The sequence below is a fragment of the Stegostoma tigrinum genome, chromosome 6 (genome assembly GCF_030684315.1).
Source record: "Stegostoma tigrinum isolate sSteTig4 chromosome 6, sSteTig4.hap1, whole genome shotgun sequence".
NCBI lineage: Eukaryota > Metazoa > Chordata > Chondrichthyes > Orectolobiformes > Stegostomatidae > Stegostoma > Stegostoma tigrinum.
The window spans coordinates 89,973,455-90,117,633 of NC_081359.1; the positions used below are offsets into that span (position 1 = coordinate 89,973,455).

A 144,179-nucleotide genomic window follows, 5' to 3' on the forward strand; every position below is an offset into this window, starting at 1 on the left:
CCATCTAGTTTCTCTCTAACGCCTGGTCAAATAGGAAACTACATAGAAGTGAGGCAAGTTGATGTAATTATGGGATGTTAATGCATGAAAATTGGTATCTCAGCAGTTAACTTGAGATTCTCACCTTGCTATTAAAAACCTTGCATGGACAATTGGTTTAATTTTTTCTGATGTCAAGAACCCTACTTTTCCAATCTCACCGTACCTTCCCAATTAGCTTGCCTTTGTTTTTCAGAGGCTGGGAAAATATCACTCATTATCTAAGAATTTTCTGGACAGGTAACATGGTACTCTGTCCTATTAGCAGGAATTCAGCTGAAAAGGTATAATTGCACTAGCAGCAATGCAGAGGAGGTTCACTTGACTGATTCCTGTAAAGATGGTAACTACCTTATAAAGAAAGGTTCACCAGATTGGGCCCATATTCATTGAAGCTTAAAAGAATGAAAGGTGATCCTGTTGAAATCTATCCTGAGGGGACTTGATGCAGTGGATGCTGACATGATTTGGCTTGGTGATGGCTGAGAACGGAATCTGAAGGAAGGGCTTTATGATCCAAATCTTCTGCTGAGGCTCACGAAGGATGTGGAATCACAGTGGTGGTCAAATGCCAAAATCAGAAATACTAACCTCCACCAAAGTAACATGTGGGTCCTACCTCTGGGGACCAGATACAACAATCAGCTTGGAGCCTCCTCTACCCTACAAAAAGCAAATAAGCAGGAAAAAAAATGACTATCCCAAGTTAGTGCCCTCCCCGCGGATCATACTGTTGCTTGCGTTGGAAAGTGAGGGGCATTTGGGCAACTGTGACTTCCTCCACAGGAGGAGGAGCAGCTAAATTTCTCCTGACGTGTGGGTGCCAAAAATGTGCTCAAGTACTACTTAAACCGACTAGCCAATGAGACACTCTAACTGCAAACACCAGTGAGAACAAAGGCTACAGGCAAATATAATCCTGCTGAAACCTATAAGATCAGCACTTGTGAAATTTCAGATGCACTCTTCGGAGGGAGACTGTAACCTCTACAGTTTAATTGTGGATGTGGACTGTCATTGCAACATAGCAACTGTACAAAACGCTGGTGCAGCCTCACTTGGAATATTGCATGCAGTTCTGGTCACCCCATTACAGGAAGGATGTGGAAGCATTGGAAAAGGTGCAGAGGAGATTTACCAGGATGTTGCCTGGTCTGGGGCGCAGGCCTTATGAAGAAAGGCTGAGGGACTCGGATCTGTTCTCGTTGGAGAGAAGGAGGATAAGAGGGGATTTAATAGAGACATACAAGATGATCAGTGGATTAGATAGGGTGGACAGTGAGAGTCTTTTTCTGAGGATGATGACTTCAGCTTGTACAAGGGGGCATAGCTACAAATTGAGGGGTGATAGATTTAAGACAGATGTCAGAGGCAGGTTCTTTACTCAGAGAATGATAAGGGCATGGAATGCCCTGCCTGCCTATGTAGTTAACTTAGCCACATTAGGGGCATTTAAACAGTCCTTGGATAAGCATATGGATGATGATGGGATAGTGTAGGGGGAGGGGCTTAGTTTAGTCCACAGGTCAGCACAACATCGAAGGCTGAAGGGCCTGTTCTGCGCTGTATTGTTCTATGCTCTACGTTCTATCATGAAAAGATTGCATTACTGAAGCTGTAAGTTTCCAGCTTTTCAGACCATGGACCTAATTTGACATTAGTTCGGTGTTTTAGATATAGGCTTTCTTTTCCTTTCTCCTCATGCTTTTGAAATAAATACCCTACATATGTACAAAAGCACGTAACTGCATGTTATCGTAATAACAATCAGATTCAAATAACTGAAGGCAGCCTTTGTTTGGGCGGTGGAGGGGGATCATAGAGTGACAGGATTTGAAGAAGTACTATATTGTTAAACAGATGGAGAACAGAACTTATTTTCCCTTTCCAACTTGCATCTGGTGTCAGTACCTGAGACTCATTCATCACTTGCAAGCTATAATAAATATTACTCGTCCCCAGCACTGACTTAACATCAAGCGAAATAAATCCCAATCTCTGAAAAGTGCCCTAGCTTAAACCAGGTGAAACTTTCATTCATCATATGTCAAGGCCCTGAGAACCTGGTGGTCTGACAATTAGAAATGTTGATCACTGAACTCCAGACACTTGCATGGCAATGGGACCATACAACATCCATTGCTGGGCTTTATGTAATTTCTGAGGGAGAGACAGTGAGCCATTAACACTGTAAGTGGATTTATCTTCTCAGGGACTGTCTCTTCCTTTTAAAATCTTCATATTCACACGTATCATGAAGAAATCCATTGTTAACCTTTCCCCCTCTCCTCTGGCACTACACTTCCAGCCTTCAATGATATCTTCAAAATTCTTGAACAGATTGTTAGCACTCTGATCCATGCAATTTTCCTTGAGTCTCTTTCTGAGCCTATACAGGCAGGTTTCCATCTCTTCCATAATACCTAAACACTCATGATCAAAGTCATCAACAAAGATTTCTGCGGGCTATGAACAATCCACATTCTCTCTGCTTGATGTTAATGGTTTCCCAGCAGATTTCTACGTGCCGACCACATTGTACCCCTCCAATACCTGCCCTCACTCTGTTGGTTGACCAGGATTTCCTTCACTTAGTTCTACTTTCTGTCTTACAAATTTCTCACTCCTTGAGTTTTGGTGCTTCTTCCTTTTAAGACACAATTGACATAAATTCTTGCAGTCTCCTGAAGTCTTGGGTTTTTCATCTAACCCTCATATATTCCCCACTTCCTTCTCAGTCTTTTTGACCTTCCTTAAAATCCAATTTCAATGAAGATTTTGGTTGCTTCCACCCCTGCTGCATTTGTTCATTCCGCTGTGAAACATTTTGGAAAATGTTTCTCAATTAAAAGGATATTCAAATGCACTTATTGTATGGCATTTACCTGGAGTCTTTGTTAAATCTTTGTTTATTCATTAATCATCTCCCGAGTTGGCACAGAGCACATTATTGCAATGCAGTTGCTTCTATTTTTGTTAAAATGCAAAATTACAATCCTTTGAAGCACAAATGAAAGAGATTTTGAAGTTACCTTAATGATTTACACCTCCAGTGGGGAACTGCCTTGAAAGTAGTGTAGGTACAGCTGGATTGACAGCATTATAGATTCAGTGATATTGCGCTACACACCTTTGAATAGATCACACAAATTTAGAAATGTAGTTATATTGAAGTGAGTATGTTGACTCCACATTTTATTTCCTCCTCACTGCCCTTGAAGAGGGCTCAGTTTAAATGGAGTCAGTATTAGACTGTGCATTGTTAGCAGCCTCAATTTTATGAGAAAGATTTGCGGGACAATTGCATTCCTGTCTTTATTAAGAATGAGTCACAACCATTGACCCCATGGGCAAAGACATGAATTATGATCATTGATTTCTTATTTATTGCATTTTTAAACTTCATTTGTAATTGCACATAGTTTAAAAATGAAGTTTGCTTCAGTACAGGATCATGATTTATATAAGTCCAAACGAAAATCTTGCCTTTGTGGGTGGATGTGGTGGGGATTGTGGGGGGAATGGATATATACGTGCCTGCAAGTACAAAGGTATTGAAGAAAGCAGAACCTGTCTTTGATATTTTCAATTTAAAATTGTACTTCTCTGAGACTTCTCAAGAGTTGCACAATATTTAGCTGCATAGTTTCAACATAGGATTTTGGCTTGCTGTTTAAATAACTCCACTGAGGCTGGTATCCTATCAGCAAGTCACGCTTTATTGACACATGAATGGTCCTTGACTATAGAACTACTTCATATAAAGTCAGGCACCAGAGCGGCAGAGTCTCTGGCACTTAACCGTTTTGTGTTACCCAGGGCTCGCTGGCTGGATTGTGTTAACAGCTCCAATCAGAGAATTCATTTTCTAAAAGTCCAGCTGGCTGACCTTGTCACAATCGCAAAAGGCAGCTTTTCACCACAGAACAAGTTTTGAGCAGGTGAACTGCCTGTTCTTTTCGGGTGCCCACTAAAACAGGAAATCGTGGTTGGCAAACAGTCAGCCAAACAGGAAGTCAAACAATCATATAATATGTGGTTTCTAGTCTTTTGGATTTATTTAGCATTTACAATACCAGCCTATGTAAAGCAAATGTCAGCCAAGTTATATTGCATTGAGTATTAGTACACAATATTGTAATTAAAAAGGTCACAGGCTTAAGCTTATTTATTATTTTTGTAACCACGATTTCTCATAATTTGTTGGCTGAGAATTCAGATGGCACTTCTGCTTTTCAGGCAGAAAGAGAGCTCCTACACTTGATAGGGTCAGTGGGCTGGGAACTGGAACTGCAACTGCAGACAAGAGAACTTATTCTTATTTAATGTCCCTTTTGTAAAACTAAACAGCTCTGAACTGGTGCGTTGCATGTGAAAAAAGCTTAATATGTGTTCACTAAAATGATAAGTTAACTAATTAGATATAACACAATATGGAACTGGAGGAGCTCAGCAGGCATCAGGGGAGCAGGAAAGTTGACATTTCGGGTCAGGAGCCTTCTTCAGAAATGGGGAGGGGGAAGGGAGCTGGGAAATAAATAGAGAGAAGAAGGGAGGTGCTGGGAAAGGTAGGGGGATGGTGTTAGGTGAGTGCAGGTAGGCAGTGGTGGGGATTGGTTAGCGGGATGGGAGGGGAGGATAGGTGGGAGAGAAGATGGACACACTGTGTCAAGTCAAGGAGGCGTGGATGCGACGGAAGTGAGGATATGGGATGAGGTCAGGAATGGGAAGAGGTTTAAAACTGGTGAATTCCATGTTCAGGCCATTAGGCTGTAGGCTCCCGAAACAGAATGTGAGGTGTTGCTCCTCCAGTTTGCAAGCGGCATCGTTGTGACACTGGAGGAGGCCCAGGATGAACATGTCACCCAGGGACTGGGAGGGGAGCTTAAAGCTGCTGGTGCCTGGAAGGTGTTGTTGTTTGTCACAAACAGAGTGCAGGTGATCTACAAAACAGTATCTGAGTCTACGTTTGGTCCCACTGATGTAGAGGAGGCCACATCAAGAGCAGCGGATACAGTATACCAAGTTGAAGGATGTGCAGGTGAACCCATGTCTGATCTGAAAGGTTTGTTTGGTGCCTTGAATGGAGGTGAGGGGGGTGGTGTAGGGGCAGGTGTAGGACTTTCTGCGGTCGCAGGGAAAGGTGCTAGGGGTGGTGGGGTCGGTGGGGAGTGTGGAGTAGATGAGGGAGTCACAGAGAGAGCAGTCCCTATGAAAAGCAGATGGGGTGGAGAGGCAAATATCTCTTTTGTTGCGGGGTTGGATTGTAGAAGTGGTGGAGAATGTGACACTGGATGCAGAGGTTCGTGGGGTGGTATGTGAGGACAAGGGGGATTCTGTCTTTATTTTTGTTGTGGGGAGGGGATGTGAGGGCAGAAGTGTGAAAAATGCAAAAGCAATGCAGTTGAAGGTATTTTCGACCGCCAAAGTGGGCTGAAGTTACGATCTTTGAAATAGGAGGACATCTGGAATGTGTGGGAATGGAACACCCCATCTTGGGAGTGGACGCGGTCGAGGTGAAGGAATTGGGAGTAGGCGATCGCTTTCTTGCAGGAGGGTGGGTGAGAGGTGGTGTAGTCTAGGTAGTTGTGGGAGTGGGTAGGTTTGAAATAGATGTCAGTTTCAAGGCGGCCACCAGAGATGGAGAGGGAGGGGTCCAGTAAGGAGATGGAGGTATTGGAGATGGTCCAGGTGAATTTGAGGTTGGGATGAAAGGTGTGAGTAAAGTTGATGAACTGTTCAAGCTTCTCACAGGAGTACGAGGCAGCGCCGACACAGTCATCGATGTAGCAGAGGAAGAGGTAGGGGAAAGTGCCAGTGTAACAGTGGAAGAGGGACTGTTCCGCATATCTTATGAAGAGGCAGGCATAGTTAGGACCCATGTGGGTACCCATGGCCACCCCCTTAATCTGTAGAAAGTGGGAGGAGTTGAAGGAAAAGTTGTTATGGATAAGGATGAGTTCAGTTAAGTGGATGAGGGTGTCAATGGCGGGGGACTGGTTGGGTCTGCAGGAGGGGAAGAATCGGTGGGCTTTAGGCCACCTGCGTGGGGGATACAAGTGTAGATGGATTGGATGTCCAAAGTGAAGATGAGGTTTTGGGAGCCAGGGAATTGGAAGCCTTAGAGGAGGTGGAGGGTGTGGAATGTGTCCCAGACGTAGGTGGGGAGTTCCTGGACCAGTAGGGAAAAAACAGAGTCAAGTTATGCAGAGATAAGTTCAGTGGGACAAGAGCAGGCAGAAATAATGGGTCGGCTGGGGCAGTCAGACTTGTGGATTTGAGGAAGGAGATAGAAACGGAGGTGCGTGGTTGTCGTGGTCACAGGAGCAGGAACAACATATCAACAACAATGCTAACAGTTGTTACAAAGATACTTTTAATTCCCTCACCAAATCTCCTGATAAGTCCATTCCTTCCTAATCCCTTTCCTCCATCTCCGTGCCCTCTCAATCCCAAGTCTCCCTCTTTTCGATTTTCACCTCCTTTCTAATGATGTCTTCTCCTCATCTATCCCTAATCAATACTTCATCTACACTTCATGATCCAAGGTGAAAACTTTCAAACTTCCTCCTGTAGGTAGTGGTCGGAATATAATCCTTGCTGCCTATAAGCTGTTTAGTCACAGCTAACATACTCAATATCAGGTGTAAATTTGGCCTATGCAAACTATGTAGACTTCTTTCTGTGTGTCCACTTCATCGCAAAATGTTGATGCAATCCAGTTCCTGGGAGTTGTAATTAGTTTGCTGCAGAGTTTAACAGTTAATATCTCCATAGCTAACTAAGAGCCAACATTACACTATTTTAACCAGAAATGGAGAATCAATAGACATCAACTATTTATAATATTTGTCACAATGTGAAGAGATTAGATTTTCATTGTTGCAAATGCTTTTTGCACCATTCATATCTGAAGTCATTTGAATCTTGGCAGGCAATGGAAACCATTTCAAGGACCTCATTTTGGCTTCCTGCCAATTACACAATAATTGCTACTGATCCAATACAACATTAATATTTTGTTTTAACCTGAAAGGAAGTCTGCATGTGAATAAGGCCGATAAACATCTTAAACATTTTTATAATTTTAGTGATGGTCTGCACAGCCATTTTTTTAGCATTAACAGCTTATCCACATTCAAATTTTAATCAACAGGGCTCTGCTCCCTGATGGCAGTCTAGCTCAGATTTGTGTAAGTGTCAGTCACAAAGCATTTTATCAATGTCCTCACAGGTAGAGGGTCAAGAAATCCTATGAAGAAAGTCTCAACTCAATTCCAGGAGTTTGATTTTGCAGGTCTGAAGAAATGAAAATTTTTTACAATGGTTTCAGCTAACTAAATTGAAACATCTATCTTTATTATTGAGTTTAGGAAAGGCAGGCAGGGTTTAATTAGCAATGTCAAGATAATAGCTTGCACTTTTCAAAAAAAAGTTTCCAATGAACCTTTTAGTCTTTCAAAATAAAAAAAGTACATTCTCGTTAAGACTACAGCCAGACTGCTGATTAATTATGGGTGGAACATCTCTTTATAACAAAGCTGTGATGTATTTTAGCACCTAACTCCTGATACCTTTAACTCTTAACCAGCTGATAAAAGAGAAGTTTATGCTATAGATGGGGCTAAGTGATCCCACAGTCAATGGATCAGATTTAAGATATGCAATTCTCCCACATCCAGTCGAGAATGGTGGTGGACAATTAAACCACTCACTGGAAGAGAAGGCTTAATTAATATCTGCCTTCACAATGACTGGGGAGGCCAGCACATCAATGTTTAGGTAAGATGGAAACATTTGCATCAATTTTCAGCTGGAAGTACTGAGTGGGTGAATCACATTCACCTGCACCTGAGGTCCCCAGCATCATAGATGTCAGATTTCAACTGATAGATTTAAGCTATGCTATGCAATGCATAAATCAAGTACTGGCAGAAGACACTAGATATTGCAATGATGGGCTCTATTAACATTACTGCACTAGTATCAATGACTTGTGCTCCAGAATTAGCCGCACCTCTGGCCAAGGTGATCCAGTGCATCTAAAACACTGGCGTATACTCAGCCATGTGGAAAGTTGCCCAGGCATGTCCTCTGCATAAAGCAGGAAAAACCCAACACAGTTATTATCCCATGAGTCATCACACAATTACCAACGAAGTGATGAAACGGGTCATCAATGGTGCTATCAAGCTGAATTTGCAAAGTAATATCTTGAGCTGAAGCTCAGTTTAGGGACTGCCAGAGCCACTCAGCTCCTGACCTCATTGCAGCCCTTCAAAAATGGCTGGCTTCCAGAGGTGCAATGAGAGTGATTGCCTTTGACATCAAGTCTGCATTTGATCAAGTGTAGCATAGAGGACCCCTGGCAAAAATGGAGTCAGTGGGAATCGGAGGAAATCTCTTTGTTAGCTTGGATGGAGTCAGTGGGAATCAAAGGAAATCTCTTTGTTAGTTTGGATGGAGTCAGTGGGAATCGGAGGAAATCTCTCTGTTAGTTTGGAGCCATACCTGGCACAAAGGAAGATGGATGTGGTTGTTGGAAGTCAGTCATCTTAGCTCCAGGACATCTTTGCAGAAGTTCCTCAAGAACAAACCAACTCCACCGACTTCATCAATGATCTTCTTGCCACCATAACATCAAGTGTGGAAATGTTCACTGATAATTGCAGAATGTTTAGTACCATTCATGACTCCTCAGATACTAATATAGCCCATGTCCAACTCCTGCAATACATCGTCACTACCCAGGCTTTTGCTGATAAGTAGGAAGCAAATTCATGCCACACAAATACCAAGCAATAATCAATTCCATCTCACATTGATATTCAATGGTATTAACATTGCTGAATCCCGCACCAGTAACATTCTCGGGTTACCACTGACCAGAAACTGAACTGAACTGGCTGAAAGAGCAGGTCAGCAGCTGGAAGTCTGTGATTAGTGACTCATCTCCTGACACTCAACGCCTGTTCACCCTCGACAAAGTACAAGTCAGGAGTGTGATGGAATTCTCTCTACTTGTTTGTTTGGGTGCAGCCCCCACAACACTCAAGAAGCTAAGGTGGCTCAGTGAGTAGCACTGATGCCTCACAGCACCAGTGGCCCATGTTCCGTTCCACCTTTGGATGACTGTCTGTATGGAGTTTGCACATTCTCCATGTGTCTTCGTGGGTTTCTTCTGGGTGCTTAGATTTCCTCCCACAGTCCAAAGATGTGCAAGCTTAGGTGGATTGGCCATGCTAAATTACTCATAGTGCTCAGGCTGGGTCTGTTAGTGAAAAACAGGTGTGTCATATTTATTCCCTTCAGTACTGATACAGTTGCAGCATTGTGTACCATACACACGAGATTGTGCAGTAATTCCCCAAGGCTCCTTTGACAGCACCTTCCAAACCCATTGCCACTACCATCAAGAAGGACTAAGTCAGTAGATACATGGGATTAACATCACTTAGAAATTCTCCACCAAGCCTTTTAGCATCCTGATTTGGAACAACATCATTGGTCCTTTAGTGTTATTGGTTCCGATTTCTGAAACTCTCTCCCTGACAGTAATCTGATTGTCTCCATATCAAGGACTTCAGTAGCTCAAGAAGACAACTCACTAATACTGCCTCTGGGGCAAATAGTGATGGAGAATAAATGCAATTAATGTCCAAATACTATGGTTGAATTTTAATAAAAACAGTCTTGGATTACATGCTTTTGTTGAACGGTAACATATGCTTAGCAGGTTGAAGTCTCTACCCATCGTTAGCAGGAGTCGCTGACCCAACTATTTCTCTGGGGCTAGATTGTTTGAATTCTCAGAGGGTGTTGATGTATTTAAATTCTATCAGGAAGAAAATAGTGTGTTTAGCCTGGAGTATTTGAGACAAGGAGTTTAACAGGATCTGTGAGGTCCAAAATAGCAGATTGTGAACCAAACAAAAATTAGAAGCAGGTCATCATCAGAACTGCCCATATTGCATATTCCCAGCATACACTGCAGGCCCATTCTCACATCTTCATAGGTAGGAAGCATCGAACAGGAAATGACTCAGGAGCTGATAATTTTCAACGTGTGGCATGCTAGCAGGGACAGAATGTAACATAGCAAAGTTCCTGGATAATACTAAAATAGGTGGGAAAGCACACAGTGATGAGGAGATAAAGAGTTTACAGATGGATATTGGTAGGCTAGAAGAATAAGCCAAAATCTGGCAGATGGAGTTTAATGTGAATAAATACCCAGGTTATCCATTTTAGCCAGAAAAACTAAAAGGGCAAATTATTATTTAAATGGGAAGCAGAATCAAAGCGTGTCAGGACAGAGGGATCTGGGTGTTCATGTGCAAGAATTACAGAAAGCAGGTATCCAGATGCAGCATATAATATGAATGGCAAAAGGAATCTTGGCATTTATTGCAAAAGGGCTGGATTACAAAAGTAATGTTGTTACAATTACATAAGGCGTTCGTGCGACCACACCTGGACTACTGTGACCAGTTTTGGTCTCCTTACTTGAGCAAGGATGTGATGGCACTGGAGGCAGTTCAGAGGAGATTCGCCAGATTGATTCCAGAGATGAAAGGGCTGTTATACGAGGAGTGGTTACATAGTTTGGGCTTGCACTTGCTGGTGTTCAGAAGAATGAGGGGGAATCTGATTGAGGTATCTAAAATGTTAAAGGGGATTGAAAAGGTGCTTGTTGAACAGATGTCACTCCTTGCGGGCTGTTTCGACCAAAAGGTCATAGATATAGAGTGACAGGAGGTAGGTTCAAACTGAGACGAGGAGAAATTACTTTGCTCAGGGGCTTGTGAATCTGTGGAACTCACTGCCCCAGAATGCAGTGGAGGCAGAATCAATGAACAAATTCAAGAAATAAATCCAATGGAAAGTGGGATAAACAGCGAAGGGGAGCAGGCAGGAAAGTAGAGTTGAGAACAAAAACAAAGTTGCTGGAAAAGCTCAGCATCTGTGATGGAAAAAAACAGAGTTAATGTTTCGGGTCCGGTTACCATTCCTGAGAACTGTTGTAGGTTGAGATCAGGATAAGATCAGCCATGATCATGTTAAAATGGTGGAGTGGGCTCAAAGGGTTGAATCGCCTACTCTCTTTCCTAATTCCTAGGTTCAGAGCCAAATTGTGAGGCTGTTGCATTACAAAACTAAGGAAATACTGGCTACAGGTATACTGAACACTTCCTCTGACTTGTCTGAAATAATAAATCCATTGCTGGGTGTCTAAGCAATGGAAGTGTCTAGTTTTCTATGAGACAGTCCAGTGATTCACTAGGATGGCCCTTGGCATGAAAGGGGTGAGTAATAAGGAACTCAGTAAAGGTTGAGCATTTATCTTATTGGTGAACTTAAGATAATGTTGAACATTTAGATGGTGGCCACAAATTGGTAGGAACCTGAAAATAAATGAGACAAGATGTTACTGTCAGTCCCAAAGAAAACCTTTCTATAGAATCACATAAACATTACAGAATTGGAAAAGCCATTTATCCCATCATACCTGCATCAACTAAATAACCTAGTTATCCAATCTAATGCCATTTTCTCATGCCTCTTCCGTAGCTTTGCTGGTCACAGCACTTCAGGTGCATTTCAGAATAAAAGAATTTATGGTTTTTGCCTCTGTCATCACATTGGCGGTGAATTCCAGACACCCACCAGCCTCTGGGTTTAAATTTATCCTCAAAACCCCTTTAATCTTTCAACCAATTGCCTTAACTTTGTGTCCTCTGCTAATTGACCTCTCTGCTAACTGAAATAGGCTTTCCCTTTCCATTCTATTTAAATCTCTCTTTATTTCATACACCTCAATGAAGTCAACTGCAGCCTCATCTGTTCTAATGACAAAGGCCTAGCCTATCCGGTCTTAGTTGCAATTTTCAAACTGGAGCAACATTCCTGTGAATATTCTCTGCATCTTGTCCAGAGCATCCAATATTTTCTCTTTGGCTTTCTTTTACAGTCTAGCATACAATTCATCCAGTCCTTGGAATTTATCAACTTTCAAGGAGGTCAGACCCTCCAAAACTTCTCATTCTGTTTATTTTATCCAATTTTTCACATTTCTCTAACTGGAATGCCTACATTATTTCATTCCTTTGTGAAGACAGGGAAAAAAAAAATTCAATTAGAATCCTGCCCACATCTTCTGTACCCAGGCAAATGTTATCATGTGCATCTTTAATAGGCTCCAAGACGTTAGTCAACGTCTTGTTCCTAAAGTGCTGTAAAATAAATCTTCTGATTTTCATAAATTTTACTGGTCAATTATTTTTGTATTGTCTTTTTGCCTTCCCAATTTCCTTTTTCACTTAATATTATACTTTCTGTACCTCTCCAAGCATCCTCAAGTATTACCTTTTTGAAATTGGCATTAGCTTTATTTTTCTGCTTTATCTTACCCTGTCTGCTTCTGGATAACCAGGGACCTCTAGAATTGGCAGTGCCACCATTTTTCTTTTTTTCGACTCTATCTATGATGTGACCTTGAATCTTGCTTTTGAATACCTCACACTGATTGATCATTGGTCTTTCTTCAAAATGGCTGTATCCAGTCACTTTTCCAGACCATCTCTCAGCTTTGTAAAATTTGCATTCCCTCAGTCAAGAGTGTTTACTCTTGTTATATCTTTATCTCTTCCCATAATGACGCTAAACCCAACTGCATTATAGTTACTAACTCCAAATGGTTACCCATGGATTTGTGAGGAGTAGATTGTGCTTCACAAACCTTCGTGAATTCTTTGAAGAGGTGACCAAACATGTGGATGAAGGTAGAGCAGTGGATGTGGTATGCGTGGATTTAAGTAAGGCATTTGATAAGGTTCCCCAGGGTAGGCTCATACAGAAAGTAAGGATTCAGAATTGGCTGACCTTAGAAGACAAAGGATGGTAGTGAACGGAAAATATTCAACATGGTGCTCAGTTATGAATGGTGTACCATAAGGATCTGTTCTGGGTCCTCACCTATTTGTGATTTTTGTAAATGATTTAGATGAAGGAGTGGAAGGGTGGATTAGTAAGTTCGAGGACAATATGAAGGTGGGTCGAGTTGTGGACAGTGTGGAGGGCTGTTCTATGTTACAAAGGGACATTGATACGATGCAGACCTGGGCTGAGAAGTGGCAGATGGAGTTTAACCCTGAAAAGTGTGAGGTGATTCATTTTGGAAGGACAAACTTGAAAGCAGAATACAGGGTTGACTGAAAGATTCTTGGCAGTGTGGAGTAGCAGAGGGATCTTAGGGTTCATGTCCACAGTTCCCTGAAAGCTACCAGCCAGGTGGGTAGAGTTGTTAAGAAGGCATTTGGTGTGTTAGCTTTCATTAATAGAGGGATTGAGTTCAAGAGCCATGAAGTTATGCTCCAGATATACAAAACCCTTGTTCTGCCACGTCTGGAGTATTGCATCCAGTTCTGGTCGCCTCATTACAGGAAAGATGTGGAAGCATTGGAAAAGGTGCAAAGGAGATTTACCAGGATGTGACCTGGAATGGAGGGAAGACCTTATGAGGAAAGATTGAGAGAGCCAGGGTTTTTCTCTAGAACAACAAAGGATGAGAGGTGACTTGATAGAGGTGTACAAACTGATCAGAGGTATAGATAGAGTGGACAGCCAGAAACCTTTTCCCAGGGTGCAGGTAGCTATTATGAGGGGGCATATTTTGAAAGTGAGAGGAGGTCAATACAGAGGAGAAGCCAGAGGTGGGTTCTTTACACAGAGCATGGTACGGGCATGGAATACATTGCCAGAGAGTGTAGTGGTGTCGGCCTCATTAAGGGCATTTAAGTGGCTGTTAGATAGGCATATAGATGATAGTATAAGTTAGGGGTGGAGTTAGATAGATTTCAGGTTTAGGGTAAAAGTTTGGCACAACATGGTGGGCCAAAAGACCTGTGCTGTCCTGTGCAGTTCTGTGTTCTATGTTCTATGACACTTCATAAAGAAGCTCAGCTTTATTTCCTAAGACTATGTCTGAAATTGCACCATGTGTAAGCTGGGTTTATTACCTACTGGCTAAAGAAAAATTCTCTTGAATTCAATTCAAGAATTTTGAAGTCCGTAACTATTATAGCCCTATTGTTTTTACACTGACAGATGTGTCTCCGTTTTGCTCCTCCAAACTTTTTCCACTATTTGGGGCTCTGTAATGCATGTCTAGCAATGTGGCTGCTGTGTTTTCGTTTCTGAGCTCAACCCATATAGAGGCAGTTGATATATCATTTAGTATATCATCTCTCCTTGTAACTGATTGATTCTCTGACTAATAATGTCATGCCACTACTTTATTTATATCTTTTTCTATCCTGCCTGAAAAATCTATACCAGAGCACTGGGCTACTAACCTGGCCTCTCTAAAGCTCAATGTTGTCATTCTGCCATGTGTCTACCTGTTCCCCAAGCTCATTAGCTTTATTTGCTATGCTCCTTGTGTTTACATATTTGTTTTTATTAATTTATGCGATTTGAACATCGTTGGCTGGGTCAGCAGTTATTGCTCATCTGTTGTTGTCCTTGAGAAGGTGGTGGTGACCTGCCTTCTTGAGACTCTGCAGTTTGTTTGCTATAAGTAGATCCATAATGCCGTTCAAGTAGGGAGTTCCAGGATTTACACTGAAGAACCGGTGTTATATCTCTGAGTCAGGACAGTGAGGCTTAGAGAGGGCCTTTGAGGTGGCAGAGCTTCCAGATGGTATTTGACATGGCTCTGGAATGTCTAAGGAGTGTTGTACGAACTCTGCAGTGCATCTTGTTGATGGCACACACCATTCCACTGAGCCTTGGTGGTAGAAGAGTAAAAGATTATAGTTATAGTGCCAGACAAGCAAGCCATTTTGTCCTGGATGATGTCAAACTTCTTGAATGTTATTGGAACCACACTTATCCAGGCAAGCAAAGAGTGTTCCAACATACTCCTGCCTGGTGCCTTTTTGATGGTAGACAGGCTTTGGAAGACACACCTGGAAATGTGTTATTTGCCAAGGTTCCAAGCCTCTGGCCTGTTCTTGCAGCTATACATATATGGCAAATCCAGTCCAGTTTCTGGTCAATGGTAACTCCCAGGACATTGATAGAGGGGGAATTCAGTGATGATTATGGAATTGAACATCAAGGGATGATGATTGGATTGTCACTTATTGGAAATAGACATTTATCTGGCACAAATGGTGCTTGCCTCTTGTCTGCCCAAACTTGGATATTATTGAGGCTTTGCTACATTTGGATATTGACTCCTGCAATAACTCCTGCAGAGACTTCCTAGGGTTGAGATGACTGATCTCCAATAATCTTAACCATCTTTTTCCCATCGCTTCCAGTTTTGCGCATGGTTCTTGATGCCATATTTGGTCAAATGTGGCCTGGATGCCAAGCACAGGCACTCATACTCAACATCTAGAATTAGCTCTTTTGTCCATGTTTGAATCAATAATGTCAGGAGCTGATTGGCCTCGTGGAACTCAAACTGGGCGTCACTGAACAGGTTATTTCTGAGCAAGTGTTGCTTGAGTGTGCAGTCACTGACACCTTCCACGACTTAAATGATTGATCGAGTGTAGACCGATGGTGCAGTTATTGTCTGGGTCTGATTTGTCCTGCTTTTTGTGTACAGGACATACCTGGGCAATTTTCCACATTGTTGGGTAGATGCCAGTTTTGTAACTGTACTAGAATAGTTTAGCTATAGGAGAGGCGAATTCTAGAGCGCAAGTCTTCAGTAGTATTGCCAGAATGTTGTTGGGGCCCATAGCTTTTGCAGTAAGCTGTGTGTCCAACTGTTTCTTGATATCACATGGAGTGAATCAAATTAGCTGAAGGCTGGTATCTGCGGTGTTGTGGACCTCTGGAGAGGCCAAAGTGAACCGTTCACTTGGCACCACTGGCTAAAGAATGATGCAAATACTTCCGCCTTATCTTATACATGGATATCTACAGTTTAATGCTGCCAAATTCCTTTTGCACTTTTTAATGTCTAATACTTCTCATTTTCAGAGTCACTCCTTTGTTTCTGCCACCTGCTCCCCACTTTGAAATTGCCCTCAGGTTCCCATTCCCCTGCTAATCTGTTTAAACCCTCCCCAACAACACTGGCAAATTTGGCTGCAAGGATATTTATCACAGTCTGTTACTGCACATAAAAAAAATGTGAAAATATGGAATACCAGAAAGTCGCAGATGCAGAATCACGTGAAGCTTTTAAACATGTTAATGTTAAACATGATCTACAAGTGTTAACACTGCAGAGAAAGGAAGGGGCATTAAGATAAAAGAAAAGTAACTGCCTTGATGAATCAAATGGTGCACCAGGCTCAATGCCAAATGACATTAACATGCTCAACGTGTATTGACATTCTTTCCATCCATTAACATTCTTATAACCATCATTTGTTTCTAAGTCAGTCGGACAAGCACTAAAACTCATTGTGGCATTTGTCATGAATATGGTTGACCAGTCTAATGTGTTAAGGCATGTTTATTACTCTGATCTTGACAACATTAGAAATAAAATATAAAAAAGATCAGCCAGCCAGTTATCCACAAACAGCTTGCCATATTATTGGCTCTGTTACATTAGTTCAAGCTCCTATAGAGTAAATATTGAAGAGATTCTGTCAAGCTCTCCACTTAAATACCAAGGGTAAGTGAGAAAAGGACCAAAGAACAGAAAAGCAGATAGCTTTTGAATGTCAAAGGCATTTCACAATCTTTCTCTCACCAGTTTTCTACTAACCTTTGTCTGGGAGCCTCAGGGGAGTGTTGCTTTTTGAGATTAACTTCCATTTTCAAGCATCAGTACTATTCTGTCATGGTGCACATCAACAATTACATTACAGAGATGAATTAAGTCACAAAACCCCTCAGCTGTGCAATGTGTATCAGCTAATGTAGCCACTAAGACTGTTTATTTAACAATCTCTTATTATCAGGAGCCAGAAATTTTTTCCACCATATTATTTTGTTAAAAGCCGTAGTAATAAATTGTGGCAGAGATGTACCAATGTCAAGTGAGTGGGATGCATGAATAAATGAAAATTTAATCAAATCATCATTCAGCCAAACATCATTCATGAAAAACGCAAAGCCTGTATTCACTAACACACAAACTTATGAAAATGGCAGCAAGGAGAAAGCCAACCAGTCTTTGAGCTTGACTCGTATCTTCATGTAGCAATTAAGCACCATAAACCTCATTGTCACCAGTCAACTAGCAGTCATGTAACATTTTGGATGAGGCAAAAGAAAGGATAGCAAAAACCAAGGCCAAATCAGCAAAACAAAAGCAAGTCTAGAAGTTGTTGCCTAACCTGGAAAGATGATTAAAGCCAAGTTCCAGGAAACCACATTGGCCATGAAAGCATCTATTCAAAATCCTATTTGATTTTTACTGATAACCATATTGATGCTGAACACTTATGCATTGCACAGGCTGGTACTTATTGTTCTGTGGATTGAGCACAACCCCAATGAAGTACATGTCTAAGGTTTTTGCTGTTGTGGAGATGAAAGTCAGAACACCTCATCCAATCTCAGACAGCCTTTGTATTACGACTGTGTTCAAAATGACAATGCTGAAGGCACTCAGAGATAGAAGAGGAAATGACGGAAGATTAAGCATATGAGTTAACAGTGTTGAATTTGAGATGCAAATCAAAAAGGTGAAGCGATTGAGTTTAAAATTGGAGATGTGCTTCCATTTGTGGGTGAGGTTAAGCTTAAATTGGCTGCAGCAGGAAACTGGACAAAAGAGTTTTGGGTGTATAGTTATTGTAAAGGCACTGATGACACTTTCAGTACTATTGGTGTAAGATAACAACACAAATAAATAATGTTACAGGAGATGGAAATAAGTTGCATTTGGAATAGTTCTGGAAAGAAATTCAGCTCACAGTTGTCCTTTTCTCCAGGATAAAATTGCTAATCAACTTTGGAATTTTGTCCTATGACCATGTTGTGCCACCATCTTGCCAGACTCCATAAAACAAGTGATAGGCAATATTTTCTTTTCATTCATTCCTGGGAGGTGGGCATTGCAGACCAGGCCAGTATTTTACTGTCTATTGTGAATAGTTCTGTGGAAGGTTATGGTGAGTAGCATTCCTGAACTGTCCTTGGCAATCCACAGTAATTACAGGAAGGAAATTCCAAAATTCTGGCTCTACAACAGTGACGGCATGGTAACATAGTTCCTGTTCAGAATGGCATGTGGTTTGGAGAGGAACTTGCAGGTATTGATATTGCCATGCATCTACTGCTGTTATCTTTCTAGATGGTAGAGATCACAGGTTTGGAAGGTTTAGTCAGAGGAGCCTGGGTGAGTTATTGCAGTGCATCTTGCAGACACTATACAATTATGTAAATCGATGCCTGCCCCAAGCTGTAGGATACTGATTGTGAAATTCAGCTTCAAATGGATAGATTTTATTTCACTAACTCTCTGCCACATGCGCCAGACACTGAATGGCCTAAACAGTGATTCTTAAAGGAAAGCTGCTCACAAAATGAGAAACATTTTGAATTGTGAGAAGCAGGTCTGAAAGTCCAAGGTTCATGATAAAACTCCAGTCCACAGTCAGTGCATTTCAGACTCCTTCCAGGATATCCTCCTTCACCTGACTAGGTTGCCCTGTAAACTTGTGTCACACCATTTCTTAGCAACAAACTGTAATGGGTGCTATTTACATAGAAAAAGAGAAAATAAGTGCAGGGATAAGCCAATCAGCCCTTCAGGTTTGCTTCACTATTCAATATGATAATGACTGATCATCCAACTCAGTATGTTGTTTCCATTTCCTCTCCATTCCTCCTGATTCATTTAGCCCTCAGAACTGTATCTGACTCCTTCTTGAAAGAATTTAATGTTTTGGCCTCAACTGCTTTCTGTGGCAGGGAATTCCACAGACTCGACACTTTCTGGGTGAAGGCATTTCTCCTTATCTCAGTCCTAAATGGTCCATCCATAGACTGTGACTCCTGGTTCTGGGCTGTTCAGTTATTTGTCAGCTCCAGTTCACCAGATCAGCCGAGGTCTGGCATCAATGAAAACTGAAGAAAGAACTGTGGCTGCTATGGGTCAGGACCAAAACAAAAATGCTGCAAAACCTTAGCATGTCTGGCAGCATCTGTGAAGGAAAAAAGAACTGAGTTAACGTTTCAGGTCCAGTGACCTTTTGTTCTGAGGAAGGATCGTCTGACATCAATAGCCCTGTCCTCGGGTTCAGTAGCCAGAACCAGTCTTCATCAGCTTTGCACTTATTTTGACTATAGGCTGAATTTCTTGGCTTTGAAATCAGAAACACAGGTAGGTTTTAATGACAACATTAACTCTGAGAATCATCTAATTCATGCAAAGATAACAGTGAGAAGAAGGATGGACTTAGTGCCAAGCGTGCAGAGTTTGTAGTATGTTTTGGTCTTCCCAAAATATCTCTCTCTCTTTTCACAAAATTTTTTATTTGCTAATGGATGCTGACAGCACAGGTGGAGATAATACAATGGGGCAAGGTGAGGAACCAGCCACAAGAACTACCTCAGTCAGTACAGGGACTGAACCAACACAGCTGCTGTCATTCTGCATCAGCTTCTAGCATTCCAAGAATAGTTTCTCAATATTTAGTTGATGGACCTCATGGCTTAGACAAAGCTGAAAGTTGACCAGAGTAAGACAACAGAGAATGGGTTGAGTGAACTAGTGTTTAGGCCCAGTTAGTGGCACCAATGTCTAAATGGAAATTGACCTATGTGTGAATGATGACAGAAAGAGGCAGTGCGCAGATGAGGAATGCTTAGCGAATGATGGCCCCTGGGAGAGGGATTGTACTCCATTGCTGCAATAATACAGAAAAAATAGAGATAATTTTTAACTTTGATAAACGGTGCGTCAGTGCTGCATTGAGGACAGAAACCTAATGGAAACAATGAAACATACAATTAGCAACATTCAATTTGTCAACAATAACTTCAACTGAAGCTAGCTATCATAGTTACCTATTGTCTGACCTAATTGTATTCAAAGAAACAGATGCAATGTGTTCCATTATGCTGTGAGAGATACATTTACAACATACAGTTTTGAATAGTCATTTATGAAATCATACATTTCAAAGGGGCACTTCAAAGTTCCTGATATTAGTCATAATAGCTTGAGGGCTGATTCAATCTTAGAAAGAAACCCTGATAAACTTTGATTCACCACAAATCCATTTTCCTCAAAAAGCTTAGACAAATGAGTCTTGACTGACAAACAGTACAATTTTTAAGGCCTATTAATTGAGATGTAAGATACAGAAATCAAAGCACTTCCAAAGTTTTTATTTTATTTGAATAATTACTAAAAAGGTATTAGAAGAATGGACACTTGGGAGCGAGCCACCAGGCTATAATTAGCATGATTGCTCATAGTAATGTCATACTCATGAAATTAAAGCACAGATAAGTTGACAAGATATCAGCTTAATTCCAGAGAAGTACCATGACTAAATCCTAAGGTTTTATTTAAGTCAGTTTTGTAAAGAATCAGAATTTCTTAAGCTTCGTTCAAAGGACAAATTTAATGCTTTCACTCAAGGTGAATTTTGTGGAAGAGGTAGCAGTTAATTCGGTGGAAGTCTGGCACACAGGACTCCTTCCCACCTTTCCACTCTGATTAAGTTCATTATAGAATGGCCTGAGAATGGATTTTCCACCCACAGCCAATTAATGCCAATTTAAGAGTGCTGTCTTGACACTGCTGTATTGAGCCCAGTGACAGGCAGGGCTGCTTACCATACACGGCGCACAACAGCGAAACCAGGGTGGAGTTACATCTGGGATTCAGTGGAGGAGCGCAGTGGAGAATATAGCCATTACTCAGAGGGACACATTAGGGAGTGGACAGCTGCTGAGTCATCCCATTGCCCTTGCTGCCAATCCCCTTCCTCCATGTGTTGTTGGGTGCCATGTGGGGGTTGTACAAGCAGCAGATGGTTCCTCCTCAGTGATGCCACTGTTCAATGAAGCTACCAGGCCATAATTGGTGATGGAACCTCCAGCTCAACGGTCCTTAATCCGAGGGAAGTTCCTTCACAGGCGCTTAATGCAATGGGCCTTCCCTAAAAGAGGTGACTCAAGATTTTTGTGGGGATACCCACAGACCATAAAAAGGCATTTAGTAACAAAATAAAAAGAAACATTGTTACTGGAGCTTTATTCAGAATTATACTGCATGAAATATGTCTTAACAGAATGGAGGACTAAAAATTCAGGATTATATAAGGGTTTCATCAAAATAATTTCACTATAGGCATGTAAGAATCAGAAAAATTTTAAAACACTTTCAATCAAAGCACATGTATTTGACTCAGATATCCAAATCTTGCAGGAAAAACACAACCTAGCAGCACCTGGTGTGATAGCATCAAACTGTAACGGTAGAGTGACATCCAAATAGATTTAAACATGTCTCCATCAAGAACAAAATAAAGCTGTTCCTTTTAAGTTAAAAACTTAATATTTAAGGGAGCTCATTAAAATAGTGGTGTATTCTGTCATTCAAATTAGCAACATTTACCCCAGCACCCTATCACCACAGTCCTTAGCACATGGAGTGAATGGAGAAGATTGGCGTGAATATTTACAGGAATTTAATTTTGATTTTATTGTCACATGCATTTTACAGTAACAGTAAAATATAATACGGCAAAAAGCTTTCAGTTGTCACTTTAAAACAGCATCATTTTGAAAAAATTAAGAGTAAGGAGAAAAAAAAAATGCATGGCTTGAAGACAGTCTATTCGTCCTGATCCAGCTCATAACCATCAACAATGTTTGCACCGCCATCCCTCTACCACCGCTTTGCCGCTGTCTACACTAGACCCATCCAACATTAAAGTCACCAATCTTCAGATACCATTTTTGCCACTGGAAGGGAAGAAGAGTGAGGAGGGCAAACATCAGCTAGGGAGAGCACTAAAGCTGGAACTGACTGTATTTAATAACAGGAGGCTTGAATCAGCCAATTAGTTATATACTGCTCTTACTTGCTGTTTTTGTGCAGGGGAACACGCAACATGCATGTTGGTGTGATCTAACCGTGTAAGCAAATGATGATGACATAATTGATGGTATTATTCTGACATCAGCAGAGTCCAGTAAAGCAGATTAAAGAGATGCATGTGAAGAGGTTTTCAATATACACTAGTGAGCTTTATTCAGTAACCTTTAAATATAAAAATGAAGAAAATGAGTGAGTTTTATTCTAGAATAAAGACAAAACTAGGTATGCTAGACATCAAAAGCCAGTAAAATTGGAGTAGCCTTGAAGAGCAAATGTGTTGACCTTCTTTGAATACATCCAATCACTTAGCAACCAAAGGTATTTTAAGACAGTGTGGTCATCCAACAGCCCATATTACTGCCAGACTTTCTCCCAACTTTTCTTGTTTAAGTGACTTGCAATGATTTCATGAAGCAGTCCAACTCACTCTAACTTGAATTCCATTTTTTCCTTTTTCTGTTGTTTTAAATTATAAAGGACCATTTATAGATGCAGATTCCATGTCTGTACAGCATGAAAAATTAAGGGATGCACAAATGCAATTGCCTGAGATGTACGGCTAAGTGTGCCTTCCGCCTAATGGATTCATCACATTGCAGAACCATCCCAAAGTGTAGATCAGAGGGTAAAAATTGCATAGTGCAGGACTGTTGGCTGAGACAAATTCCTCACTGGAATATATTGACACAACCTCAAATTTTGACTTGGACCTCATTTAAATTAGAATGGCAAGTCCAAATGAAGACTTGAATGGAGCTCACAATTGGGAGAATGGGGAGCAATTGGGAAAGTGAACTTAAGCTATCACAAAAGGGTATGGGAAATGAGAAAAGGGAGAAACGATTAGGAAGGAAGGGGAGCAAGTAGGAGAACTTAAGAAATGAGAGAATTGGGAGGCTGCAACCGTCTTTAGGGAGGGCAGTACAGTGAGGAAGTGGATAATTGGGAGAGATGGTGAGTTGAATAGAAGGAGTCTGAGTACTGCCTTAATAGACTTCGTGGAATTGTGAGGAACTGTTCAGCTTCCCTGAAATGAAAAACAAGTTATTAATAACGCTCCTCTTGGTGGTGAAAATATGATGGGCCTAAAAGATGATCCGTGTTATTTCCTCGCTTCCCAGTGGCATGCTGGATGTCTTTCCAGCTACTAATAGTGCCAAGCAAGGGCTATGTATTGGCTCCAGCTGTTTGCCATGTGCACCACTGCCATGCTTCAGTAAGCACTTCACTCAAGACTACACATTTAATTCTGGGCTGACAGCAACGTCATCAATTTCTAATGGCTCAAGGCTTGAATAAAGGGTAATGCACTGCTATTAAGTGTTTCTTTGCGGCACATTATGCAGAGGACATTCAGCTGCTTGTTAATAGCTTTGCCCTTGTCTCAGAACATTTTACAGTGACAACAGGTCTGAGGAAGACAAGTGAGACTTGGACAACATACTAGGATCACATAAACGAACTAAATGTGTGCGATTCATCTTCAATGTCAGGTTCCAAGACAAAATTTCCAACATCAAGGTTTCTGCAAAGTGTGCTGTATGTCAGGCATTGAAAGCATGTTCATCAGAGCTCAGCTTTGCTGAATCAGTTATAACGGTCACTTGGGAGATTCATGAAAATCAAAGACAGAAATCTATAGTCGGCTAAACATAGTAGTCTGTATGATCGTACTTCCCAACATAGATAAAAAGAAAATCAGTAAATAAACCTCTGAATTTGCAGGCCAGATCACAATACCTGGGAAATAAATATTGGAGAGATCCAATCGAGGAGTTGACATCATCAAACCGTTTTGACGTTTGAGGAGAACAATGTCGTGTACCTTTATGCCAAGTAATTACAGGACAGAGACAGTGCCTCTATCCATTCCTCTAATACTGACTAACCCACTTGTTGCAATCAATTATGCAAACTGAAAAAGTTAGTGAAGGTGGAGTCTTTGAATATTGTTATGGTAGAGGTAGATTCTTGATAACCATGGAGGTAAAATGTTACTGAACATAGGCAGGAATGAGGAGCAATCAGATCAACCATGATTATACTGAATGGCCGATACAGACTCAAAATGGCCAATGGTTTATTCCTGCTCATAATTTATCTGTTGTTTTTCAATCAAACAACACAAACGTAACAACATTAAACACGTCTCTCCTTGTTTTTTGCTGAAGACAGAACTGTTGGGAATAATTGTAGAATCCATCACTCGTAGGTGATTGCAGGAACCATGACTAATCTTTGAAAGGATCCTTTAAAAAGAGATAGGGCTCAAACATACATATGAAGCTTGCTAAAGTCTACTTTTGGAGTTATAAAAATGTGCGACATAAAACAGACCCTTCCGTCCAACTTGTCCGTGCCGACCAGGTATCCTATATAAATCTAATCCCATTTGCCAGCTTTTGACCCACATCCCTCTAAACTCTTCCTATTCATATATGTATCCAGATGCCGTTTAAATGTTATACTTGTTATAAATGTTATACCACTTCCTCTGGTGGCCGTTTATTCCATACACTTACCACTGACTGTGTGACAAAATTGCACTTTAGGGGCATTTTAAATCTTTCCCCTCTCACTTTTTCTACCAACCCAGGATAACCAAACATAGACCTTAAGAGCCTGCATAACCTTTCAACTTGGAAATGAGTTTCCCATCTATCCTTTTTACACTTGAGGAAGCATTATTGCTTAAAACGGTCCTACTGTTAGACAGTGAGAAGTATTAATAGTGCTCATTATACAACAGCAGATCACTAAAATGAAGCTAACATCCAAACAGTACAAGGCAACCACCCTTAAGGGCAATTGAACACAAGAAATTGTTTCTCGTGGAGAATCTGCAAACAATGATAGTCAATATTGGAGTGATAACATTGAAGTTAATGGACATCATCAATATTTTAAATCCGACACAGGAGTTGGATTCAGTTTTCTGTCAGTGTCACAGGTAGAATGTGCAGACTCCACACACTCAGCCACCGGATGGTGGGATCAAGCCCAAGTCCCTGGCACTGGGAGGCAGCAGCGCGATTCCTCCTCCTCCACTGCACCTGCTCCCAAGATGGGGCGCTCCACTCCTGAACATCGCAGATGTCCTCTTATTTCAAAGACCATAACATCCCCTCTTCGAAGATCGAATATGCTCTCGACCGCATCTCTTGCGTTTCCTGCACCTCTGCCCTCACATCCTCTCCCCACAACAAAAACAAAGACAGAATCCCCCTTGTCCTCACAGATCATCCCACTAACTTTGGTATTCAATGTAACATTCTCTGCCTCATCCATCACCTGCAATCTGACTCCACAACCCAAGATATACTTCCCTCCCCATCCCTACCTGCCTTTAGCAGTTACCGCTCTCTACGTAACTCACTCATCCACCCTACACTCGCCACTAGCTCCACCATCCCCAGCACCTTTCCCTGCAACTGCAGGATGTGCTACACCTCCCCCCTCACCTCCATCCAAGGAATCAAACAAACCTTTCAGATCAGACAAAGGTTCACATGCACATCCATCAATGCAGTCTATTGCATCCGCTGCTCCCAATGTGCCCTCGTCTACGTTGGTGGGACCAAGTGGAGGCTCAGAGACCGCTTTGTAGAGCACCCCCGCTCTATTCGCTACAAATGACAACACCTTCCAGTCGCAAACCATTTCAACTCCCCCTCCCACTCCCTTGGCAACTTGTCCATCCTGGGCCGCCTCCGGTGTGACAATGACGCCACCTGGAAAGTAGAGGACCAGCACCACATATTCCGCCTTGGGAGCCTACAACCCAATGTGGGCTTTACCAGTTTCAACATCTTCCCACCCCTGGCCTCATCCCATGACCAACCCTCCCTCTCATGTCCATCCGTCACCTGTGCATCTTCTCTCCCACCTATTCGCTCCTCCTACCTCACTGATCAATCCCCACCACTCCCGACCTGAGCTCACCTTAGACAATAGACAATAGGTGCTGGAGTAGGCCATTCGGCCCTTCGAGCCAGCACCACCATTCATTATGATCATGGTTGATCATCCACAATCAGTATCCTGTTCTTGCCTTATCCGCATAACCCTTGATTCCACTATCTTTAAGAGCTCTATCGATCCCTTTCTTGAAAGTATCCAGAGACTTGGCCTCCACTGCCTTCTAGGGCAGAGCATTCCATATATCCACCACGCTTTGGGTGAAGAAGTTTATCCTCAACTCTGTTTTAAATGCCCTACCCCTTATTTTTAAACTGTATCCTCTGGTTCTGGACTCACACATCAGCAGAAACATGCTTCCTGCCTCCAGAGTGTTCAATCCCTTAATAATCTTATACACCTCAATCAGATCCCCTCTCATCCTTCTAAACTCAAGAGTATACAAGCCCAGTCGCTCCAATCTTTCAACATATGATAGTCCTGCCATTCTGGGAATTGACCTCGTGAACCTACGCTGCACTCCCTCAATAGCAAGAATGTTCTTCCTCAAATTGGGAGACCAAAACTGCACACAATACTCCAGGTGGGGTCTCACCAGGGCCCTGTACAGGTGCAGAAGGACCTCTTTGATCCTATACTCAATTCCTCTTGTGATGAAGGCCAGAATGCTATTAGCTTTCTTCACTGCCTGCTGTACATGCATGCTTGCTTTCATTGACTGATGTACAAGAACACCTAGATCTCGTACTTCGTCTTTACCTAACTTGACTCCATTGAGATAGTAATCTGCCTTCCTGTTCTTGCCACCAAAGTGTATAACCGCACATTTATCCACATTAAACTGTATCTGCCATGCATCCGTCCACTCACCTAGCCTGTCCAAGTCACCCTGTATTCTTATAACATCCTCCTCACATTTCACACTGTCACTCAACTTTGTGTCATCAGCAAATTTGCTAATATTACTTCTAATGCCTTCGTCTATATCATTAATATATATTGTAAACAGCTGGGGGCCCGGCACCGAATCTTGTGGTACCCCACTGGTCACTGCCTGCCATTCCGAAAGGGACCCATTTATCACTACTCTTTGCTTCCTGTCAGCCAGCCAATTTTCAATCCAACTCAGTATTTTGCCCCCAATACCATGTGCCCTAATTTTGTTCACCAATCTCCGATGCGGGACTTTATCAAAGGCTGTCTGAAAGTCCAGGTATACTACATCCACTGGTTCTCCCTTATCCATCTTCATAGATACATCCTCAAAAAATTCCAGAAGATTAGTCAAGCACAATTTCCCCTTCGAAAATCCATGTTGACTCTGACCTATTCTGTTACTGCTATCCAAATGAGTCGTAATTTCATCTTTTATAATTGACCCCAGCATCTATCCTACCACTGACGTCAAGCTAACCGGTCTATAATTTCCTGTTTTCTCTCTCCCTCCTTGCTTGAAAAGTGGGACAACATTTGCCACTCTCCAATCCACAGGAACTGATCCTGAATCTATAGAACTTCAGAAAATAATTACCAATGCGTCCATGATTTCAAGAGCCACCTCCTTAAGTACCCTGGGATGCAGGCCATCAGGTCCCGGGGACTTATCTGCCTTCAGACCTAACAGTCTATCCAACACCATTTCCTGCCTAATATAAATACCCTTCAGATCGTTCATTACCCTAGGTCCTTCAGCCACTATTACATCTGGGAGATTTCTTGTGTCTTCCCTAGTGAAGACAGATCCAAAGTACCTATTCAACTCTTCCGCCATTTCCTTGTTCCCCATAATAAATTCACTCGTTTCTGACTTCAAGGGCCCAATTTTAGTCTTAACCATTTTTTTTCTTTTCACATACTAAAACAGCTTTTTCTGTCCTCCTTTATATTTTTGGCCAGTTTTCCTTCATAGCTCATTTTTCTCTGTGTATTGCCTTTTTAGTTATCTGCTTTTACTCTTTAAAAGCTTCCCAGTCCTCTGGCTTTCCACTCAGTACCATTCCGCCTACCTTCCCCAGCTGAACCCCTCCTTCCTCTACTTATTTCAGGGCTCCCTTCCCCCTGATGATTCTTATACATTTGGACTTAATTAACTCTGCATTATAGCATAAATACTCTTCATTTTAACTCTGCATGAATTTATGTCCCCTCCTTAAATAAATTTCTTGTCTGAATATCTTTGTCTAGCTTTTGAGTTAAATACCTCTCTTCAAATTTGATGATTAGAGGTGCATTCTGGTCATTCCTTTTGAACGTTCAAACAAAAAATGCTGTCAAAATGTAATATTTCTATGGATTCCCTTCAGCTGCTGTCTTGGCTGTAAACAGTCGATTTAATTAAGGTTAATTAAATTGATTAGAAGAGCTGATAGTATTGAGTGAGAGAAATTATTTCCCTTTAAAGTGGGAGCCTAACCTTAAAATTCAAACTAAGCCACCTATTTCCGAGGTGATATTAGGAAATATATCTTCACAGAAAGGTTAGTGGAAATCTGACACACTCTTACCCAAGAAGTTATCAAGCTATAGATCACTTATAAATGTCAAAACTGAGACTGATAGATTTTTATTGAATGAATGAATAATTTTATTGTCATGCGTATTTTACAGTGAAAAATGCAGTAAAAGTTTCCACTGTTGCCATGGTCATGGCTCCATTTGGAAAAGTTGAAGAATAATTATAAAAAAAAAGCTTAAACAGCTTAATAACATTCCACCGTTGCTCCGCTGCCGGCAGGGCCAGACCCAAACAATGTTTAAATCACCGATCCTCAGGTGCCATCTCACACCGCTTGGGCCTGCCTCACTGTAGGAGCTGATGCTGGATCCCATGTTCACCACTCTGCCAGCTGCTGTCTCGCCGCCAACTACTAAGGTCCTGCTCCAGGTTCACCAGCCGCCACCATGCTTGAGAACCCAATGAAGCCATCGTCTTGCCCCTTTCCATCTTCGTCATTCATGTTGTCACTGACGATGCCACCGCAACTGAGTTTCCCCAAGAGGTATATAGAAGTAAAAACGAAAAATTTTTAAAAAGAGAAAAGAAAAAGTAAGAGAAGTGGACAGAGCGGGCAAGCCCCGGGCACAGGGAACCAGGTGCTGCCTACTCCATCGTTGCCATCTTAACTTTTTGGACAAGGATATTAAAAATGATGAGATTTGGGCTGTTGGATTTGTCATGATCTAATTCCAAGAGGCTATATGATCTCCTTCTGTTCCTGTGTTCATATGCCAAAGTGATCCATTACTTTCACTACATCATCTTCATTTTTGAAAAACTGAAATACTAGCCTCTTTAAACCGCTTGTAATCCATTGTTAGAAAGATCATATCAGTTACTTCAAAGAGCTACTGGTAGGAGGATTGGTGGTTTCTCCTTAAGCTGTTGATGAAAGACATTTAGGCACAGTTTGTTTGCAGTGATCTAGTATGTCTTGTGAGTACTTCCTGTTACAGCAGTACAACTCAAATAAATTGATAAAGTATAGTTAATTGATTCCTAAAATCAGAAAACATTATTATACCTTAGCATAAACATCAATCGTTGATGCTGACTTCCTGCCTGCATTTAATAATTTACTATTTTATATATGAAACAAAGAGAAATGAAATTGGTCCCAGCTGAAAATAACTGGGAAGCTGCAAGTCATTCTGCAAGCACAATGTAGTAGGGTTATGAATTTAATAATATGTAATGATAAAAGCCCACTAACCACACTAGCCCTTTACCCAGAGGCAAGCATATCTGCACAACTAATTGAACTTCTTATGTCTATCCCTCCAAGCAACTCAAACAGAGATTTCAAAGTTCAGGAATCATGTTCTGAGAAGCTGCACGCGGCAAACATTAAGAAATGTCCCTCTCACAACCTTGAAGGAAAACATTGCAGCACTGTTTGACAGTAAATTGTTTAAATATGTTTCCATATTTGGGACAAGAACAGATAATGCTAAAAAGGTGAATTAGGTTAGTCAGCAGCAAAGTGTCCAGTTAGATGTTTCAGGCGAACTGCCTTCCACTTGATACGTGGTGTATTTGTTGCAAATTTTATTTCAGCAGAATGCACATTTAAAATAAAAATCACTGCTCCATTTAGAACATGTGCGTAATTGCAATGATAATTTATTATAAATAATTTATAAATAATTATTCAAAGCTGCAGTTTCGACTGGAGTAGTAAAAACAGAATTGAGAATGCAAAAAATAGAGTAAAGAAAAGAAATCCAAGATTCCTTTGACTATTTTGAAACATAAAATTCTGATAGGGGTTGACAGCTTATATTCTAAGACGATGCTTCCTCTCTAAAGGGAATTTTGAACTAGGGGGCAAAGTTTAAAAATAAGTGTCCTCTCTCCCATTTATGACAGAGATGAGAGAGATGCGTCTGCCTTTGGAATTGTTTTCCCCAGACAACGCAACAGGCTGCTGATTAAACGTATTGAGACAGATTTTGAATCATTCTAAGGACGTAATCAGATCAGCTATGATCTTATAGAATGGAGTAAATAGTCCATTCCATCTGCTGTTTCTTATGATCTTATGAACCTTATCCCATCCAAAGCAGGAGGAATGTGTTTTATGTTGCAGTAATTCAGTAATTTCATGTGCATAGGAATTCTGAGCTTAGCAGCCTTAAGAAAATACTGGTGTTGCAAAGTCAGTCTAGAAGGAAATGAAATTGTTCGGGGTGTTTTCCCCATTTAGGAAGAATGTGTATAATTTGAAGGGTCTGGTTTGAATATGGTGCCATTGCCAACAAGTATGTATTTCTTTTGAAGTTTTACCATGCATGTTATACATTTTGAAGTAAATCATCAAATTGTAATGCTGAATATTCAGCTTTGTGAAAACTGATCCAAAGTAAGAAGAGTGGATGATCACTTTATTAATTAGAAAAGTTGGAGCATAGCTGTTGAATGGAGCTTTGTCTTAAACAAAATTGATTAAATAAACATGCTGTTGTAAAACCAACTGAGGCAATTATTCTGAAAGTCTTATTACACTGGGAATGCAACAGCATTTTAAATTTTGTCCATAGTTAAACAGAAATTAAGCAGGCTGCTGTTACTTATAATCACATCTTCAATTTATCATTATCAAACCTCAATCTTCACTATGCTACTTTAGCAGTAATCAGTCTATCTAACCAATCCTTTAGTGCCTTTAATGATCTTTTTCCCCCGTATTCTCTTTAAACTTCTTGGGTCCATTGGATAAAGCAATGGCTCTGAAAGAGTTAATGTTGAAGATTGCATAAAGTTCCACCCATGTGATGATGTTACACTGGCTTGGGTAAGGATAAGGCAGAACCTCTTAGGATCTTGTGGACTTATATCCAAAGATCTGCCATTGATCCTTGTAACAATATCTATCATTCTAAGTGACTTTTACCTGATTCCAATCATATACTAAACTGCATCTTGTTTAAGAAAAAAGTCACCTCTCATTAAGACTCAGCTGGCAGCAGCTAACTACCCCAATTACAAGCTGCCAGTGACTGGCATCCCAAAAACAACTGCAACGTAGTGATCAATGGTGAGCATCATGAGTTAAAAGGACATGACAATTAGGAGTGAGGATTGACATTTAATTTAGATGCATTGAGTGAAACCCAGTGCACCCAGAATAAATTTCCATTTGCAGTTTTAAAGATTTTACAGCTTTATGAATACTCATAAAGCAGCTGAACAGACTGCTTGCAGACAAACTCCTGTGAAGATCAATAAAGGATAAATAATGTTATATTGTGAATTCAAACCTGGTAAGACGTGCAGAAGCAAGAATGATCTGAAAGATAGTTATACCTGGCAATTACAGATTCTGTCAGGAAATGAGTCAGTAGCAGCAGTTCTGGTAAATAGTCCAGCAAGCTACAGGTGGTGAACCTACGTGTGTAAACTAACATAAATTCTCTGTTGCCACCAAACATTACTTGCCCGTGCCATCCTCAACTTAATCCAAAAGGTATACATTTCTGCTCTTTCTCTCCTTTATCCACTTACACTTTTTCTGAGCTATTTTGTCCAAGTAATCACAACTGACCATTCAACTTCTCTTCCTATGTGTCCCATGGTTTTCAAGCTTATTCCAATTCCTCAGTTATTACCCCTCTCTCTTCCAAAGCTGTCACGTCTGCTGCTCAAAATGTCCACACTTGGATCCTTTACTCTTACGCACTGCTGCCCTATCTCCAAGCTCCCATTCCACTCCAAAGTCATTGACTGTGTTTTCACCTCCCAAATGGGCACCTATCCTTTCCACAACTCCCAAATCAAAACTTTACAGTCACAGCCAGGGTGCCCTTAAAATTACCCAGGTGGCAATCCCACCATCCTCCTGCTGGCCCTGGCCTGTGCTCAATTCTACAGAATGTGTGCAAGACGTGGTGTGGGTCCTTCCCAACCATGAAGTTTAAGCGGGCCATTATTGTTTTCTTAAGCCCAACTTCTTACTTCGACTCAACACTTAAGCTGTAGGGAGGCTGTCAGGGTGTGGCGCAACAGGTCATCCTGCTTGGCTCACAAGCAGGAGGTGATGCCACATTTTCTTCAAGGGTTACTCTTCTGCATTGTACCCTGCTACTCAAGGCCTGACAACTGTAGGTACTCCTGTTCTCCTTGGCTTTTCCATCAAAAACCCCTTTCCAGTCTCCCTTTTCTCCACAAGGCTCTCTATCTCCCCTCTCTGCTGTGACTTAGAATCTGAGGACTTAAAGTCATTGAGACATAGATTTATAGCGATCTACAGCATGAAAACAGGCCCTCTGGCCCATTGCTGCCCAGCTTTCACAATTTATACTAGTCCTATTTGCCTGTGCTTGGTCCATAACCCTCTGTACCTATCCCCCTACATATCATCTCAATGTGTACTATTATTGCTACTGGCATTACTGAGTCAAGAGAACTACAAGCCAATTAGTTTGCCTAATATTTCCCTGAGATGGGGTTTCCTGACCAAGTTCCTCAAGGAATTAAATGCTTACATCAACCAATGTTTCCAAGTGACATTTTCTTTGTTATTTAAATCCTTTACTGCCCTCTCCTCACTATCTCTATAATGTTCCTTACACTTTCAACCTTCTCCAGAATTTTGCATCTTCCAACCCTGACCCCTTTCCTATTCTTGGCAGCTGTGCCTCCAACCATCTAAGCCATGGAATTCTCTCCCAGAAACTCTCTAGTTCCTTTCCGTTTTTAATCATATAAATATTTTGGATTCAAGAACAGGTCAGAGATCAGGGTTTCTCCAGCAAGTAACTCATCTTGTCCCATGCCATCATCGATAGGGCAGGTCGAGACTGTGAAATAATCCTTTCCACTTGCCTGATAGGATGCTGCTCTAACAATATGAAAGAACCTCAAAGCCATTCAGACATCCATGACAATGCAACTCTCCTGATTAGTGCTCCATCCACCACTTACAGCAATCAGTCCCTCTTCCATGATTATCCGCTAGCAATGGTGTGTACCATTTTCAAGATGCACTGCAGAAATTCACTAAGACTTTCTACACTGCACCTTCCAAACCCGTGACTGGTACCCAGAAGAACAAAAGCAGCAGACAAATGGGAACACTACCATTTGCAAAGCCCCCTCTCCAGGCAATGCTGATTTGGAAATATATCACCCCCATTCCTTCCCTATAACGGTGTCAAAATCCTGGCACGTACCCCCTAATTGCATTGTGGATGTACCTACATTGCAACAATTGCCGTAAACCAAGAAGTGGAGCTCACCACCACCTTCTCAAAGGTAATAAATGCTGGCCTCGCCAGGGATGCTCATGTCCCATAAATAAATAAAATAACATCTTTGTTAAATCTTATCATTTTAGCCTAGCTTTTATTTACTCATTTTACAAGGTCCTTCTTTGATGCAGTATCCATTTTTGTCTGAATAGCTCGTTGATTTAGGTTCATCGATGTTCCTTTATTTCAAGCACGCGATCCCAAGAAGCTGAAAATAACAACTATCTACAGCTGGAATCTTGGTCCAAGTTTAACTCAAGACACATGTTTCCAGCTCCAACTTCTGTCTGCTTTGCTTGAAGGAGAAAACAGTCTAGTTTTGAAACAAAATTTCACTGCAGGAGCTCCTCAGGCTGAATCTAGGGCTGAGCTACCTTCACCCGCTCCATCTCTGACCTGTCCTTGATCATACAGGATTTTGGATAATGAAACCAGGATTTAATACTGTTTAAGACACTTAGATAAGAGCATATGGAATAAACGGCCAATCAGCCCCTTGAGCCTGCTTTGCCATTCAGTAAAACCAGAGCTAATCTGATTGTGGCCAAAACTCCATTTTTCTACTTAACCTTCACAACCTTCCAGATCTGTGTTAATCAAAAACCTATGAATCTTAGCCTTGAATATATTTATTGACCCCACTTCTAATGCTAACTGGGGAGGAAAATTCCAAACACTAATGACTCTCTGAAAAAGAAAATTCTCCTCATTTCAATCTTAAATGAGAGACATCTTATTTTTAAAGTGCATTCCACCTCCCTCACACAAACATTTCACCCTGCCACCACCTAAGGACTTCCGGGGGCACCTTCTCTGAACTACTTCTTACACAAGTATTTCCCGAAGTAAGGTTACAAAAGCTGCACAGAGACATCCAGGGTCTAGTCTCACCAAAGCCCTGTACAGTTCCAGTAAGACTTCCCTACTTTTATATTCCATCAACCCCTGCAACCATTTGGAATAATTTGCCTTCTCAATTACTCTCTGTATCTGTATTTTGACTTTTCTGACTCATGTACAAAGATCTGAGGTCCCTCTATGTTGTAGCATTTAGCAGTCTCCCTCCATTTAAATAAATATTCAGCTTACCTGACCCTTGTTGTCAGTATTGTTTATCTGGCTTTTTGTTCAAACAGTTGGGGCAGCCTCGCTTGCAAACAAGCTGGAGCTGTGGGCTTTGTACAAATGGAGCTTTGGCTGGGAACATGCCACTCATTGCTCTGTGGATTAGGGACAAGTCATTGATTATAAAGGCCTTCTGCCAGCCAACAGCGATGTGTTTGGATCCAAGGTACCTGAAGAGATTACAAAGTATGAATGTTTAGGTAGAAACCATCAGACCTCTGAAAGAGTCACCCTGTGCCTTCTGCAAACAAATAAAAGTATTTGGAAAAGGAAAACCAAAGAGCAGTACGTCCTGACAAGCCAAAAGGACCATCTAAGCAAATCCTACAAACAGGTACCATTGGCCTGTGTGTTTGTGTGTGTGTTAGCGAGAGTTATATATTGAAAGTTCATAATATTTTACCTGTGGTTGGAATCTATTTATTTGCAATAATTAGTCAATTTTGTTACATACAGAAACCTTGCCCATGTACTTTGTCACCATGGATATAAACGATAGGTCCATTTGGGAATTTTTTGTAATTTTATATTTGCTTTAACATTTGTGAAGACTCTGAAAATGCAGGGGTTTTATTTCCAACAATCAACTGGGTGAGGTGTAACAAAAATAATGGGGAACATTAGGTTTCCCAGGCTCCTGGATAATTTAATGAAAAGCTTGAACATGCCCCTTTTGTTTGCAGAGAGAAAGACTCTCTGTCTGATTATAAATAGGTTCGAGCAAGCTTAACTGATCCATGCTGTGAGCCCAACTGATTATCTTAAATTGGTTGTTAGTGAAGTTATTAGCACACTCAGGACTTTTTAGCAAGTGTTGCCCAACTGCAGCATTATATCCTACATGCGTTGGATATTGCAAGTGTGTGCTGGGTGTGGGGTATGCTGGCTTGGCACAATGGCTTAGTGGTTAGCACTACTGTGTTCAAATCCAGCCTTAGACAACTGTCTGTGTGGAGTTTGCATGGTCTCCGTGTCTGTGTGGCTTTCCCCCAGAGTACTCCAGTTTTCAACAGGGCAAAGATTTTCAGGTTAGGTAGATTGACCATGCTAAATTGCTCATAGTGTCCAGGGATGTGCATAATAGGTGGATTAGCCATGGGAGATGCAGGGTTACAGTGATAGGGTAGTGGGGTGCTCTTCAAAGAGCCTCTATGGGCTCAATGCGTCGAATCCCTACCTCCATGCTATAGGGATTCTATGACTAACATCCGTACTTTACCAATCATAAACAATCAAAGGAGCATGCTATTTGATTCAATAAGTCATTTACTGGGAGATACAATCCATGTACCTGGTATTACACCACTGACAGCTGGATGTTGGATTATGGATGAGGGAAGCTTAGGTAGTGATGATGGGGATTTTGATTCTGGGTAGCAGAGGTAGTGGCTGTTTAGGTGAGGGTGGAAATTGGTGAGTGGATGATAGTGGCCTGAGTGTGGGTGGGAATTGGTAAGTTGTTGGATATTGGTGAATGGGTGAGGATTAGTGAATGGCTGGGGATCAGTGACTGGGTGGTGTCGGAGTTTAGGGTGCAGGTGGGATGTGGTGATTCAGGTTTGGATTTGCGAAATGCAAGTGTATGGGAGTGCATTATGAAGCCAGCACCGACACTTGCTTATAACTTGCATGAGTTAGACAGCCTTTGTACAACCTATGAGGATGGGAGGTGGATTTTTAATTGCAATTCATTAATTGCTCAGCTAGCATAATGTCAAATGTTGTTTTGGGAGCTATACTTTGACTCCTCATGTTTCCTGAGCTTACCAAGCTTGCATCAGAAGATGTGACGAAAATGGCAATTCAGAGAATGGAACCCATGCCAGGGAAACAGGCCCTAAGTATTCGTAGCTGCTTTCTTACCTGCTCATGTAAAAGGGTTTGTACCCACACTGTGTGCTGAGATGTTATGTTACACACTTTGGAATTTAATTTACATTCTTTGCAGGTGTCACCTACACTTTGAAGATTCAGGTGTCTGATCTGTTTTGAAACTATAATTTGTGTTATGTTGTATTTCAGTGAAAGACCACGATAAGCACCGGCAGTTTCAGGAATCATTCCAAGATAGAGGGCAAAGCAGCAGAACAGTGGGCAGCTTGTGGTAGATCATACCCAGACTAGAACCTTTACCAGCTGGAACAACAGAGACTCAGGAAGCCCGCATTCACAAACATGTGCTGCCTACTTAAATAAGACCTTCTGCCAGCTGGATGTGGTGACTCTACTTTGCAAGAGACTGTCAAAGACAACCCTTTCCACTGAGTCTTTGCCTTTGAATCCTTCCAGGGCAGTTGGTAAACTATGTTGGCATAAGGTGATTGCTTCTTTGTCAGCCATTGTGTCACTTTTGCCTGTGCCGACACCAGTCAGTGTGAGTGGGCACTCAGGTTTTCATTACTGGCTGGCTACAAACAGGCACAATGCATCACCGAAGGCTCACTCAACTGAATAAAGGGATCCCGAGGTCACTCAAAGATTTTTGTCATCATCACAGTTTTCCACGCCATTGATGTGCAGCTGGTATACAGGCACAATGCAAGTTTCCTGCAGCCTCCATAATGCTTTCATCCTGCAACTGTCCATACTGCTGAGTTGAAGACCATTGGTGAGAAGTGAAAGCACTTTGATTTGAGCCTCACTGTCATGTTATCTTTCAGCATCATCCACCTCATGGCCTACCCACACTCATGTTTGTCACATTGTATGTCTTTTTCTTTCAATTTGATGCTATCCTTAACTTCCCTGTTTAACCAAGATTGATTTATCCAATTCTTAAATCCTGTACCTCACTGGAATATATCTTTGCTGTGAGCCATGAATTATCCTCCAAAACATTGGCCATTATTCCTGAACCATTTTTGCTGCATAAGAAGGCAATGGCCTACTGGCATTATCACTAGACTATTAATCCAGAGACCCAGATAACATTCTGGGGACCGAGATTTGAATCACGCCATGGCAAATGGTGAAATTTGAATTCAATGAAAAAAAATCTGAAATTAATAATCTACTGATGATCATGTAATCATTGTGGATTGTCAGGGAAAATCCCATCTGAATCACTAATGCCCTTCAATGCAAAAAATCTGCCATCCTTATCTGGTCTGACCTACATGTGAAGCCTACCCACAGCAATGTGGTTGACCCTCAGTCGCCCTCTAAAATGGCCTAGCAAGCTATTCAGCCAATCACCACAAAATCTCAAGAAATGAAACTAGGTGGATCACCTGGCACCAAAAAAGACAATGGCAGAAACGGCCCTGTCAACCTTGCAAAGTCCTCCTCACTAACATCTGGGGGCTAGTGCCAAAATTAGGAGAGCTGTCTCTCAGACTGACATAATCATAGTCACTGAATCATACCTTGCAGATTATTTCCCTGATACCACTATCACCATCCCTGGATATGTCCTGTCACCCTGGCAGGTGAAAATTGCCCAAGTATGTCCTGTACATAAAAAAGCAGAACAAATCCAAACAGGCAAATTAATGCTCCATCTGTCTACTGTCTATCATCTGTAAAGTGATGGAAGGTGCCATCAACAATGCTATCAAGCAGCACCTGCTCAGAAATAACCCATTCAGTGATGAGCTCTGTCAGGGCCATTCAGCTCCTGACCTCGTTACAGCTTTTGTTCAAACATTGACAAAAGAGCTGAGTTCCAGAGATGAGGTGAGAGTGACAACCCTTGACATCAAGGTTCCATTTGACCAAGTGTAGCATCAAGGACCCCGAGCAAAACTGAAATTAACGGGACAAACTCTCCAGTGGTTGGCGTCATACCTGACGCATAGGAAGATGGTTGTGGTTGTTGGACGTCAGTCATCTCAGCTCCAGGACATCACTGCATGTGTTCCTCAGCCCAACCATCCTCAGCTGGTCGTCAATGACGCTCCTTCCACCATAAGGTCTGAAGTGGGATATTCGTTGATGATTGCACAATGTTCAGCATCAATCACAACTCCTCAGATACGGAAACAGTTCATGTCCAAATGCAACAAGATATGGACAATATCCAGGCTTTGGCTGGCAAGTGGCGAGTAACATTCGCAACACACAAATGCCAGACTATGACCTTCACCAGTTAGAGGCCATCAAACCACCATCCCTTGACATTCAATTGTGTTACCATCATTGAATCCCCCACTAACAACATTCTGGGAATTATCATTAATCAGGAATTCAACTAGACCCAATAAATAAATGCAGTAGCTAGGAATACTGTGGAGAATAACCCACCCTTTGACTCCCAAAATCTTGTACACCATCAACAAAGCACAAGTCATGACTGTAATGGAATACACCCCATTTGCCTGGATGAGTGAATCCCCAACAACACTGAAGAAGCCTTACACCACCCAGGACAAAGCATCCAGCTTGATTAGCACTGTATCCACTCCCTCCAGCGCCACTGTTCAGTAGCAGCAGTGTGTACTATCTATGAGATGCACTGCAGAAATTCACCAAAGATCTTCAGACCACACCGTCCAGGCCCACGACCATTGGAAAAATGCTAACGTAATGCCCTTATTCAAAAAGGGAGGGAAGCAATATTTGGGAAATTACAGATCAGTTTGTTTATTGTGTTAGAATCAATCATCAAGAAAGCAATATCAGGACATTTGGAAAGTCAAAATGCTAGCCATGATGTTATGAAAGGCAATTCATATTTGACTAATTTTCTGGAATTTTTTGAAGACGTAATAAGCAAAGTGGATACTGGGATCCTGTAGATGGACTTCTAGAAGGCATTTGATAAGGTGCCGCATGAAAGATTAATTCACGAGATTTGATCATATAGGGATTAGGGGTAATTTATTATCTTGGATAGGTGACTGGCCGATGGACAGAAGACAGAGATTGGGATAAATGCAAAAGTTGCTGGAAAAACTCAGCAGGTCTGGCAGCATCTGTGGAAAAAAAATCTGAGTTAACGCTTCGGGTTTGGTAAGCCTTCCTCAGAACTGAGTACTTACAGCATTTTCTGTTTTCTTGTTTACAAAAAAGTCCTTTTTCCAAAAAGCAACTGCTGTAAACAAGGATCCTTCCACTGCCTCATACAATATATTACTGCAACTAATTGTACACTGCCAAATAGTTGAGAAAAACACTTATAAAATCAGTTCCACATTTCAGAGTACAGAGACACTGTAAACATTAACATTTGCAGTATGCTCTTTCAAAAACAAAACAAATTTTAAAACGCTGTCATGAGTGTATTATTCAGACCCAGAACTAATTTTTTGAAATGCATCACTCATTACTAAGTATAGAAGTAATTATCTGCGGTGCTTTGACAAACCAAACTGCTTCACCAAATTTTTGTTTTCCACAATCTTAATGTAATAAACAAAAAAATTAGAAGGAGGAATATATTTAGTTGTGGTTATGCTGGTATCACACAGTCCTTGAAAGATCATGTTTATGCCGGAAAGTGATACGCCACATAAGTGTCACTGTAACACACCATTAAGAGCTAAGCTGCAGGACTTGTTGTGTCATGGGCTTCTGATATTTGTTCTAATGAAAGAACTTCAAAGTTAAGCTTATGTTTGTGTGTATCCATGATACCAGTCTGCAGGAACATGAGGTTTTTACTGAGGATGACTCAGATACGCGATGAAACTGAAACCTTCCATTTCTATTTAACTGATAATTTTGTGGAAAAATAGGCACGAGGGAAATCCTGTCTATAATTCCTGTATTAGGTCTGGAGGAATTGCCCTTCAATTGATGATAATTAAAAGTGACACAAATTATTCAGAATGATGTGAGTTCAAATTATCAATATTGGGATAAAATTGCTTCCTTCCCCAATATATTTTAACTTACCATCAAAGAGAAAACAAATAGATGTGGTTACTTCTTAATTAGTATTTGAACAATTTGAACAAAGGATTAATTCACCAAAATTTGAATTGATTAGATCAGATTTGATTCCTATATAATGGACACAAGTTCTGCTTGGGATTTCTGCAGTTCCCTCTTTCTAAGCCACAGAGATTAAAAGCTTGCAGCTGGTGCTAAATGTGTTGGAGCAGAGGTAGTTTGACACTCTCCTCATTATATTCTGACAGAGAACCTTGCCTCATTTTTGGTTAAAAGGCCTATTTAATTATAATTGCAGAGCTTGAAAGGGGTATCTGCAGAATAGCAGCTCAATGTATCTATAAACAAAATACCATGAAACCATGCATGTCAATAAAAGCAAATCCAAATTGAAGTCTTGTCATTCAAACAGAGTTTTATTATTCTATAACATTTGGACTGGGGACCAATGCAGAAAATACCCACACTAAGGCTGAAAGGTGGCAAGTACCAGTCATACCATGTAAATGGTAAGCAATTGCCTCTTCCAGTCAGAGATGATCCAGCCACTGCCTTTGACATTCAATGATCTTATGGGTCACTGAGTCTCCCACTATCAACATGCTGGGTGTTGCCATTGACCAGAAATTGAACTGGGATCACCATTTAATAGAGAGACTGCAAGAGCAGATCAGTGGCTTGAAATACTGCAGCAAGTAACTCACTTCCTGACCCCCTTAAGCCTGCCCATCATCTATAAAGTATAAGTCAGAAGTGTGATGCAATACTCCCCACTTGCCTGGATGGGTGCAGCTCTAACAATACACAAGAAGCTTGACACTATCCAGGGAATTCACCAAAGGCCCTTAAATAGCAATCTCCAATCTCATGACTACGTCCGTCTAGATGGTCAAGGGCAGCAGATATATTGGAAGACCACTACCTACAAATTCCTCTACAAGCCACTCGCCATCCTGACTTGGAAGTATATCACTATTCTTTCTCTGTGGCTGGGTCAAAATCCTGGAATTCCTCCCTAAGGGCATTGTGTGTCAACCAACAGCACATAGACTGCAGAGATAATGGAAACTGTAGATGCTGGAGAATCCATGATAATAAAGTGTGAAGCTGGATGAACACAGCAGGCCAAGCAGCATCTCAGGAGCACAAAAGCTGACGTTTGGGGTCTAGACCCTTCATCAGAGGGTCTCTGATGAAGGGTCTAGGCCCGAAGCGTCAGCTTTTGTGCTCCTGAGATGCTGCTGGGCCTGCTGTGTTCATCCAGCTTCACACTTTATTATCTAGCACATAGACTGCAGTAGTTCAAGAAGGCAGCTCACCACCTTCTTAAGGGTAACTTGGAACAGACAAGAAATGTTAGCCTGTCAACAACACGGTCATCCCACAGGTGAATAAAAAATATATTTTCATCACAGGTTGGTTTTCAAGCATCATTATCTCTGTTTTTTTAAAAATGCAAATTAATTAAAGTAGAATTATATAAATTACAATGCATAAAGGGATCACCTGATTTTGCATTTTGTTTTAAATTTTAAAGTAAATCTACTCTAAGGTCTACTCATTATCTTTCTTGGAATTCTAGATACACTCATAACATCATCACTGCACCTGAGCCAGAAACTCTGACTCCCAGTCCTAATCAGACTCATAGAGCCTATCATTTCTGCACTGTTGTTCTGTGCATATTAACTCAATACAAATATCCTGCCTTTTCCCAGTAACCTTGTGTGTTGTTCCTGTTTAAAGAATTGCCCAATATCCTTTTGAATGCCTTGCCACTTCCATGCAGATCCACTGCCTATCTATTCACCATGCGAAAAAGATTCTTCTCATCTCACATTTGCTTCTTTTGCAAAACACTTTAAAACTGTGCCATCTTGTTCTTGATTCATTTATGAGTGGCAACAGATTCCTCCTTTCTGCTCAATCCATACCCTGTCATGATTTGAAAACTTCCACCAGCCTTCTCTGCTGCAAGGAAAGTAGTCACAGTTTCTCCAATTTAACTCATAATTGAAGTGATCCATTCCTGAAGCCATTCTCATAAATGTCACCAACTTGTTCACATTCTCCCTTTATTGTGGTGCCCAGAGCTCTACACAATCATCCCACTGAGGTCTAACTGTAGTGTCTATAATGAAGCCAGCCAGGTGGACCTCATGAAATATGTCTTCCCTGATTGGGGCTGTTAATGTGGTCCAATCAGGAGCTCTGTTTGACAGACACAAACAGACATGTCAGAGGTTCTGTTCATCTGAAAGCTGGCTCTGAAGAAACTGAATCAGTGTCAAGGACTCTCCATGTATAAATAAGTGATGACTAGGTGACAGGATACCAGCCTCTGTGGAGTTATTTCACTAAGTTGTGTCTTATAAAAGACCACATAACTTCCTTGTACATTATGCCCCTATCTATGAAGAAAAGAGATAATGGGAACTGCAGATGCTGGAGATTCCAAGATAATAAAATGTGAGGCTGGATGAACACAGCAGGCCAAGCAGCATCTCAGGAGCACAAAAGCTGACGTTTCGGGCCTAGACCCTTCATCAGAGAGCCTCAGGAGCACAAAAGCTGACGTTTCGGGCCTAGACCCTTCATCAGAGAGGATGAAGAAAAGATACTGTTTACTTCACAGTTCTCTTACTAACAGCTTTCTTTGTGTTTACTTTAGTGAATTGCAGCTAGATCTCCCTTTTAGAATCTTTTAGAATAGTATTCTTTATTTAAACTGTCCCTCCATGTTCTTTGAATCAAAGTGCACTACATGACATTTTGCTGCTTTGAACTTCACCTCCCACTTTTCTACCCACACCACCAATGTGGCCAGGTCTTTTTGAAGTTCTACATTATCCTTACAGTTTACAATTCCTTCAGACTTTGTGTCACCTACAAACTTTGAAATTGTCCTCCACATGCCAAGATTGAGATTATTTATTTCTAGCAAGAAAAGCATGGGCTCCTGGCCTGACCACTGGAGAACACCATTGCAAACCTGCAGAATATAGCTACTAAGGGTACTGACTTGATGTGCCGAATGGCCTCTCACCCCACAGTAGTGATTCTGGAAAATATGAAAATCTAGTCCAATTAACTAAAATGCTGATAATTCGAGATAAAGGATAAACTTACTGAAGATGAGACCCAATGAATTGAAAGCTGAAGGATTACAGCTCGACAATAAACATACACAAAGTCAGAAATTTTGAATAATAACAGAATAATCAAGATGGAAAGTAAGTAACTGAAGGATCAGAAATGCAGGATAACCATCTTGAAAAACTATGAATCACATAAATAAGCTGACCTTAATCAAACAATATGATGTCATTTGCAAGCTGATATTTTGTTTTCAAGATTAGACAAAGTTGGAAAGTCACTAGCTTCTATAAATTAATGAACACCATCCTCCAAATTTGTGTTTAGAATTTGATTCACATATTCATTGATCAATTGTTGACTGTACTGATGTAGTACAATTGATTTTGCAGATAGATTCAAAGGTTTGAGAAAAAATGCTTAAACATAATGAGCACAGATGGAAAAAGACCTCATTTGAATCTAAATTCATTCAAGATTGGTTTAATGGTTCTATGCTGAAATTATCTTCAGGAATGCTTTCTGTGGTGTGATGACAATGGTCAGAGTTGCACCAGTGATGGTACATAAGGACATAACCACCAGATTCAAAAGATTTGGGCACAGCGTCCCTTCAATTAGATAAAGTGGCTTTGGGTTTCAATTACTGGAAACAGTGGCATTTTTCATCTCGCTACAATTAGAACTCAAATATTAAAAAAAAAGGCACAGCTAAGCTTTCACTTGCATCATTGGATTGTTGGTTTTGGTCCTGACTTTAATGGTTTGGGTCTGATTTTATTTTCAATTTTCTGTAACTCACAGTAAGTTTGCGGCAACCAAGCCAAACTGCCAAGAAAGGCTGGTTTGCTGATGTTGAAAGTGATGTTAATGATGGAAGTTCCTGTAACGTTACTGATTCTCTAAAAGTATGACTTGTAGAAGATTTGTAAATAGTTCACAGATTAAAATGAAAATCAGAAGCGCTATAAGCTGTAGCAATTTTATATGCATGAGCTAAAAGAGGATTATATTTCCTGTGATTTACTGCCAGCTGCTTATTTAGTTATTAAGCAATACCACATTTTTGCCAAAATTGCTTTGTTCCTGACATCCAAATGACTGCTCTAATTAACTACAATTCTTATTCTCTCAGCTATTTGAATCAAAGTTGCTGCCTTATCCTGAACACCTGTCTGCAGATAGTTTCTTGATGCTAATAAGTCACAGGCTGCAGTGATTGTACTTACAGTGTTAAATTAGAAATCTTGAAGTAATCTTTTTAGTCTTTTAGACTTCCTCTCTGAGATTTCATTACTTTATCAGATACTATTTTTCTTTCCACAGTACAGAATGTTTCAGAATTAGCAGCATGCAATCGCTCTGTTAGATGCCATGCTTTCTTGATGTCCCTGGCTTCCAAGTTTAAATTAGCAAAGGAATACTTTGGAGTCCTGCAGCAAAGGAGCAGAACACTATCTTTCAACTTGTGAGAGATACTTTTTTTTCATGTGAAGGCGATTAATCCAACTTTCCAGCATTCACAATTCACTAATTCTCTGCCAAATGACAGTTTGCCACAATAGTCACATAATGTTGTTTATTAAAACCTTTAAAACAATCATTTTTGAGAAGGACATCTTAATTAGTTGAATAAGTAAACTATTTGAATGCAATGATTTATTCTTCATTATCCTTTACTTTAAAGAAGTGGAAGTGGCAAAGGAAACAGACCAAAGAACATGGATTAAAAGAATTTGAAAACTTTACTCATCACTATCATGGTACTATGTAGGTCGCAGAGCTTTAAGTACTCACCACCCAATTGTGGATCCAGAGATAAAGCCAATTCAAAACACCGGAAACAATGCTTCTAGTAGCTATCAGAAAGTAAATTTAGCCTCTGTAGGCTTATACTAACTTTCTGCAGGATATGAGTTTGCAGGCTGACGTTACTCAGATTTTGACATTATTAGATATTGATTTGTAGGGTACATGTAAAGCTAGTGGGTATTCAGGTAAAAACATTCAAAGAAGGTAGACAGTATAGAAAATATAAAGTTTGTGTCTGAAGAAAGGCGCCGATCTGAAACGTCAGCTTTCCTGCTCCTCTGATGCTGCCTGGCCTGCTGAGTTCCTCCAGTTCCACATTGGGTTATCTATATAGGAAATATAAAGGCTGTTTAGATCCAATAGAAATTGCCTTTTTTATAAAGCATAGACTCGGATCCATATTCTTTCCACCTTAAGAGTGCCATTCACTTTGACAGCAGGAATTAAGGTAAATTGTTCAATTCCCAACAACAATAGTCTCTTATCTTTTCAAACAAAAACGTTTAACCATATGGCTCATATTACACAACCAGAATAACTGAGGGGAATTTCATTATGTCTTCAAATGTTCAGGATTATCCTGAAGACTTTCTCATCACAAAATAATATAAATATATTAATTGGAATATCCTGGAAAGAAAAGGAGGCAGAAATCAGGAGCAGCCTTTCAAAAAGACTAGGCCAATGGAAAACAGAAAAATAAAACTGAGATTGATAAAAATTGTGTTAGGCAAGTGTAGCAAAGGTTATAGAACAAAGGCGATCATTAGGTTTCAGTGAAAGGTCGGCTGTGTTCTAACAGAATGACAGTATAGGCTAGGGGACTGTTGGCTTTGTTCCAACTGTAATGTGTTTGTAGGTAGTGATATCAGAAAAGTGTTTTTTCACAAATGTAGGTGGAACAGACTTAGCATTATGTTGTGACCAATATCTTCCAGCTCTTCTGTAACATTGCAGTGCAGTCCTTACGGTGTCTGGTGAGTGACATTGCAAAAAATCTCCTTTCTTTGAGGAGAGTTAGAAAAAACTAAGTGCACCCTACGTTGACAAGTGGCGCAAGTAAAAACCCAAGCACACACAAAAGAACATATTATAGCAAATTATGGCAAATTAAGTTCATGTTCTTATCCTGGGTGCCAATGAATGCAAATACACTAGACTGCCATTCATTTGATGAGATATTAAACCAAGGCACTCTCTGCTTTTAGAATAAAGCAATTCATTACATTATTTGAGGGTCTTGATGTGGAGGTGCTGGTGTTGGACTGGGTTGGACAAAGTCAGAAATCACATGACACCAGGTTATAGTCCAACAGGTTTATTTGAAAGCACAAGCTTTCAGAGCATCACCTGACAAATGAGCAATGCTCCGGAAGCTTGTGATTTCAAATAAACCTGCTGAACTATAACCTGGGACAACAAGGTGTAGAGCTGGATGAACACAGCAGGCCGAGTAGCATCAGAGGAGCAAGAAAACAAACATTTCGGGCCTAGACCTGAAGAAGGATCAAGGTCCGAAACATCAGCCTTCCTGCTCCTCTGATGCTGCTTGGCCTGCCGTGTTCATCCAGTTCTGCAGCTTGTTGTCTCAGATTCTCCAGCATCGGCAGTTCCTACAATCTCTGCAACTATAACCTGGTGTTATATGACTTTTGACACTAAATGAAAAGAGAAGTTGGAGAGTTCTTTCCCGGTCGAGATTTATCACTCAATTATCATCACAAAAACATAATTATCATTTCATCATCACCTTGGTTTTTTGTGCAAGTCTGCTATGTGTAAATCAACCTTTTGATGTGCTGTAAACCTCAACACTTAGCTAATTATTGTACCCAGAGCATGGCATAATTATGAGGAATCTAACTTCTAAAGGGATGCACTCGCCCATGACCTTCTGGATAATCCCATACACTGTTAAATTCTGCTCCTTATGTCTGTAAGGACTCTGCAACCTTTGCCTCTGAATGGATTCCAGAATTTCTACCTTAGTAGTTTTGACAGTATAGTGGGCCTATAGTTACCTGGATTTCTAGGTCCATTTTTCACTATTTCCTTCACTATCCAGAAGCATGGGATCTGTGGTAATTTGGTCACTTGGATTCAGAACTGGCTTCTCCATAGAAGACAGAGGATAGTCGTAGAAGGGTGTTTTTCTAGCTGGAGATCCATGGCTGGTGGTGTTTCACAGGGATCTGCACTGCAACATTGCTGTTTGTGATGTGTCTAAATAACTTGGATGAAAATGTAAATGGATGAGTTAGTAAGTTCAGATGGTACGAATATCAGCAGAATTGTGGATCATGTAGAAGGTCATCAAAGGACATAGTGAGATATAGATCACTTGCAGATTTGAGCTGAGAAATGGCAGATGGATTTAATCCGGGTAAGTTTGAGGTGCTGCACACTTGGGAGGTCTAATATTAAGGAAAAGTATACAGTTAATTGCAGAACCCTGAATGGCACTGATGTACAGGGGAATCTTGGGGCTCAAGTCCATAGATCCCTGATGGAGGCCACACAAGTTAACAGATAGCAAAGAAGGCATTTGGCATGTTTACTTTACTCGTCAGGGAATTGAGTACAAAAGTTAGGATGTCATGTTTCAGCTTTATAAGACTTTGATTAGGAAACACTTAGAGTATTGCATTCAGTTCTGTTCACCACATCCCAGGAACGGTGTGGAGGCTTTGGAGAGGATGCAGCGGTTTACCAGGATGCTGCCTGGATTAGATGGTATGAGCTATCAGGAGATCCTAGAAAAACTTAGGTTGTTTTCTCTGGAGCGGTGGGTGCTGAGGGGAGACTTGATAGAAATCTATAAAGTTATAAGATGAAATGATAGGGTTGATGGTTGAGAGGTAATGGGAACTGCAGATGCTGGAGAATCCGAGATAACAAAGTGTGGAGTTGGATGAACACAGCAGGCCAAGCAGCATCTTAGGAGCACAAAAGCTGGTGTTTCGGGCCTAGACCCTTCATCTGATGAAGGGTCTAGGCCCGAAACGTCAGCTTTTGTTCTCCTAAGATGCTGCTTGGCCTGCTGTGTTCATCCAACTCCACACTTTGTTATCTCGGGTTGATGTTTGAATCTTTTTCCCAGAGTTAAATGTCAAATACTAAGGGACTTACATTTAAGGTGAGAGGGGGAACGTTCAAAGGGGATGTGAGGGGCAAAGCTTTTACACAGAGCGTGGTAGGAGTCTGGAACGCACTCCCGGGGTGGTGATAGAGGCTGATACAATAGGTCCATTTACGGGACTTATAGATAAGTACATGAATATGCAAGGAATGGAGGGATATGGATCAAGGGCAAACAGAAGGGATTAGTTTAGTTTGACATCATGTTTGGCACGACATAATGGCCGAAGGGCCAATTCCTCTGTTGTACTGTTCTATGTTCTTGTCTAGAAAACCTTAAAATGTTTTATTTTTGTTAGGGCAGTTGCTATCTTTAAGAACAGTTAGCTTACCTGCTTCAGTTGTTTCACTTATGTGGTGCCTATTCAAAAATGTAACTACAATATCAGTAGAATGTTTATTCTAGCTTATTCTACTTTTTAATCAATGCATGCTTCTGCCTGAATGTTTTAAATACTGGACTGAAGATTCCATGAAATGATTGTGACAGCAAATATTCTCTAAATTGTGATGATCTCTTTGCTATCCATTCAATGAGCATGTTATTTGTGAAAATCATCTAGACACATTTGGATGTGGACAATTAAGTTCAGGCAATTGATATATAGTTTAACAAGGGTCATTGAGGGTCAGACACAAATTTGACTGAGAGTCCAGCAGTTGTTGTAATAAATGTAATGTAAATATAAATAAATATAACGAGGAAGCAGCATAGCTGATGTCCTTTTCACTCTTATGTTCCAACAGAATGATCAAAATTCGGGTCACTTGGTTGCATAAAAATTATACATGATTGTACTTTATGATATAACATATATTTGCTTTAAAAGAAAAGAAATATCCTAATTGAAATAAATAAAACAGATTTTGAACAGTTGTGGTGGGATGAAGGCAAAGAAAAATGATCTGTGAAATGGGGGCAACAGAGGACAAATTAGATGTCAGAAGAGTTAGTCTTCCAGGGCCAAAGGAAACGGTAATAAGAGAAGGTAAAAAAGGACAATGATACGCGTAGAGTAGGTTTGCTAGTGAGTGAAAAAAGATATGAGAAAAGCTGAAATATGCAAAACAAAAAGGAACAAAATTGGTAGACAGTTTACAATCTAAAATTCTTGAACACGCTGTTGAGCCCAGAACATTGTATTATGCCAACTTAAAAAAATGAGGTACTTTTCTTCAAGTGTACATTGAGTTTCACTGGAATACCGTAGCAAGTCAAGGACAGAGATGTCAGTTTGAGAACAAGATGAAGAATTTGAATGGCAGACCACTAGACGTTCAGCATCAAGCTTGCAGAGTGAATGCAACTTCCCCAAAGTGCAGTGGAGGCAGAGCTGATCCACAGATTCAAGAAAGAAATAGGTATGTTTCTGACCAAAAGCAGGTTAGAAGGCAATGGAGAGCGGGCTGGAGAGTAGAACTGAGACCAGGATGAGATCAGCTATGATCATATTAAATGGCTGAGTGGACTCGAAGGGCTGCATTGTCTACTCCTACTCCTCATTCCAATGTTTCTCTATTCTCATGTAAGCACATTTTCAAGTGACTACCTGAGCTTCATTTGGTCTACCTGATGTAGAGGAGATCACATTGTGAACTATGCGTACATTAGAGTGGATTGAAAGAGATACGAGTAAATCACCACTAGACCTGTGAGGAATGCTTAGGGCCTTGGAAGGTGAGGTGTGAGAAGGTAAAATGACAGGTGCTACATTTCCTGGAAAGATGCTGTGGTAAGAGGATGAGGTGGTGGGTGTGACTGAGCAGTGGACTAGGATATCATGGAGGGAATGTTTCTACAGAATGCTAAAATAGGAGGGTAAGATGTGTTTGGTGTGTCATCATGCTGGATGTGACAGAAATGTTACAACTCATCATTTTGAGTATGGACGCTACTAGACTGGAAAGTGGTGAGGCAATGGGTGAGATCAGATTGTGGGATATTTGGTAGACACTGTCAAGTCATGATGGCAAAAGTCCTGATTATTAGTTGAGGAAAGAAAGAAGGTATTTCAGAGATGTTGATATGGAAAGTTGAATCAACAGAAAAAAATGTTGCAGGAATGGAATGGAGTCAGTGTTAAATTTAGGGCATGAAGATAGGTATTGAAGGTAGCCTTTTAAAAATTCTATAATTGTATGTGGGTGATGCTGGTTTGCGCAGCATTAATGGTCTGTGCCTAATTGCCATTGAGAACGTGGTGGTGAGCCATCTTCTTAAACTACTGCAGTCCTTGTAGAGTAGGGACACCCACAGTGTTTTTAGGAAGGGAGCTCCAGAATTTTGACCCAGTAGCAATGAACGGACAGTAATACAGTTCCAAGTCAGGGTGATGCATGGTTTGGAGAGGAACTTGCTTGTGATAGCATTGCCATATATCTCATATCCTTATACTTCCAGATGGCAGAGGTAATGGGTTTGGAAAGTACTGGCAAAGAGCCTTAGTAAGCTGTTGCAGTGCATCTGTTTATGACATACACTTCTACAATATGCATTGGAGGTGAAGGGAGTACATTTTAAGGTTGCAGATAGGGTTCCAATCAAGTGGTCTGTTTTGTCCTGGATGGTGTTAAGCTCTTTGGGAGCTGTTGGAGCTGCATTTGTCCAAGTGAGTGGAGAGTATTCCGTCACACTCCTGGCTTATGCCTGTTTGATGTTGAACAAGCTTTGGGAGTCAGGCTGTGGGAATCAATGGGCTCAAAATGATGGTCTATCACTAGAAATGGAGACAGGCCGACCAAGAAAGGGGACAGAAGAATCATAGATGGACCATGTGACTTTGGAATAACTCGATTAATGAAAGTTTAGATTTAAGCATCACAGCAGTGTTACCACAGCAGGATCATCACCAAAAGATTGAAAGAAAAGGTCTTAGAGCAAAAAACTGCAATTATAGTAGTGGAGGTCAAAATAGAAACTGTAATGCCTGCAGAGATGCTCTTCTACCTTGTTGAGCATTTCCTGTATTTTCTGCGCTCAACTCATATAGAGCACCTGAATTTCAACTTTCATACTTAAAACATTAAACCTAGCCAATTTCCAAGCCATTTTTCCCAGAGAAAATAGCACATTTCTTCAAGATTTTAATCCTGTTATAAAATAATAGGTTTTTATTAAGTCTTCCTTGTTGCTTTTGTTTTCATTAAATCATTGAATTAATGTGGAATCTGCCAACAGACGATTTCAACTATAACCTTTTCCAAATCATGTACCGATTTAAACATATGTAGCAAAGAATGACATGTGTATCATCAAAGTAGGACTGATGTGGAGAGTGTCCTAAAAATAGGTTTTGTCATCCTTGACATTCCTTCACAAAGAGTTTGATATTTCAGCTAAAGTCTATAGACTGTTTTTAATTGATGCCCTTCATTACATCCCAAAGTCAAAAGTGAACAGATACATTGGCAATGACCTACCAATAAGTGGCTGAAACTTCAGCAAAAGGATACAAAAAAACTCAAATAGATATTTCAATGGGACTTTTCCCAGCCTTTTTCAAAATGGAAACTCTGCAAAATTGTGGAATTCCTTGTGGCATTGTCTCATTTCTATTCCTCTGGCAGAAATTCCTCTGACAATTCAGCAGCTTTTGAACAAAATGGCAGTGGGTTAGTAGGTCTGTGTGCTGGCTTGTTTGCTCCCACCTGCTTTCTTTTTGTCCTTTTAAGTCCTGCTCTTTTGCTTTCATTTCTCTTTTCTCATTTTTATTTTCTTAAAAGCCTCTTGCGGCGGGTTAATCAGCAACATTGGTACAGCGGCAAGAGTGGGCTGTGCATGGAGTAGCAGCAGCCACCCATTGCCCAAGGTGGCACTGGATGCAGGTCTTCCTGGCAATTGGAGGTGGCAGCAAGAACACCCTCCTGGCATTCAGGGCTGGTGGCAGTGTCAGTGGTAGCAAGAACACAGCTCCTCCTGGTGAGCAATGCAAGACTCTCAGGTTGACCAAGACTGCAGGCCATGAGCCGTAGCTAGGCACGAGTGCCTGCATCAGTAGTTCCAAAAACCTTCATAGAGACAGACTTTGAGCTCTGGCTTTGGATTTTTTAAAAAATTTTTTGCTGTCATTTAATATAAAATTCTGGGTTTGTAACCAAGATAGCATCAGAAAATGGCCGCTTCATACGCTTCTCACTGTATTCATGCATTCTTCTATTTGAGCATATGCGACAATAAAATCTCAGTCCAATTCCAAACGAATTTGACACCACTGGCATATTCATGTTACAATTCCCAAGTGAAGTACTATATTAAAGTTCAGAGATTACATTTATGTCAAAAGACTTTCACTTATTCAGTAGAATAACAATAAATTCCACTGAAGAAAAAATACAGCTCACAGAATAAAAGCAAAATAGTGTGGATGCTGAAAATCTGGAATAAAGATAGATGATGCCAGAGACACTCAACAGGTCTGGCAAGATCATGTGGAGATAGAACTGAAGTTAACATTTTGAGTCAGGTATGACCCAGTTCTCCAATTCAGAAGAAGAATTGTGCCAGTTGGAGCATTCATTCGGTTTCTATCTCCACAGATATGGACAAAACTATCAAGTTTCATTAGTGTTCTCCGCATTTGACACAAGTCACAGAGCTGCTTTAGCAAAATACCTCTTTTCCACCCTCTCCTACTGGGTGGAAGATACAAAAGTTTGAAAACAAATACCAACATATACGAGGTAACCTTCCTCCCTGTTCTTTTCACACTTTTGCATCTTCTCTGGAGCTGTAACACTATATTGTGGATTCTGTTCTATTATATGATATGCTCATGGAACGTATGATTTGCTTGGATAGCGCACAAAACAATACTTTTCACTCTATCTCAGTATGTGACAATAATAAATCAAATCAAATCAAATCAAATTAAACATTTGCAGATACGTTTTTAACATACTTTTCAAGAAAGAAATGAGTAACAATGCATCTCTCATCCAAGAACCCTGTTTAGAATCAAATATTCTTTAAGTGAATTTGAGGTAACAAAACAAATTAGTAGAATATCCTTTCAATTAAATTTTAATAGGAGTTCATAGAATGCAGTTCACTCAATGATAGCATTTTCACTTTGGGTAGGATCTGATCCAGGTACAAATTGTGCCCAAAGTTGCTCAAGCTATGAATTTGCTTTACCTTTGAGCTTCTGATAAAGTATTTGCATATCATCAATTTAAAATCTACCGAGAATCAGTTAAATGAAGTTTTCTTGAACATTATTTTGCTCACAAAACTTAAGCTTTAAAAATATTTCCTTATATATTTACATGTGTTAAATTGATACAGATAAAAATAGGTTCATCATAAAAGAATTAATATTTTTAGTCAGTCCTTCATCTATCTACCTGTGAAGAGTCTGGTTTTTAATCATTTGACAAGGTCATTCATGGTAGGTTGGCCTGGAAGATTAAGACACACTGATTCCTCAATGAGTTGGTAAGTTGGATACAAAATTGGCTTGGTCATAAAAGACAGACGGTGGTTTTAGAGGTTTGTTTGTCTGTCTGGAGTTCAGTGATCAGTGACATTCAGCAAGGATCAGTGCTGGGACATTTGTTGTTTGCAGTATATAAATGATTTGGAGGAGAACATAGATGGTCTGATTAGGAAGTTTGCAGATGGCACAAAAATGAGTGGACAGTAGGGAACGTTGGCAAAGGACACAGTGGCATAGAGATCAGTTGGAAAGTTGGGTGGAAAAATGGCAGATGGAGTTTAATCTGGTCAAATGTGAGGTGATGCATTTTAGGAAGTCAAATGCAAGAGGAAAGTTTACAGTAAATAGCAGGACACTTAGGAACATTGATAAGTAGAGAGATGTGGCTGTGCAAGCCCACAGCTCCCTGAAAGTGGCAACACAAATGGATAAGGTGGTAAAGAAGGCATATAGCGTGCTTACCTTCATTAGTTGGGCATTGAATATAAAAGTTGGAAATTCACGTTGCAGCTGTATGAAACTTTAGTGACACCACATTTGGAGAACTGCATGTAGATCTGGCTTCCACACAGTATGAAGGATGTGAAGGTTTTAGAGAGGGTGCAAAACGCTTACTAGGATGTTTACTGGTTTAGAATGTATTGGATATAATGAGAGTTGGATACATTTGGATTTGTTTCTGCTGGAGCATCAGAGGCTGAGGAATGACCTGATAGAAATATATAAAATTATGAGAGACATGGATAGGGTATTTAGTTGAAGTCGGCAAATCAGACGGTGCTAAGTCATCGCTTGTTTACATTCTGGGAGTGGAACGCTCAGTTAGTGCGGTTGTGAAGGATGTTTCAGAAGAACCTACTGTTGGGAATTGGTCAAAATTACTTATGAAAAGCTTTTCTGGCTCTGAAACTAAAAGGAAACATACAACATTCATCTTTGAAAACTTTCTAATAGCTTCTGGACAATTGGATGGCTGGACTGACTGGATACAGGGATCTTGTTTTGCAGAAGTCTACAATAAGGGGTCAAAGTGCTAGAATAAATGGTAGGCATTTAGGACTGAAATGGAAGAAATTTCTTCACTCAGATCAGAGAAAAGCTACGGAATTCTCTGTTATATTAGGCCATGCGTAGGCCAGGTTACTGAATAGATTTAGGAAAATAATAGATACTTAGGCACTAAAGCTATCAGGGAACCATGACAGAGCAGGAGTATAATATTAAGGTAGAAGATAAGCCATGATCACAATTGCAGTCTTCATGGGCTGAATGGGCTACTCCTATTCTTGTTTTCTATCTTTCTACATTTACCACATGTGTACAATCTAAAGTACAGATCATCTAGGATGGATAATCACATATTTGAATTCTACTATACCTGCTTACTTGCAAAAGCAATTATTTTATTTGTCATTGGCATTCTGTACATTGGAACAAATGAGAATGTTTCACTCCCTGTCCCTAGGAAAGATCAACTGTTGTCTTCAAAATAAGTTCTTATATGAAGGTGGCAGACCATTCCATATCTTGACGTAGCGTTTGCATTGTGGAACAGACCATTCGGCCAAACAGATTCACAGCAGTGGTTATGTTCCACAAGGTGCCTTCATTCTACCATCTTCATATACCAGCATGATCCGTTGATCAGAGAAGATTATAATCTTCCTGTCCCACTTGTTTATTGGACTTTCCCTGTGTGGAAAACTCTAACTATCCTTGATCACTCAGGTCTTAAATTCCTTCTTGTTACTATGTGCTATCATCTTGGTAAATCATTTCTATGCTACCTCCCTGGTGTTTCTAGTCTAAAGCCTCATGATCAAAATTAAATTGTATCATTTATCATTCTGTTATAACAAAATTAATGGTTTAAAAACCAACCCTTAAAAAGAAATAGCAACATGTTTAAGGAAAAAAATTTATTCTCTGATGGAACTCGTATTGCTGTCATCTACTTGTTTTACTTGTTATAGCTCCTTAAGTAATTAACCTGATTTTGCTATAAAACAGATGGAGGAAGGTTGCAGGAAGGCCTTGTGCTTTCAGAAACTGTTACTTTCTACATGACTGATGAGCAAAAGTCCATGTATTAAAAGCAACTGTGCTTTTAGATGCACAGATGTGACCTGGAAAATACTCGAAAGAAATTATGTGCATGGATGAACTCGTAGGATTTTAAATTCCTGGTCAAAGCACTTTAATATCTCTAATGACCTTTTCAGATTAAATCCTCTCTGAGATTTTGGATTTTCAGCCAACCGAGATTCAGTTTACATTTTTTTTAGTTTTTCATAGAGCCATTTGAGATAATTTACTGGGTTTTAGACCTCCAGCCAAATCACTCTTGTACAATTTGTTGTCTCCTTTGACACGGCGTGAAATTAACAATTCTGCTTTAAATCATCAAAGAGTATTATTAAAGAAAATATCACACTGACTCACATAAGGAGGTATTCAATTAGAAGACCTAAATCAACTTTATTTGCTGTGTGTGGGATTTCACTGTGTAGAATTTGGTACCACATTTATTTTAATAAGGAGGCGACTACTTCCTTGATTAAGTCATGTAGAGCTTTGGGATATCTTAAGGATGTTCAAATGGAGTAGGTGCCTATAAAGGGTGAGACAATGAAAAGTTGTGTTTTTGAGAATTTGCTTCAAGTTATTAAGCTTTGGAGAGTTTTTCCCAAATTTCAATTTCGGTTAAGAGTTAGATTCTGTCAGAGAACTTCTAAATTCAAAGCAGTTAAATAGTCTTGTTAATAATGGAGATTCTGACAGTGGTGGTCATCTGTCAATCAGCTGAAAATAGTTGGTTCATAAGCATTAACTACTGCAATAGGAAGCTGAGATAGCTCATGACTCACCAGATGTTATATTTAAAGTGCGTGTATGGTGGCTCAGTGTTTAGCACTGCTGCCGCATGGTGGCTGGGACCCGGGTTCAATCCCCGTCTTGGAGTTTGCAGTTTGTCTCCATAAATGTGCAGGTTTGGTGGACTGGCCATGGTAGATTGCCCAAGGAAATTCAGGCTAGGTGGAATAGCCATGGGAATTGCACGTTACAGTTGGGTCTGGGTGGAATGTTCTTTGGAGGGTTCGTGCGGACTAGATGTGCCAAAAGGCCTGTTTCCACTCTGTAGGGATTCTATTCTGTAATCAAATCGATATGTTTTACAAAGCACAAGAAATGAAGACTGAGTAGAGTAAAAAACCATGCCAGAGTGCACAGACAGGGTGTGTAATTGTGAACTTGGTGGGACTGCAGCACTAAGGGGGAACTGACATTCCTATTTCTACCTGCTTGCTGCCTCCAGTAGTTGTAGCAGATGAAAGTTGCTCCCCAGAGATTGAGGGTAGCCTCAGATGTGATTGAGAGTGTGAACAGGCAGGGAATGTATCTGTGATTTCAGACCATTCCCTAGTAAATTGATTTGTAATCTCACATCCCAAAAGATTAGTGATGGGTGTTGCTGAACATTTTCTAAGCCAGGAAATTTGAATCAAGGTGAGTATAAATTGATTTGAAATAATGTGAATCTTTTGCAAATTGGATAATTTAATCATAAAGTTTAATGGTAATAGTAATGTTTATTAGCAGGTGTAAATTTTCTCAGTAGCCATGCGGATTATTAATTATGCACTAACTAAGAAGAATAAATTCATCGACTCATGATGCGGATTGTAAAATAGCTGATATGTTGTGCCTTCTGTGAGTGAGGATGATGGCTGCCAACGTGATCCATGACAAACACAACTACAGTCAACATTGGTTGCTTTAGGATTTCAGCTTAGAGTTCATGAGGTAGAGGCTGAGCCAGAGGCATTACATTAGGGAGGAGGATGTTTCTCTTCAGATTTTGTCAGAAATCAGAGGCAGGAAAATGTGTGACTGTGAGTGAGACAGGAAGGGAATCCAGAAGGTAGAGGAGGAAGAGCCATAGTCATGGATACCTACAGTGTGAATACAGGCCCTTCAGCCCAACAGATCCATACCAGACCTCAGAGCATCCCACCCAGACCCATCCCCCTAATCTGGCACTATGGGCAATTTAGCATGGCCAATCCACCTAGCCTGCACATCTTTGGACTGTGGGAGGAAACCAGAGCACCCAGATGTAACCCACACAGACACAGAGAGATGTGCAAACTCCACACAGACAGCCACCTGAGCATGGAATTGAACCCAGGCCCCTGGTGCTGTGAGACAGCAGAACTAACCACTGAGCCACCGTGCCGCCCTGTCATTGCAATTGTTCCAACAGGATTGAAGTTTTTACAGCTACTGTGAATGAGAACAGGGAATGCAATGTGAATAAGGGAATTGATCATGGCTTTGTGATATAGGAAGGCATTCAAGTGGCATGAGCAAATACGAATCTTGTGCTAATAGGGAATAATGTAGCTGGATGAATAGATACAGTTCTCTGCAGCTGAGACTGAAAGTCCGGAAGGCTGTGTTGCCTGCCTGATTCCAGATTTCAGGACATTGCTCTGGGCTGGAAAGGAACATGCAATAGGAGGGGTAGATCCAGTATTTGTGGTACAGGTGGTTATCAAAAATATCAGAATGGCTAAGGAAGGAGTTTTTCTCGGACAGCAAGCAGCAAAATTATAAAGCAGAACCTGAAAGGAATCTTACCCTAAGAGGATTGTAGGTTGAACTACAGCACATGGATAGCAATGTTTAAGAAGGCAGCCCACCGCCACCTTCTAAAGGGTAATAAGAGTTAGGCAGTAAATGATAATCTGACACTCCTGTCCATATCGCAGAAATGATAGAAAATAAAGCTGTACATGGCCTCGGTGAGAAGGTGAGAACACATTGGAGAACAGTAAACACTTTGGTCTTGTTATTTGAAAAACTGATCTTGAATCAGTTCAGAGAAGGTTCACTGGACTCATTCTGGGGATAAAGAACTAAAGATATGCAGGTCAGGTGGGTCAACCGTGCTAAATTACCCTGTAGTTTCTAGGGATGTGCAAGCTTGGTGGATTAGGCATGGGGAAATGTGGGGTTAGGCTGATACAGTAGAAATTGGGACTGACTGGGATGTTCTTTGGAGGGTTGGTGTGGACATGATGGGCTGAATGGCCAGTTTCCCTCCACAGGGATTCTAACATTCTAAAGATTCTAACTTATGAAACACTGAACAGACTGGGCTTTTACCCAATAATGTTTACAAGAAAGAGAGGTGACCTTATTGAAACATAAGATTCCGAGGAAACTTGATGGAGTGAATGCTGGGAAAATGTTACCCTGTGAGGGAAAGACTAGAACTAGAGGTTATATTCTAAAAATAAAAGCCTCACCGTTACGATGGAGATTAGGAAATCGCATTTTAAAAATTAGGTAACAAGATGTAGAGCTCAATGAACATGGCAGACCAGGCAACATCAGAGGAGGAGGAAAGCTGACGTTTCAGATCTGGACCATTCTTCCGAAAAAGAATTACCTGGTCATTATCTTATCACTAATCCTATTCATAGTAAAAGAAGTGCTGGTGGAATATACATGTTAGTCTGTAATACTAACACTATCAACTCAAAGAGGAACAACGACAGAAATTGCTGGTGAAGTTCAATGGGTCTGGCAGCATCTATCGGGAGAGAAACTGAGTTAAAATTTTGAGTCTGGTGATTCTTCATCAGAAAAGGAAGTTCCAGTCCATCGTTTGTCATCTGTCCATAAAACATATGCTTCAAAAACTAATGGATAGATTTCAACAAAACTGCACTGATAGTTTATGGTCCAAGGAATAACTGATTAGTTTTTGTTGAAGATGTGGATCCAGATTCTGACCCTTTTTAAAAGAATCTGTAGAGGATGAAGTAAATTGCTTTTTTTTTTGAAAGCAATTCAGAAAGTAATGGAGAAACTCAGCAAGTGTGGCACTGTCTTTGGAGAAAAACAGAGTTCACATTTTGTATCTAGCATCACTCTTCTTTAGAACTGGAAGAAGTGGGAAAATGGATTTATTTATACTTTTGAACAGAGGCAGTGAAAGGACAAAGAGAACAAATGGTATATAACATAGAACATAGAACAGTACAGCACAATACAGGCCCTTCGGCCCACGATGTTGTGCCAAAGTTTTACGTTAAACCTAAGGTCTTTCTAACCTCCACCCCTACCTTATACTATCTTCCATGCATGGAGGTCCATTGTAAAAGACAAAGAGGTTGTTACTTATGGTGAAAAAGAATTAGAAATGTAAATTAGGCAAAATTATGGTGTGAAAGGGAGAAAGTGGGGCCTCCTCACTAAGACCTGAGTAGACAAGAAACAACAAGTCAAGACTGTGAGGACAGTGGGGGGTTATGGAAAGAAAGTGAGGGCAGCAAATATTAGAAAACTGGTGAGCAGACAATTCTGGTTGTCCTCCTATAGGAAGAATTTTGTTGAATGTCGAGAGAGTGCAGAAAAGATTTGCAAGGATGCTGAGAGCACTGCAGGGTTTCAGTTATAGGGAGAAGCAGAATTGGCTGGGGATGTTTTCTCTGGAGTGTTGGAGGCTGAGACTGTGTTTCAAGAAGTTCTGCAATTGAACCTGAACATTTTGCTGTTTTATGGTTGTTTGCTGGTTATAATTCATGAGTTTTGACATAAGTATTTATAGAGAGTTGAACACAAACTCATTTTATTGAACTTTATGAAAGGATGGCCAGCAGAAAAAAAATCTGCTTTTAATAACATAAAAGCAGGGAAAATAAGAGGAGTAAGCCATTCAGCCCCTCAAGCACTGCCAGTCAATTTGATCATGATTGATTGCCCAACACAGCAAACCTCTTCCTGTTTTCTCCCTATACCCTTTGATCCTTTTAGCTCTGAGAACAACATCTAACTCTAACTTGAAAACACGTTTTTGTCTCAACAGCTTTTTATGGGCAAAGAATTCCACCAGTTCGCCACTTTCTGGATGAAGAAACTTCCCGTTATCTCAGCTCTAAATAGTCTACCGCACACCGTTAAACAGTGATCCCTGGTCCTGGATTCCCTGGTCATCAGGAACATCCTTCCCATATTCACCCTGTACAATCCTTCTGGAATTTTATAGTTACTATGTGACCTCCCCTCATTCTTCTAAATTCCAGAGAACATAGTCCTAACTGGTCCAGTTTCTCTTCATACTTCAGTTACCCTGTTTTAGAAATTATTTTGATAAATATTTGATGTGCTTGCTCTGTAACTGGAATATTCATTTTCAGAAAATAAGTGTGGAAGTCAGGAAGACACAAAGATTCTGCAGAGGGGTATAAACAGATTAAGCACATTGACGGGAAGAATAGAGGATCTGAATATTATTTGAAATAATAAAGACTGCGAAATGTTATGGAACCAAGAGATTTGGAGACCTCATCCATGAATCACAATAGGTTAGGATCCAAATTCAGCAGTAATAAGAAAGGCAAATGACTGATCATTGACTCGCCCCTTCTCTTCCTCAACATCAATGTTTCAATTTCTGGGGATTGGCCGGCCGCCAATATCCACTACAATGCCACCAACTCCTGAAGTTACCCTTGAAGATACATTCTCACTCTCTGTTTCCTGTAAAAATACTCTATTCCATTCTCACTATTCCTCTGTCTCCGTTGTACCTCTATTGTTGATGCCATCTTCTACAAGAGGGCATCCATAATATCCACTATATTTCTCAACCAAGGAATCCCCACCACCGTGGTTGACAGCGCCCTCAGCCGTGCCTGACCTATCTCCCACACTACGGCTCCCACCCCTTCCCTTGTCCTCTCTTACCACTCCATCAGCATCCACATTTAAAGGATCAATAGCTGCCATTTTGGCCACCTCCAATAGGATGCTGTCATCAGACGCGTATTCCCCTCCCCTCTCTTGTCAGTCTTCCACAGGAACTGTTCCCTCTGGGAAACCGTGGTCTGCTCCTCCTTCACTCCTAGCATGTCCCACAGTTCTGGTCACCACACTACCAGAAGTGTGTGGATGCTTTGGAGATGGTACAGAAAAGGTTTATCAGGATGTTGCCTGGTATCGGGGATTTAGCTATGAAGAAAGATTGGACAGACTGGGTTTGTTTTCACTGGAATGCAGGAGATTGAAGGATGACCTGATAGAAGTTTATAAGATTGTAAATGGCATGGATAGAGTGGAAAGTATGAGGCTTTTTCTCAGGATGGAGGAATCAATTGCGAGGGAAGACAGGTTCAAGGTGTGGTGGGGGAAGTTTAAAAGAGATGTGCGAGGCTAGATTTCTGCATAAAGTGTGGTGAATGCTTGGAACATGCTGCCAGAGGAGGTGGTGGAAGCAGACCCAGTAACAGCATTCAAGAAACAGCTGGACGACTACATGAATGGGAAGGGAATAGAGGGGTATGGATCTTGTAAGTTAAGACAGTTTTAGTATGGAACGGCAAAACGTGTCAGCGCAGGCTTGGAGGGCTGTATCGTTCTTTATTTGTTTAGCCCCATGTTACCTTCCCATGCAATGGCAGAAGGTGTAATACCTGTCTGTTTATCTTCTCGTAACTATCCAAGGCCCCAGACACACCTTCCAAAGAACAAAGAACAAAGAACAAAGAAAATTACAGCACAGGAACAGGCCCTGTGGCCCTCCAAGCCTGCACCGATTTAGATCCTCTATCTAAACCTGTTGACTATTTTCCAAAGATAATGGGAACTGCAGATGCTGGAGAATCTGAGATAACAAAGTGTGAAACTGAATGAACACAGCAGGCCCAGCAGCATCTCAGGAGCACAATTTTGGACTATTTTCCAAAAACCTGTATCCCTCTGCTCCCTGCCCATTCATGTGTCTGTCTTAAGTGATGCTATCATGCCCGCCTCTACCACCTCCGCTGGCAACACGTTCCAGGCACCCAGCACCTTCTGTATAAAGAACTTTCCACGCATATCTCCCTTAAACTTTTCCTTGAAATCTCACCTTGAAATCATGACCCCTAGTAATTGAGTCCTGCACACTGGGAAAAAGCATCTTGCTATCCATCCTGTCTATAACTCTCATGATTTTGTAGACGTCAATCAGGTCCCCCCCTCAACCTCTGTCTTTCTAATGTAAATAATCCTAATCTATTCAACCTCTCTTCATAGCTAGTGCCCTCCATACCAGGCAACATCCCAGTGAATTTCCTCTGCACCCTCTCCAAAGCATTGACATCCTTTTGGTAATGTGGCGAACAGAACTGTATGCAGTATTCCAAATGTGGTCGAACCGAAGTCCTCTGTAACTGTAACATAACCTGCCAACTCTGGTCCTCAATACCCCATCTGATGAATGAAAGCATCCTGTATACCTCCTTGACCACTCTAACGACCAGCATTGCTACCTTGAGGGTAAAATGGACCTGAACACGCAGATCTCTCTGTGCATCAATTTTTCCCAGGGCTTTTCCATTTTCTGTGCAGTTTGCCCTTGAATTGGATCTTCCAAACCACATCACCTTGCATTTGCCTGGATTGAATTCCATCTGCAATTTCTCTACCCAACTCTCCAATCTATCTATATTCTGCTGCATTCTCTGACAGTCCCCTTCACTATCTGTTACTCCACCAATCTTAATGTCATCTGCAAACTTGCTAATCAGACCATCTATACCTTCCTCCAGATCATTTATGTATATCACAAACAACAATGATCCCAACACGGATCCCTGTGGAACACCTCTGGTCACAGTTCTCCATTTTGAGAAACTCCCTTCCACTACAACTCTATGACTCCTGTTGCCCAGCCAGCTCTCTGTCCATCTAGCTAGTACACCCTAGACCCCATGCAATTTCACTTTCTCCAACAGCCTACCATGGGGAACCTTATCAAATGCCTTAATGAAGCCCATGTATATGACATCTACAGCCCTTCCCTCATCTATCAACTTTGTCACTTCCTCAAAGAATTCTATCAAGTTGGTAAGACATGACCTTCTCTGCACAAAACCATGCTGCCTATCACTAATAAGCCCATTTTCTTCCAAATGGGAATAGATCCTATCCCTCAGTATCTTCTCCAGCAGCCTCCCCACCACTGACGTCAGGGTCACTGGTTTCTAATTGCCTGGATTATCCTTGCTACCCTCCTTAAGCAAGGGGACAACATTAGCAATTCTCCAGTCCTCTGGGACATCACCTATGCTCAAGGATGCTGCAAAGATATCTGTTAAGGCCCCAGCTATTTCCTCTCTTGCTTCCCTCAGCAACCTGGGATAGATCCCATCTGGACCTGTGGTCTTGTCCACCCGAATGCCTTTTAGAATATACAACACTACACCCCGCCTGCAGCCTCCCCACCCCACCACCATGCTGACTTGACCTAGAGCAATCCAACATCTACCCCCAGCCTTAACATCCATCATGTCCCTCTGCTTGGTGAATACCAACGCAAAGTACTCATGAAGAATCTCACTCATTTTCTCTGACTCCTCGCATAACTTCCCCCCTTTGTCCTTGAGTGGGCCAAACCTTTCTCCAGGTACCCTCTTACTCCTTATGTATGAATAAAAGGCTTTGGGGTTTTCCTTAACCCTATTTACTATGGATATTTCATGACCCCTTTTAGTCCTCTTAATTCCTCATTTCAGATTGGACCTACTTTCCCGATATTCTTCCCAAGCTTTGTCCATTTTCACTTGCCTAGGCTTGATGTATGCTCCCTTTTCCTCTTTGTTAGTCTCACGGTTTCACCCATCATCCATGGTTTCCTCATCTTGCCCTTTCTATCCCTCATTTTCACAGGGATATGTCTGCCCTGCACTCTAGTCAACCTCTCTTTAAAAACCTCCCACATATCAAATGTGGATTTACCCTTAAACAGCTACTCCCAATCCACATTCGCCAGCTCCTGCCAAGTTTTGATAATGTTGGCCTTCCCCCAATTTAGCACTCTTCCTTTCGGATCAGTCTCGTCTTTGTCCATGAGTATTGTAAAACTTATGGAATTTTGATCACTCTTCCCAATGTAATCCCCTACTGGACCTTCAACCACCTGGCCGGGCTCATTCTCAGCACCTGGTCCAGTATAGCCCCTTTCCAAGTTGGATTATTTACATACTGCTCTAGAAAACCCTCTTCACAAATTCTACTCCATCTAAACCCCTAATACTAAGTGACTACCAGTCAATGTTGGGAAATTAAAATCGCGCGTCACCACCACCCTGTTGTTCCTATATCTTTCCATAATCTGTCTACATATTTGTGCCTCTGTCTCACGCTCGCTGTTGGGAGGCCTGTAGTACAGCCCCAGCATTGTTACCACACTCTTCATATTTCTGAGCTCTGCCCATATTGCTTTACTGCTCGAGTCCTCCATAGTGCCCTCCTTCAGCACAGCTGTGATATCCTCTTTAACCAGTAATGCAACTCCCCCACCCCTTTTACCTCCCTCCTGCCTGAAGCATCTATATCCTGGGATATTCAGTCACCAATCTTGCCCTTCCCTCGACCAAGTCTCAGTAATAGCCATAACGTTATACTCCCAGGCACTAAAGTTCATCTGCCTTAAGTTCATCTGCCTTACGTACTGTACTTCTCACATTAAAACAAATGCACCTCAGACCACCTGTCCCTTTGAGTTCATTACCAGCTCTCTGCCTCTTCTTCCCCTTAGTCACACTGACTTCATTATCTAGTTCCTTACAGGCTTTAGTTACTACTTCCTTACTGTCCACTAACCTCCTCACTTGGCTCCCATGTCCCTGCCACATTAGTTTAAACCATCCCCAACAGTGTCAGCAAAGCACCCTCAGGACATTGGTTCCAATCCTGCCCAGGTGTAGACCGTCCGATTTGTAATAGTCCCACCTCCCCCAAAACCAGTCCCAATGTCCCAAAAATCTGAACCCCTCCCTCCTGCACCATCTCTCAAGCCAAGCATTTATCCTGCCTATTCCTTCATTTCTACTCTGGCAAGCATGTGGCACTGGTAGCAATCCTGAGATTACTACCTCTGAGGTCCTACTTTTTAACTTGGCTCCTAACTCCCTAAATTCTTCTTGCAGGACCTCATCCCATTTATGACTTAGCTTATTGGTGCCTATATGCACCTCGACAGCTGGCTGTTCACCACCCCCCAACCCCACACCCCCACCTTCACCTTCAGTGGGGGGAGGGGATGAACTGGGCTCCCTCCCATTCTTTAGATGACATGTCCATCATGGGTCTCCTGCAGTGCCACAATGATGCCACCCAAAGGTTGCAGGAACAGCAACTCATATTCCGCTTGGGAACCCTGCAGCCCAATGGTATCAATGTGGACTTCACCAGCTTCAAAATCTCCCCTTCCCCAACTGCATCCCTAAACCAGCCCAGTTCGTCCCCTCCCCCCACTGCACCACACAACCAGCCCAGCTCTTCCCCTCCTCTCCACTGCATCCCAAAACCAGTCCAACCTGTCTCTGCCTCCCTAACCTGTTCTTCCTCTCACCCATCCCTTCCTCCCACCCCAAGCCGCACCTCCATCTCCTACCTACTAACCTCATCCCACCTCCTTGACCTGTCCGTCTTCCCTGGACTGACCTATCCCCTCCCTACCTCCCCACCTATACTCTCTCCACCTATCTTCTTTACTCTCCATCTTCGGTCCGCCTCCCCCTCTCTCCCTATTTATTCCAGTTCCCTCCCCCCATCCCCCTCTCTGATGAAGGGTCTAGGCCCGAAACGTCAGCTTTTGTGCTCCTGAGATGCTGCTGGGCCTGCTGTGCTCATCCAGCCTCACATTTTATTATCTTGGAATTCTCCAGCATCTGCAGTTCCCATTATCACTGGTCACCCAACCCTCCCAATTTCTGCTCCTAATGGTCCCCATTAGCAGCTATTTGTTATCCCAGGCTGACTTTTGTCCATTCCTTTGACAGTCCAACTGCTGTTTACTCTCTCTGAGCTTTAACTCCACTTATTGTTTAGTCCTCCTGCCACTCCATCTTCAGCATACATACCAATGTTTACCCTAGCTGCAACTAATTCTGACAAAGTTAATTTCACCTTCTCTCTACAGATGCTGCCAGCCTGCTGAGATTTTTCTAGCAATTTTTGTTTTGATTCTTTCAACTAGTGCACAATTGAGTCCATGCCCTTAACATAGAGATGAAACAAAAATATTAGATTACAAGCGACTTGATAAATAGTGAAATATTGTTTTATTGGCATTGTTATACTCATTAGGGTTTTCCATTCTACATGCAAAGAAGAAAACGCCTTTCCACTTCTTGTCACTACTATCATTGTGAACGGCTCCAGTAATTAGATGCACAACATTATTGCTTAATCCCAACTAAACTGTGTATACTTTCTACACCATCAGTCTGTTTTCTTATGGTGTTCATGGATATGGTCAGCTCTTGTAACGCTTGCATTTATTGTCCATCCTAAATTGTCCCTGGGAAGGTGATGGTGAGTTATCTTCTTAAATCACTGAAGACCATGTGATTTAAGCAAATGCAGGGTGCCGTTAGGAAAGGTTCTCCAGGATTTTGACCTTGTGATAGTAAGGAACGGTAACATTTTCCAAGTCAATATACTGTGTGACAAGGGAGCAATTTGCAGAACATGCTTTCCCCACACTCGTAGGTAGTATGTTGTCAAAGGAGAAATTTGATTTATCAGCAATTCTTCTCAGCTCTAGGAGTAATTATGCTCTATGAACTCACTGAGTTGTTGTTAACCATCTAATCTCAATCATCGAGAAAACAAGTTTTCTCGTATGTGTTGGAGCTAAATTTAAATCCATCATCAAAGGCTAAAGGTCAATGCTTACCCCAATTACAATTCTGAATTTCTCTAAATTTATTTAAGTTTAGACAAGTTTTCTGTTCACTTACATTCAACATATCAATAATACAGTATTTACCCAACAATGTGGAAAATATCCCAACAATGTTCTGTACATGAAAAGCAAATTCGACCCAGCCAATTACCACTCCATCAGTCTACTCTTCATCATCAGTAGTGCAAGTTGTCATAAACTGTGTTATCAAGGAGCATTTGCTGAACAATAACCTGCTCACCTGAACCCAGTTTGGATTCCATCAGGGATACTCAGCTCCTGATCTCATGGCAGCCTTGGTTCAAACATGGAAAAAAAGAGCTGAATCCCACAATGAGGTGAGAGTAAGTGCCTTTGTCATCAAGGCTGCATTTAAAGGTATGTTCCATCAAGGAACTGTGGCAAAACTCTGATCAATGAGAATCGGGGGGAAACACAACACTGGTTTGTGCCCATACCTGACACAAAGGAAGGTGGTTGTAGTTGTTGTGGGTCAGTCATCCCAGCTCCAGCAGATTCCCACAGAAGCTCTTCAGGGTAATGTCCTAGAACCAGACAGCTTCAGCTGCTCCATCAATGACATTCTTTCAATCATAAGGTCAGAAATTGGAATGTTTGCTGACAATTGTACAATGTTCAGCACCATTTGTGATTCCTCAAATACTGAAGCAGTCCATGTCCAAAAAAGCCCAAATTAAGAAGAGGAGGTGCTGGTGGTCTTCATATACATAAATGTAGATAAATCCCTGAAACCTGATCAGATGTATCTCAAAATATGGGGGAAACTAGGGAAGAGTATGCTGGGCCCCTTTGCAGAGACATTTGTACCAATAATAGCCATGATTGAGGTGCGAGGAGACTGGAAGGTGGCTAATGTGGTGCCATTGTTTAAGAAAGGCTACAAGGAAAAGCCAGGGAACTATAGGCCAGTGAGCTTGATGTCAGTGGTGGGTAAGTTGTTAGGGATTCTGAGTGATGGGATTTCCATGCATTTGGAAAGGCAAAGACTTATTTGGGACTGTCAGCATGGCTTTTTGCATGGGGAATCGTATCTCACAAATTTGACTGAGCTTTTTAAAGAGGTTACCAAGAAGATAGATGAAGGCAGAGCAGTGGATGTCATCTATATGGACTTTCGCAAGGCCTTCGACAAGGTCCTGCATGCTAGACTGGTTAGTAAGCTTAGATCATATGGGTTGAAGAGAGAGAGAGCCAACTGGGCACAAAATTGGCTTGATGGTAGTAGACAGGCAATGGTGGTAGAGAATTGTTATTTGGACTGGGGGCCTCTGATCAGTGATGTCCCAAAAAAATTAGCTCTGGGTCCACGGTTGTTTGTCATTTACTTCAATGATTTGGATGAGAATATAGAAAATATGGTTGATAAGTTTGTGGATAACAGCCAAATTGGTGGTATAGTGGACCCCGAAGGCTATCTAAGAGTGAAGCAGGATTTTGATCAGATGAGCCAATGGGCTACAAAGTGGCAGATGGAGTTTAATTCAGATGAATGCATGTTGTTGCATTTTGATAAGGCAAAGCGGGGCAGGGCTTACACTGTTAATGATATGGCCCTGAAGAATGTTGTTGAACAGGGGGACCTAGGGGTGCATGTTCATAGTTCAATGTAAGTGGCATTACAGGTAGATAGGATGGTGAAGAAGAAGTTTGGCATCCTTGCCTTCATTGGTCAAAGCATTGAGTATAGTAGTTGGGATGCCATGTTATGGCTGTACAAGACATTGGTGAGACCACTTTTAGAATATTGCATACAATTCTGGTTGTCCTACTACAGGAAGGATGTAATTAAACTAGAAAAGGTACAGAGAAAATTACAAGCATGTCACCAGATTAGAGGGTTTAAGTTCTAAGGAGAGGCATCAAGCATCCACTGCCTCCAACACTGACACTCAGTAGTGTCTGATGCACTAAAAAAAATTCAACAAAGATCCTCGGGCAGCACCTTCTAAATCCACGACCACTTCCATCTGGAAGGGCAAGGGTAATAGACCTATGGGAACACCACCACCTCCAAGCCACTCACCATCCTGACTTGGAAATATGTTGTCATTCCTTCATTGTTGCTCGGTCAAAATTCTGGAATTTTCTCCCTAGTGACATCATGTGTCAACATATAGCAAGTGGACTGCAGCAGTTCAAGAAGGCAGCTGACCACCCCCTTTTCAAGAGCAACTAGAGATGGGCAAGAAATTCTGGCCAGCCAGCAGCGCCCACATCCCACAAATGAATAGAAAAAATAAAGGCACATAAGCTGGGACCATTTTTTCCAAGAGTTTCAGACACTGAGGGGTGACCTACTAGAGGTTTACAAAATGTTGAAAGGTATAGGTGAGGTGAATAGATATGGTTAGCGGAGTCCAAAAATAGAGGGCATAGGTTTAAGGTGAGGGGGGCACGATTTAAAAGGGAATATTTTCACACAGAGGGTGGTGCAAGTATGGATTAAGCTGCTAAAGGAAGTGGTAGAGGCAAGTATAATTATGACTTTCTAACACATTTGGACATGTATACAAATAGGAATGGTTTTGAGGGGTTTGGGCCAAACACAGGAAAATGAGACTGCTTCAATTTAAGCTAATCGTCGGCATAGATGGGTTGGAGCGAAGAGTCTTTATCAATGCTGCATGACTCTATGGCGCAAGACTACACCTTCCAAACCCACAAGCACTTCCATCTAAAAGGATAAGGACAGGAGATACATGGGAATACCACCACCTGAAAGATTTTTTTAAGCTGCACACCAACCTGACTTGGAAATATATCATTAGTCCTTCACTTTCCCCATGTCAAATTCCTGGAATGCCCTTCCTTATGGAATTGTGGGTCAATCTACAGCATGTGGATTGCAGCAGTTCAAGAAGGCAGCTCATGATCACCTTCTCAAATGCAACTAGGCACAGGCAATAAATGTAACGCCCTCACTCCATGAATGAATAACAAAAGTAAAAACATCCCTTATAAATGGATAGTCAATAGTTATTCAAACATTCTGCCAGCGACAGATTTTCAGATCGTGTACTACTGGACAACTTCAGAATACATCACTTACAAGGAACGTGTACGTTATTTTAATCATGTACTTGTGCATTTGAGTGTTACTCTAATGCAAAAACTGCAAAACACTTCCTAAACTATGCAGTTCTTCTTCTTAACTTGGATTTTTCTAAATTTCCAACCATTTAGTATGTTGTGTTTAAATTTTCGGTTCAAATGGCGGGATTAAAAAAGATCTGTTACTTAAAATGCACACTATTCATTCTGCTATTAGAAAAACATAATCACTCAGTGTATTGAGGGTTAGAAGCCATAGAAAGACATTATACTTTTATCCTTTTGAGGTTTACACAGTTCAGAGTATAGGTATTATAATTTAAATATTTCCTATGTGCTCTTTGTTTTTTGAACACCAGGTGTATTTGTAACTCATTTTGCTTAACACAAATGCTCAAAATCACTTAAATCCTTATCCACATGACATGACTACTAATGCACACAAAACTGTTCTGGGGCTAAAACTGCTGCACTAAACTGTTCAACTGTTTCTTCTAATGGACAATTCTGAGGCAAATAAGAGAACATCTGCCTTGAAATGTTTAATTGGAAATCATGTCCTGCTTAGTCTGGTATTGTAGCACGACTTTCTTTCCTATTTGTTATAGATTAAAGCAAAATGCTCGGGACAGAATCAGGCTGAGTTAATTTTTGCTCTGTTTCTGGTCAAACTACACAATTTTTGTGCTTGTTATTTAGAAGATAGCATGATAGGTCCAATGGCGACAGGTTCCTCAAATGTGCCAAAAGGAATAGATTTTCCACTATTTGTAATTCTAAAAAGCTATTACGATTTACAAATTAAGATATTGGCACAATCTATTACAGAATCTATGACTCTGTAAGAGCTATCCTTTTGTTATCTAGCTGCTTATATCACTAAGACTCAAGTGTAATTTACTCCAATGCACACAATTTGCCAGAAATGTCAAGGGATTAGCAGTGTCCTTTTTACATCATTCACACTACATAATGCTGCAACTGTTTTTCATCTTGTTCATTAAAGCCTTTTGAATGTACTATATGTTGAGTCTCAACTCTGTGGTCTGTGGATAGAAATATCATCTGTAGCTCATGTCAATATTTTAATTAATTCCATTCTTTCTTAGTATAAATCTATTTAATCTCTGTAGTAAATCTTTAGTTACAGGTTTCAGGAAGCTGTAGGTAATCGCATGCTATGTATCAATAATGTGCAATGGTTCTGGTATTTTTCTCAGTCTTTGTTGTTTGGACCATCTATTCTCTCCACATTTATAGAACATAGAACATAGAACATAGAACATTACAGCACAGTACAGGACCTTCGGCCCTTGATGTTGTGCCAACCTGTCATACCGATCTCAAGCCCATCTAACCTACACTATTCCATGTACGTCCATATGCTTGTCCAATGATGACTTAAATGTACCTAAAGTTGGCGAATCTACTACCGTTGCAGGCAAAGCGTTCCATTCCCTTACTACTCTCTGAGTAAAGAAACTACGTCTGACATCTGTCATATATCTTTCACCCCTCAATTTAAAGCTATGCCCCCTCGTGCTCACCGTCACCATCCTAGGAAAAAGACTCTCCCTATCCACCCTATCTAACCTTCTGATTATTTTATATGTTTCAATTAAGTCACCTCTCAACCTTCTTCTCTCTTATGAAAACAGCCTCAAGTCCCTCAGCCTTTCCTCGTAGGACCTTCCCTCCATACCAGGCAACATCCTAGTAAATCTCCTCTGCACCCTTTCCAAAGCTTCCACATCCTTCATATAATGCGGTGACCAGAACTGTACACAATACTCCAAGCGCGGCCGCACCAGAGTTTTGTACAGCTTCACCATAACCTCTTGGTTCCAGAACTCGATCCCGCTATTAATAAAAGCTAAAACACTGTATGCCTTCTTAACAGCCCTGTCAACCTGAGTGGCAACTTTCAAGGATCTGTGTACATGGACACCAAGATCTCTCTGCTCATCTACACTACCAAGAATCTTACCATTAGCCCTGTACTTTGCCTTCCGGTTACTCCTACCAAAGTGCATCACCTCACACTGATTTATTTTAGCTACACCCTAATACTACTGGCATTTAATGACACAGACAATTAATTTATGTCTGGCATTTAAATTGTTTGATTTGCCACCAAACCTTTGAAGTATTGTGCAGTCCATAGTGCAGAACAATCTTCATCATTTACCTCACTTATTCCAACGGTCATAAATAATTTATTGTAATTTTTGCTGTGTTATTGTCTCCAATACTTTCCTAAGACGACACATATGCCCAATATTTGAATCTAAGAGTTTCCTAAGAAGGAGTGATATAACACCTTTCTCAATCCCAGGATGCCCCAAAGTGCCTCACAGCCAATACAGGGCTTTTAAACTGCAACTTGTAACAACATAGCAGTCAATTTGCATACAGAGAGCTCCATTAAACAGATATGATAATGAGCAGATATTCTGTATTTTTTTCTCTAATTATGTTGATTGAGGAATACATTTGAGCCAAAGCACCAGCGAGCATGCTGTTGCCCTTCTCTCACTCACACACACACACACACACACACACACACACACACACACACACACACACACACACACACACACACACACAGTTGGCTGTGAGGCTCAGCAGGCAGTAGCACAAAGTTACCAATAACTTAGGAATGTCTGAGCCAGCTTAACATTGTCTAGCTGGAAAAGCGAATTATATTAATACTATCAGTTGCATCTATAAAAGCCTATTGAATTAAAGAGTGTACAACATGAAATCTTGTTCATTCAATGCAATAAGAAACTAGCTGTTGAAGATACAATTGTCTTAATTGAACACGGTGTATATCCTTTTCATAAGTAAGAAATTCTCTTTATATGGTCTGTGTTTTAATCAAAAGATAAAAGCGTCCATTCCCCTCCCCACCCCAAAAGCTTAACAGTATTTTGGAGTATTATCAGCTGAGTGCAGTCAGTCATTCATGATAATATTTACAATAACTGTGATGTCACAGCCATAGACAGAGCCACTCAAGACATAGGCAAAACATCCCAAAGTATCTGCGACCATTTGATAAATTATTGCTTTTGCTTTCTAGAAGAGCCGAAATATGTTTGGATAAAATGAAATTATATCAAATCCAGGCCCATTTCCTTAAGTATAATTACCTCTTGGGAGTTCTGCTTGTGTACAAAAACCTCCTATTCCACTCAGCTCAGCTTTCTGCTGAAATGATAGCAGCAACGTTTGGAGCAAAATGTTCTGCTGCTGTCTTGTTGCAGCATCTGCTCCTGATTTTGACACAATAACATCTTAAGTTGGATTTATTAAAGATGTTAATTGACACAGTAAATCATTAAAAGCCCACTTTAATGATCAGGAGGCACTTGAGAGACTTCCATCTGTACTTCTTCAATGAGTTTCATGCAAACGGATTTTAAACAATCAGATCCTATCTTGGATTCTGAAAAAAATAGCTACAGAATCTCTACAGTGTGGTTGCAGGCCTTGGCCCATCATGTCCACACTGACCCTCCAAAGAGGGTCCCACCCTGACACACTCCCTACTTTATATCTGTAACCCTGCATATCCCATGGCTAATCTATCTAACCTGCACAATAGTGGACAGTATGGGCAATTTAACATGGCTAAACCACCTAACCTACGCATCTTTGGACTGTGGGAGGAAACTGAAGCACCCTGAGAAAACCCACACAGGCATGGAGAGAATGTGCAAACTCCACACAAAGAGTTGCCTGAGGCTGGAATCAAATCCAGGTCCCTGGCACTGTAGCAGTGCTAACCCCTATGCCATGGTGCCACCCCAAAAACTTTGTGCACAACAAATAACGGAACCATATTGCATTCACTTTTAAATGCTTGTTGACCACTGTAAGGAGCACTGACCCTTGGATGCTCCAAAGGAACACATTGTAGATCATGAAGATCTGTAGGCAACTTCTGTTGGGTTTCTTTGTGAAAACAAAGAAATAAATATATAAATGTCTGCTTAAAACAACAAATGTTTAACTAATTTAGATCTTATTTATTTTTCAATGATAAAAATGCATGCTGTAATGACACTAATGTGTTAAGAGATGTATTTTGTCCTGATTTCTTATGAAACAAAGTCTTAAGCTATAGGTCCTGAGCAATCTCCTCCAAACCAACAAAAAAAAAGGCTTGTGAGGGCTTAGTCTCTTTTTAAGTTGGAACAGTAGGATCAGCATGAATGGGTGGAGTCAGGCTCCTGCATTACCAGGCCTTTAGTTTAGCTTTCAGTTGTTGCTGGGGTTTAGAAGCTGCCATACGTCACTCCCTTCTACAGCCAAACACTTGAGTTTTCTCTGTCTCTGCTGAAATTTTCAATGATGTTCTTTCCTTCTGGGCTAGAAAAACATTGCATGTGAGACAATCCATTTTACTGAATTTGCCTTTGCCAAGGGTGTATTTATGGGATGTTCCTACAATGGAATAATTGCTGTTTAGTAGTTAAATAATCAATTATTATGTTAAGTTTTCCAATAGAGTTAAAATTATATTAATTCCTCTTTCTTTCATTTGTATTTTAACTATACGGTAAGAATAAACTGTGTTTTGCTTAAAGCTGAGTAGTATGACCAATTGAATTACATCTGGAACATAGCATTTACATTTGCCTTTAAATAAGATAAAAAGTTCAGGTAAAGCTATCTTCTTGATATATTTGAAGGGGGTTTGGTCCATTCTAGAACAAACTGGGCTTCTTGTTGCGATTCAAATCTCTATTTCTTATTACGTTAGGATTATTGAACTCAAAGACAGTGAATAGTGAGTATTGGCTTTTTTTAATTCCAGATGTTGTGTGTTATAATAAGGTGTGTCTGATGTAATAATGGCTCCTTCAGTCACTAAAGATTTCCCATTTGTGGAAGAACTCCCAAGCGGATGTTTTACGGAAAGTAAGCAAGGCAAAGCTTTTGGAATTGGCAAACAAGGTGAAGTTGGAGTTGATAAAAAAAACCGAAACAACTGTGGATGCTGTAAATCAGGAACAAAAACAAAGTTGTTGGAAAAGCTCAGCAAGTCTGGCAACATCTGTGAATGTAAGAAAAAGAGTTAACTTTTAAGGTCTGGTGACCCCTCCTCAGAGCACGGTTGCCTGGAGTTGCCTGTTTCTGTGAGGAAAAGGGAAATAATTGCAGCAATAGACCTGCTTTTACAATTGCCAGGAATGCAATCAGAATAATTGGAAATGGCTTTGACTCAACTGCAGATGAAGCAGCTTGAAGTAGAAGAAATGGCAAAGAGAAAGAAAATGAAATCATAGCCCTGGCAGGACAAAAAGAAAAAGAGAGAAAAAAGCAAAAGTTGTAGTGGAACAAAGGCAAAAGAATTAAAACTGCTTGAAGGTGTGAAGGAAATTAAATTGTTTGAGTTATGAGTTAAAAGCAGAAGAAAGGGAGAAAGACAGAGTTTTTGAATTTCAGAAGTTGAAAATGAAAGAGGAAAGTTGACTTGAAATGAAGAAGGTAGAAAGTAGCAGTAGTGATGGAGAACAAACACAAAAAATAAGCCTGGTGGGGTTATACCTGTATAAATATGTCTAAGTGTTGCCAAAGTTTGATGAGAAGGGCGTAGAAAATGTTTTCATTTCATCTGAGAAAGTGGCTAAACAAATGAAATGGCTGGTGGCCATGTGGGCATTGTTGATTCAAACAAAATTGGTAGGAAGAGCTAGTGAAGTATTTGCATCATTCTCAGAGGTAACTGGAGAGTATGATGAGGTGAAGAAAACCATCTCAAGTGTGTATGAATTATTGCCAGGCACCTCCTGATAATGTTTTAGGAATTTAAGGAGAGAACCTGATCAAATGTGCATTGTGTTTGAGAGGATAACAGCACTGAAAATAGATCGGACATAAGATGCTCTTAGAGAGACTGCTATTTTGGAGCAGTTCAAAAATTCAATGGCTGAAGTAATGAGAATTCATGTGGAACAGCAGAGAGTTAAAACTGCAATATTAGCAACAGAAGTAGCAGATAGTTCACCAGTCAATGTTTGGCTTCTGACACCAAGGAAAAAGATAAGGAAGTTAAATGTCAATTATCAGAGACTACTTTTGATCAAATGGTTGAGAAGAAGGCATGGTGGCTCGGCAGTCAGCACTGCTCCCTCACAGTGCCAGGAACGCCAGTTCAATCCCACCCTCAGGTGACTGTGTGGAGTTTGCACATTTTCGCTTGTCTGCGTGGGTTTCCTCCGAGTGCTCCAGTTTCCTCCCATAGTCCGAAGATGTGCAGACTAGGTGGCTTGGCCACGCTAAATTGCTCATAGTGTCCAGGGATGTTTGGGTTAGACAAGCGGAAATGCAGCAGTAATGGAATGAGTTAGAGTGGGATGCTCTTTGAAGCGGCTATGTGGTAATGCTGGGGCAAATGGCTTGTTTCCACACTGTAGGGATTTTATGATCTACGATCAATGAAACAAGAACAGGTGGAAGATAAAGTGGATACTTTAGTTCAGAGAAGTTAGTTAAATTACAACAAAAAAGATGAAAAATAAAGCAGTTGTGTCAAAAAGCATACACAGAAGAACCTGAGTGTATCTGAATGTTACTATCTTAAAAATGAGGTTTTGATGAGGAAATGAAGACCTTTACATATTTAAGCAGATGAAAAATGGGCAGGTATTCATCATATTGTATTACCGGTAGGTTATAGGAAGGAGGTGTTGCAACTAGCTCATGAATTACCAATAGGAGGTCATTTGGAAGTAAGAAAAAGTCAAATCAAAATACAAAAACATTTTTATGGTTTGGACTGCATAAAGATGAAGTTGAATTTTGCCATATGTATCAAGTAAAAGAAAATTCGGCACCGTTAATACCTAATCCAACATTTGAGGAGCCTTTTACTTTATTATGGAGGACTTCTCCCTAAAACAAAAAGTGGGAAATGATATTTGATGACCATAATGAATGTGTCTGTTAGACTTCCAGAGACCATTCCATTACGCAGTATATGGCTAAAAGCATTGTAGAAGAGTTACTCAATTTTATTTACTAGATACATACTACTCATAGAGATACAATTGGATCAAGGATAAAATTTTACAACAGAATTATTCTAGGAACTTATGGATAATTTAGGAATAAAACAATGTCAACCAACTGCACACCATCCAGAATTGTAAGGGGCATTATAATGGTGGCATCATACTTTAAAGTCCACGTTGAGGGCTTATGGTCATAACTATCCAAGGAGATGGATAAAATAATCCCATTTGCACTTTATGCATTTAGGGATATACTTAACGAATCAACTAAATTCAGTCCATTTGAATTAGTTTTCAGGCATGAGGTAAGAGGGCCACTGAAATCAATTCAAGAAAAATTTATAAGTCAGAGTTCAAAGACCATACATTTGGATTATGTGTCAAATTTTAGGGAAAGGTTAAATAGAGTGGGTGGGTTGGCTAGCATTTTAAATTAGCACAGCATGTGATGAATTGGGAACAGACAAGAAATCAAAATTTTGTAGCTTCACTAGAAAGACAAAATGGTAGTGAGACTACCAGTGGAAGATGAACCTTTAAAAGCAAGGTTTCACGTGCCTTATCAAATCAAAAGGAAATTGAGTGAGGTGAATTATTCGATAAGAACATCAGAAAGAAGGAAAACTCATAGAGTATGTCATGTGAATATGCTCAAAAGGTATTTTGATAGGGAAAGAAAGCAAAAGGAGACTGTGATACTTGTTACAACTTGGCTCATCTTGGAAGTTCACAGTTATTTCTGGAATAAGAAAGAAAGGAATGCTTTTCAACATTGAATTTTAGCTTAGTAGGGTTCAAATAGTGAAAGTCTGAAATCAGAATTATTGTAAACATTCCTTCAAGTGATGTATGTTCAGCAGATTATTTTGTTAGCCACTTGTGTTCTTTACACCAGAGGTCAAATTTCTCTATGGGTGAAGTTGGATTGTTGAATCAGGCTAGGAGAATTGATAAGATTGAGCAGCGTTGGTGGTGGTCTTTGATGTTATTGCTTTGATCGGCAGCTGATATTCCATCATGGTGCGCTTTGTAAATTGCCTTTGGTCTTTCTGGGTATTCAAGTAATAATGGATTTTGGTATCATAAGACAGTTTCAATCATGTGATAACATATTAGTACCCACCCAGAATGTTTTAAAACCTTTCATGAAAGTTTTTCACTGCTACATTATCAGTTGTGATTGACTAGATTTTTTGCTGTGTCTCTTTTATTAAATTGCAAACTTGAAGACATGGAATCTGGAAGTCTGACTTGGAGTAAACTACAAACAAAAGCATGCACTAATTTGACGGAGAGATGCTTGGTGGGCATGTCCATTCTGGGAGAAGTCCCTCACAACATGATGCAAATTAAAACTGTCTGGAAGTTTGAGTGTTGAGTCACATGGCCCTTGGTAGCCATTTCTGCAACCTCATTAGTGTACGTTAAAAGAATACAACAGCAGTTCTTGAAGCGTCCAAATGAATATTGTTCAAGTTTAAAGTGACAGCTAGGACGTATCTTCACTGGGCTCAACAGAGGATAAAATGTAACATTGTGAGGTATGGCACTAAAGTATCTCATTATAGAGCTGCAACAAAGTCAAGTAGCTCACAGTTTCACTTCTGTTTGCCTAATTTAAATGTGACTCATCTTTAAGTGACTCTAAAGCCACTGCACAACTTCTGCTGCTGGCTGTGTCATTAAATTCCAAGCTCATTCATCAATTATAGCTTACGGCTCAGTGACGCGCTGCTGTTTTGTACAATGGAAAAATGTGGGAAGGGTTTCAGTCAGTCGACAAAAATCATCATCCTTATACCTTCTGTAAATTGCAGCAGCATTGCGAACGGTAATTTATATTTGCTCAGGAACGGTGAAGGTGACAAGTTCTCACCTCCCACACTGCTGACATCTTCCATTGATTATGCTGACAACAGTAAGTTCAGAATGCATAGCTATATCATTCAAGCAGTAGTTCTATTAGTGAAGGGAATATATCACTTTATATGGTTCTCTATGGACACAGGATGCAGCTGCTCATATAGCCAGCTCCTTTGAAATGGAAAAGGAAACTATTGAGTGACCATGCATTCGATTAAGCAGATTTCTGTTTCTGTGGGCAGCTTTCTTGTAAATTGCCTTTTGATTTTTAAGCCTGTATTCTACACTAACCTTTTGCCATAACAACTTAATTCATAAGGTGTAAATATCTCAGGCTTTATGCAACCGGACTTATTTATCTGACAGAATGGTGAAAATCAATTTGCTAGTGGAGAGTTCTGGATTCCAAACTATCCTGAAAGGTAACTTTGAATTTTTACTTATCTTCCATGAGGAACAATTAATATGGTATCAAAGCTTGATAAGCATTTTCCTTGCTAAATTAAATAAACTCTTTTTGGTGAACATTGTAAGCGATACTTGTTGAACTTAGTGGATTTACATTACTGAGGGTAGGTTTGAGATGAATTCAGAATCAGGTTGGCTAAAATACCAAATTTTAATTGCAGGTGGAGATTCTAACCCTCCCCAGGGACTTTGCAGGGGCCACATATGCAAAACACTTGGCAGTATATTCCTCTCTGTCATTTAGGAGTTTTACAACTTCTGCTCGTTACCCCACCCAGCCCAGCAGATGTCAGAGGCCTGCCAGAGGTCAACCCCATGCTTTGAGGACACCTTCCAACAAGGGCTCTAGCAGATCATTTGTGAGAGAAGGGATCTGCTCTTTCCTGGGGATGGAAACAGGAAGTCATCCCAAGTCACCTAGGCAGCCTGGACTGAGACAGTTACGGATATAAAAACTGCAAGACCCACTCAGGAGGATGAATGCTCACTACCAGAGCAAGTGCCATTGTCTATTTAATGCTTCTACTCTGTGAGTCTGTGTTATTGCTTTAATATTGTCATAGAGGAAGTTGGGTGCCAGGTATCATGTGCAATCAATGTCAGTTACTTCATTGCAACATTATTTGCATGACAGTGCTTCTACCTCTCATATATCAACTGCATATCTCACTTTAAAAACATGAAATGAGCTACAACACCCAGTAGGTCACACAGCTTCAGCTCACGGACCTTTAAACACAATTGGAGACCACAGACGTCTGAATGCCTCTCACCAAAAGCTTTCATGGGACAAGGAGACCGTCACAAGCGTGGCTTCGGACCCGTTAACTTACAAGGCAAAATACAAGTCAAACACATCATATATAGCTTTTCACATTTCCATAATCTCTAACTCTTTAATTTCACTGAACTACTTTTCATTCTAAAACAAAATCTGAAATTGATGGTGCAACTCAACAGCTCTGGCAGCACCCGTGAAGAGAAAGCAGAGTTAATGCTTCAGGTCTGGTGACTCTTCCTCAGAAACTTTTATTGTGAACTCTTCAGACTCTAGCTTCCCTCACATACTTTTCCAGTGTATCACACACAGACAATCACAGTTCTGGGCATTGACATCTTTGTCAGTATCTATAAATGCAGGCAAAGAGCTCATGTTCCCACGCTCACGTCTTTTAATGCTCCTCTCCTTGTGCAAGAGTGAAACATGAATAACCAGTGTGAGGATGAGCAAACTGTAGGGATGCCTAACATAAGGGTCCTTACTATTTTTTGAGCAAAAGACTGCAGAGTTTGTAATAGGTCAAAGGGAACATGCCTGTGCTGAAAAGGAGGTTGGACATCGATACCCATCCAGAGAGAAAGCCTCCGATTTTCTGCTCCCAGCTGCACAGCATGAGCAGTATTTTAATAAAATCTTGAGGAAGGAGGGATAACAGCTTGAAAATATTTACATAAGAACAAAATACTGTAGATGCTGGAATTATGAAATAAAAACAGAAAGTGCTCGAGAAACTCAGCAGGTCTGGCAGCATGTGTGGAGAAAGAAAGAAGAGTTAATGTTTCAAGTTTGCTATGACTCTTCCTCAGAACAGTTTTGATATTAGCAAATCTTCCTTTGTTTCTGTAGCTTCTGGATCCCAGACAGAAGCTAGGGCCAAATAAACAGAGATCCATAAAACATCCCATTGCCTCCAATCCCACATGGTGCACATTTGTGAAGGGACAGCCAGGTCCCTCAGAGGATGAACCATCCAGACCTTCCTCCCCACCCTGTACTAACTCAGATATACTGTGGGTTATCTGTCTACAGTCAGACTGGGTCACATTCTGGGGACAGCACTGGTAGATGATCCCATGGCTCAAACATCTGAACTCACTGACACTCAGGTGGCTGCTGTAGACTCGGCTCCTGCTGACCTCAGTGCTGAAGATCAGCCTCTGGACATGGACATTTATGAGTTGATGGAAACCCAGGGGGCAACAGTGACTGTGCACAGACTCGAGCAAAGGGCAGAGGAATCTCCCCAGGTTGCAGTGCCAGACTGAGTGGATGCTGCTAAGGAGAATCTGGGCCACTACATGACCATTTCCAAGGCTGACGTTTTTTTACAAGCTCGTGTAAAGATGCCAGGATGGAGATTAGGTTATGTATGAACTTTCTGTAATAATTTACCAGCCCAAGAAATGACCTAAGCTTCTGGGCAGATCTGGGAGTCAGGGCACCTTTGATCGCCCTCTCTTTATTTTTCAATGGGTATTACCCAGTCTTGTTTGTCACTTGGGGTGCTTGGAACACACGTTTTTCCCTTCTTAGGTGCATGCCACCTTGGAAAAACCTCAAACAAGTGAGTCCAAATTCTCCAAGTGTTCCTTATTAGTCGTCCATGTTATTAACACATCATCTAAATAAATGCGGTAGGCCTTGCAAAATGTTCTCCATCATCTACTGAAAAATTGAACAGACTGACGATATGCCTTATGGCTAATAATTGTAGCATTCTTCTGAAAATACTTGTTTAACTCTAACTGCAAGTTCTCATGGCTCATGTCTGGTTTTGTGAAGGGCAGCCCTCTGCCCACTTTACATACAAATCCTCTGTGTGAGGGATTGGGTTCCTATCCAGCTGAAAAAAGGGGTTTGCTGTTTGTTTAAAATCCTCAGAAAGGCAAACTAACCTACTGGGCTTCACGATAGAGCATCATAGGGTGGCACAATGGCTCAGTGATTAGCACTGTTACCTCACAGCACCAGAGTATTGGGCTCGATTCCACACTCGGGCAACTGTCTGTGTGGAGTTTGCACATTCTCCCCATGTCTGCGTGGGTTCCCTCCGGATACTCTGGTTTCCTCTGGGTGCTCGAGTTTCCTCCCACAGTCCAAAGATGAGCAGGTTAGGTGGATTGGCCATGCTTAGTTGCCTATTGTGTTCAGGTATGAGTGGATTGGAGGTGGGGGAGTACGGGTCTGAGTGAGATGCTCTGAGGGTCAGTGCGGACTTGTTGAGCCAAAGGGCCTATTTCCACACTGTTGGGATTCTATGAATCAGCATGATTGGTGCTGTCCATTCTGCAGGTTGGACTGCTTTCATGATTCCTTTGCTTTCCAGCCTTCTGAATTTTGGCGGTAATGCAAATGGCATTGGGCAGGCCTTGCAGAATTGTGAAATTGCTTCCTGGTCAATATGTAAGGTGGTATTGGTTTCTCTGATAGTCGCCAGACCTTCTTGGGGAAAACTTCTGGGTATTTAACTGGGACTTCACTTAGGCAACCATTTTCTACTTGAAAGATGTTGAGCCAATCTAGGTGAATCTCACTCAACCAATTTCACCACACCCAGCTTGGGCCTGAGCCTTTTACAATAACCACTGGAAACTGAACCAGCTGCTTTTCATAAGAGACCGGAACCTTAATCTGTAAAGTTCCCCACTCTAGGTTACCAGCCTAGCTGATGCCGTGTGCAGATTTAAGGGTTGGAGTACAGGCGAATTTTGTTAAAAATTGGGTATCCAATCTCTGAAATGGCCGTGCCAGCCCTAACCTAACCATTAGACCTGGGTGACCACTTAACCAGACTTTTATTTTGATCCCCGCCCACGGCCGACGGAACCCCGCCCACGGCTGACGGAACCCCGCCCACGGCCGACGACCTCATCGCTCCGCCCACAACCTCCACAGCCAGCAACCCCAGAGAAGACAGCCACACTGAGCCCTGCCGCATCTTCACCATCCCCCCAGACCTCCCACTGACTGAGGACGAACGGTCAGTCCTTAGCAAGGGGCTCACCTTTGTCCCCCTATAACCACACATCAACGAATACCAGTCACGGTTGGACATAGAGCAGTTTTTCTGCCGTCTTCGCATCCATGCCTACTTCTTTAACCGGGAACCCAACCCTCCTTCCACTGACCCCTTCACCCGCTTCCAACACAAGTCCACCTCCTGGACACCACCCCCAGGCCTCCTACCCTCCCTCGACCTCTTCATCTCCAACTGCCGTCGAGACATTAACCGCCTCAACCTCTCCACCCCTCTCACCCACTCCAACCTCTCCCCCGCAGAACGGGCAGCCCTCCGCTCCCTCCGCTCCAACCCCAACCTCACCATCAAACCCGCAGACAAGGGTGGCGCAGTGGTAGTATGGCGCACTGACTTCTACATTGCCGAGGCCAGACGCCAACTCTCCGACACCACCTCCTACCGCCTCCTCGATCATGACCCCACACCCGAGCACCAAACCATCATCTCCAACACCATTCACGACCTCATCACCTCAGGGGACCTCCCACCCACAGCCTCCAACCTCATTGTTCCCCAACCCCGCACGGCCCGTTTCTATCTCCTTCCCAAAATCCACAAACCTGCCTGCCCTGGTCGACCCATCGTCTCAGCCTGCTCCTGCCCCACCGAACTCATCTCCACCTATCTGGACTCCATTTTCTCCCCTTTGGTCCAGGAACTCCCCACCTACGTCCGTGACACCACCCACGCCCTCCACCTCCTCCAGGACTTCCAATTCCCTGGCCCCCAACACCTCATATTCACCATGGACGTCCAGTCCATGTACACCTGCATTCCGCATGGAGATGGCCTCAAGGCCCTCCGCTTCTTCCTGTCCCGCACGCCCGACCAGTCCCCCTCCACCGACACTCTCATCCGCCTAGCTGAACTCGTCCTCACACTCAACAACTTCTCTTTTGACTCCTCCCACTTCCTACAGACTAAGGGGGTGGCCATGGGCACCCGCATGGGCCCCAGCTATGCCTGCCTCTTTGTAGGTTACGTGGAACAGTCCCTCTTCCGCACCTACACAGGCCCCAAACCCCACCTCTTCCTCCGGTACATTGATGACTATCGGCGCCGCCTCTTGCTCCCCAGAGGAGCTCGAACAGTTCATCCACTTCACCAACACCTTCCACCCCAACCTTCAGTTCACCTGGGCCATCTCCAGCACATCCCTCACCTTCCTGGACCTCTCAGTCTCCATCTCAGGCAACCAACTTGTAACTGATGTCCATTTCAAGACCACCGACTCCCACAGCTACCTGGAATACACCTCCTCCCACCCACCCTCCTGCAAAAATTCCATCCCCTATTCCCAATTCCTCCGCCTCTGCCGCATCTGCTCCCACGATAAGACATTCCACTCCCGCACATCCCAGATGTCCAAGTTCTTCAAGGACCGCAACTTTCCCCCCACAGTGATCGAGAACGCCCTTGACCGCGTCTCGCGTATTTCCTGCAACACATCCCTCACACCCCGCCCCCGCCACAACCGCCCCAAGAGGATCCCCCTCGTTCTCACACACCACCCTACCAACCTCCGGATACAACGCATTATCCTCCGACACTTCCGCCATTTACAATCCGACCCCACCACCCAAGACATTTTTCCATCGCCTCCCCTGTCAGCTTTCCGGAGAGACCACTCTCTCCGTGACTCCCTTGTTCGCTCCACACTGCCCTCCAACCCCACCACACCCGGCACCTTCCCCTGCAACTGCAGGAAATGCTACACTTGTCCCCACACCTCCTCCCTCACCCCCATCCCAGGCCCCAAGATGACATTCCACATTAAGCAGAGGTTCACCTGCACATCTGCCAATGTGGTATACTGCATCCACTGTACCCGGTGCGGCTTCCTCTACATTGGGGAAACCAAGCGGAGGCTTGGGGACCGCTTTGCAGAACACCTCCGCTCAGTCCGCAACAAACAACTGCACCTCCCAGTCGCAAACCATTTCCACTCCCCCTCCCATTCTCTAGATGACATGTCCATCATGGGCCTCCTGCAGTGCCACAATGATGCCACCCGAAGGTTGCAGGAACAGCAACTCATATTCCGCCTGGGAACCCTGCAGCCATATGGTATCAATGTGGACTTCACCAGTTTCAAAATCTCCCCTTCCCCCACCGCATCCCTAAACCAGCCCAGTTCGTCCCCTCCCCCCACTGCACCACACAACCAGCCCAGCTCTTCCCCCCCACCCACTGCATCCCAAAACCAGTCCAACTTGTCTCTGCCTCCCTAACCGGTTCTTCCTCTCACCCATCCCTTCCACCCACCCCAAGCCGCACCTCCATCTCCTCCCTACTAACCTCATCCCACCTCCTTGACCTGTCCGTCTTCTCTGGACTGACCTATCCCCTCCCTACCTCCCCACCTATACTCTCCTCTCCACCTATCTTCTTTTCTCTCCATCTTCGGTCCGCCTCCCCCTCTCTCCCTATTTATTCCAGAACCCTCACCCCATCGCCCTCTCTGATGAAGGGTCTAGGCCCGAAACGTCAGCTTTTGTGCTCCTGAGATGCTGCTTGGCCTGCTGTGTTCATCCAGCCTCACATTTTATTATCTTGGAATTCTCCAGCATCTGCAGTTCCCATTATCTCTTTTATTTTGATTGGCTCTGATTTGGACATTGCTAATTAATCCTACATTCCAACTGGTCTCTAAGCATCTCGTAATGGATAAACCAAAGTCACATGCCTCTGCCTGCTGTCTTAACCTCATCAAAAATCCCGACATGGATCCCTCTGCTGTGTAAACGCGATAGTGTCTCAGTATTAGAGGAGGCCTGGGATCGTGATATTCCTTAATTAAATCTGTCAACTCTTGAAAGGCTTTAATATCTGGTGCCTCAGGGAAAGCTGAATGCATAATAATCAAAAAAGGTGTGGGTTCACAAGCTGTCAGAGAATTACTCATTGCTTTTCATCTGTTCCAATGCGATTTTCCTGGAAAAAGTAACATATCCTTTCCACATGCTAGGCTTAGCCTTCGATGGCAGGATGGAAAGAGTCAAGCTTCGCAAGTAATGGCATGTTGCAAAACATGCTTACCCAGTCCAAAGATATGCAGGCTAGGTGGATTGGCCATGCTAAATTGCCCGTCGTGTTCAGAGATGTGTAGATTAGGTGGGTTATAGGGGGATGGGTGTGGGTGGGATGCTCTGAGGGTCAGTGTGGACATGTTGAGCCAAAGGGCCTGTTTCCACACTGTGGGGATTCTATGATTCTGACTCAAAGGCTACTGTTACAAGCACATTTCTTCAGGAGCATGCTTTACTCTCATTACCATTGAAATAACTCAACAGAGGCTTGTATCTCATTGCCAAGTTAATCTTTATTTCCACGTGGAAAGTCCTTGAATCTGGCGCAGCCTCATCACTCCACTTTTTATCTGCCAGCCAGAGCTCCCTGATTAGACCAGATTAACACCTCCAATCAGGGAACTCATACTATATGAGGTCCAGCTGGGTGATCTTGTGACAATCACTACAGGCTTGGTTGAGCAACTAAAATGAAACCTAGAATGTCTGGCAAGGTAAATGCTCCATATTCCCTGGAGTGTCACTCTGAGATCAAGACTCTGGAGTGACACTTGAACTTACAACATTGTTATTCACGACTATCACTACTGCATCATAGTTAAAACTATACAGAGCCTGGACAGTGATCTAGTGTATAGGGATAAAATCATTTACAAGCCATGACAAACAAGAGTATCTTAAGAGTCATAGTTATAAAACAAACATTCCTCTGCATGTCCAAACACATCAGTTCCACAATTCACCATTACTTGTGGGTTGTACACATGTTTGTATAAAATCCCTGAATCTCAGACTTAGGCACCAGCAGGTTCTCTTGGGGCTATTTATTCATTTCAGTACCTTCCTGGCTTTCTCACCATCAAATGAATAGTGTTGGGATCCTCAGCATTTACATCAGATTCCCTTTGTTCCTCATCTGATGTGAAAGTGGCTGATTCATCTCCCATTTTTATTCCTATTGAACAAAGGCGCAGTAACAACGGTTATTCTAGAAACCCCATCTGATGAGTATAGAAGTGTCTCCCCTGAGTGCCATATTTCTAGAAGACCAATTCTCTGTTCAAAAATTGCCTTAGAGGATGCATTACTTTGACCATAAACTAAATACTGAGGCTATTTAGTTTACTAAATTGAAGCCGCTGAAGCTAGGATATCTGCAGTGAGTAATTCACCTCCTTATTCCCAAATCCTGTCCAACATCTGCAAGGAACACATCAGACTACAATGGAACACACCCCAGTTGTCTGGATGAGTGGAGCTCCAACAGTACTTAAGAAGCTTGACACCATGCTGGACAAAGCAGCCTGCTAAATTGGCACCATGTCCACAAACATTCACTCTCTTCATCACCAATGCAGAGTAGCATCAGTGAGTACCATCAACAAGATACACAGCAGAAATTTACCAAGGCACCGTCCAAACACATGATCGTTACATCGAGAAGGAAGAGGGTGGTAGAGACAATTGTAATTCACACTTACATGTTTCCCTCCAAGCCACTCATTACCCTAACTTGGAAATACATTGCTGTTCTTTCAATGTCATTGGGTCAAAATCCTGGAATCCTATGTACAATAAACATAAAGCCCATAGGCCCTGAATGATTTGAGAAAAAATAGCATTCTACTGTCACGCTATTTGGAATCAGTCTGAGGGTTTTCACATCGGGGTCATTAGCCATGTTGTTACCTGAGTGATGATGCCATTTGGGAAAGCATTTGTGAAATTTGGGACCTGTACAGAATGTGAGCTTTGTGACAGCCCCCTGGATAGCAGGAGCGTACCTGCAGGAATTGTTGCCTGTGGTGACAAATCAGCTGGATATCGAGGGAGTGAAACCCTCTCCGGTTCAGGAATCTGCCTGGATGATGTCATGGAACTCTAAGTGCTACATATATGCAATCAACAGCTTTATGTAGTTGAATGAACCCAGCGATGGCTGCAAAGCTTGGCTCTCTGATTCCATGGTGAACTGGACAAACTGCATTGCTTTCCTGTAAAGTGAATTCTTGAATGCACTCCTGGGCTGGTGATTGGGAGTTGCCAGACTTATGTATGGCTGTGCTGTGAAAGGAACCAGTGGCTATAATGTTCAGTGCAACTGTGGTGTTCAGTGCCATAGACAGGGCTGCCTCCCAAGTTGAGCAGCTGAGATCTGCCTAAGGAGCTGGCTGGTGTAGGTGACAGCCTCTAGCACTGCTCCTCACTCATCTGCAGGTGGCTAGAGCACATTTGGTACAGTTCTTTTCTCAGTGGACCAGTCAACAAATTGGAGACCTCATCCCCTCTTCAAAATGTGCTGAGATCCCCTGAACCTGTTGTTCTGTTGTTACTGCTTATCCTTTCTCGTCGTTCTCAGTAAAGATAGGATAACTACTGAGTTAGATAGATCAAACATGTAGCATGGAAATACTGACTTAGAGAGAAACAATAGTATGTACCCTGCCTTACCTGATTTGTTTTGGTTAGCCAGGTCAATTGGTTGGATAAGTATAATGATGAGGAGAAAACTCATAAAACTCAGTATCATCCAGGACAAGGCAATCATCCAATCACTTTAAATATTCACTTCCTGTGCCATCAATGCACAATGGCAGCCATGTACACCATCGTGAGCTTCACTGCAGTCATTTGCCAAGGGTTCCAATACCATCCATTCCCGTTGAGGACAACAATTCTCCACCATGCTTAGGAGGATGGAGCTTTGTAGCAGGATGGGGATTTACCAGGTTCAAGTTAATGATGTAGACCCCTCTCCTGAAGCGAGACTGTACAATCCAGTGAGATCTGGAGTAGAACAGTTTGAGTGCGAGCAGCAGCGGAGACAAGACGGACCCGGAAGACTGCAGCTAAGGTAAAGCAGTTTATTTTTAAAATTACTTACCGATAGCGGGCAGCGGTGTTTTTTTTTCCTCTTTCAGAGAAGGAGCGGGAGCACCAGAGGAAGTGACGAGGACCAGAGGGGCAGCCGGGAAGGAAAGCAGTGACCATAAATACTCACCCTTCGACGCCAACGGCCATTTTGAGTGCGAGCAGCAGCGGAGGCAAGACGGACCCGGAAGACTGCAGCTAAGGTAAAGCAGTTTATTTTTAAAATTACTTACCGATAGCGGGCAGCGGTGTTTTTTTTTCCTCTTTCAGAGAAGGAGCGGGAGCACCAGAGGAAGTGAAGAGGACCAGAGGGGCAGCCGGGAAGGAAAGCAGTGACCATAAATACTCACCCTTCGACGCCAACGGCCATTTTGAGTGCGAGCAGCAGCGGAGGCAAGACGGACCCGGAAGACTGCAGCTAAGGTAAAGCAGTTTATTTTTAAAATTACTTACCGATAGCGGGCAGCGGTGTTTTTTTTTCCTCTTTCAGAGAAGGAGCGGGAGCACCAGAGGAAGTGACGAGGACCAGAGGGGCAGCCGGGAAGGAAAGCAGTGACCATAAATACTCACCCTTCGACGCCAACGGCCATTTTGAGTGCGAGCAGCAGCGGAGGCAAGACGGACCCGGAAGACTGCAGCTAAGGTAAAGCAGTTTATTTTTAAAATTACTTACCGATAGCGGGCAGCGTTGTTTTTTTTTCCTCTTTCAGAGAAGGAGCGGGAGCACCAGAGGAAGTGACGAGGACCAGAGGGGCAGCCGGGAAGGAAAGCAGTGACCATAAATACTCACCCTTCGACGCCAACGGCCATTTTGAGTGCGAACAGCAGCGGAGGCAAGACGGACCCGGAAGACTGCAGCTAAGGTAAAGCAGTTTATTTTTAAAATTACTTACCGATAGCGGGCAGCGGTGTTTTTTTTTCCTCTTTCAGAGAAGCAGCGGGAGCACCAGAGGAAGTGACGAGGACCAGAGGGGCAGCCGGGAAGGAAAGCAGTGACCATATATATCAGCAAGGCGGCTAAACCCGAGACTCTACAACTGTAGTGTCTCCCACCCACACTCCTCCTCTAACCTAGTTAATAAGGTAAGGTTCATTCTAAACTTTCTCTATTGAATATAAGTTTGTTATTAATTTGTTATTATTTGACGTCAGCTTTCTACTTTAGTATTGAGTGGGTGTTCAGATAAGTGGGGTATGGATGCTAGGGCAGTTGCTTGCTCCTCCTGCAGAATGTGGCAGTTGGGAGATGTGGCACACGTCTCCGCTGGCTACATCTGCGGGAAGTGCACCCAGCTACAGCTCCTTGAAAACCGTGTTAGGGAAATGGAGCTGGAGCTGGATGAACTACGGATCATTCGGGAGGCAGAGGGGGTAATTGAGAGGAGTTATCGGGAGTTGGTCACTCCTAAGGCTCAGGACGAGGATAGATGGGTTACAGTTAGGGGGAGGAAAGGGGACAGACAGACAGTGCAGAGATCCCCTATGGGCATTCCCCTCAGCAATAAGTATACCGTTTTGGATACTGCTGGGGGGGATGACCTACAAGAGGAAAGCCATAGTAGTCAGTTCTCTGGCACTGAGCCTGACACTGTGGCAAAGAAGGGAAGGGGGCAGAATAGAAAAATACTCGTGGTAGGGGACTCGATAGTTCGGGGAATCGACAGGAGATTTTGTGGGCAAGATCGGGATTCCTGGAAGGTATGTTGCCTCCCTGGTGCCAGGGTCCGGGACGTCTCCGATCGGGTGTATAAAGTTCTAAAAGGGGAGGGCGAACAGCCAGAAATCATGTTACATATTGGCACAAATGATATAGCCAGAAATAGGTTTGAGGATATAAAAAGTGATTTCAGGGAGTTAGGATGGAAGCTGCAGAGCAGGACGAACAGAGTAGTGTTCTCTGGTTTACTACCGCTGCCACGAGATAGTGAGGTGAGGAACAGGGAGCGGGCGCAGCTGAACACGTGGCTACGCAGCTGGTGTAGGAGGGAGGGCTTCAGATATGTTGATAATTGGGATGCCTTCTGGGGAAGGTGGGACCTGTACAAGAAGGACGGGTTGCATCTGAACTGGAAGGGGACCAATGTCCTGGGTGGAAGGTTTGCTCGAGTAGTTCGAGAGGGTTTAAACTAGTATGGCAGGGGGGTGGGAACCTGAGCTGTATACCAGAGGTGAGCGGTGAGGCAGTAGCAAGAGGTAGACCAGCTAGTGGGAAGGATTTTCTGGGAAGGAACCAAGGGATCGGTTAAAGTGTGTTTGCTTTAATGCAAGGAGTATCAGGAATAAAAGTGATGAACTTAGAGCATGGATCAGTACCTGGTGCTATGATGTTGTGGCCATAACAGAGACATGGGTTTCTCATGGGCAGGAATGGTTGCTGGATGTTCCAGGGTTTAGAACATTTAAAAAGAATAGGGAGGGGGGAAAAAGAGGAGGGGGTGTAGCGCTACTAATCAGAGAGGGTATCACAGCTACAGAAGCTTCCTTTGTCGAGGAAGATCTGCCTACTGAGTCAGTATGGGTGGAAATTAGGAACAGCAAGGGAGTAGTCACCTCGTTAGGGGTTTACTACAGGCCCCCCAATAGCAGCAGGGAGATTGAAGAAAGCATAGGTCGACAGATTTTGGAAAAGTGTGCACGCAGTAGGGTTGTTGTAATGGGTGACTTTAACTTTCCTAATATTGATTGGAACCTCCTTAGAGCAGAAGATTTGAATGGAGCTGTTTTTGTAAAGTGTGTTCAGGAGGGTTTCCTAACGCAGTACGTTGACAGGCCGACGAGGGGAGAGGCCATTCTAGACTTGGTGCTCGGAAACGAGCCAGGGCAGGTATCAGATCTTGTGGTGGGAGAGCATTTTGGTGATAGTGACCATAACTGCCTCACATTCTACATAGCTATGGAGAAGGAGAGGATTAGGCAGAATGGGAGGATATTTAATTGGGGAAGAGGAAACTATGATGCGATTAGACATGAGTTAGGAAGCATGGACTGGGAGCAGTTGTTCCATGGTAAGGGAACTATCGACATGTGGAGACGGTTTAAGGAACAGTTGTTGGGAGTGATGAGTAAATATGTCCCTCTGAGACAGGCAAGAAGGGGTAAGATTAGGGAACCTTGGATGACGAGAGCGGTGGAGCTTCTAGTGAAAAGGAAGAAGGTAGCTTACATAAGGTGGAGGAAGCTAGGGTCAAGTTCAGCTAGAGAGGATTACATGCAGGCAAGGAAGGAGCTCAAAAATGGTCTGAGGAGAGCCAGGAGGGGGCACGAGAAAGGCTTGGCAGAAGGAATCCGGGAAACCACAAAGGCATTTTACACTTACGTGAGGAATAAGAGAATGGTCAAAGAAAGAGTAGGGCCGATCAGGGATAACATAGGGAACTTGTGTGTGGAGCCTGAGGAGGTAGGGGAAGCCCTAAATGAGTTTTTTGCTTCTGTCTTTACGAAAGAAACGAACTTTGTAGTGAATGAAACCTTTGATGAGCAGGTATACATGCTGGAATGGATAGAGATAGACGAAGCTGACGTGCTGAAAATTTTGTCAAACATTAAGATTGACAAGTCGCCAGGCCCGGATCAGATTTGTCCTCGGCTGCTTTGGGAAGCGAGAAATGCAATTGCTTCGCCACTTGCAAAGATCTTTGCATCCTCGCTCTCCACTGGAGTCGTACCTGAGGACTGGAGAGAGGCAAATGTAATTCCTCTCTTCAAGAAAGGAAATAGGGAAATCCCCGGCAATTATAGACCGGTAAGTCTCACGTCTGTCGTCTGCAAGGTGTTAGAAAGGATTCTGAGGGATAAGATTTATGACCATCTGGAAGAGCATGGCTTGATCAAATACAGTCAACACGGCTTTGTGAGGGGTAGGTCATGCCTTACAAACCTTATCGAGTTTTTTGAGGATGTGACTAGAAAAGTTGATGAGGGTCGAGCTGTGGATGTGGTGTATATGGACTTCAGTAAGGCATTTGATAAGGTTCCCCATGGTAGGCTCATTCAGAAGGTCAGGAGGAATGGGATACAGGGGAACTTAGCTGCTTGGATACAGAATTGGCTGGCCAACAGAAGACAGCGAGTGGTTGTAGAAGGAAAATATTCTGCCTGGAAGTCAGTGGTGAGTGGAGTTCCACAGGGCTCTGTCCTTGGGCCTCTACTGTTTGTAATTTTTATTAATGACTTGGACGAGGGGATTGAAGGATGGGTCAGCAAGTTTGCAGACGACACCAAGGTAGGAGGTGTCGTTGACAGTGTAGAGGGCTGTTGTAGGCTGCAGCGGGACATTGACAGGATGCAGAGATGGGCTGAGAGGTGGCAGATGGAGTTCAACCTGGATAAATGCGAGGTGATGCATTTTGGAAGGTCGAATTTGAAAGCTGAGTACAGGATTAAGGATAGGATTCTTGGCAGCGTGGAGGAACAGAGGGATCTTGGTGTGCAGATACATAGATCCCTTAAAATGGCCACCCAAGTGGACAGGGTTGTTAAGAAAGCATATGGTGTTTTGGCTTTCATTAACAGGGGGATTGAGTTTAAGAGTCGTGAGATCTTGTTGCAGCGCTATAAAACTTTGGTTAGACCGCACTTGGAATACTGCGTCCAGTTCTGGGCGCCCTATTATAGGAAAGATGTGGATGCTTTGGAGAGGGTTCAGAGGAGGTTTACCAGGATGCTGCCTGGACTGGAGGGCTTATCTTATGAAGAGAGGTTGACTGAGCTCGGTCTCTTTTCATTGGAGAAAAGGAGGAGGAGAGGGGACCTAATTGAGGTATACAAGATAATGAGAGGCATAGATAGAGTTGATAGCCAGAGACTATTTCCCAGGGCAGAAATGGCTAGCACGAGGGGTCATAGTTTTAAGCTAGTTGGTGGAAAGTATAGAGGGGATGTCAGAGGCAGGTTCTTTACGCAGAGAGCTGTGAGAGCATGGAATGCGTTGCCAGCAGCAGTTGTGGAAGCAAGGTCATTGGGGTCATTTAAGAGACTGCTGGACATGTATATGGTCACAGAAATTTGAGGGTGCATACATGAGGATCAATGGTCGGCACAACATTGTGGGCTGAAGGGCCTGTTCTGTGCTGTACTGTTCTATGTTCTATGTTCTATGCTGAAAATCAGAAACAAAAGCAGAAATTGCTGGAAGAGCTCAGTAGGTCTAGCGGCACGTATGGAGAGAAATCAGAGTGAATGTTTTGAACCCATTGACCCTTCCTCAGTTTACCAGATTCTTTCAGTCTGGGCCCACAGGCTGGCCATATATGACTCTACTGGGGACTGTAGGAGTTCTAATATTCAGCACCATGAATGGGGGGGGTTGGGAAACGCCAAAAGTCAGGTTTTCTTCACATGCTCCATGGTTTTAACTCCACAGCAAATGACTTATCATTGGCAGGTTCCTCACTTGGTAGTTGGCCAGAATGCCAAGGTTGTCTTCCCATTAATTGAGCAATACTCCAGAGACCACAGGACCAGTTTGACCTAATCCTGACCTCAGAATGAGGAATGTTGGCGTAATCCCAAGAGATGGAGGCCGATTACTTTGTGAGTCCGGTGGTGAACAGGTATCTGATTCTTACTCAGAGGGAAGAGGGTATTTGTTTGTGGTATCTTAAATTGCAGGGCAGCTTGGCAGGGCGCGGGGGTGGGCGCGGATGCGGTGGCATGCAAGCAAGAAGCACACACTCACCTACTAGTTCATAAGGAGCTTGTGTTCACCCACAATGTTGTGTTCTCTTACCCCACTGTTCCGGAAACCTAGCAGGCTAAACCTGAGATAGTAGAGATAATAGGAACTGCAGATGCTGAAGAATCTGAGATAACAATCTGAGAAAACCAGCTCTATACCTTGTAATCCTAGGCTAAATATGTAAAGGATTAAATCCAAATTCACCAAAGTAATTAAAATGCAAACCCGTCATCCTGGGAGTAAACCTGGTGGATACCTATTGTCCCTCCTCAGTGGAACTGGCTTCTATTTCATTTCCATTTAACATTTCCTCTGCTTGTAACCTAACCCAATCATCCAGTTTAAAGTTCCTCTCTCTTCCTCTGATTTTACTTCATAATATTGACTATTAGGACTTAGTGGAATTGAAAATGTACATTGAGTGGAATGTGATGGTGTAAAATATAAAAATGAGTGCATTTATAACAGGGGTAGAATTGAACTTAATGTAAATGTAAATGACTATTAATTATTGTCACAAATCAGTCATTAACATTCAATTAGTTTTAGAAGCTTAATAAATTTGACTGTAGTAGTTAAAAGCCTCCAATGACACTTTCTTTCGTTGGGCAGCTTTAACATTTTGCAGGTGGAAATTCCCCTCCGACTCTACCTACGGACATTAATTAGACATGGCACTAGTAGCAGTTTGATTTATTACTGCAATGTGTTTTGCATTCCGAATGTGTAATAACTAAAATAAAAGACGTATGATGGGAAGACAGGTCTTTCAAATGGAAAGATTAATGCTTTAATGTTTCTCTGAGGATTTGAGGACTTTTACAAGCATGAGGACAGCTATATCAGACAGCTATACTGTACTCATAGTCAGAGGTGGAGGGGTGTCAAGAGTAATGACAAGCATGCCAAAAAAGGAAGGAAGGTTCACAGATAGCCAAGTTAGTTACTGGTTTGGATTATGCAAGCTTGGCAATGTGGAAACAGGCTGTTCTGTAGAATGTGCTCACAGGAAGCAGTGGATTATAGACAATAGAATATTAACTGGTGTCAGCCAGGTTAACTCACAAGTTCTACAGGCACAAGCTCCAAGTCACGAGATGCTCCATTTTCCATATTGGATGCTTTAAGTTCAGGCAGGGGATGGCACGTATGTGTGATAAAAGAGAATATCGAAATGAGCCTTAGTTTGGAAAAGTAGGGGTGATACTGAAGGTCAGAGCCAAATTCAATAATAGTCATTCGTACAAAGGTAAAAGTGAAATGAAAAAAATTAAGTAAGGGTGTTGAAAGACACATGGACGAGGATTGCTTCAAAATTCTAAAGAAATTGAGGAAAAGCAAATTTCTCAGGTATATTTGGGAAAGGAAAGGAATTCTTTAATGAAGTTATGGATGTAAATGAACAGCCGCAATCTGGTATCAAAGGAACAATGTTAGAGCAATGACTCCGAAAATTCTCATAGTAATTCCCTGTTCAGGAGGTAAGACAAAGGAGATTGCAAGGAATTTTGAACAAAAAGTAAAATATCATTTTAAACTAGGCAGGTAAAACAAGACAAGGTGAGTCACAGGAACCATTTTCAGAAAAAAATATACTTTATTTTTCTTTAAAAATGATTTTTCAAACTGCTATGATGGGACATGAACTTCTGATCTGATTTATTAACCCAATCTCTGAATTACTCATATAGTGCTGTAGCCAATTACACTACCATTTCAAGCTGCTAGAGAAGGAACACTGAAAAATACAATAGGCTTAAAGCTGAGGATGACAGAAAGCCAGTAAATATTTTGAATAATCATTTCCTTGATGAATTCACAAAGAAGTATCAAGGCAAAATGAAGAATTTTGCTATAAATCAAAAATTTAGGCCTGGGACAGGCTAAATGTGCTTTAAAGAAATACATCTCCCAAAATAGGTAGTCTTCATCAGGGAGCTGAGAGAAATTAGAGAGGAGATTTGTGAAATACTGAAAATCATTGAAAGTGTCATTACGCAGTGAGCATTTTCTCAAGATTTTTAGAAGTCAGTTTTTCCTCTTTGTTTGACTGGACAAATTTATTTGATACTCATCCAGAAGCAATAAATGGACAGTAGGGATGTATATGTAGAGTGGAAACAGTTTAATAAGTTAGTATATTCAAAAAGGGTGATAAAAATGATATGGGCACCAACAGACCCGTTACTTTAATACTTTACTTCCCCGTAAAACAATAATATTGATTATCAGAAGAAAAACTGAGCGTTACCTGTGCAATGTAAATCCTCTAAATAGCAGTTAAACTAACTTTTTTTTAACTCACTGATAGGATATGGATAGTGTTGGCTTGGCCATCATTTTTTTGCCTGAACCTAGTGGTCCTTGAGAAGGTGGTGATGAGCCATTTGTTCTAGTTAGACGTACTGCGCCATTAGGGAGGGAATTCCAGGATTTTGAGCCAGTATATTCAAATGGAAAAGGTCTTTCTTAATTTCTTTGAGAAAATGACATTTCAAATATATTATGTGCATTTATGTTTTCCTATCCACTCATGAAATATACCCATTCCAATGAGCAGCCTTCTTGAACCATTGCAGCCCATGTACTGAAGGACTGCCACCACATTCTTAGGAGGGGTATGCCAGGATTTTGATGTAGTGACAATGAAAGAATAGCAATTTATTTCCAATCCCTTCAAGGTGGTAGAGATCGCAGCATCCACTGTTCTATTCCAGATCTCACTGGATTGTACAGTCTCGCTTCAGGAGAGGGGTCTACATCATTAACTTGAACCTGGTAAATCCCCATCCTGCTACAAAGCTCCAACCTCCTAAGCATGGTGGAGAATTGTCGTCCTCAACGGGAATGGATGATATTGGAACCCTTGGCAAACGACTGCAGTGTAGCTCACGATGGTGTACATGGCTGCCATTGTGCATTGATGGCACAGGAAGTGAATATTTAAAGTGATTGGATGATTGCCTTGTCCTGGATGATACTGAGTTTTATGAATATTATCCTCATCATTATACTTATCCAACCAATTGACCTGGCTAACCAAAACAAATCAGGTAAGGCAGGGTAGAGAGAAAGATGAGAGAGACAGGGCCTAAGAGAAGACATTGAAGCTGATGTAAAACTTTGAAAGTCTGGGAAAGCTGTTGATGAAACGTCTTGAAGCCTTTGGAGATCTGAGGGTGTGAGGGCTTTTCCCATCACTGGAGAGGTCCACAGGGATTAAGGACATGAGGAAGGAGAAGGATCATAGGAGCAGCCAGGAAAAAGTAGGGTGTCATGAGAGAAAAGCATAGACTGATGGAGAAATTGGCGGGGTTGCCATTAGCTGTGGAAGAGGCTGTGGATGGCCAAAGAGAGTAGGAGAGGAGGGGACAATATTACATTAGATTAGATTAGATTCCCTACAGTGTAGAAACAGGCCCTTTGGCCCAACAAGTCCACACCGCCCCTTTGAAGCATCCCACCCAGACCCATCCCCCTATAACCCACACACCCCTGAACACGATGGGCAATTTAGCATGGCCGATCCACCTAACCTGTACATCTTTGGACTGTGGGAGGAAACTGGAGCACCCGGAGGAAACCCACGCAGACGCAGGGAGAATGTGCAAACTCCACACAGACAGTTGCCGGAGGCGGGAATCGAACCTGAGTCCCTGGCGCTGTGAGGCTGCAGTTCTAACCACTGAACCACAGTTCTAACTGCAGTTCTAACCACTGATGGAAGGACCAGAAGAGAGGAGGAAGGGAGAAGATTAATTCATCAGGCCAAGCATCAGGAGGGTCCTGGGGATGCACCTGATTACTCTGGGGATGAATAGGTTTGCTCTATGGACTGGCGGAATCACTCTCTCTCCTACTGGCCCCTAAGACAGCGCTCACCTTCTTTGATCTACCAAAATTCCCGAGGCCTTGGATAAATTTGTATTTCAGATTTGTACAGTTCAATCTTCAGCCAAGTCAAACCAACCTGTTCCGAATGTTAAATTACACACCTTGGATTCAGGTTATCTCCTTGGTGGCAAATTGTTGAAATGTACAGACTGGAGAAGATAGAAAATTGGCAAATGTAAAGCCTGGAGAAGATAGAAAATTGGCAGATGAAACTTTATCCAGGTAAGTTTCAGGTAATGTGTATCCTTTGGATGAGATGTTAGACTACAGCCCAAACTGTTCTCTCAAGTGGGTGTAACAGATTTCGGTCAGAGAATTAAAATTGCCAGTAAATTGTTCTCACTGCATCTCCAGTCTCTCAAACCCCTGACACTGGTGTACCTTGCCATTAGCTGTGGAAGAGGCTGTGGATGGCCAAAGAGATTAGGAGAGGAGGGGACAATATTAGATTAGATTAGATTAGATTCCCTACAGTGTAGAAACAGGCCCTTTGGCCCAACAAGTCTAATGGCTTGAATAAATACAAGAAGAAAACTATCAAGTTCTTGTTTCTTTGCAGCAACATTTAAGTTATGTACTACCAAGAAAAGATTTCACATTTTAAACTTTCACTGTAAGGACTGATGAAAAACGTTACTGATTCCACACCATTTTCTCTTTTAGGCAATTTATTCTACAAATTACAGAAAGGAATATGCCTCTTTTATATTTACTGCCCATCATTCGCTCAGAAGAACTGCAGTCTTTTTAGCAAATGGTCCACAATTGTTCCCAGCTTCCAAAGATTTCTGTATTCCATTTTTACTGAGAACTGACTTTAAATAACCAACACCAGATGTCTTTTGATATAACACGGTGTGAAGCTGGATGAATACAGCAGGCCAAGCAGCATCAGAGGAGCAAGAAAGTTGACATTTCGGGCCAAGACGCTTCTTCATTTTCTGAAGAAGGGTCTCGACCGGAAATGTCAACTTTCCTGCTCCTCTGATGTTGCTTGGCCTGCTGTGTTCATCCAGCTTCACACCGTGTTATGTCAGATTCTCCAGCATCAGCAGTTCCTACTGTCTCTGTAACCAGGTGTCTTGCCTCAGTTTTCAGAGTGTTTCTTAAATCTACCACTGGCAATAAAGGTTTTTTCTTCCTCTTAGCCACGAATCTCCCAGAATACTTAGGTGGCTAAAGGGTGTATATCTTCAACCAGGTTCCATCCCTTTTCCATATTGGGTTATGGCAGCTCATGAAGCCAAGTAGCTTTTGTTCTTTTTCTGACAGCATGGAATGTAATATTTATTTATTTGATTAGAAACGAGTACACTTATCTCAGTTATCTCTTCCCATGGCAGTATGAAACACTTCTCTTCCAGGTTAGCATTTTTTGACACTTCTCCTTCATCTTCTAAGCAAATAGGCAGTTTGTAGCACATCAGTTTAAAACTGATTCCAACAACGCCATTCTGGGACTGTTGGAAAGTCAGAGTTTACTCATTGTAAATTCAGGGACAGCAGCCATTGTCTACAAGTATATATGTTTTGCACTTTCTTCTCAGTAAAACGATCTGAGCTTTCATGTGATCTCTAACAATCTAATTGCACAAGCTTACTAAACAAAAGAAAAGCCCAAAGAACTGCAGATGTTGGAAATCAGAAACAAAAACAGAAATTGCGACATAAACTCAACAGGTCTGGCAGCATTTGTGGAGAGAGAAAGCAGAGTTAATATTTAGGGTCCCTTTGGGATGACAGGTTACTGGATCCCAAATATTAAGTCTGTTGAGTTCCTCCAGCAATTTGTGTTCCATCGCACAAGCTTAGCATCTGGTAGACTTCAAAACAAGTTATAACATGGCCTGCATTTACCCTAAATTTAAAGATAAAATAAACTTATAAATATCTTACTAGCGAAAATGTTCTCTAATTGGAAGTTGTTCTTCCTACGATACAATAGTCTGTACTGCATTGGCTATAAAATGCCTTAAAACATACCCTGGTCATGAAAGGTGCTAAATAGATTATTTTTACATGAGAATGATAGGCAAGTCAAAATATGTAATCCGTCAAAAAGGTTCTGAGAGACAAAGGAAAAGAAAGAACAGCTTGGATTTATATAGCGTTTCACAACCACTGGATGAAGTTGAAAGTGACTTCCGAGTTTTAACAGACTCGACACTCAATTTTTATCCCCCCACCCCCCCCTCCCCCCCAACAAATAGCCTGGCTCAGTGAAAATAGCAGCAAAACATTCAGATACTGAGGTCCTGTCAGAGAAGGAGCAGGCACTAATGCAGTGTCCTCCTTTTCCTCATACTTCAAATGCTCTTCCCCTGTATCTACTCTGTCTCTGACCAAAGTTTTCATCATCTTCTGCCTCGTCCCCAAATCAAGCCCCTAGTGCCGTGGTTAGGAAGTATGAAGGATTTGATTGAAAATTGACAAACAAATCCTAAAATCAGGTGAAATGTTCTATTAACACCTTCCAGATGTTGTTCTTACACATGCTAAGGTGTAATTTTGCTGAGAATACCTGTCAGAAAAGCAAGATTACAAAACCGTCTGGAAATTTCTTTGGCCCATGTTGAAAGTGAAAATGAAAGTCCACACAAAGAGGATTGTGAATGCAATATCTTCTCCTGTGGCCTCGGATTATTATTCTGGGTGAGTGTCAGCATCTGCCATGCTTCTAAAGGCTGCTCAACTGATAGAACACTTCAATTTATGACCACCTACATGTTATGGCTCATGTGCAAAGATTAGACAAAGAGGACAAAAGGGACAGAACAGAGTTTAGAGGTTTTCATTCTGCCCAAGAGCCTGTGTGTCCTCTGTTTTATTTCAAAGATTATTGCCCGTAAGTATTGATGTGAGACTTTATTCCAATGACATTGAAAATGAAGCACATTTACTTCACCTTCGCCATTCCAATGTACTTTCTGACTGAATAGTCACAGTCATCAGAAGCTATGAGGAGCGCTGTGGATGTGAGAGGAGGAATACACCTGTTCCTTCTCTTCAGCAATTGAAAAACAAAATAATTTTGCTCTACCTAACGACAACCACTAACTCGGGCACAGCCAATCAAGAAAGCCTGAGGCCTGCTTCACTAAGAGCAACTTAATCTCTGATAAAAGTACTTAAATGGGTTCTTAGCCTCATACTAGCATACGCAGGAGGCTCGACCCCTTTGTTGTCAGCTGCCACAAATGCCTGAGACAGAGTCCAACACAATGTCAGATAATTGTCAGGCATCTTTGGAGCACATGTCACTCTGCCCTGGACTTAGTCTTTTGTTACATGTCTGCCCATCAGGGGATGTCATCTAAACCTGTATGTCTTATGTGTGACTCCAGACTCACAGTAATGTGGCAGACTCTTAACAACCCTCTGAAATGACTTAGCAAGTATCTCTCTTCTACCTACACCAGACAAATTACCATGGTTCAAGAAAGGGCAATTTTCTCAAAGGCGATCAGTGGTGAATAACAAATGCTGGCCCTGCCACATCTACGAAAGAATGATTAAGAAAAACACCTGTCAAAGGCATACAATGACGAGCAATGAGTCATTAATTAAAGTAACAACACACAGTGATGTTATTTCTCCTTGTGATAGGTTTACATAGATTTTTCAAAACAAAGCGGCCGCACTTGGAGTATTGTGTACAGTTCTGGTCACCGCATTATAAGAAGGATGTGGAAGCTTTGGAAAGGGTGCAGAGGAGATTTACTAGGATGTTGCCTGGTATGGAGGGAAGGTCTTACGAGGAAAGGCTGAGGGACTTGAGGCTGTTTTCATTAGAGAGAAGAAGGTTGAGAGGCGACTTAATTGATACATATAAAATAATCAGAGGGTTAGATAGAGTGGATAGGGAGAGCCTTTTTCCTAGGATGGTGACGGTGAGCACGAGGGGGCATAGCTTTAAATTGAGGGGTGAAAGATATAGGACAGATGTCAGAGGTAGTTTCTTTACTCAGAGAGTAGTAAGGGAATGGAACGCTTTGCCTGCAATGGTAAGAGATTCGCCAACTTTAGGTACATTTAAATCGTCATTGGATTAGCATATGGACGTACATGGAATAGTGTAGGTTAGATGGGCTTGAGATCGGTATGACAGGTCGGCACAACATCGAAGGCCAAAAGGCCTGTACTGTGCTATAATGTTCTATGTTCTAAAGCGGATTTCCTGTGATATTCCCAAAAGAGTTTAGAGATTTTCATACTGTGCAAGAGCCCATGTGTCCTATGTTTTAATTTGGAGATTATTGCCCATAAGTATCAATATGAGATTTTATTCCAATAACATTGAGAATGAAGCTTTAAAGTAAAATGACTTTTACTTTACCATTCCACTGTATTTTCTCACTGAAGAGAACATCCATTAATGAAGCAGCATTTCACGAAGTGAGAGGTTTTTGATGATGTAAGCATTCTATTCAACACAGCAACACAATTTTCTTGGTTCCTGAGTGAAGGGCTGGGTAAAAGAAACAGTGAGGTTGGGAAATCAGCAGGGAGCTCCATCAGAATCCTGTCCCAACACAGTCCTGCTTCCAGGGAATTTTCCAAGTAATGGGGCCATGGATAGGCCTGTCCCCACCAAGCAGAGATAGGCAGCCAACTGTGACAATTAAAGGTCGATCCAAGATGAATTTTTCAGTTTGCCAGCGTCTGTCAACACCAGAGCAGAGTAGGCCACTAGAATCTTGGATAGATCAGCTTCATGACCATTTGAGATGGGAGTCTTTATGGCAGTCAGCGTGCGAGTTTTCATGTCCCAAAGACAGAGCCATGGACAGAGATAGCAGCTAATGGATGATCCATACATAATTACCTCTCCATGGCCACCTCCATGTTGAAGAGCCCTCTTGATTTCTGAACTGCTTCAGCATCCTCTCCAGATAGTTTACTCTTGTTCCTTGCTCATACATGCGTAAGTTCTAGAGCTGGCCCCATTTCACCTATATGCCACCCACAGTGTTTTTTTATTAGAACGTGATCTCTGGTAACTGAGTTAGTCTGGCAGCCAGTGTGTGTAAGCTCAGGACTATAATTTGGTAAAATCCTTCCCCTAGACTTACAGAATAAATCAATAAGAGATAGCTTTAAGATTGATTGGACAGATGTCTCCATTTATAAAGTTATGGGCAGAGTTTTACACTTCTGGCAGATTTACGTACAGTGGAGACATGTTTCCCGAAACGATATTGCTAAAGCAACATTGTTCACTGAGGAACACGTGCTTAGTACAATAGATGTATCAAATTAGAGAGGTATGTAAAGCAAAATTGCACTTCATTCAGTGTTTGTCACAACTGTAACATTCCAGCGTGACTTGCCCTTAGACGGGGAAGGTGTAATTTGACTCCCACTCTGGTATATTAAATACATTTTATAAGTATTGATAGCAACTTTGAGTTTGTTCAAGGGAAACTGGTGATGAATGCTGTACAGTGTAGCCAAGATTTAATTCTCCTTTGCAAAAACATTTTGAAGATGGAAATGGTTTTAACGAAAACATGAAATGTACAAAGGCACAAATGATGCTTTTTCCTGAGTACTGGAGTGAACAGCAATTCTTAACCAATTGACAGCCTGTGTGAAAGAGTGAGGTTGGAAATTCTCTCCTAAGTTAGCCTTAAAATAAACCCTGCCAATTATGACATCGGACCTTACAACTTGCTCCAGCCTGCAGCATTTGCAAGTAATTTGACTCACTCAATGGTACTCTTGACAACCTCACTACTCCCCTTTCTTGTTTAACTCTCTGCTTGAGCACTGTTTGCAATCCCATGCAATGTAATATAATTCTAGATCAACTAACTTCTCCATTTTTGCCAAATTACTTTTGAAAAGATGCCATGATCTTGGACATGTCATGAAATGATTTAGCTTCATAGAACTTGTTACAAAGGGCCCTTTGTATTTTTCATTGAAGTTTCATTTCTTTCTATTCACTTAACCCAAGAATTTACCATTCCCTGTGATTCTGTCCCCTTTTGCTCTGACATAAATGACAATTTAATGAGACTCCATAAATGTTCCTCATAAAGCTGGAGTCATACATATGAAACAATTTGTAGAACCAATACCAGGTGTGGCAAAATTCTGAAAGGGCAAATACAAAAATCCACATCGATGACAAAAACGTTCTTGGGGAAAAGTGCAGTGATTACTTTCATGATGATCAGTGGTTTAAATAGTGAACGATGAATATCTGGCAATCATTACATAACAATCATTTAGTTAAGGCATGCAGATGATGTAATACATCATGAGATTGAATCTAGGTATGTTTTTAACTGGTATCAGTTGAATGTTACATGGAATTTCTATTTGATTTTGGGACTTTTGTTGTCCTAGGTACATTCTACCATATCATTATGCAGTTAGATCAGAATGTAACAGTTGTGCTTGGATTATTTCAAGTTCAGCAGCAAGTAATCTGAAGGTAATTTCATAGGAAATATGTGAGGTGTTCACATTCACCCATCAGTTAATTGATATACTCATTAATAGATGAAACTTTCAATTCAATGATAGACCATGGATTTCACATAAACTAGAACTACCCAACTGATGAATATTATAACAATATTACAACAATGTTAAAGCAAAATACTGTGGAAGGAAAAATTCTGAAATAAAACAGAAAGTGCTGTAAGATAATGTGGGCAGCACGGTGGCTCAGTGATTAGCACTGCTGCCTCACAGCACCAGGGTCCTGTATTTGATTCCCGTCTCGGGTACCTGCCTGTGCAGAGTTTGCACATTCTCCCTGTGTCTGTGCAGGTTTCCTCCCTCAGTCCAAAGATTCGCAGGCTAGGTGGATTGGCCATGCTAAATTGTCCATAGCGTTCAGCGGTGTGTGAGTTATAGGGCAATCGGTCTGGATGGGATGCTCTAAGGGGTAGTGTGGACTTGTTGGGCCAAAGGGCCTGTTTTCACACTGTAGGAAATCAAATAATCAGAAGGGCTGGTAGCAAAATTGAATTTTTTTTATGTTCAAGGGTGGGAGCAGATCTAAAACTGGGAAATATTTCAGCTCAGAGATTGCCCAGGTTTTCTCATATGTTTATTCTTCTCAGCTTATCACATATAGAACGGCATGCAAACAGACTCTTCAGTCCAACTAGTCCACACCTAATGACTTCCCAAACTGCGATGGTCCACGTAAATTTTTGTAACCAGTAAATTCTGAAACATTTGGACTCCAACAACTGGGCAACGTATTTAAAAGGCATTCAAACAGCACCCATACATGAGGGTTTGAAATAAGAGCAAGTATAGGTTATTCTGCTCCTCAAGCCAGCTCCAGCATTTAATAAGATCATATCAGATCAGGTTATTCTACCCCTGACGAGATTTATCTAGAATCTACCTGTCTCTAACATTAAAAAATTCAAGGACACCACTTTCATTGCCTTTTGATGGAATGAGCTTTGAAGACTTCCAACCATCTGGAAAACACAGTTCTCATTATTCCTGACTTCACTGGGGGAATCTGCTTATTTTTATACAGAGGTGCCCAGCAGTAGGTTCGTCAACATGAGGAAACAGTCTTTGTACATTCACTCTCTCAAAATCTCTCAGGATGTGATATGTTTCAATAAATTTCCCCTTTTTCTCCTAAGCTTCAGTGGATACAAGCCTATTCAGTCCAACCTTTTCTCACAAGACAACTTACGGCCCTTTCCCCTGCAACTGCAGGAAGTGCTACAACTGCCCCTACACCCTCCCCTCACCCCCATCCCAGGCCCCAAGAAGACCTTCCACACCAAACAGATGTTCACCTGCACATCTGCTAATGTGGTACACTCTGTCTGCTGTTCCAGATGTGGCCAACTCTACATCGGGGAAACCACGCAGAGGCTTGGGGACCGCTTCATGGAACACCAACGCTCGGTTCGCAATAAACAACTGCACCTCCCGGTTGCGAACCATTTCAACTCCCCCTCCAACTCCTCAGACGACATGTCCATCCTGGCCTCCTGCAGTGCCACAATGATGCCACCCAAAGGTTGCAGGAACAGCACCCCATATTTCACTTGGGAACACTGCAGCCCAATGGCATCGATGTGGACTTCACAAGCTTCAAAATCACCCTTCCCCCAACCACATCCCAAAACCAGCTCAGCTTGTCCCTGCCTCCCTAACCTCTAAGCCCCACCCCCATCTCCTACCTACCAGACTCACCCCACCCCTTTCATCTATCCATCTTCCCTGGACTGACCTATCTCCTCCTTAATCCACACCTACACTCACCTTTACTGGCTCCAACCCTGCCTCTTTGACCTGTCTGTCTCCTGTCCAACTATCTTCTACCATATTAATCTTCTATCCCCCTCCCCCTCTCTCCCTATTTATTTCAGAATTCCCTTCCCCTACCCCATTTCTGAAGAAGGGTCTAGACCCATAATGTCAGCTTTCCTGCTCCTCTGATGCTACTTGGCCTGCTGTGTTCATCCAGCTTCACACCTTGTTATCTCAGGCTTTTTAGAGTTTAGGCTAGTAAAACAGTAAACTGCCTTCAACACATTTACATGTTTCCTTAAATAAGTAGACCAGTTTTGCACATATTACAGCCGAAGACATAGTCTCACCAATGTCCTGTATTACTTAAGCATAACCTTCCTATGTTGTATTCAATTCTGCTAACTAAACAAAACCACTCTAAAGCTTTCCTAATTAATTGCTGTACCTGCATACCAGTCTTCTGTGATACATGCACAAGGTTAACCAGAACCCTATGCATCTCTGGGTTCTGCAATTGCTCACAATTTAGGTAGTATGTTTCCTTTTCCCTCCACCTGCCAAAATGGACAATTTTATATTTTTTGCACATTGTGCTCCACTGTCTAAATTCATTCCCTCTCACTTAACCTAACTATATTCCTTTGTAGTTTCCTTATGTACTCTTCACAACTCACTTTCCCACCCATTTTTGTAACATCAACCACCATTATTCAAGTCATTTCTGTAAGGAAAGGACAAGGGCAGCAGTTACATGGGAACACTACCACTTGCAGGTTCTCCTCTCAGCCACTCACCATCTTGATGTGGAAATATATCATCATTCCTTCAATGTCACAGGGCCACATACTTGGAACTCTCTCCCTTACAGCATGGTGGATCTAGCTACCGCAAATGGTCTGCAGTGGTTCAACAAGGCAGCTCACCACATGTTATCAAAGGGAGCCAGGGATGGACAATAAATACAGACTGAGCCAGAGATGCTCATAATCCTAATAAAAGTTAAAAGAACTGCAGATGCTGTAAATCAGGAATGAAAAAAAAGACTAGTTGCCGCAAAAGCTCAGCAGGTCTGGCAGCATCTGTGAAGAAATTTCATAGTTACAATTTCGGGTCCAGCGACTCTTCCTCAGAACAATTCCAAGATTGAATAAAATAAAAAAAACTTTGATCTGGCACCTCATCGGTCACCCTCTGGAATTCAAGTATATCTCTTGTATCCATAGTACTTCACCCTCTACAATCCAAGAGATTCGTGTAACCTCTACTCATCACTCCCCCAGCTACCCCTAGTGATGTCAAAGACCAGATGAAAAGTAGTATTACTCATCTGCCATAGTTCCTTGAAGGCCAAGCAGCATCTTAGGAGCAGGAAAGCTGACGTTTTGGGCCTAGACCCTTCATCAGAAAAACGTCAGCTGTGGTCGGCGTTGCATTGGCAGTGGACAGAATTGCAACTACGTCTGCGGTGGGCAGGGTGGTGTCGGCAGTGGGCGGAGTGGGGCAGGCAGCAGCAGTGACGGTAATGTCTGTGGTGTTGGTCTCAGAAATGGAGGCGGTGGCTTCAGCAGCGATGGTGTTCGCTGTCCCAGAAGTGGTGTCCCCAGCGGTGGCGGATGTGACGTCATCTGTGTGTTCTCCAATAGTGGCCTCATGGCCAATGGCGACGAGTACATTGTGGGGAAGGTCCTGGGTACGGCTGAGGATTTGGGAGGTGGAAGAATCCCGTTTTGGGTGGCAGGCACCAGTAACTTTACTGTAAGCACGGTTTTTAGTGTCCAATAAAGCTGAGTAGAATTGTGAGTTCAGGTTGTGGATTCTACAAAGGATAAAAAAACAGGAGAGGTCCTCTGCAGGTCTGGGAGAGGGAGGCTCTGAGCTGGGGTAGGCTGCATTGCAGTGCCTGGAGATGCCCCACATTGCTGCGAGTGTGTGTTTCAGGAGTCGCAGGGAGAAACGCTTCGGAAGGGTCTCAATGTTCGAAATGTATATATTGTCACTGCTGGGTCCAAATTGGGAAGGCTTGAATGTGGACCATTGGGGATGATCTGGTTCTGTAGGCAGGTACTAAGAAAGGTGATGTGGCTGTAGTACCTGGTTTGCTTCAGGATATGGTCGTGAATTTAGGCCCGAAACATCAGCTTTCCTGTTCCTAAGATGCTGCTTGGCCTGCTGAGTTTTTAGGGAACGTTAAACAGCTCATGAAGCTTGTTGAGCTTGCTACAGAATTCAGAATGATCTTGGCCCATTGAACACTTCAGAAATCTATCAATTTGTACTTTAAACATACTCAAATACCAAGCTCTTTGGAGAATTCCAAAGATTCATAACCCCGATCATCTTCATCTTGGTCCTAAATGGAAACAGGCTTATTTTAAAAATTTGCCACCTGCTTCAAGACTCCCCAGTCAGGAAGTATCTTACTTGCATCTGCCCTGGCTGTTGTTATGAGCATTTTGTAGGTTTCCATGCAATAACCTCTCATTACATAGAAACACGCAAGATAGGAGCAGGAGAAGGCTGTTGGCTCTTTTGAGGTCCAGCTCCACATCTTGTTATCTCGGAATCCCCAGCATCTGCAGTTCATTTTATCTATGGTTCCCTGAAGGTTATTTTAAGGTTATCCAGGAGTGGAGGAAAGCTCTTTTTCCAATGGATGGCAACAAGAGGCCACCATGATTGATAAAGGCAGCTTGGATAGAGGAAGCTATGGAAATAAAGCTTGGCCAGGCTTTAGTCCTTACTCAGTTTATCAACAACAACCATGACAACAATTAATGGAGAAGGCTCCTGAACTGCCTGGCCCAGACAAGCTTCACCCTTTACCCTATAAGCATTTGTACAAAGAAACACCTTGACTATGAAAGAGCTAAGTCACCTGAAAAGTTTATAGTCACTGGAGCTTGGCAGAAGAGGTTCACCCCACCAATTTCAAGCCTTGTATATTTGTACACGGGGTTTGTGAACACATGGGTTTCCCATTCCTCTATCACAAGGATGTGCCCATGAATGTAATCTCCAGTGAGCTGGGAGTTAGTGGGTATTCATGGTGTACTAATTAATGCAAAAGAGGATCCTAACCAAACTGAATATAAAAGTTTAGTCCAACATTGCGAAACTGACCTCTTGTCTCCTATCCAAATAAGATTCCATTGCCCATCCTTTGAGAATCTCTGTGTGGGCATGGAAAATTCCGCCAAAAATTTTAATGAAATGGCCTTTCTAATGATGCACCAACTATGTCTATTTCTTATAACCTACAACGATTAGTTCCAAGTATTGAGTTTTCTGTATTGTCTCGGCAGTCTTGGCTATAACTGCTTCCTCGCAACATGTTATTCCCTTCAGTTCTCCTGTTTTAATATACACATTGGCCACCATTTTATGGTCCCCCAGGTCATGAGATCAGGTGAAAGTGGGAAAGGGTAATGTAGATAACGGAGTCGTGATCCCATGGCCATTGCCTTCCCATCCCTTCTGTAAGGCCGATTCATGACGAATCAAGAGCATCCTCCTGCCTTGTGATGTTTTCTGCAGCACTCCATCCACATTTGGGGCCCAAGTTATTCATAATAGCTGGTGCTTGGGGTGGGGAGCTCACTCCTGAAAGGCAGGATTTACTCTTGGTTGGAGGAGGTAGTACCTTGTGAAGACAATTTAAGGCCCAAAGCTGGCAGCGTGCCGACAAAGAGGCCTGATTTTATCTCTGCATCCCTACCCTCACTTAAAATTCATTACACCCTGTACATTGTGGTACAGACAATTTAGCTCTTTTTTATTGTTAGTTCCTCCCAATTTATTTTTAACATCTTTTTACGCTCCTGTTCCACAACCCTGTTTATTCTGTTGTGGTGAAAAGTGTGCGCCCTTGAATAATATTTTCAGACGGGTTGTCATGGTGACAGCATGGAAGAAGTTGAGCTGAACAACAACACTTGTTATAAGACTATAACACACTTTAATTTAAATCCTATAGTATTAACCCTATCAACCCTATCCTCGCCCTTCCATTTGACCCAGTGCAGACTCAGGTGAGACATTCCTGACATCACTGCAGAGATCCGGCTGGAGTTTGGTGGATTTCACAGTTTTGCCAAAACCCAGAAAACCCAGGTGAGGTGCAGAACTGCTGTCTCATTAGATAGCAAAATCCTCATGTATGTTTATGGTGAATCAGTGGTTAGCACTGCTGCCTTACTGTGTCATGGACCCGCATTCAATTCTACCCTTGGATGGCTGTGTGGACTTTCACATTTCCCTGTGTCTTGTGTGGATTTCCTCTGCATGCTCGGGTTTCCTCCCACAGTCCTAAGATGTGTAGCTTAGGTGGATAGGCTATGGGAAATACAGGGTTACAGGATAGGGTAGAGGGGTAGATCTGGGTGGGATGCTCCTTGGAGGGTTGATGTGGGGTCCATGGGCCAAATGGCCTGTTTCCACTCTGTAGGGATTCTATGATTTACCATTTTTACATTCTTTGAGAGAGTTGTGGGGGAAATGGCAGTCACAGTTGATGCTGGGGGTATCCTTTATTGACCAACATTACCATCTGCACCACCTGGGATATTATCAGACTTCAGTCGCTACTAACCAACAGTATTGCAAGAGGTACTGTGTGCTCCCCATGTCCTATTCTGTTATACTGCATTTTTGATGTCCTAACTGGATTACTGTTTTGGTTCTCCAGCACTATAACCTCCGTCTTGGTGAGGCTTACCTGCAACTTGTGATTGCACAACTGCTCTGTTTGATAAACCTCTTCATGTTGAGTAGAGCACATCCTCTTGATACCTTTCTTCTTAGGACATTATCAATACTTCATGTACCATGCCATTATGCCTGAGGGCTTTGCCTCCAAAATTGAAGTCACCACAGACATGATTGTTGTCATATTCCAATCCTCCATAAAGGAACCTTATCATATCAAAATGCACAACATATAGAGGGAGTTTGGACTGCCTTAAACGCTTTCCCAAGAGGACCAACTGATGTTATTTTGACGAACCATTGCTGGTGAGTTTTTGTGTATTACAGGAGAATATGGCACAATGTTACAATGTTGCTCAGATGAGGATCTACCTGTGCTTGGGCAAAAACAGTACCTCCCACTAGTTCAGAGTATTATTACACCTATCAGCTCATTTCCTCTGCTCTTTCCTGATGGGAGACCTGAATACTACAATGCTTCTGGTCGTGATCATATTGAGGAGCTGTACAGTTGGCTTCTTTATTCTCTCCCTTCAGTAGCTGACCTCACTGTACGCACAGCAGAATGTGGTTTCCACCTCCCATGATGCTGCTGCAATTGTCAGGAGAGTGATCGCTGCTGTCCCCCAGGCTGTCATTGCTCAGAAGCAAAGTAATGGAAACAAAGTAATAGTTGGTTAGTTCCGTGTTGGCAGAAACAACCTGCGAGCTGTAAGATTTCACCTGCGACTATTGTTTTACCTCACAAGGCTTGTGCTACCGTGGGCAAAACTGGGCATTTCAAGGGCTTCATCTCTCCTCCTTCGGTAGATCCTATGATTCCTTGCTTCACTCGCCCCTTTCCTGATCTGCCATCACTTGCTCAGAGATAGTAGGAACTGCAGATGCTGGAGAATCTGAGATAACAAGGTGCAGAGCTGGATGAACACAGCAGGCCAGGAAGCATCAGAGGAGCAGGAAAGCTGACATTTCAGGTCTGGATCCTTCTTCACTAACTCCTCCCTTACCTCAACTCTTTTAGCTATTCACACAATGCTAACATGCACCTTATATTTGGTTCATTTGTTACGCCATGCCTGAACTCTGAGGTTGGTGCAGGATGTGAAATTTCTGCTTTATTCTGAGTAATTGACATGTTTTGTCCATTATTTTCCCTGTGAAATAGGTATGAACAAATGAAGAATGGACAAGAGTTCATTAAATACCATTCAATAAGATTACGGCGGGGGTCTGGTTTTAAATTCAATCTACATTCCTGCATATCCCTGATATATTTTCATCCCCTTGGCCCCTCTCCCTTGAAGACATTTAAAGATTCTGCATCCACTGCCTTTTCTGGGAGGAAATTCGAAAGCCTCACAACCTTCTGAGAGAGAAAAAAAAATGCTTCCTCATCTCTCTCTTAAATGGGTGCCCCTTATTTTTAAACAACTAGTCCTAGATTCTTCCACAACACCCACCCAGCGAAGTCACTTCAGGATGTTTTATATTTCAATTAGGTTACTCCTGACTCTTCTAAATTCCACATGATACTGGCCTAACTTGTCTAGCCTTTCCTTATAAGGCAATCTGCTCAGGCCAGGTATTAGTCTCATAAACTATCTCTGACCTGCTTCCATTGCATTAACATCCTTCCATGAGAACGTTGACCAGTGCTGTACACAGTACTCACAGTCCGATCTCAACAATGCATTGTCTAACTGAAGCATAATATTTACCATTCGATTCCCATAACAATTAAGAATTGAATTTGCTTTATTGTCACATGTAATGGTTTTAAGTCACCACTTACAGCAGCATCTTTGATACAAAGATACCTAGGTACAGTTTCTTCAGTTACAGATTAGTTACAGTGTAACAATTTCACTGACACTGTGCCATTTTAGCTACAGATTGCCTAGTTACAATCCTTACTTACGAATAGAGAAAGGAATTTTAAAAATGTTGCATTACAGCTATACACAGTGGAACGATAGATCAGAAAAAGTAGAAACAATTTCAAAAGACAAGCATCACAGTCTGTCTCCAAGGGGTCTCCGCAGCAGACGAATGCAGGGGGCCTCCACACTCTGCACTGGGCCATTGCTGCCACAGTCCGTGATGGTCTGCTTCTGTCGTGCTCTGTACTGGGCCGTTCCCCACGCTTTGCACTCGGCCACTGGTTGCTGCCACAGTCCGTGATGGTCTGCTTCTGTCGTGCTCTGTACTGGGCCGTTGCCCACGCTTTGCACTCGGCCGCTGGTTGCTGCCACAGTCCATGATGGTCTGCTTCTGTCGTGCTCTGTACTGGGCCGTTGCCCACGCGTTGCCCTCGGCCACTGGTTGCTGCTATCCCTGCTCTGGGCCCGCTGGTTGCTGACATCTCCACTTTGGGCCACCGACCACTGACCCCACTTTGGAAGCTGGGAGTGGGGGGCCGGGGCAGAGTGTCTGAGGCCAAGAGCCCAAGAAGACAGAATAGGAGAAGAAAACCACAGAAAGGAGGAAAAGAGGAAAATACAAAAGCAAAAAGGCCGGAGTGGACGAGCTCTGGCTGGAGCATCCTACCAGGTTGTAAATAAAACATAACATTCTATCAGCTTTCTGGATTACATGCTGCATCTGAATACTAACCTTCTGTAGGTTGTCCCAAGAGCCCTTTAGTCTTAACTAGTTGGCTGACTTGACTTTAATGGCCCTCTTTTTGTACGGATCAAAATCCTTTGACAATATTTGGCTGCATCCCAGATCATATCAGGTCACCACCAATTTTGACAAGATCTCATATGGCGAATGGAAGCGAAAAATGAAAGCCCATGGAATTCATGGTAACATGATGAGTTGGATCCAAAAATGGTTCAGAGACAGAAAGCAAAAATTAATGATTGACCGATGTTTTTGCAAACAGAAGTGTTTTCCAGGGGTATTCCAAAGAGCTCAGAGTTGAATCTCTCGCTGTTTGTGGAAATTATTAATGATGTAGAGTTAAATTCGGGAAGCATGGTTGTGAAATTTACAGATTACACAAAACTTGGTTGTGTAGCTGACAATGAAGAGGATAGCCATTGACTGGAACATGATAATATTGATGGACGGTTTGAGTGGGAGGAAAAGTGGCAAATAGAATTCAATTTGAAGAAGTGTGAGATTACGCATTTGCAAGGGGCTGTGGGAAATTAGGAGAAAGCACAATAAATGGGAGGATATTGAGAGGGATAGAGGGGAAAATGGAGTATATTATGCCTGTTGTACAGGACAGGCATTTGTGTGACCCCCCTTCCTAGTCTTGTCTTAGTCTCCTCCACCTCAACCCTGGTTGCCCCACTCTCCCACTCCTGTACCTATGGTTTCCATGGCTCATGTCTGTTTTCAGGGTAAAACCCTCCATGCTGCTTCTCCACCATTTTCCATTCTTAAAAATGAAATGTTAAATTAGACTGGAAAAACGCATGCCAACTGATTTTCTAGCAGTTTGGGATAACAAATGATTCCCTGCAGAGAAGCAAAGATATATCTCAGTGAGAAACATTGTGACAGCAGGAGGTTTGGCACAGCAATGAGTGTTTCCCACATCCCCAGGAGAGTTACACATTCTGACCTTGTTAGCTCCATGCTGTAGGATTACAGTACAGCTCACAGGGTATGAAAAGTTAATGTTACTCTCTCCATTCTGGGAATGTTAATAAATGTTGCCTCCTGCATTTTTTCTTCATCCCCATTTGTAATACAAACGATGACAAATGATATCATTAACGTTTTAAATTCGCTTACTCGCATGAAGGTCTTAAGAGTCATTTGCTATTTAGACAGTGCCATTTAGTAAGGCTTCAAATGTCCTGAGAACAGAGAACTCTGAAGAGCCAATTCGTCTCAATAAGTAAAGCAGCCACCTCATTGGCCATGAAAAGACAGATATGTTTATCGAGAAAAAAAGCTTTTGGCCTACAAATATAAGCAAAACCTGGAGAGATTAAACAATTTATAAAACTACTCAGAGCTAAAAAAATACATCTGAAATAAACTGCATAAAATGATACTGAAGATGTCTGAATGGTGTGTTAAGGAAACATTTCGACACATGATTATATGCATAAGTCTTTCGGCGTTACTGAAACCTGGATGGGTGTAGCAAATTTGTAATTAACAATAAACCCATTTCCATCCCCTACCTGGCAATGAGACAGATTACTGAAGAGCAGCATCAGTACCTCTCATGCTCAGCATGGTTTCATACTCTTTTTCTTGCATACTGATTAAGCAGCAAAGTGACTAACTTGCAGTTCTTTGCAACTGGAGCTGGACACAACATAATCTGTTTCTTAATTGTTCTCTATAAGTGAACTGTGCAGTCCTGCACAAATGTCACCTATCTCAGGCTGTGTGCATTTGCATACGTATGCCACAAAAGAAAATAAGTTAAGACGTTCATTCATGCCGGTAATTAGATTTGGGTCATATGAGGACTCTCCTGATTTTTAGACGGTATATTCTTATATTGCTTGCTTGGCTGAATAATACTACTGTGAATGTTGAATCAGCAAAAAAGTTCAAGCAAAGTTGATGCACCTTAGTACCACTTTACTGGAATTGCTGGCAATGATACGGCAAAGGAAATCAAAGCTAGACCACAAAAACAGTCAGAGGAGTAGACTTTTAAAGCAAAACATTGGCAGAAATAAACAGGCCAATGAGTTGGCTCACAAGTCTTCAAAAGGATCAAGACTTGAGGCTCAGCAGTTCATAATGGTAAAGTGTTAGGGTCCCAATTCCTGAGCACTACATGGTTGATCTATGTTGGCTGAAGATGCTAGCATTTCAGAGGAGATAAAAGAAAAACGTAATTAAGATGTCCTTAACACAACTTGAGTCACTGCTTGCAACAGAGGAATGGTAAGGGAAGAAAAGCAACAGAATGATAAATGCAGAAGAATTTCAAAATCTGTCTAGGATTGCAAGTTACAATAGTGAGTCACTAAAGGGAAAGGGTGATTGATTTAAAAATGACTGTGGTGATTCTAATTAGTGGAAATTCTGAACAAGGACGCATAAACTTAATACTAGATTAAGTGACATTGGGAAACATTTCTTCACACAGAGAGTAGTAGAAACTTGGAGCCCTTTACTTGAATGAAACCACTGAGGCTGAGAGCCTCAAAAACTGAGATTGAAAGATTTTTATTTAGTAAGTATATTAAAGAATATAGAACCAAGGAAGGTGAGTAGAGTTAAGATACAGATAAACCGTGACCTTGTTTAAAACAGGAAGAGACTCAAGGGTTTGAAAGGCAGGAATTTTCTACTTGGTTGTGAGCTAAGCTTTCCTGAACTTCAGAGATAATGGGAACTGAAGATGCTGGAGAATCTGAGATAACAAAGTGTAGAGCTGGATGAACACAGCAGGCCAAGCAGCATTTAAGGGGCACAAAAGCTAACCTTTTGGGCCTCAACCCTTCATCAGAAAAGCTTCTGATGAAGGGTTTAAGCCCAAAACGTCAGCTTTTGTGTTGCTAAGATGCTGCTTGGCCTGCTGTGTTCATCCATCTCTACACTTTGTTATCTTGTTTTCCAGAACTTCAGTTGTTATTTCAGATTTCCAGCATCCACGGTATTTCGCATTTATGTGCTAGAGATGTTTTATTTCCAGCAAGATTCTATGAACTTTGCAGCTGGATATGTTTAGAAAGGAAGGGATTTTTACTTTAAATAACACCTTATAATATTGTTCTAATGTCCCAAAGCACTTCATAACCAATTAAGTACCTTTGAAATGCTGTCACTATTGTAAAGAAAAATGTGCTGTCATGGAATTTCTGCAGGGGTCCTTTGCTAAATGAATGAAGGAAGCCCCAGTGAACAGGCATAGGCAACCAAAAAATGGTTATGTTTTTCTGTTTTTTCCAGACTATCCATCAATTGTCTGCAGAAGGTTATGAGGGAGATCAGGAAGTCCCACTCAAGTTCTCAGCCAGCATTTGTAACAGTTCTATAAAACAAATTTTGTAACTTCACATTAACCATCATCCTATAATCTACCTCGTTTCAAAGACATGTTTATTACTAAGTCCCGGAGAAACAGACTGTGAATCTCATTCATCTTCTATGTTCAAAATATGAGAGTATTTATCATCATAGTTCCACAATATATGTATTAAAAATCCAACGTGAGTTTCATAAGCCTTACTTTTTGGATATCAAATCCTTCAGTCTTACTTTACAGCTTTCTCCCTGCTAACTTTCAGTGGTTGGTTTCTGATGTTATGTATTTCATTACTGCATATTTATCTATTATATTTGGATAGTTTTTGTTGCTATGGGAATGAATAAATATCATGGGATTACATCACAAAGTGCTGTGAAAGTACATGTTTATTGCCAATGGTGCAGACACTACAGCTACAATGATCATAATGATCAAAAAATATTTGCCTGAACATAATAATTTCCATTAGAAGTGTATGAAAGCTCATTCCATTCATAAGATACTTCTCTTTTCATCATAACAACAACACCACTAACCCAATTAGGTCAAGCACAACACCACTGTCCAGAAAGGTGCTCCTTAAAGATGTTCTTTAAGGCTATTTCTCTAGTCACAATTTTAGGTTACCTTATATGAAGCCATGTTAAGTTTTGTCTGTTAACAGTTCTAGGAAGTACATTGGGGTATTTAACTATGTTAAAGGCAAGTTGCTTTGCCTGCTGATTAGCAAGCACCACTTCTCATTTAAAAGCTCTATGGTTCACATAGACACACTAAAAAATAAGTGGTGTCATAGGTATGCTCACTTCTATAAGCGCATGCTGAGCACAGTTGCCCTCGTTGCTCGTGGCACAGCTCACTGCTGACCCAAAACTTATGGTTGTGATTCCTCATAGACATTGCAAGTTGGTCATGCCTATGTGGAGGTTGACCTTTTGATAAATGCAGTTCATATTAGTTAGCTATCAGCCTTTCATGACTTTTCTCATTGCCACTTAAAAACATGACAGAAAAGTGATTGAGGTGCCTCTAATGGTTCGTCTAATACTAACGTTAACAGGGTCTATCACTGATCATGTCTAAGTAGATTCCTATTGGCTAACCGATTGATGGCATTAATGGAGCTGAGCAATTGTCCCAAAGACTCCTAAGCATATGTAAGGGCTGCAGAAACAAAAATGAAATGGACTAATAGATGTTCACCAAAATTTCTTATCGGCCTAATTAAACAATCTACACATGCAACTTAAATCATGCAACAAACTAGGTTGTATCAGTCAACTAGTCATTCAGGAATCAATTTCCTCAAACAATAGAGAGATTGGTGAGGTAAGATGTCCCGACTGAAGGAAACTGGACTTTGTTTACAACTTTATTTTGTGCAAATAATCCTCAAATTTCTTCCTGGATAATTTTTATTGTGTATGGAATTGGAGTAAACTATCCATTTTATAGCTCCCACTGTTGACTTTACCATGATTTTTAAATACAGTTATCTCATTTCAAATCCACTGCAGTATCCCTAGTGCCCACCCATTCCCTCATAAGGATGCACAGAGCCTCACAGAACTCCTTTGACCCACAGCATACTGAAGAAAGGAGTTATACGCCTGTGCACATTTGTCTTCTACAAGATCTCAATTTGTCAAAATCATCATTTTTTTCCCTCTGTTTACGGAAAGCACCTTGTTCATGTCTTTACAAGAAAATAGATGAAGGAAATAACCATTCCAAATATTTATCTTCCTGTGGTCATTTTTATTTTAAGCCAATCTGCATCTTTTTGAGTTCCTTTTCTTGTAGCTCCTCCCCGGTTCGGAGTACATAGAGTATCAGAATGAGCACTGTGGAAGGTAAGGGGAGAGACCGAGGTAAAGAGACATGAAAGGAATGAGATTGACTGAGAAAAGAGGTCAGGAGAGGAAAGGTTAGGGAGGAAGTGATAAGGAAGGTGGGATACAGAAATTCAATAATATTAATTCAAAATGGATGAAAAGTTCATCCAATTCATCGGAGGCCTCACTGATGATGTTACCTAGCATGACAATGAAATGTCTGAATGAAAACAAACCAGCTCAGTGAGCAAGTCAACAAGCTCACCCACAACCCGAGCTACAAATCTTTGCTAAAACTTTAAAGATAAAAAGTTCAAAAAAGTAGGTGATATTTTATGTGAATTTTCTTTTATAATCAGGATGATTTCAAAATAGGGGCTCATATTTTATGACAGTGCACAATTCTTTTCGAATTATGGGTGTTGTCATATTATGGGCAATTTAAAGCAGTAGATGATTTATTTATTATGTGTCTTCTAGTGTTTCTGTCCTGCAAATGATCACGGATTCTTTTTAACAGAATGTTTTCCCATGGCTTCAAACTACATACCATCAGATAATACATGTTAGTGAATCAAAAAAAAATCCTGGGGGCTAACAGACAGATGCCTAATATCAAAAAGAATCACAATAAGAGAATATGGAGACAGGAGTGTGAAACAATGAAGAAAGTGTATTAATCTGCCCACCAAGAGACAGATGGGGGTCAAAGCAGCACTAAAGTACTTGAGTGGGGGTGGGGGGAGTGGTGTTGGTGGGGAAGGTGTCAAGGTGGAAAGGTTCAGTCAGGGGCATGAACTGAAGCAGGATGGTGGCCCTAAACAGCCCACCTGTACCATGAAGCACCAAGCTGCTCTGTTGCTCTTCATGAAGAGGAGAAAGAAAGTTGGCATGAGGCAAAAGGGACAGTGGAAGAGTTGAGATGTTGGGATTGGTGGGGTTTTCTTTGCAAACAACAAATATTCCTTCAATCAGATAAGAATTCCAAAAGAGCATCATTGAGTCAACATCTGGGAAGATCAGTCAGAAAAACTGCTTATTATGAGTGTCAAGTGATCAATATGAAATGCAGGCCGATATTTAGATACCTAACATTATATATAAAAGACCTAGCAGGTTAAGTGACCGGTATAAATTTTCAATGACTATCATCTGAGAGAAGATAAAAATAGGTATCCACAAATATAACATTAACAGTCGAAAAGGTCCTGTATTATGAAGGTATTTTGGCTCTTAAATGGATAAAGAGCTCATCATCATTACCCAATGTGGTAGCCAGTCAAACTTTAAAAGAACAAAATGCTCCAAGTGCCACCTGCTGGTTTTAGTATTGAACTTCAGGCAAACTAAGCCCAGGCTTCATTACGGGGATTGTACACTACATGCACTTCAGTAGCACCTTGCCTCAATCAAATGGCAGACCATTGAAACAGTTGAAGGGTTCAGTTGGTGATTGGGAAGGCTGAAGGTCAGTGAGCTGGAACACGGCAGGGCAGAGGCTAGACATTGAGGTAAGGGGTGAGGAAGATTTCTTTAAGGAATAACAACTATGATGCTCCTGGTCCATAATGAGTCCTATCAGTTATCTCTGTCTGGTGAAATGCAATTGTGCTTTTATACTGGTTGGCTTGAGGTAGTCATGTGGTGTCTACCTCGGCTATTAGTATCTTGAAGTGGCAGAGATAGTCGGAACTGCCGATGATGGAGAATCTGAGATAACAAGGTGTAGAGATGGATGAACACAGCAGGCCAAGCAGCATCAAAGGAGCAAGAAAGCTGACATTTTGGGTCTAGACCCTTCTTCAGAAATGGGGGAGGGTGAGGGGATTCTGAAATAAATAGGGAGAGAGGGGGAGGCAGAAAGAACATAGATAAAGGAGAAGGTAGGTGGAGAGGAGACAGACAGGCCAAAGAGGCGGGGATGGAGCCAGTAGAGGTGAGTGTGGGTGTGGAGTTAGGGAGGGGATAGGTTGGTCCAGGGAGGACGGACAGGTCAAGGAGGCGGGATGAGGCTGGTAGGTAGGACATGGGGGTGGACCTGAGGTGGGAGGAATGGTTTGGGAGGTGGGCCGAGCTGGGCTGGTTTTGGGATGCAGTCAGGGGAGGGGGAGTTTTGAAGCTTCAAACTTTAGCTTTCCTGCTCCTCTGATGCTACTTGGCCTGCTGTGTTCATCCAGCTCTACAGCTTGTTATCTCAGTATCGTTATGTGTGTTGTCTGCGGGATCTATTAAATACACCACTTGAAAAGCCTCCATTGGAAGCCATAAACTACCATATCAATTCAACTTGGGACACGTATTTCTTTTTCATTGATTTTAAGTTGTGCCACTACCATATTAAATTTATGTTATGTTAGATTGACCCTAACCTGCCTTTCGTGGGAATTTTGTCCATGGCTTGTACTCTAAGTTAAAGAGGCCTGAAATGGGCCTGTGGTGATTTTGAACTCCAGCCACTGCCATCCCAAAGCCCACCCATGAACATCCCACTGACCCTCCCACTCTTATGGGGAGGTTAGAATCAAAATCTTGATAAGGGATACTTTTCAGGAAGCTAAGCAAAATAACATTATGCTGCACAATGTTTGTGCTTTAAAGCAACTTGCGTTTCAGAAATCGTAGAATCCCTACAGCATGGAAACGGGCCATTTTGACCCATCAAGTTCATGCTAGCTCTCTGAAGAGTATCCTAACCAGATGCACCCACTCTCCCACACCCCCATCTCTGTTGCCCTACATTTCCCCTGGCTAATCCATCTAGCCTGCACATCTTTGGACTGTGGGATGAAACTGGAGCACCTGGAGGAAACCCACGCAGACATGGGGAGAATGTGCAAACTCCACACAGACAATCGCCTGAGGGTGGAACCCAACCCGAATCCTTGGCAGCAGTGCTAAGCGCTGATCCTCTGTGCTACCCCATCCAAAGCATTTGTCACTCAGATAATAGCATGGGTTTTCTAAGAATTGCTTCATTGTAAACTTCTAAACATTGATTGACTTAAAGTATTGAGGTTAATTGCAGTTGGGTTCTGGTGTATCAATAGGTTAACGCCACTAACAGCACATTTGTCATTTCTGTGAGTCCTATGTCAGCAACTTGGACTGCCCGTGAAATAAGGAAACAGAATTTATAAATTTTCTCCTCGAAAAATCATTAGTGTTGATATAATAATTGACATATGAGCCTATAGGTTCTGTTGATGCGGTTTGGAGGTTTTGTAAAACAAAGCAGTGTAAGCTGGCAAATAAGTCAGTATTTTGTTTCTCTGTTTGTATACATAACCCTCTGCTAAATGTATCATCGAATATTCCTAAACGTAAGCATTTTGTGTGGTGCTGTAGGGAGCAAATTTTAAACAGCTTACAGTTAAATCAGTGTAATCAATTTCATGAAGGAATTGCTGATATAATGCATGAATACAATGTTAACATTGTAACCCCACTCTAATTACTGTGACTGAAATTCTTGGTAGCTTTAACTAGTAAAACAGACAGCTCATTACCAGTTTTCTTTCAAAGCAACTTCCTATTTGTTAGATGCATTGGATAAGGCCATTATCTCTGGATTTAGTCTAAACCTCTTTTGCAGAAAACCAGAATATTTAAGGTAGATTATATTGAGAACCCTCTTCATCTTTACTTGTACCTTGTCACTCACGATATGTAAACTTCAATGAAAGGTTATAAAGTGCACTTAAAGCCAGGAGGGTAATGTTAAATTTAAGGATAATCTTCTTATGATTTTAGTAGATTTACAACACCTTCTACTGATTTTTCAAATAATTGATTGCTACATTTAAGCAGCCCCTGTTGGGGAGTGTTACACAGATCTTCTTAACGTGAAAAGAATTGTAAAATCTAGTATCTTCTTCACTTTGCAATATGCAGGTGGATTTTAATGTGGTGACACATTTTAAACAGCCGATGTGAAAATTCTGCAAACAAGTAGCCCGTCTGAAACCCAACTGCTCCACAGCTATGTTACCCTGAAGAGAAGTTCTAATTGAATAGATTACCCCATCTGGTAGGAAATGCTGCTGTAGAGAGCTGCTGGCCAGCCTGATAACGCCAGCTGTGCTCCAAAGGGTCAAGAGGTTTGTTGCTGCTGGGACTACAAGCGGGTTCTGAAAAAGGCTGATGGATGTGGGGCTATGGGTAAGAACATGCAGGAACTTTGGATGGCCCTGCCTGGCAGGCCCCAGTGAGGGTGCAAGATAGGTGCTGTGTTTTAGAGCTCGAAGTTTGAGGAATGGCACAGGGGACCACATCATGCCTGACAGTAGCCCATGCAATGAGAGCAACTGGCGTGACCACTTCGCTTCTGTTTTCCTCTCTTACACAGACTAAAGCAGCAGAAATAGAATGAGACCTGTAAGTGATCCTTGGCCACTGAAGGACCTCAATAGGCCCAAGAGCAAGCAGGCCTCAAAACATCTTTCCCTCCCTCCAAAATGTCAGAGAAAGGTCAGATTGGGCTGGAAGGCAGTAGACGTGCCTTCTGTTTTATTTTACCTGACTTCGACCGTCCTTCAAATACTCCAGCAGGGCGGCCATAGAATTCAGCCCATGACATTTTATTGAATTCGAAGCCTGACAATGTGCATACAATACATTGGAGCTAGTGACAATTCTCACTGGCTGACATTAATATTCATGAGAGCAGCTCTTACATCAGAAAAGCAAACACATCAGATTTGATATAAGGCAGATTTCATTTTGAACATGGACCATTGTATTTGAGCCAATTCTGTTCTAATGTTTGGAGAACAGAATGCAAGTGGAATTTATCTGCGCCTCCTCAGAGCTTCTAGGGTATTCATTGGCAGCCTTCCATCTAATAAGATGCTGATTTGCATCATGGTGATCAATTCTTTGTTAAACCTCACGTGGTATGGCTCAGGAGCACTATTCTGGCAAGACAGTCTATGCTGCATTGGCTGCAAAGAGAGAATTATGGCTTGAGACAGTGTAGGATTCCATGGCTTCTGTTTCTCTGACTCTTGTCTCAATCTTACTGAGCTTGTCGTTTCAGTCCACGGGTCACAGCCATCAGTGACTGTCCCTCAGTCTCCAGTGATAATTTGGCCATTGACATATCTCACTGACAAATGTTATGTTTTATGCCTTGGAGATATGTGGAGATGAAAGCAGATTCTATTTGTTTTACTCATAGTGCTTTCTTAATAAAAAAAAGTCTGCTCCTAGCTTGCTGCTTCAATTTAGTTTCTATTACTGTTCACATGCTTGTCTAATAATATTTCTCAGATAAGATAACAAAGTGTGGGGCTGGATGAACACAGCAGGCCAAGCAGCATCTTGGGGGCACAAAAGCTCCAGCATCTGCAGTTCCCATTATCTCTAATAATATTTCTCTTCTGCTTCTCTATTTCAAAGCTAAAAGCCAAATAAATTGTAAACATAAGAAGTGTTTCAGTAATCACCTGAGTATGACTTATATATTTTAAAAGGATTTCCATATATTCACTGAAGCATTAACTAATACTAAATTTTAATATAGGTTTGAAAATGAAGGCATGATCAAACTGATGTTAATTCCGCTAAGAAAATTACACTTATTTATTTTAAGAAGTTGAAAAATTACTCACCCTACATGTCAAGTGCAAATTGTTCATTTCTGGTTCTGATCCTCTTTCCAAACCTGACATTCAAGTTGTCTGCTAATGTGAAAACATCCCTATTGCAATAAGTAGTACATACCTACAGACATTGCTATTGTCTTTTCTTATCTGGCTACGATTGAAAAATCCTACACTCTTTTTTAAAAGCAAAGTGCCTATATTTCACTGTTGTTATCAGATCTTCTAAGTCTCCACTTTGTCTCCTAAGAGATGACAATGCACTGACTTAGCATTAGCCAAGCCTATCAGGGACAATTTGCAAACAAATGTCAATGGTGGGCTCATTATAATGGGCACAGAATCTCTCCTAGGATAGATCAAGTAAAAGAAATAGACTACTTGAAAACGCAAAGTCAGAATGTTAATGCCAAACTGAGCTTAGTGTCACTCTCCATTTCAATTTTAAGTTGAACTAGTATCCTGGAGCACAATATACCACTTTCATCATGTTGTACAGTAGAATTCACTTAAGCCCACGCCATGGAAGTGTGCATAATTTTAAAATGTGTGTAGAGTTTCAGCCTGAACCTGATTCCTATATGCATCCGTTGTATTTAGCACTTACAGCTATTCTTGGCTGCATATCGTAATTAAATGTTAAAATGCTTGACCCTGTTGTCTATTTTGAAGCTAAACTGGATGGGCAAAAAATAAATGGGCATAAGTGAGGTTAAAGGCAACCTATAATGAAAAGTTCAAATAACATGAAAATCAATTAAGCTTGAGCAGTAAGTTGAGCAGTAAGTTATATGAATTTTTGGTTTTTGACATTTGATTTTTGTGAATTCTTGTCTGATTGCCATGCAGAGAAGCCTTTTGGATCCTTTTAGTATATTTGGATGGTACTTAAATACACACTGTTGACAGTATAATAAATCCTTCATTTAAATCTTTATTTCTATTAAAAGAGAAATAATTGAACTTATAGCTCTTTCCCCTTCGATTTTGCTGCCTTTCTACCTCTGTACAATTCTCTTTTATCATGAGAATCTGATTCTATGTCTTCTCTATCCTTGATTACTCTCTTCCTCTGAACTGATCTACAAAATAGACATTCAATATGTCACCAAGGTTATTTGCTTTCAGTTCATAGTGTAGTCTATAGTTTCTCCAGCATGACTAAAACTGCCACTGCAGTTTTGCTTAACTTTAATTCCTTCAGCATTCACCTTGCTAACCTGTTTCACCCTAGACAAATTTCAAAATAATTGACAAATCTAGCATTTATAGTCTTCCCCTTTCTAAGCCATACAACAACTCCTGCTTCCACTAGTCTTCATTATTTCCAATTTCCATCTTGATACAGTACATATTCTGTATATCTCCAATTGTGGTCAACCATGTGATTCCTTCTGCTGATGCCAGTGGTGGAGATTTCAACTGCTCCATTCCTGCATGCTGAATCTCCCATCCCCATACCATACAGCTCATCTAATGCTTCAACCACCTAAAGACACAGCTTCTCAAGTGCAGATTTAGCCACAATTTCTTCTTCACCACCTGTCCAGTGTACTCCATTCGTTTCTATGGGCTCAGAAGAAGAGATTACACCTGAAAGGAGCACTTAAGGAAAAGGAAAAGGATGGCAACATTGTAGATGTGAGTTTTTGACTTGTGCTTCTTTCAAACAGATCTCCCCACATGGGATCAATGAGGTTATCATGTATTTTCTGAGCCATTGATATCTGCAGTATTTCAGAAATACAGCGTTCAGTCATGGCAAAATGGTATATCCATCCTCGTCCACATTCAAACCCATAAGGAATGCACTATTCCTGACTCAGCGACTGAGGGATCAAGGGTATAAGTTTGAGAGGACATCTTCATTTGTCACATGGTTTGGAATGGGGAGTAATTGCAAAATTTGAGTGTATGATTTTGTTCAGCTGTTTCCTTCTTCCCCTTATTTTACAGCTGGTTTCCTTTTGGATGTAGCAAAAAAGCTTGGTCACATTTCAAGGTAGATTTTACAGATCACCTGCTCACATTGGAACTTAAGGTGGAAGAGTCGGTGGATCTATCCTAAAATCTATGCTTTTGTTTCATGGATTTATTGAGAATACAGAGGCTAAAAAAAAAAGCCTACTCTAGAGGAAAATAACTAAATGCAATACATCTCCAACACGTTTCTGTTGCTGATCAGCATGTTGTGAGCTGGATCTCTTGCAATAACATTTTTCTCAGCTTTTATGCATCCTCTGCTGTTTCTTCTGATTTTGGTGCACTGGTTGCTTTGCTGGGCAGAATTGTGAGCCATACAACTGGCAATAATGAGCCTTTTTGCAGTTTCAGGGACATTTCGAGGTTCTGCTTCAGTTTTGGCGTTCTTTTTGGCAATGACTCAGGGTAGCATAGAAACGACAGCACTTCAGGGCAGCAGCAATTGTAACATCATTGTCTGGTTATTTTGTACCTGTGTGCCCAACGTGAGGGTGGGCAGGCTTTCCCATTGCCACCAAATTAAAGGGATGAAAAACTGACAGATCTATGTTCTGCCCATAATTTGTCTTCTTCTCCAGATGAGTGGCAATTCACCCTTGAGTGGCAGGAATTTTAGTGGACATATTCAATTTTCTTTACCTATTCCATTCTTTCTATATTCTCGTAGGCAATTCTGTCAGTTCAATAGATATGTATTAGGAGACTGATTGCTCAGCATCCAGGTTGATGTTATCTCATATGTCATTTAAAGGCTAAAAGCAAATGTGATTTGCAGCTCTGATTGAAAATATTACATTCAAAATCACTATTGGAGGGTTTGGTGAAAGCATTGGCTTTCTTGTGTGCTGATTTGTCCAATTTGAACCTGGGTCAGTTCTCCTCAAATGAGGAGACTGCTTGATCATGAATTTTTCTTATTTGGACCTGTGCAAGGTTGTTTTTTTTTCCTAAGTAGTATGGTGCAATTTATTAACTCTGAGACTGTGTTTTGGAATATCATTGTATGCAGGTTTGGGATATTCTGTTGTGTAGGCGCCCATGCTCAGTTGGCTGGTGAATACCAATTTTAACTGATAATGAAAAGGGGATACCTGGGGGCACTGTGCAGCATCAAAATGCTTTGGCCTCAATGGAGTTTGCCAATCAGTGGAGGAAAATAGAGGATCTTCTGGCATCAGCTCAATCATGGTAAGGTAGTTTCAAGATGAGTCTCCCAGGCCACAAGTGGGGTAGGTTCCAGAATCCAAAAATGGACAACTCTTGCGAAATTTGAAGGAGCATTCCTGCTGCTGGCTCTAGACCCACCAAAGATGCAACACCAAAGCTAAAACATTTATCTGTTCTGGGAGTGACATTATTTTCTACTAGATTCCTCCTTCAAACCCCTGGTTAAGAAAGGAATTGAACTCCAATATCATAATGAAAACTTGTTTTTCACTTTTAAAGGAAGTCTATGGGAGCCGTTCAAGATGCTTGCCCAGATCCTGTCAAGTCAATGCATACAGTTTTGTGATGAATAGGTAAGGGGGAAATTTCCCTTTAAATAGCACTGTTCCAAAATAATTAAATTAATCAATGTGCACAACATATAGACAAAATAACTCACAAAAGAAATTATTTTTCCTCACAGGGCCTGCATATTATTTAGCTCTCTTAGATCAAATATGCTTTTAAGAATAAACCACACAATTGTGCAAATGCTCCAGTCAAAATTTAAAACACTATGATTCTGTAATGAAACATCAACGTATACCAAATGTGAGAATAAAACTACAAAAAAAAATGGGGCAATAAAACTGCAAGAAGTACTGACACACTGGTTAAATAAACTAAATACCTGAGCAGCAAAGTGAACATGGGAATCGGATGTAGCAGTTCAACTCCCACTTTAACATTTGGGGTGCTCAAATTCAATCAGCTTTTTCATAAATATCTGGAATTTGGTACCTACACTGTTCCTGAAATCCCTTTAGTTGACTAATATTCCAGGAACTCTGCTGTCCTTACCCCTCTGGCCAATATTTTATTCAGAAAGTGCAGCAAGTTGTACCTTTGAGTTCAGGAAAGGCAGTTCATCACTACCTCTCGAAAGCACTCAGGAATGAGACACAAATGCTGGTCTTATGGACAATATCCATGTTCCCACGAATAAGCATCAAACACCCTGAATGATCTTTCTCCTTCAACTACTGCTGTTTCCGAGTTGTACTTTCCCAACAGTCAGAATAAACATAGGCTCACGAGAGTTAACATTGATACAGTGGTAGGCTTATTGAGCTCTATTATCAGTGCTTTAAAACCCATCAAAACCTTGTGTGAATCACTCCCAGAATTTGTCTCCTATCTTTTTTCCAGTTTTTGGCAAATCGCAGTTACAATGCCCTAAAGAAATAATTTGATGAGCTTTAAGCCCCATGGGTCAAGATATTTATTACTGTACTTTTTAAAGATATGAATGAAAGTAGAACTTATTTTTTAAGAATAAAAGTTAGGCCATTTTTTATTTTTCTTTCAGCTTTTCCCACGTTACATGGAGTCATTAAAATTTTGGTTGATCACCCTGGTGTCAGCCACAATTATTTCGATTTAGCAGCTGGTTTTATAGTTGGAAGTCCTTCCTGCCATTGACCTTCCCATTTATCTGGGGCAGGGAACTACAGCATAACCAACCAAGAAACTGTCCCACTCCCAACATCCATCATTGCTGTGTCAGAAGGAATTGCATTCCAGAAAATCAATCAGTTTGACTACATTATAAATGTACCTTCCATGACCACCATGTTTTGGTTTGGAATTTGAACTTGGACCTTTTAGGTCAGAGAGAGGAACACTGTCACTAAACCTCAAGATATCCTTTATTATCCCCTTTATTACTCATTATATAGTGTACAAACAAACTTTGCAGAGGGTGTATGGAATGATCTGCCAGAGGAAGTGGTGGAGGCTGGTGCAATGACAATTTTTAAAAGGCACCTGGATGGGTATATGAATGGGAAGGGGTTAGATGGATATAGGCCAAATATTGGCAAATGGGACTCGATTAATTTAGGATGTCTGGTCAGCATGGACGAGTTTAACCTCAGGGTCTGTTTCCCTACTGTACAGCTCTATGACTCTGAATGTATACTATTTATCTCAATCATCAATTTAAAAACGCTCTTGTACAAATTTTAAAAGTAAACAAATGCAAGTTAAAAACACTTTGCTCAGTATTTTCTATTGTTATATGGAGTTAGGCAAAATCAAGGTGGATTTTCATTGTGTTCTAAAAATATTTATAATATTGGCTTTTTAAGTGTCAACAACAAATAATATTTGGACGATTCCCATGTGAGCTGATGGGTGTTAAAATCCAAGAAATACAACGACAGTTCAGCGGTCAACTGTGCAAAGTCAGGACCAAGAAATCATTTCTTTCTCTCTCTGTACTTTTGTTTTTTGAGATGCACGTTGATAATGAAAATATCTGTTTTAGAAATTACATCTCCTCTGTATACTGTTTTCTGGGAGTCAATTAGTGAAATAATGGGAGACCCTATTTTATAATGAAAGATTATATTCACTAAACCATCCAGCTGGGATGTGGCAGTCGATGATTTAGAACTATTTACAAATGTTAATTCCTTTTAGAGCTTTTTTGGCAAGAAGACTTGCAATTTGTCTGTGCCCTGTTAACTTCATATTCTACACTATAAGTAACTTTACCATGCATCTAAGGTAGGAAAAACGTCAAAAGTGCGAAGCTAATTTCTGTTCAAAGGTATTATAATTCTCTCTCTTACTGTAAAGCTCAAGAGGATTGAGATACCTTCAGTATCAAATGGTTATTCACCCGAGCACAAATTTCAATTATCATTATTAAATGGATTTAAATTAGAAAACATACATAGGGTTTGTAACCTTGTCCAAACAGAACGTGGACAACACCCCTGGATAAGTGCAGCTCCGATAACACTTGAGAAGTTCGACTTCCTCGAGGACGAAACAGCCTGCTTGATTGGCAACAGATTGACAAACTGATTCTCCCTCTTCCACTGACACTCAGTAGTAGCAGTGTGTAACATCTGCAAGATGTGCTGCAGAAATAAGCCTCCTTACACAGAACATTCCAAACCCATAACCATTTCTGACAAGGAGGGCTAGGGTCGCAGAATGCCACCAGGATCAAGTTTCCTTCCAAGCCATGCACCACCTTAACTTAGAAATATTTCACGATTTTTTCAATCTCACTGAGTCAATAATCCTGAAACTGTCACCTTAAGACATTGTAGGCTTACCTATCAGACATGAACTGCAGCAGTTAAAGAAGACAGCTTATCAGCACCTTCTGAAATACAACCAGAGATGAGCAATAAATGTTGATCCAGCCAGAAAAGCTCAATGTCTTGAATGAAAACAAATAAACCCTGTAATGTAGCAATTGGCCTCAGTATCTCAGGCTATAAATAACACAATGCTTGTTCTGGTTTCTGAATGCATTGATTGATTGCATTGAGTCACATAGAGTCATAGAGATGCACAGCATGGAAACAGACCCTTCAGTCCAACTTGTCCATGCTGACCAGATGTTCTGAATTAAACTGGACATATTTGCCAGCATTTGGCCCATATCCCTCTAAATCCTTCCTAGTCATGAACCCATCTAGATGCCTTTTAAATGTTGTAATTGTACCAGCATCCACCACTTCCTCTGGCAGCTAATTGCACATATGCACTAGCCTCTGCATGAGAAAGTTGTCCGTTAGGTCCCTTTTAAATCTTTCCCCTGTTACCTTAAACCTATGCCCTCTACATTTGGACTTCCCTCCACTGGGAAAAAGACTTTGGGTAATCACCTTATCCATGCCTCCAATGATTTATAAACCTATATAACATCACCCCTCAGCCTTTGATGCTCCAGGGAATATAGCCCCAGTGTATTCAGCCTCTCCCTATAGTTCAAACACTCCAACGCTGACAACATCCTTGTAAATCTTTTCTAAACCTGGTCAAGTTTAACAACATCTTTCCTATAGCAGGGAGACCAGAATTGAACACAATATTCCAAAAGTGGCCTAACTAATGTCCTGTGCAGCCGGAACATGACATCCCAACTTTTAAATTCAATGCACAGTCCACTAAAGGCAAGCATACCAAACACCTTCTTCACTACCCTGTCCACCTGTGGCTCCACTTTCAATGAACTATGAATCTACACCTCTAGGTCCTTTTGTTCAACAAAATTAAGTGTATAAGTCATTCTCACACACCACCCTACCAACCTCCGGATACAACGCATCATCCTCCGACACTTCCGCCATTTACAATCCGACCCCACCACCCAAGACATTTTTCCATCCCCACCCCTGTCTGCTTTCCGGAGAGACCACTCTCTCCGTGACTCCCTTGTTCGCTCCACACTGCCCTCCAACCCCACCACACCCGGCACCTTCCCCTGCAACCACAGGAAATGCTACACTTGTCCCCACACCTCCTCCCTCACCCCTATCCCAGGCCCCAAGATGACATTCCACATTAAGCAGAGGTTCACCTGCACATCTGCCAATGTGGTATACTGCATCCACTGTACCCGGTGTGGCTTCCTCTGCATTGGGGAAACCAAGCGGAGGCTTGGGGACCGCTTTGCAGAACACCTCCGCTCAGTTCGCAACAAACAACTGCACCTCCCAGTCGCAAACCATTTCCACTCCCCCTCCCATTCTCTAGATGACATGTCCATCATGGGCCTCCTGCACTGCCACAATGATGCCACCCGAAGGTTGCAGGAACAGCAACTCATATTCCGCCTGGGAACCCTGCAGCCATATGGTATCAATGTGGACTTCACCAGTTTCAAAATCTCCCCTTCCCCAACTGTATCCCTAAACCAGCCCAGTTCATCCCCTCCCCCCACTGCACCACACAACCAGCCCAGCTCTTCCCCCCCCACCCACTGCATCCCAAAACCAGTCCAACCTGTCTCTGCCTCCCTAACCGGTTCTTCCTCTCACCCATCCCTTCCTCCCACCCCAAGCCGCACCCCCATCTACCCACTAACCTCATCCCACCTCCTTGACCTGTCCGTCTTCCCTGGACTGACCTATCCCCTCCCAACCTCCCCACCTATACTCTCTCCACCTATCTTCTTTACTCTCCATCTTCGGTCTGCCTCCCCCTCTCTCCCTATTTATTCCAGTTCCCTCTCCCCATCCCCCTCTCTGATGAAGGGTCTAGGCCCGAAACGTCAGCTTTTGTGCTCCTGAGATGCTGCTTGGCCTGCTGTGTTCATCCAGCCTCACATTTTATTATCTCGGAATTCTCCAGCATCTGCAGTTCCCATTATCTCTGTATAAGTCATGCCCTGGTTTGCCTTACCAAAATGCAACACCTCACATTTACCTAAATTAAACTCCATCCTCCCATTGGCCCAGCTGATCATGGTCCCGTTGTGCTTGCAATGAGCAATCTGGTGTCTTGAATGTCAAATATGCAGTACTCTTTTACAATGTAAGAACCAGAAACTACAGGAGTCTGTGTGATGAATAATGTACCTGTGCTCATTCCATGCCAGATGTGTAACGTACTCCTAGAGTTATCCAGGGCTCTTCCAGGGCATTGGTATATTTCTCAGACAAATAAGGTTCCTTTTCAGGTACCATTGCAAAGTTTATCTCAAAATATACCTTCTGACCAAATCTTTATGAGTGTTTTTTATGCTCACTACGGTGCTGCCATGTTTATTATACAACAGTTACCTCTAATCAGAGACGACTGTTTTTCTCCCCTGTTGAACAAACAGTAAATTATGCTTAAGTGACTTTGCTCACTTCCATATTTTATTGCATGATTGTATTTCTTGATCTTCATTGTACAGTCTGTGTTGCTGGTTTGCCCAGCTGTGAGGATCAAGTCTATCATTCTCCCTGTCCTTCAGATTGTGTTATGAAGACAAATCTGCTTCAGACATTGTTCCATAGGAATACCACCATCACACTGATATTCCACGTGCATAAAATTCAGGGACTGCATTTATAATTTTACCATGTAGCAATATGGTACTCCTTATCATACTGAGAGTATTACCAATGGCTCAGTGATAATGACGTTAGAAGGTTGTATGTTCAAGATGAATACAAAAAGGTTATAAAGTGGAGTTTGACCCCTCTCTGAGAACTAAAACTGAAACACCTGAAGAGGAGCCCATTGTCCTATAATCTGTAAAAGGAGTGTGAAAAGTGGTATAAACTGTCTCTCAGCAGCATCTGGTGGTTAGGTGAAATAAACTTCTGACGCTCACTTTACAGTCAACAGGTAGCAATTTATTTATCTAATTCTAACAATGAACAAATTAACTGAATTATTAACAAACCTAATAAACCCCTTCTAACTACTAACTATTCCTGAATAAAACAAGATTATAGTGGTAAACTGTTCTAATAAATACATGTTCCAAGGATGTAAAATAAAAAAAAAGTGGTCTCTTGAAATTACAGCCAGCTTACGTGTCTTCTGAAATATTCCGTGCCTTCTCCACCAAATCTTCTGTCAGTAATGCATTCTTTCTGAATTCTTCTATCAAGAATCTTAGCTAAGAGTGCCATTGTACCATTGTGAATAGATGGCACTTTCTTGAGGAGCTGAGAGCTGCTGTCTCTATCAGATGGCAGCGAGTTCTCCTGCCTTTACCCAACTGCCCCTTCTTTTATACCCTTGATGATATATCAATATTTCTCACAATAAATTCGGCCACATGTTGTCAAAACCACCATATTTAAATTTAATTGGTTTTTGGTATCTAAGTGCCTGGTTCAAATGTTCAAATTAATTGGCTAAATTCAAAACTTGTTGGCTCGATAACAAATCAAAACTGCTGCTTGGCCTGCTAACTATACAGCCTTTTGCTACAAATGTTTCAATTCAGGCGCTCTGTGGACCTGAAAGCCCACAAGATACTGCCCGCTGACATCCTTTTTGAATCTCTAAGCATGGAAAAAGCTTTTATCTTTTAAAAGGAACACGCGCTGCCTCCTCTGTAGAATTTCACAAACATCAAATTCTAACCTCCTGCCTCCTAATCCATAAGTACTCTATCCAACTTCACAACACCTCTCCCCTCAACAAAAACAGAACCATCATTATGAAAAGATGGCTTCATTTGTTTTCCTTTAAAACCTTAACTCGTTATATTACCAAATCTCCATGCCTCATTAATTTAGAGTTACACATTTCATACTAATTCTATGCACATATATCATCGAACACTACTGTTTCTATCTTATATAAACATTTTTTTAAACCACGATAACGCATCCCTGATAATATTTTCATGACCTGCAACATGTGCAGTCTGTAAATTAAATGTTTGTAACATAAGATTCCAATAAAATATCTGATGTTTTTGACCTTAAATCTTTCCACGAAATGCCAAAGGACTGTGATTGGTATGCACAACCATCTCTAATATATTGTTTGTAGTGAGTTTTGAGAAGATTTGTAGCTCAGGTTGAGTTTTGTTTGTAAAGTAAACATTAAAATGTTGTAAGGCCAGTACCAAACTCAATAACTCTTTTTCAGTGGTTAAATATCTTTTCTGGTGGATCCTGAATTTTTTTGAAAAATAACTGATTGGCCTTTCAATTGTGCAATCATCCTCCTGTAACAGCACAGCTCCAAGACCTATGCTTATGTCGATGGCAACTTTAAAGAGTTTCAAGAAATTTGGCATGGCTGAAGCTCGTGCAGTGGTTAAAACTGTTTTTAAATTCTCAAATGCCTCCTGGCATTGTTCTGTCCATTGAAATTTCATGTATTTTTTAACAAATCCATCAGTGATGCCATGACATTACTAAAGTATGGTTCAAATTTCCTGTAGAACTCACTCAATCCTAGGATTCATAGCACTTTTCCCTTTGAGGATGACCTTGGAAATTCTTCGATGGTCTTCGTCTTCACGTTTCTTGGTGTCACCCATCTGTGTCTGATGTTGTGCCCTAAAACTGTCACTTCTGCCTTCGCAAATTTTGTTTTTGCCAAGTTTATGACCAACCTTGCCTTCTTTAGTCTCAAAGACTCTGCCAAATGCTCCTTTTGATGTTCCCGTGAATTACTAAAAATCACTAAGTCATCTATGAAGACAGCACAATTAGTCAAACCCGCAACAACTCTTTTCATTAGCTTTTCAGAAGTGGCTGGTGCATTTTTCATTCCAAAAGGGCATGACTTTAGATTGATATCGCTCATTTGGGGTTACAAAAGCTGAAACATCTTTCGCTGTCTCTGACAAAGATACTTGCCAGTAACCCGCGAAGTCAGTACAATTTTGTGTTGCAAGTGGCTTATCCAACATCCTACAGTACTCCAGCTTTGGAATTGGGTATGAGTCAGCTTTAGTCACCTTCCAATAATCTACGCCGAACTCCACTCACTTTGACTCGACTCTATGATGTCTTCTTGAAGCATCACTTCTATGTCTTTCTGAACCTGTGCTGCCTTGAGAGGATTGAGCCTGAAGGGTCTTTTTTCAATCAGAACAGCATTCCCTATGCCAACTTTATGTATTATGGCATTAATTCACCTATTGGATGATGATGGGATACTGTAGGGGGAGGGGCTTAGATTAGTTCACAGGTCGGCGCAACATTGAGGGCCAAAGGGCCTGTTCTGCGCTGTATTGTTCTATGTTCTATGTTCTATTCCATTTCTACATATGTCCTCATAGCGCTGTTACACGTCATTCAATTCAGTTCTCTATTCCTGGGACAGATTGCTCACTATCCCATTTCATTCTTTAAGGACTGCCTCATTATCCTGAGGCAGATCAAAATCCAAATCATCTGGATTCGAATCCTCACTCTGAATGGCAGTAACTAATACCAGTTTCCCTGATTCCCTTTCTCTGTCACAGTAAGGTTTCAGCATATTTATATGACATACCCAACAATTTTTTTTCTCCTATCTGGCGTCTTTACCAGATGTACATGGAATAGTGTGGGTTAGATGGGCTTCATCGAAGGCCGAAGGGCCTGTACTGTGCTGTAATGTTCTATGTTCTATGTTCTATGTTCTAATGTTCTATAGTTCACCTGACATAACTTCTTCTCAACCTGATAGGGACCACCAAACCTTGCTTTGAGGGGATCGCCTACAGTTGGTAACAGCACCAATACTTTATACCCACAGGCAAATGTACGACTTTTAAAGGGACCACATACTGTTCCCCCTAGCATTTTAAAAACACCAAATTCTAACTTCCTGCCTCCAAATCCACAAGTACTCTAATCAACTTCACAACATAATTTAGGCTGACATTTTAGTGCAATGCTGAGGGACTGCTGTACTCTCAGAAGTGCCATGAAACAAAAGCTCCATCTCTTGTAGATGGACATGATGATACCTATGAGGCTATTTTGAGGAGGATCGGGGCATTGAGAACATAAAAATGGAAGATAAAAGGAGCATATGAACAGGAATAGGTCATTTAGCCCCTCAAGCCTGTTGCACCATTCAATGAGATTACGGCTGATCTGTGGCCTAACTCCACATACCTGACTTTGGTCCATTGGAGGGAGAAGACTATCCAGTTCATCAGGTTTGCCCCACTATTCAGTATAATCATGGCTGGGAATTAACTTTACGTCCAGCTTCTTCCCCATTTTCTTTGATTCCTCAATTTTGCTTGCAGTCTTAAATATCCTCAATGATGGAGCATCCACCATGTCGAAAGGTTCACAACCTTGATAGTGAAGTTTTGTTTCTTGAGACACTGGATTAGATGGATCATCACGCAAACAGAAGGACTATTTTCAGGTCAGGAGACCCAGTTCCTAATTGATGGGCTTGCTGTTGTGGATCTTTAACCTAATCACAACTTTAGGATCCTGCCTCCAGCTTCCCAAACCAATCAGGGATGGCTGGCACATACAATCTGTCCAAGGAAGTCTTTCTAATGAAAATTCCCACTGGATGAGTTGATTGACCTTGTATTTCTGTGGCTGCAGTGACCACAGGCGTGGAGAGACACCAAGGCTGGCTGGTCTCAGAATGCCTCACTCTTGCTTGGACAATTTGCTGCTCTCTCAAGACCGGGCAGTGGATGGGCAGCAGTGCAGGGTGCTGGGGAGGGGGGGGGGGAGGGGCTTGAGGAGATGGAGGCTTGGATTATCCTCGACCGTGGATGAGCATAGTTGAAGAATTCAGGAGCAGACGTGTTTCTTCTCAACTGAAAATTACATCAAGAGCATTCATAAGTACATAAAAACTAGGAACAGGTGTAGGCCGCTCAGCTTTTCAAGCTTACGCTCCCATTCCGCAAGATCATAGCTAATCTGTCCGGCCTTAACTTCTCATAGCCCTCAACCCCTCGACATTTCGAAAATCCATCTACCTCCTCTTTAAATACTTTCAGTAACCTAGCTTTCACAACTCTCCAAGGGATAGGATACTAGACATTGCCTATTCTTAATAAAAACCAAAAGAACTGCAGATGCTATAAATCAGGAACAAAAACAAAGTTGCTGGAAAAGCTCAGCAGGTTTGGCAGCATCTGTGAAGGAAAGAGTCAACATTTGGGCCCGATGGCCCTTCCTCAGAACTTTACAATTCTTGTTTGAGCGTGTTTTGCTCCCATGCTCAAACAAGCCCAAAAATGGGAAATCTATGCCCACCGGCTGATTGTTACTGTTGAGCAACTTCATTTTCTACATGAATGCCTCAGATTCACTACACTTTGAGATAGAAATCCAGGATCTGAGGTGGGCATATAACTCACTCAGAGATAATAATAACTGATGATGCTGGAGTCAGAGATAACACCAGTGTGGAGTTAGAGGACTACAGCAGGCCAGGCAGCATCAGAAGAACAGGAAAGTTGATGTTTCATGCCAGGACCCTTCTTCAGAAATAGGGGAAGGGGAAGGAGTCTCTGAGGAGGGCATGTCTGGTGAGCGGCATAAACCATTCAGGTAAAAATCTGCAGAATCCACACAATTCTCGCCCATTGTTCCCTTGCACTATTCTCCTCAGGTTAATAAACAAACTATTTTACTCATTCCTCTCTCTGTGAGCACTTCACCTGACAGCACAGCCCTTCAACCTCAGTAGACTGCCCCTTTACACCCATGCTGCAATGTTGCACTTCACAGGATTTGTACATATCCCATTCTCCCAACTCCTCTCCATATAAATCATGATGGATATTCACACCTTTCTGCTTTCTCTCCTTGTGGAACAGAGTACAAAGCTGGCAGAAGCTAAAGCTACTGATAAGGAGAAACCACCTGCTCAGTTGGGAAGGAATCTTGTTCTAGGAGCTTGCAGATGTCACCAATGACCCACCACGAGAGTCTGTGCCTATATGGATGCTGGTGCTCAGATTCGTCAAGTGAGGCACTTTTCTCTCATGGACCTCATCTCTTTCCAGCTAAATCAGCGTCCAGAGATGCCTACATTTGAGGAGAAGATGACAATAGTAGTGCTGTCTTTCAAGGTGTTGGTCTAGTTTCTGCTCTTGTCCCTTATTAGAGATACAAGGAAGAACTGCATAAGCTGCTCAGATGCTGCAATAAGTTTTATGGCAGTGAAGTGAAGCTGAGTGAATTGCTAGACCAGTAGACAAGCTTCTAAAAAAACTTGGTTATGATCGGTGGAGCAGGGAACTCTCAGAGAGAAGAACTTTGAACATCAATGTATTACCTGGCCATGGCTGCAGCTCTTCATACGAACAAGGATCAAGAGCAGGTGAGTCGGCCCTTCGAGCATTTTCCACCGTTCAATAAGATTATGGATGATTTGATTTTAACCTCAACTCTACATTCCTGCAATCCCTTGATAATCATTCATGTCCTCGGCAATCAAGAATCTATCTACTCCTGCCTTAAAAATAATTTAAAGATTCTGCATCCACTGCTTTTTGAAGAAGGATAGTCCAAAGACCCAACTTTCTGACAGAAAAGGGGTCCCTTCATCTCAGCATTAAATGGGGGTGACTACTCATTTTAAACTATTGCTCCTAGCTCTTGACGTTCCCACAAAGGAATCATTCTTTCCATATCCAACCGGTCAAGTCCCCTCAGGATCTTATATGTTTCAATTAACACCGCTGACTCTTGTAGACTCCAAAGGATACAGACCTAGCTTATCAAGCCTTCCCTCATCAGGCAATCCATGCATTTCAGGTATTAGTTGAGCAAACTTTGTTCAAACAGCTTCCAACACATTAACATCTTTTCAAAAGTATGGTGACCAGTTCTGGACACAGCACTCGGGGGCAGTCTCACCAATGCCCTGTATAACTTAAGCATACCCTCCCAACTCTGATGTTCAGTTCCCCTCACAATAAAGCACAGCTTTCTATTGGCTTTCCTTTCTGTGTAACCGATCAAAGCATTCTTGGTTTGAAGAAGCACTCCCTAATTACACTCACCTTTGTAATGATGGTGAGTCACTAACAGGCTGAAAAATCCTGAAGTGAGAGTTAAGACTTAAATTGGCTGCTTGATTAGCTGAATAACGTAGCTAATAAATCTAAGAAGTTCCCAACTCACCCTCAATCCTACCCGACAAAAACCCAGAAGAGACTCAGATTTGTTCAGAATCCTGACCCAACATCAGTTTCAGGGAGATTTAACTACCTGTGAGCAAGCCAAACTGAATCTGCTTGCCTGGGAAAATTCTTCCCTTTGTGTTAGTTTTCACATATCGACAATACCCAGTTTTACCACATCAGCATCCTTCTCACTTTATTTACCATTGCTAAATTACCAGATTGCTTATGTGACCACTAGATCTGCAGAAGTCTTTTATTAAGTATTCGAAACACTGAAGCTGCTTCTGTCTCATCACAAACACTGTTCCCTAGCCGTGTCTACACCGCTCTAGTAAATGTCCAAAGCTGAACAACGCCTGTCACGTATTTAGTTCTGAAATGAGCTCGCAACTATATTTGTGGTATCAGTAAATCTGCTTATTTTCACCTTCCTAATATCATCCAATGCTGTCCCTGTCTCATCTCATCTGTTGCTGAAACACTCACCCACCACTGTTCACCCTCAGATTTGGGCAAATCAATGCACTCTGGCTGGCCTCCCATATCCTACTCTGTAGAAATTCGAGGCAATTCTAAAATGTGATTGCTTCTGTCCTTAGCTGCATTCACCCATCACTGTCCTATAAAGGTTCCTGTGAAGCACAAGGTGAAACAATGCAGCAGTTTTTAAATTCTCATCCTTGTTTTCAAATCCCTTAACATTCCAGGTCCCTGGTAAAATCCTTCAACCCCACAACCTTCAGGGAGATCTTCACTCATCAAATTCTGATCTCTTGCTTGTCTGTGCCAACACCCAAAAACTCTTGAAGTCCTCCTCTCAATCTTTCTCCTTCACTTTCTTTTTCGTCCATAAGTTGTCCTTTAAAACCTGCTACTTTATCATTTACCTTAAGATTTACCCTTGTGCTGCTTAGTATCAAATTCTGCCCTATAAAGTTTTATTGAAATGCATGAGACATTTTATGAAGTTATAGGTACAAATACAAGTCATTGTTATTGAATAATTTCTTTTGATTTTGTGTTACATTGAAATTTATGCGGTATAGTTGTTTTCACTTGATCGAAAGCTTCATGCTTTTGCTTTATTCTCAGATTTTATATTGACTGTTAAAGCAAACCTGATTGTCACCAATGGCATGATGCTACGATATATGTCCTGTTTTGAATGTTGTCTTCGTGGTAATACATTGCTCTGCAAGAAACTTTAACCAGTCAATACAATAATAAGTGTGTGCTTTTATTAAGGATATTTCTACATGTTGGTCAACCCACTTTTCATTTATGCTAATGACACCTGGTGCAAACTGGATGAGGAGATGAGCCATCCTTTTGTCAAACATGTGGAACGATTTGTCTGCAGGTCATCCAAAATGACTGAGTACAGAAGCATGGAGATCAATAGTGGCTATCCATTTCAAGATCTGTGCCTTGTGGACTCTAAACTCTGCATTCTGAAATGGAGGATAGCAAAGCTTATTATTAATGCTACCTGACACTGAGTATTGCAGCGCAACCCAAACCACAGTATTTCCCTTAGAGCACTAACTATTGAGATATTTTGCTCACATCTGTATTATCATTGTGTAACAGGCGTCTTACCACTACTGAACAATTATAAAACAGATTTTTTATTCAGTTGGTAATGAATCTTTACAAGCATTAGTTGGAAAGCATAACTTAGAAGAATGAGCTATTGATAATGGATATTCATCCGATGCTGCTGACTCACCAGGGTATTGTTGTAGAACTTAACTCCTGATCCCTAATCAGCCAGATAATGAGTTCAAATGGAGATGCTCCTACAGCTAAGTTCTCATGGCCACATAACACCAACGACCTTGTCTACCAGGTCCAAAGAGGATCACTTTCCCATCGTGACCTCTTGAACTCCAGGATTTTGCCCAGATGCTTCAACCAGGTGTCTTGCAGCCTATTCTCTTAACACCTACTAGTTTTCTAGCCACCATTGGTAAATTTGGTCTGCTCTGTACCTGGTCATGAGTCTTCAATGCTGACTCAGTGCAGGAACTCTGGCTCAAGGGTGCTGCAACGTGATCTGGCGAGGTATTCAGCAACTGGTTGCCTGTTCCCATTCTGCTTTCTGGCTCACCAGTCAAAAAGTGTTGGCTGTCTCCTCCTTGCTTTTTTTCATGCTTTGCCCACTTTCTCTCTCTCTCTCTCTCTCTCTCTCTCTCTCTCTCTCGATAAACTTGCCAAGAAATCTGCTCCCTGCAAGCTCAGGCCCAAATGAATTGCTGTGCTCTTCTCTGACCTTGTCACATAAAGATGGGTACCCCATTACAATTAGCCAGATCAAGTCTGTTTCCATTTCCCCATAATTTCCATTCCCTCCAGAAAAAACCCCAAGAATAAATAAAAGCAGAGTTTTGAAATGTCCTGATTCTGTCTGTCTTAAAGGGCTGTGAAAAATTCAATGGGTAATAAATTTCAACTGATGCTTAAATCAAACTGTGCTTCAAACCATTTGCGAGGACATTAGGTCTTATTAAATAGTTCAAGTCAAGATTTAATTCCAAACCTTGTTTGTTTGGGGGTATGGTCATCTGTTTTTTGGTTACTCTATTCTTTAAATATCTATTGTGGTTTCCCCGTGCACTTTAGTTTGCAGTACGAGCCAGTGATACAACGACACAGTAAGACACCCGTCCCTCTGGACTCCATGTACCTTGCTCTGCAACTAGC

The 144,179-nt window shown here is 41.7% G+C and overlaps 2 long non-coding RNA genes across 2 annotated transcripts; one reads left to right on the forward strand and one right to left on the reverse strand.

Moving 5' to 3' along the window:
• Positions 1 to 45,477: 45,477 nt before the first annotated feature.
• LOC132209791 (uncharacterized) lies at positions 45,478 to 90,887 on the reverse strand. Its single transcript, XR_009445878.1, has 3 exons — positions 90,069 to 90,887; positions 47,629 to 47,838; positions 45,478 to 45,933 (listed from the first exon to the last, which is right to left on the reverse strand). It is a non-coding gene; the product is annotated as an uncharacterized LOC132209791 (long non-coding RNA).
• Positions 90,888 to 91,027: 140 nt separating this feature from the next.
• On the forward strand, positions 91,028 to 118,779 carry LOC132209790 (uncharacterized). Its single transcript, XR_009445877.1, has 3 exons — positions 91,028 to 91,138; positions 95,439 to 95,607; positions 118,458 to 118,779. It is a non-coding gene; the product is annotated as an uncharacterized LOC132209790 (long non-coding RNA).
• The last annotated feature ends 25,400 nt before the right edge of the window (positions 118,780 to 144,179 follow it).